General features: G+C 35.1%; 2 protein-coding genes across 5 annotated transcripts; one reads left to right on the top strand and one right to left on the bottom strand.

The window, feature by feature from the left end:
- Window positions 1-13,994: 13,994 nt before the first annotated feature.
- Window positions 13,995-56,732, bottom strand: LOC128986473 (uncharacterized). 2 transcript variants are annotated; one of them, XM_054406868.1, is made up of 5 exons: window positions 56,438-56,732; window positions 55,928-56,108; window positions 41,909-42,141; window positions 21,896-22,071; window positions 13,995-15,292 (listed from the first exon to the last, which is right to left on the bottom strand). In XM_054406868.1, the coding sequence occupies exons 3-5, from the start codon at window positions 42,131-42,133 to the stop codon at window positions 14,584-14,586; spliced, it is 1,110 nt and encodes a 369-aa protein (XP_054262843.1). In that variant the 5' UTR covers window positions 42,134-42,141; window positions 55,928-56,108; window positions 56,438-56,732; the 3' UTR covers window positions 13,995-14,583. The 2 variants fall into 2 exon arrangements, with proteins under 2 accessions (XP_054262843.1, XP_054262842.1); XM_054406867.1 differs by lacking the exon at window positions 55,928-56,108.
- An 18,680-nt stretch (window positions 56,733-75,412) lies between these two features.
- Window positions 75,413-119,925, top strand: LOC128988064 (uncharacterized). 3 transcript variants are annotated; one of them, XM_054409251.1, is made up of 10 exons: window positions 75,413-75,494; window positions 79,072-79,170; window positions 79,348-79,456; window positions 88,104-88,268; window positions 95,114-95,177; window positions 99,031-99,109; window positions 104,987-106,561; window positions 110,876-111,065; window positions 112,724-112,794; window positions 113,569-119,925. In XM_054409251.1, exons 4-10 carry the CDS (start codon window positions 88,116-88,118, stop codon window positions 113,651-113,653), a joined length of 2,217 nt encoding a protein of 738 aa, XP_054265226.1. In that variant the 5' UTR covers window positions 75,413-75,494; window positions 79,072-79,170; window positions 79,348-79,456; window positions 88,104-88,115; the 3' UTR covers window positions 113,654-119,925. The 3 variants fall into 3 exon arrangements, with proteins under 3 accessions (XP_054265226.1, XP_054265225.1, XP_054265227.1); XM_054409250.1 differs by having other exon boundaries at window positions 79,072-79,456; XM_054409252.1 differs by lacking the exon at window positions 112,724-112,794 and having other exon boundaries at window positions 79,072-79,456.
- Window positions 119,926-135,455: the final 15,530 nt, after the last annotated feature.

The raw sequence follows: 135,455 nt of genomic DNA, 5'->3' as shown, positions 1-135,455 counted from the left end.
GTGTGTTTTAAGGCCAGTTTTTATTTTTAAAGTTAATAATTTAGATAAAAAGTGTGTTATCTTTTCATCTTTAACTTTAGCTAAAATCTCTGAAAAAAGGCCATGATACGTGTTACAAAAGTTGTAGATATTGAAATTGTGCATCCAATGCACCTATAGTGATCTTTGTTTGATCAAGGATAACTTCACAACAAAGCGTAACTTTTATTATTTTTGTACGATGAAGAGGGGTATCTAATAAATGAAAATAATTCATATAATTCTCCCTAAGAATCATACAGAAGTATCATGCAGTTCTTTTCTACTGTTTTTGCTATAAAAATGCTCGCCAAACCAATGGCTTTCATTTACGCTAATTATAATTCAAATCTTAGGATGTTTAATAAGCTAGTTATGGACCTCCAAAAAAAGAATAATTTTGGATTATTAAAAACTAGCAACAGAGCCCGTTGTGGCTAAATACAACGGTCTCTAGTAAAACAATGGTTATGAAATCCATACACCACTTTACTCACTAATATTAATGGTACAGATTAAGCACATAACTTTAGAATCACACACTTAACATAAGGAGCACACTTTAAACACAAATGCAAATTGTTAGCAACAACATTCAATCAAAGAAAAATCAATTAAATAACAATATACCAATAAGCTGTTCAATTAATTATTAACACATGTTTCGTATGATTAGATAATGCATAATGGTAAACCAATTATTACCACCTATGAAATTTATTGTTTTTTCTTTTCCGAGTCGGGTTAGCTCTTCTACCCGATGATTTTCTTAATTTTCTTAATTAATCTAATTCAGTATTTTCTCACCACAATAAATTTGGAGTTCACTTAGCTTATTGCTAATAACTTTTAAATGGAGGGGAAATCGACCAAGGTGGATGTGATATTCTGAAAGAGAATACAATTTACTACAAATAACTACTATGCATTTCTTGAAAATACTACATAAAGCCAGACAAAAGCTGGCTACAAATAGGAACTTGAAAACAGAAACTTGAAAAAACAGTTTTTAATGTATTTTTGTAATTTTTACTTTTTTACCACAAATATTTGATAAAATCACACTTTCATAATTGTTTGCAAATCTACATAAATTAGGCTTTCCAATGACCCATTAATTAACAAAATCGGTCTAGTAGAAGTCTAGATTTAGTTGTACAAAGTTTAACATAATTATCTCTAACTCAGTATTTTCTCATTACTATAATTTCGGAGGTTGCTTAGCTTTTTTGCAAATAACTTTTAAATGGTGAGGAAATCGACCAAAGTGGAAGATGATATCCTGAAAGAGAATAAAATTTCCTACAAATTGATACCATGCACCTCTTGGATATACTAAAATACAACCCGCCGCAGCAAACCTGCCGACTAAGCGAATTTCCATTTGTCTGAATTGATTTTCAGTTAAATATATTTTAATAACATTAGGTTTAACGAGTACCTAGGTTTGCTGCTACAAGGAAACTAATAAAGTTTGTTTTTGAGTAAAATATTGATAGCTTAGTACAAAATAAATAAATTTGCCAAGTTTGATCAAAATATATCCATAAACAAGCAAACTACAACATTTGACAATATTCTCCATAAGAATAACATGGGAATTTTAAATTTACAATTTTTTTAATTTTCTCCGTTACTAATAATTGAACAAAAATACTTTTATATACCAAATTATTTGTTTTTTAAGCTCTTTAAAAAGGTCTAAAGATAAATCGGGAAGTTTTTTTTTTTTTGAGGGTAAAAAGTGAGAAAACCAAATTTTTACCCCATAAAACCCCCCGTAAAGCCCCGTTCCCATGGTCCGATCGTGCTGGTTCGCGAACTCATTCAAGTTTATCCCGCTTTACACCTTTAAACCAAATTTCATCAAAATCGGACCAAAATTACTCAAGTTATCGCGTTCACGGACGTATATATATATATATATATATATATATATATAATATATATATGAATATATATTATATATATATATATTCTAAGTCATTATATATATATGAATATATATATAAGTCTCTATATATATAAGTCTATATATATATATATATATATAAGTCTATATAGCCTATATATATAAATACATATATAAAAATTTGAACGAATGGTGTTTTTGGCCTCTGGAGACATCAAAATGAAAAAGTAAATCGGTCCCGGGTCTAGGTCTTACCATGCCACCTACGGTAATAGCTACTTCCCTATAGGGAAATTCGCTAAAACAGCTTAAGTTGCATCAATATGTATTTTATTTAACAAATAAGTTATTAATTACCACCACACTCAAGTTTAAGCTGAGGCTTGCTTTTATGTAGGACTTAGACCTATTTTATTACATGTTATATTCTAACAGACTACCTATCTGCATCAGGCTAACTTATCCGATAAATTTTGAGTTAATTTAATTATTTAATTTAGTGAAAGACCAACATAATTCAAATACATTTTAATTGAGAAGGTAAGTTACATCATTAGTTATGTAAATAGCCAAACTTAGGACCCCCCAAGATCCTATTTTAAATACAGAAAATAAATTAGTTTTTATCTGGCTCTGGCTGTCTGCTTGCTCCTCGTAGCGTTTAGCCGTTTACCGTTTGAAGTCTACGTCTATCAATGACGTCATGGACTGCCCGTACTGTCTATTGGTATTACGGGTACCCGTAACCGTAGCCACAGCGTTTTTAAAAACGGTTTGTGGCATTGTAATCAGGGTAAAAATCTAATTTGAAATAATGGGTCACAACCCTACCTTTACATTGGAAAAAAATATTTTGCATCCAATATGGCGGATCCAAGATGGCGGTCGGAAATGACCACCTTGTCAAAATGAAGTACTTACTACCCAACAATGTTTGGGAAGTGGTCTGGGATTGATATTTAAAAAAAATTTAGAAAAAAGTTGGGGGGGACAATTAAAACTCACCCTGTATAATCAGGTAGGCCTATAAGTATTTTCGAAGAGTATATATTTAATGCAATAGATGCAAATTTTGTTCCCAATATAGTTTTTAAAGACCCACTCCCACTTATTTTGCTTTAAAACTCACGTCTACGTATGTGCAATGTGCAAACTGATTTAGATTTTTTTATTTAAGCCATTTAACTCGATAACACCGCTTAAAACAAATTTGCAAATTAGTTTTGTCATACTGCAGCAAAAAGTCATTTTTAATAAATACATTTCGAGTCTAATGTGGCTATTTTACTCCCTCTGGAGTAAAAAGCCTTTTTAGCCCCAATGGAGTTAATCAGACGGGCAGATAAAGAGCGAAAAGAGTCACCTTATGCCCTAGAGTTGAAATTTTCATTTTTTTCATTTCAAGTAAAACATGTCCAGCCGCTTATCCACTGAACCACATCCAGCTGTTTTCTTAATTACCGATAGAGATATGGACGCATCAGGGCGTATTTTAACTCGATTTTAACCAAAATCACAGAATAATCTACCCAAAATTGAGCAAAGAATGAGTGTAAAATTTGTTTTGTTTTAAAATATGTTAATCAGTTTACCTATTGTGTTTTCTTTATAAACTCAATAGTAATAGATGTTGCCCTGAAGAGACGAGATGAGAAAAAATAACTTTAAGCAAAATGTTAATGCAAAAATGTGTAGGGGTGTTCAACTCAACGGGGAAAGGTTTGTGAATTCTACATACATTCTTTATCCGAAAAATTGTAACTTTTTAATTACAATAGAATTCACCACAAATCAAAATTTGTTCTCTCTTCATGTAGTTGTCTCACAAAAACCGTGTACTTATGCATAAGATAACGACGACGTGTCTATAATACACGAGAAATAATCAATGGAGTGATCAATGGAGATAACCACAACCATAATCGCAGGATATGACAAAGACTGTTACCGTGAAGTCCGTTCTCATTGTTTTTGGTTGCTATCTAGAGAATAGAAGTTTGCAAATTTGCCGTGAACTTGGGGAAATTACACACTGTAATCCAATAGCGATAAAAAATCTGATTCTGTTTCAAAAATCGCAAATGTTTGTGGTATAGTCCTTTGGTTGGAGTCAATAATTGTGAAGCCTACAAAACCACGCTAGGTGTTCGTTTTTACTGACATATACTGACTAATGTTATAAATTAAAGGGTGTAGTGTAGATGTCATTCTTTGGGGGGGGGGCATTAGCTTGGTTTGGGGGGGCATGCGCCATTGCCCTTGGGGGGGGCTGGGCACCCCTGCTTGAGATATAGATCTTTAATTAAAGACAGTCCTTAAAAAATTGAGAACCTAATGTTAATTTTAGTTAAAGGTCTACAACTCACCTTAGACCCAACATTTTTAAATGAAAATTGTCTCAAATGAAAGTTTTAAGTTGACCTAGTGTTTTCAAACCAGAACTAAAAACATAGTATACATAGCAGCTGAAAAATCTCTTTAAATACAGAAGAAAGTTAAGAAAAAAACAGTTTTATTTTACGTTTAAGCTTATAGCTCACTCAAACACACCAGATTTCAATAACTAACAGCTCAAAAGAACCGCATTAACTCACCGAGTATTCTCATACCAAAACATACAATATAACATAAAAATAACTCGAGACACAATCATTAACTAAAATTAATTGTAAAAAAATTTAATTTTTTGTTGTTTGGTAGTCCACAACTCATATTCAACTCAACCGATTTTAATAGTCAGTGGCTTAAATTAAAGCCAGTAACTCACTGATTATTTATAGTATATAACATTTAATATAACCAAATTATAACCGGAGATAATATCTTTAATTAAAGACAAATCTTGGAAAAACTAAAATGTTAGTTGGTTTAAGTTCTATAAATCCCCTCAAACTCGATAGATTTGAATATGACCATTGACCAATGCCTTAAATGAAAGCCAGTACTTCGCTGAGTATTTTATTATCGAAAAATATAACATCCCACAATCAGTACTTGAGGTAACAATCTTTTATTAAAAGAAAATTATAAAAATCTTTGTTGGTTAAAGTCTTGTAATTCACCTCCGACTCATTCGATTTCAGTGATCTACATGTCAAATGGAAGCCAGTTGTTTACTGAGTGTTTTTATTGCATTACATACAACATCAAATAATAATAACTCAATGGGTTGATCAAAATTGAAACTTTTCTTTTTGAAAAAATATTGTTTCTTTGGAGTGGAGATGAATAACTCGGCCTTAAAGTCGGTTAAATATAAATAGTCAATAGTTCAAATGAAATTCGGTAATTTTACATTTTAACATTTTAATACCAAAACAGCCAGAGAGAAGTAGGTACCGGATGGTCTCAGGAAAGATGTTACAACTTTATTGGACATATAAAATATCCTTATATTTTTCATTGAAACTGAATAAAAAATGTAATTTATAACGCTTTGTTTTGGCGCTACCCTTGATCCAACAAATTAGTATTCAATAGATGTATTTGATGCCCATTTAAAGATCTACAATTTTTATAGTATATATTATAGTCATATTTTGAGTAATTAAGGTGCAAATTTGAAATAAAAAGAAATATGTCATTAGGTTTTTATAAACTATAAACTTTTAAAAGTTATACCATAGATAAAACATACTCCCTTAGTAGATTTCTCATCCTTAAGGAACAGCTGAGTACAATTTTATTGTTAGTTCTGTACGGTTTATGTAGAGGTCGTGTTTTGTTTACAATTTGTTTCCCGTTATTACAGCCATTTAAAACCTCGTGTAACCAAATAATACGATCTAATCATATACAATAACTTGTCCCCTAGCTATATAACCAAACAGTAAAGCACAAATCAAGAAATTAACCCTAAAATAATAGAAACAAAGTTTCGTCAACACTAGCGCCTTTGTGTCACGTACATGAACTAGACACGAAAAACGTGCTTCAAAATTTACAATGGGATGAGAAGTCTACTTGTGTTGGTTAGTCTATGGTTATACTGACCTTTAAACAAATTATATATATTAAATATATGTTATTTCTGAGCCATTAACATTTGAATGTAGCTTGCGTTCCTCTAGCTTAAATAGTTTTTTTAATTACAGTGGTTTAAGTAAAAGCATAGATAAAACATACTAAAGCTTACACTGTAATTTACGTTTCCTGCCATTTTCCAACAAAAATAATAGAACAAAACCAGGTTCGGGTCAATTCTGCCAGACTAAGTTAAACAGTCAATGGGATGAAGTAATACCAGCTGAATTCGAGAAGTTGTGGGAAAACTGGATGAAAGATGTAAAGAAGTCAGAAAACTTGAAAATACAACGTTGCTACAACCTAACCTCAAATTGCTCCTTGCAGCTGCATATATTTTGTGATGCGAGTGAAAAAGGATTTTGATCAGAGGCCGATTTCAGAGTAGAAAAAGGTGATCAAGTTGAGACAACATTTGTCCTGGCAAGATTGCGTGTTGCACCCATAAAGTCGTCCACCATCTCTAGACTTGAACTGCAAGCAACTGTATTAGGCAGTCAAATTGAATCTTATTTGATCTATCAGTTTCACAAAATGGGAATAGATCAAACATACTTTTGGACGGACTCAAGAACTGCATGGTGTTGGATTCAAGCAACTCAAAAGCAAAAGTCAGTCTACGTTGCTAATCATGTTGATAAAATACTGAACAACTCAGACAGATATCAATGTAGGTGGTTGCCTGCGACAGAAAAGGTAGCTGATGAATTACACGGGAATCATCAACTCCATAAAGGAACAATTGCTGTTGGCTTCCGATGGGAACCATCCGATAGAAACAAACGACTCATCCGGTTGTTGCGCGCCAACCAATTCATCCGATGGTTACTTTAATTTTCATAAGGATGAACCATCCATTCTATCACATGTGAATCAGCCGAATCAACTCTCTCATCTATCTGTAAAACCACCCGTTCCACGTTTTCATTCAATTGTAAAACTATCCGTCCCGAATTGTCATTCGTTTGAACTATGAATTAGTTACCTATCTGATTACTGTTACTGAGACTGTTCTTTATTGAATACCGTGTATTTGCACAAATGAGTTAGTATTTTATCTATTTAATTATCTACACAAATGTTTACAGTAATGGTATTAAATAGGTTTATTTATTCAACCCTTCACAGTTAAATTTATCTGTTCAGCTCAACAAAGACTTGTGTATTCTTGCAGATATCAATTACTTTTAGTTTAAATTATTAATAATATTTAAGTTAGTTTACTAACAGCCTTGATACCTTTTCTTAGGTGTATGATTATATTACATGAGTAATAAATCAAATATACCGAGTGGTCATAAATTTAGACACATCAAAATATTAAACAACTAGATAACCAACCAACATTTAAAAATGGGAATTGTCTCCTTAAATAGCAAACAAACCTTGTAAAAAGGTAACATAATATTTTTTTCAATAACTGAATACGTATGAAAAATAAATGAATATCTTTATTGTACAAAATAAAACATAGAAGAGGGAAGTAATTTTCATACAGTAGCCTACATGTTAGTTCTTTAATCAGGCAAAACATCTAAAAACTCAAACGGATTATTTAACTGTTTATCCATGCATGATGTTTCATGGGTAAGTTCTCCGAACATGGCGCTGGATAGGACCGCCAAATGCTACATTACCAAAACTATCAATCTGATCATGCCACCCGCCTGATCTATCTATTCAGTAGCACGGACGATCCCCACCCCACTACGCTAGAAAACCATGGGATGAATAATCCATCTGAAGACTATCAGATGAAAGCAAAACCATCGGATGAAACATTGGATGGTTGAAATCAGCTGTTTGTCCCATGTCCCATCACTAGCTTCAAGGTCCAGCTTTCTTACTTAAAAACAAAAAATAGATGACCAAGTTAGAGTAGCGGATGTCCGAACAGCCAGCAGAGTCTGGAGGAGACCTGTAACCAAACTGGTGAAGCTGATGACCTGAGAAACCCCCCTGGGAGAAATGTTTTACATTTAATATTATGTTTTTATTTTCTACTGTTTTTAGTCCCTTTTTTTATTTTGACTAATAATTACTATTAATGATTAATAATTTGAAATGTCTATGGTTAAGTAAAATATAAGTTTTGTTTACGTTCATGAAAGAGCATAAGTTATTTTACTGTCCAAGAAATTTAACTATTCATTTTGAACATGTATTATTCGCACAAAAACATACAGAATTTTAGTTAGTCAAAAGGTAAATATAGCAACAAAAAATCAGCAAGGAATGTTCAAACTTCATCGCTGAGCTCCTAGAAAACTACCTCTTTATGGGCTATTTGGAGGGGGGCTACCTTTCTACACTGAAATGTTAACGGTCCGGCCATGCCTTTCCTCCAAAAATTGTCAATGTAGCCCTTGAGTAAAAAAGGTTGGAGACCCCTGCAATAGTCAATGGTTTTAAGCTAAAACCAATACTATGCTACACTCTAAGATCACTCTAGATCTCTCTATCACTCTAGATGAGTTGAACCCTAGTATTGTTGTATTGTCGGAGCACAAAATGGTGAGTCCATCGTTGGAGAGACTCAATGTTAATGGGTACAATGTTAGTGCTTGTTTTGGCCGTAAAAAAAGTAGGGGGGGTGGGGTCATTGTTTTAACAAAGCCGTACCTTAACTGCAAAGAGATATTAATACCCGAAATTCAAAATCTTATTTCAGAAACAATTTTTGAAATTTGTTTAGTAGAGATTCAAAAAGTTTTGTTTAAAAAAAGTTACTTATAATTGGCTGTTATAGAAATCCCATAAAACAAAACGAATCAGAATTTATTGAGAAAGATTAAATACCATGCTTGAAATTCTAAGTTCAAAATTTATACATATAATTTTTGTTGGTGATATAAACATTGATATGTTGGATAAAAGTTACAATAATAGAAATAGATTATTGCATATTGTAAACGCTAATGGATTTAAGTCATTAATTGATTTCCCCACCAGAATCACTGAATCAACTCAAACCGCAATAGATAATATTTTTACAAATTTAGAAAGCAATTATTACAGAGTCATAGGAATCAACACTCAACTCTCAGACCATGATGGTCAAATTCTTGAAATAATCAATAATAGTGAAACTACCAAATTAAATATTGGTTCAAAGGTCCATTTTGAGTATAAGAGGAAATTCAGCGATGCAAATATTAATCAATTTATTAGGGCACTGGAATTTGAATCATGGGCAAACCTTTACTCATCACCGGTTGAAAGAAAGTACGATACTTTTCATCACATTTTTATGTATCATTTTGATAATTGTTTTCCTGAGACTTTGATAAGACAACATACTAACAAAAAATGGATCTCTAATGAATTGAAGTTAGAAAAACAAAATATAAGTAATTTCAGCAAATTGGCTAGAGAAGTTAATTGTAAAAAAATGGTTAAAAAACTAGGGAAATGAACAAAAATTTCAGAGAACGATTATACACTGCAAAGAAAAATTACTATAAATCTGTTATTAATAATTCAAATAATGTAAATAAAACCACTTGGAAGATTATCAACTCAGAAGTAGGAAATAAAGCAAAGGATATACAAAACATAATTTTAAAATCAAATGACATTGTATGTACTGAGCCTTCTCTGGTTTGTAACCAATTTAATAATTATTTTGCAGATTTAATTGAGGATACTTCAATATGCAGTATGGAGCAAACTCAAGTTGAGACAGAGAATAGTTCAGAAAATGATTTTTTGTTAATTACTACTAACAATTTTAAATTTAGCTTTGTTGATGAGAAAGACATTGATTACATTTTAAACCACCTAAAAAATTCTTTTAGTACGGGATATGATGGTATTCCTGTGGTACTCCTAAAAAAAGCAAGATTCGTATTACTTAAACCAATCACTCACATCATTAACTCTTCATTAGTTTCTGGTATTTTTCCTGATAAACTTAAAGTAGCAAAATTAAAACCGCTTTTCAAAAAAGGGGACAAGTACTTAGTTTTGAGCCGTGACTATTTCCACCGGGCGAATGTCACGACTCATGATCAATGGTTCAAGTGTTTTTTTTTATAGTAGGCTAGTTCAGTGTTTCGTTGTCACTCCACGACCCCGAACAAGGCTGTGGGTTTTTGTTCTTATTACTCCCACCGCCAAGCACTTCAGAGGTTGCGTGACAATCAACTAGTTAACCTCGCAGACATTTTTCCATCGTTTTACATCGCCCTTTTGGCACATGTTTTATGCAAAGTCGATTATGTTTTTTACTTTGTGCTTAGTCTGCGAGGTTATGGAGTAGTTCAAGTGCGCCACGCGCGCCTTTTGGGTGAGTTTTTCACATTTTTCTAAAGTTAGGTTAGCTGCACATGGTTGCACTAGGTCTGGAACCTAGTCTTGGGGTCGTGGAAGACTTTTGATAGTTAGTTTCCCTGTTCTCTGTTGTTTTGTATAATTCAGGGCTTTGCCCGAAATGCTAGGCCTAGAATTGACTGAGAAATGTTTGTTGGAAAGCCGCTATTTGAGAGAAACTGCCAAGTCAGTTTTGGGTCCTTCTGACTGTTTTGTGGTAGGCCTAGGCTTACAATTTTTGCTCAGTAAATGTAATTGTTTTAGGCTACTACCTTTGGTAGCCCTTTGCTTTGTGTCCCGTTAAAATTTAGTGTTGTTTTGTCTTGTAAAATGTTCAGTTTGTGTTACCCAGTCAAGTAAGGTTAAAGTCTTTTATTTTGCTTTGTTCTTGCCAAACTAGTTAAATTAAGTTATTTTAACTGCTCTTAAAGCTCCCCAGAAAGTTTGAGTCATTTTAATCAAGTTTTAAGAAAGTTATGAGGAATTAAGAGTTTGGCAATTCTCCTTTCAGGTTTGAACTGGGTAACCAAAAGGCCAACTGGTTTCAGCCTTTGAGTTAAGGTTTGGAATGGTCTGGAAAAGTTGCTGGAACATTTCCCCCAGCTTTTAAGACCATTCCGAACAAATTCGGATCACAACTTTTGGAGAGATTAGCAAAAATACATGAGTCGTTGCGTTAGGCCTAAATTTTTGTATGGAACGTTTTTTGTCAATTTTAAAGTATTTTTCTGTGTCTAAGTGTCAATTGTTCTCTGTTAACTTGTTCTTCTGGCCACTTTGGACCAGGCAATTTAAATATTTTCTCTCTATTGGTGAAATTTATCACTGTCACATACCCGTCTAGCCTGCTGGCATTTTTACCGCAAGTATTAATGTTACCGATCTTGTACTGTTTCACCTGTTAATTGTTTGTTTAAATTATTGTTATTGTTTAAAATGTTTTATATTGTTAAAGAGCTGTGATAGAGAGACAAACCTTGTAAAAATTTAGAGTTTTTTTCCCTGAAAAAATATGTTAGGCCTGCTCAGTGAAATGTTTGGAACTAAATGAAAATAGTGAAATGTGTGTGACAGTGAATTTTGCGGATATGGACTTGAGCTCTCCTGGTACTACTGTGTTTCTGGATTTGTTACTCAGGGCCCGTGAGGAGGACTATGCACTGGACCGTTTCGACCTTGGCGGAGGAAATTTGTAACACATGGCTGCCTCGTAGACCTTGGCCCCCTCTCCGCCCTGCTTGGTTCCCCCTCCGGTGCTGAACATCTAGACCTGGCCCAAAACCCAACCGCACTACCGCAAGTTACCCACTGTCGTTATGTTTTTTGATTTTATTTATAAAAAAGAGCAACCCAAGAGACTATTTGAAATTATTATTGTTATAGGCCTATACATAGTTTATTAATTGTTATTCTTTTTAAATTTTAATTCTTTAGGCTACTTGTTGATCTTTTTTAAATTTTATAATTTTATTAAATATTCTATTGAATTCTAATTTGGGGCCCCTTAAGTTTCTATAGTTACCAGATGAAATGAATTTATTAAAAGAGTCATTTTATATATATCATTGTTGTAATTTGTTAATTTAAAAGTTTTTTTTTGAAAGGTAAAAGCTAGTAAGATTTATTTTTGAAATTTAGCCTATTTGAAAATGATTAATGAAATAATTGTAAGTTAGTAGGGTAAACGGGTATCAAAATTTTTTAAAGTTTAATTGAGAGTATTTAATTCATGTATTATTGTTAATTATTGTTGTGATATTCTTTTAAATGGTTAATTACAGCTCGTTTCTCTCAAATGGCGTGTTGTTCTTGAACCTCCATCCATGGTTCTCATTTTGTTAAGTAAAGTTTTGTGAGCCGCTCCTCGGGCCTGCGCATGGATCACGCTTCCATTTGGTTAGTCTGGGTGCAGGCGCGAGGGCATGGTTCAGTTTCAAACTACAGACCAATAGCACTGCTTCCCGCTATTTCTAAAATTTATGAAAAAGTAATCTATAATCAACTAGTAAATTTTTTTGAAGAATGTCAACATGGTTTCCGCAGTGGTAGATCTTTAATAACAGCTGCCACAAAGTTTGTTGAATCTATTATTGATAGTTTGGACAGTAAATTAAAAGTGGTAGGATTATTTATGGATTTAAGTAAAGCCTTTGATTCAATATCACATAACCTTTTAATTTCAAAGCTAAGCAAATTAGGGATAAAGAACAATGCATTAAAGTTACTCAAGTCTTACCTTTCCAACAGAAAACAGTTTGTAGAAATAATTCACCAAAACAACAAAAACTATAAAATTCATTACCGATCCTCTATTAGAGATGTGAAATTTGGAGTGCCTCAGGGGTCCATCTTAGGCCCTTTATTATTCATTTGTTACTTTAGAGACTTTCCCCAACTCAGTGACTTGAGTGAACTTTGCCTATATGCTGATGATACTAATTTGAAAATCGCTGCAAAATCAAATGATGAACTTGAACTTAAGGCAAATTCCGATATAGCTGTGTTAAATATTTTTTTTAATTCTAATAATTTGCTTCTTAATCCAGATAAGACAAATTTCATTAGTTTTCAAACTCGAGAATTAGGAGATCAAAATAAACCAGTCATCAAACTCGAGAACACAGAAATTCTAAGTATGGACAACATTAAATTCTTGGGATTGGAAATTGATAAAAATCTGAAATGGTACAGTCACGTTAAAAAGTTACTTGCTAAAATCACATCAGGATTATATGCTTTATCTAGATTGAAACCCTTATGTGAAAAACAAACTCTAAAAGTTATATATTTTTCATATATCCACTCAAGTATATCTTTTGGGATTTCACTTTATGGTGCAACTAGTGATTACAATTTGAATTCTATTCTAAAAAAGCAAATGAAAGCTATTAGAATCATCTGCAATTTAGATTTTGAAACTTCTGTTACTAAAGAACACTTTAAATCAGAAAATATAATGACAATTTACGGAATGTATGTTTTTGAAACAATTTTATCAGTAAAGGACAGACTTCATGATTTGGAACGAGTTGGGGATAGTCATAATTATTTCACCAGAAATCGGGAAAACCTTGCAATTGGCCACCATAGTCTAAAACTGTTTGAGAAAAAACCCATATATGCGGGATCAAAATTTTATAATAATCTCCCAATCGAAATTAAATCAGAGACTTCTAAAACAATATTTAAAAATAAATTAAAAAGATTTCTCATCAGCAAGGCTATTTTTTCTTTTGAAGAGTTGGATAGTCTTTGAGGTTAAAAACTAATTCAGGATAAGTATTTTTTGTTTACAATTTATAAAAAAAAAATGTAAGTTTGTGAAATTTTGTTTTTATATTCTTAGGTTAGAAATGTATTTAATAAATATTAGGCCTACTTGCAGCTGAACTGTGGACACTATTCAATGTATTTTGTACAAGAGATGAATAAAGAAGTTTTGAATTGAATTGAATTGAAGAAGTTAGTTTTTTGTTAAAAACCTTAAATCTAATTTTAATGTGTTTAACATTGGCCTTATGGGATGCCGAGTAGCCATGACAGTTTAACCAATCACCAATTAATAAGAAAAATTTTAACAAAATACTCTTATAACAAACCATTGACAGTAGGCTATACTAAAACATTTAAAAAATAATAGTTGTTACCCACGGGCTTCACCCCTTTTCACTTCATAAGTATTAATAAAACTATTGATTGGTTAGGTTGAGCTGAAATAAGCAAAACAGAATACAGTAATACAAAAAATAATCTCACCTGATTTTAATAAGGTAATAAATTGAAAGAATAACATACAAATGAATACAGCTGAGGTATTTTTAACATTATTAGGTTTATGGAAAGTTCCCTTTGGAAAGCAATTACGACTTTTTAGGGCAGTTTAAGAAATAATGGATAGTTTTGCGCAAGGTTTCTCGTCATGACGAACATTTTAAATATATGGTTTATGGGGGTGTGACTTGTAGTTTTCTCAAAAGTTCATGGGTACTTTTGGCTTTATATATAGATTTTACAAAAGAAAAGGACATTTCTATGAATACCTTGGGCATATAAAAAACTTAGCGGTTATTACTTTACTTAGGAATGTGATAAATACAACTGCTCATATACAAAGAGATTTTTACCGCAAAACATTACAATATAACCCTTTATAAAATTGCTCGGTGCTACACTGGTGCTTTCATGGAATTACGAGTAGTAAAAATGTAACCCGATTTTTAGTCAGGGCTAAAAAATGTTCAATGTTTAGTGTCTTCCAATGACCCACCAAAACTGCTCCTGCAGGAATTGTTGTGGTAGATAGAATAAGCATATCCCTTTTACAACCAACACCTGTCTTTAAATAGAAACAAAGTCCTATAAAGATATTGTTCAAATGTTGACTCCCCATCTTTAACAGAACACAATGTCTTGAACAGTAATAGTAAATGCTTTAACTTTGATGGCCCATAACGGTTTACTTCAAACATTAATTTATCAAATGAAAACTCAGATACATCCACCCCTAGATGGGATAGGTATTGTACCAAAGAAAGGTGATAACATTTTATGAGATCAGGGAATTCACTCAAGACACCACTTTCAACAGATGAGAATAAAAAGTAAACCAGATCTCGAGCTGGTGAATTCATTATTACAGTCTGAAAGTCAATGAACTTAACACTGACTCCATCACTCGACAAATTTTTGAACATTATGTTTCCTCTCCACAGATCATTGTGGAGTAATGTTGAAAAAGGTTCTACAGGAGTCGGAAGTTTTTTTTTGTCAATTTCACACAAAAGTGTATCCACAGCCTCTGTAAAGATCCTCAAATCATCATTAGAGCTCAGTTTGTTTCTTATGTCCAATCTCAACTGCAAGTTGATTTTGTCCTTATCAGGATTGGAATCATTTTGAAGGGCTGGAACGCACACTGAAGCAAGCTTTTCCTCAAAAATGTTTTGATTTGACAGTTTCAAGGCTATCCCAGTGGCATGGAATTTAGCAAGCTCTTGCAGCACAAGTTTGCATTGCTCTTTGTCAAGTCTGGAACAAAATTAAAAAAAAAAATAAAAGCTGGCAAATATTGAGGTGGAAATGGCTTCTGTACAGTTTGGTTAGAGGATAGTTTGTGTTGTCTCGGTAACCAAGCTGACATGCTCCATGGTTTTTCTAACTTTTTATAATAACATTAGAGTATTTTCTGCTAACCCAAAATCAATTTAAAGTTTTTTTATTCTTTCAGTGCTTCACTTTTATTGCCTAAGTGAGCAAGATATTAACAAGACCAGGGTTTGGACCGATCCCATACAAAAAAACTTACAATAAATGCCACAAGTGTAGATATAAAAGAAAATAACCCCGCCGCAGCAAACCTACGGACTAAGGCCCCTTTCACACGATCCGGCGAGCGCATACGGCGTTGGGCGAGTCTCTTTACACGATGTCCGGCTGATATAATGATATTTAACTTCTGAACCTAGGCAAACTACCTGACCAAGAGGGTGGAACAGGCGTATCAGAAGTTAAATATTATTATACCAGAAATAATATATTTAAAGTTATCATAAAACACATATTTTCAAGTTAGTCCCATGCAAATCGGCCAACATTATAGCTATTTAAAGTGTAGTAAGAGCGTTTTAACATGGCGGGTTAGGTAAAGTATTAAAACAAACTTTTTCCCTTATTTCTAAATACATTCATCTTTGTATGCACAAGTAAAATGGAGCTTTACGTCAATAAATAAATAAATAAGTAAAATATTTAGTTTTAAATTAATTTGTATAGCCCTTATTAATATTAAATTGTGTAGCTAAATTAAATTAGGCTAATATAATCGTATATTCAACATAATATTACGTAAGTAGTATAATGTTTTAGTATGAATGTACGACCCCTGGCAGCCCTCACCGTAGGAGCCCCTCTATTCTAGGTAGCTGGAGCTTGGGGGGGGGGGGGGTTAGAAATGAATGTGTTATCAACTAGATAAACTTGATCCCCTTGTTTTCAACTATCCGATCAGCTAATATAAGACTAGCCAATAAATTATTTTATTTTATTTCTTAATAATATTAGGGGTAATATGTGGGCAAACTTTTTTTACTTTTGGTTAGTAGGTCCAATCGGTTGCTGAGGAAAGTATTGTTTTTTTTAATAATATTGTATGATTTGTTATACTATAATTGCTTAAAACAACTACTTCAATTGTGGCTAAATTATGAACACAAAGCTAAATTGAAAATAAACAAAACCGCTCTCGGTCACGACAAAATTGTAAGCGTCTCCTGGGTTTCATAGCAAAATAAAGAACATCTATTGCGATCACAAGGTCATTGTGAATATCTCATGCAGAAAAAAAAAATTTGGACGCATATTTCACGTTCACAAAGAAATAGTGAGCATCTGCTTGCACGATCGCCGATGCATCATCATTGTCTCCAGCGATCCCGATGAAATCATGAACATCTCCTGTGGTCATGGATAAATCGTGAGCTTCATTGATAAATGCTAATTACACCATTGTACCTACATATATAACAAACCTCAGCATCGAACTACAGTGTGAGCTAATATCTGTGAAAATAAAACAGGGCCGGAAAAACGTACATGTTGTTGACATCTACAGAACCCAAGGAAACCTAGACTCATCCTTGGATATCATCTCTGAAACCCTGAAAAAAACACAAACATGGAAAAATCAAGTTATTCTCATAGGTGATATCAATATAGACTGCTTGGAGCCAAACCTTGAAATGAGAAAACTGAACGAAGTTCTTCTTAGCCACAATATGATACGGCTCCCCCTGCCTCCTACAAGAATAACACCTACTACAATAAGCTCAATTGACTGTGTCTGCACAAACCTAGGCAATGATGATATTCAGGTTGACGTTCTCAATGCCAGACTCTCAGACCACACAGCACAGCTCTGTAAAATAAATACCTCTGCCCCAGAAGCTCAGAATCAAACCTTCAATTCTAGGAAATTCAACCAGAGGAATAAACTCTAAAATCTATTCTTGCCCAAGAAACCTGGGAAAGTGTCTTCAATGAACATCAACCAGAGGACGCCTATCGTAACTTCAGCAAGATTATTGCAGGAGCTATTAACCAAACCTGCCCAATGGTAAAGTCAAGGGAAAAAAACAGAAAACGTCTTATAGCAAACCATGAAGCTGAGGTACTAAAGCAAGAATTTCTACAGGCTTTGAACAAATACCTACTGAGTGGAACAGAAGAGGACAAAATGACAATGTCAAACAAGAAAAAAGATTATGACCTGAAACTGAAGACACTAAGACAACAGGCCACAGCAGTCCAAATACAGCAAGCTGATGATAAAACCAAAGCACTCTGGAGGGTCATCAACAGAGAAAGAAAGCCGACTCGAGACACATCAGAACAATCAATCACACTTGAAATAAATGGCCTCAAAACCAACAATCCTCAAAATGTTGCCAATCATCTTAATGAGTTCTTCGTTAACATAGCCAATGACACCCTTGCACAAAATCCCCAAAACCAAAATCAGCCAGCTGAAATCACAGAGGTACACTGTCAGACACCTGAGATGTCTCTTCAGTTAACAAACGAGCAGGAACTGACTTTAGTGATCAACACCCTAAAAAAATAAAACATCTGCTGGAGTAGATGATATATCCGCCAGTCTACTAAAAAAAATGTAAAGAAGAACTTGCTGGACCGTTAACATACATCATCAACCGTTCTTTCCAAGAAGGAATCTTCCCAAGTCGACTTAAAATTGCAAAGGTATACCCAAAATTCAAGAAAGGAAACCATCTGGACTCAAAGAACTACCGCCCAATTTCATTAATTTCCACATTCTCCAAAATATTCGAAAAAATAATACTAAACAGACTTCTTCAACACCTATCATCCAATGAACTGCTCACACCACATCAACATGGATTTGTACAGGGAAAATCAACCACATCTGCCATAATAGCGCTAACTGAATATGTAATAGATAATCTAGAAGAAGGAAACATACCAACCGCAATTTTACTTGATTTAAGCAAAGCATTTGACTGCTTAGATCATACACAACTATGTAACAAGTTGAGAAAAATTGGAATTGGTGGGAAAACTGCAGAATGGTCCAAGAGCTATTTAACTGGAAGAAGTCAGATGGTTGAACTCAAATACACTGAAAAGGGATCTACACAAACAGTAAGATCAAAGTTATTACCTGTAGTAAGGGGTGTTCCACAGGGTTCTGTGCTGGGCCCCATCCTTTTCATCTCGTTTACAAATTATCTCCCTCACTATTTGGAAGACTACAGCAAGACTTTTATGTATGCAGATGATACCGTACTCCTCCTTGGGGGGAAAAACCCTGAAGCCCTTGAAATCAGCTTGTTTGTTTCCATAAACATGGCAATACAATGTTGCCAAAACAACAGCTTAATAGTTAATGAAGAGAAAACACAACAACTGGTCTTTGGCAGGAGAAATGGTGGGGTATGCAGGATCCCAGACATCGAAGGCCCAGAAGAAGCAAAGTATTTAGGTTTAATAATAGACCAGAAACTGACATGGACCCCCCATATTGACAGCCTGTGTAGTAAGCTGAATAGCAGTGTCTACGTGATAAGAAGGATAAAAACCATAAGTGACACCAACATAGCCAAGATTGCCTACCACTATAACAACACTGTTTGAATCACATCTTCAATATGGCCTTGAAGTATGGGGAAACTCATCGGCAACCAACCTCCAACGTGGGAAGGTATGAGAGTTTAGTGAGTGGGAAAAAATTTCGCGCCATTCCGGCCAAACCTCGCATGCGGGGTTGGTTCGGCAGATTGGCCACAACCTAAACCCCAACTCTCACTTGTTAGCTGCGGAGAGCTACCTTCTGCCACTGGGTGTTGGTCCACCTACAGAACCAAGTGAGGGGGGCCCTAGACTAAGGTGTAATGCGATCCGTGCCAAGAGCCTTGTGGCACTGGGGGCCTAATATTCAGTGTCTTAACAGAGCCTTCTGGGAACCAGGGGTAACCCAGTCGTACGCACCCCTTACCTCTCTAATCGGGTCACTGGGGAGGTGGACTTAGATACCCGGTATTCGTCAGAACAATGTAGACAATCTGACCCAAATGGAGGAGGAAGGTCTACTGAAATCTGACGATGACGACAAGCTCGCAGAAACCGGAAAGGAACGAAAAACGACTTTTCAGGGGCGAGTTGCAAAGATGGAGGATAGCGGATGCTTTAGCCAAAGGCGAAAAGGTGCTATCCAGAAGTGAGAGGAGGCTGGTGTGGGCTGCCAAGCACCCTAACTCTGGTCCCTGCAAAGCCAGTTCCTCCGGGAACTAGGATGCTGGGAAAAAGCAGGGCATGGGTTGTACCCGCAAAGCTGACTCTAATGAAACCTCCAGGAAGAAACGTGGAGGCTGTGCTGACACAGCCACAAAGGATTGGCTGGTCAAGCAAGTTCAGGAGCTGAGTCCTTTCAGGGAAATCTTGCTACTACTTGCCCCAGCCAGAGACCTTGTAAAAGCTGTGAAGGTATATTTATGTGCCCAGCCCTACAAGTTCTGCGTATGAGATCCCTTGTACGAAAAACGACTTTCCAGGGGTGAGTTGCAAAGCCGGAGGATAGCGGATGCTTTAGCCAAAGGCGAAAAGGTGCTATCCAGAAGTGAGAGGAGGCTGGTGTGGGCTGCCAAGCACCCTAACTCTGGTCCCTGCAAAGCCAGTTCCTCCGGGAACTAGGATGCTGGGAAAAAGCAGGGCATGGGTTGTACCCGCAAAGCTGACTCTAATGAAACCTCCAGGAAGAAACGTGGAGGCTGTGCTGACACAGCCACAAAGGATTGGCTGGTCAAGCAAGTTCAGGAGCTGAGTCCTTTCAGGGAAATCTTGCTACTACTTGCCCCAGCCAGAGACCTTGTAAAAGCTGTGAAGGTATATTTATGTGCCCAGCCCTACAAGTTCTGCGTATGAGATCCCTTGTACGAAAAACGACTTTCCAGGGGTGAGTTGCAAAGCCGGAGGATAGCGGATGCTTTAGCCAAAGGCGAAAAGGTGCTATCCAGAAGTGAGAGGAGGCTGGTGTGGGCTGCCAAGCACCCTAATTCTCTGCTGCCTGCAAAGCCAGTTCCTCCGGGAACTAGGATGATGGGAAAAAGCAGGGCAAGGGTGGTACCCCCAAAGCTGACTCTAATGAAGCCTCCAGGAAGAAAGGTGGGGAGGCAGCCACAAAGGATTGGCTGGTCAAGCAAGTTCAGGAGCTGAGTCCTTTCAGGGAAATCTCGCTACGGCTTGCCCCAGCCAGAGACCTTGTGAAAGCTGTGAAGGTATATTTATGTGCCCAGCCCTACAAGGTCTGCGTACGAGATCCCTTGGCTTATTGATGGGAGATCAAAGGGAAGAACAGGTTATCATAGTCAAAAGGCTCTCACGGTTCACCAAGGACCTGGGATTTGACGGAGAATGAGGACCTGTGAACGAGGGTGCACAATAAGCTGTTCTAGCTGCGATGCAATCCCATGGTGACTTGTAAGCCTGGCCCTCTGTAAAAAAAAAAAAAAAAAAAAAAAAAAAAAAACCTCCAACATGTGCTTATCTACCAGAAAAAAACAGTAAGAATATTAACAGACATGGACAAAAGAGAAAGTCACAGACCGGAATTCCGTGAGCTAAAAATCCTAACGATTACAAGCCTGTACATCCTAGCTGTGGCTACTCACGCAAGCAGGCTACAGCTCCAACGAGGTATGGATAGGCACAGCCATAACACCCGACAGGCTATGAATTACACACTTCCAGTCCATCATCTAACTCTTTTTGAAGAAAAGCCTTCCTACATGGGAGCGAAGTTCCTGAACCTGCTCCCAGAGACAATAAAAGGCCCCAGCATAAGCAGCACCAGACAACGCTTATTGGCTTGGCTTGTGGAGAGACCATTCTACACAGTTGAGGAGTTCGTGAACTGGAGAACTTCACCGATGTTCCAGTGAGGACTAAACAACCCTCATAGTAATAACCATCACTACCGACAGCGCCTCAAAGCCCAACAACTTTATGCTATTTTATAATTAAATCTCTGTAATGTTTGACGCCTATTCTGTACTCTATGTTCAAGAATAAAGTATTCTGATTCGTCATTGTCGCGGGCACACGTTATATATTGGTGTTACTTAAAATCGTTCAGTCTTTGGCAGATGCTTTTGCTGATTGCAAGAATAAAAGCTTTCTACAACAATCAAACTGCCTTCGATTATCAGTGAAATTCACTTTACAAGAGGGAAAAAAAATTTCTTTGGAAATATTTTTCAAGGCAGAGGTCCCCAGCGACCACCGTGTTTCCCTTTAGGATTGTTACATTTTTGTAACATTCAGCTGTTTGAAATCATAGTAACAGACGTACCAACCATTTAGTTTTGCACCATTCTTATTTAATAACCCGGTTGGGAAGCTGAGTGGTTATAGTGCTCGCCTAACAAACAAAAGGTTCCTAGATCGGTCCTGACAAAAGAGTTTTAAGAACAGTAGACTCTAATTTTTCAATTTAAAACCAACCACTCCAACAAAATGATCTTTTATAAGGTGCAAATGAGAAATAAAAAATGACTACTGATACTGATACAATGAATTATATATGTAAGAATACACACTCACAGACTGTCCTGAACAATGTAGCCGTCTGAGTGTAGGTCTTCAAGCACAATGAATTCTTCTGATGCAAAATAAAAGTGAGGAAATATGTTCAGCTTGGGTAATTTGTTTCTTTCTTGAATACTGTGGTACTGGGGCAAAGCAATGTTGTAAAATTCTATTTCTTTCTTGAATTTCAGCTAAAATAAAGGACAAATTATGATTTTGATGAAAGTATGAATAACACAATAAGAAACTTGCACAGCAGAGGTATATCATTGTTACATACTGTAAGAACTGTTGACAACATAAAAACTTACACTTTACATTTTTGTAACAATCAGCTGTTTGAAATCATAGTAACAGACGTACCAACCATTTAGTTTTGCACCATTCTTATTTAATAACCCGGTTGGGAAGCTGAGTGGTTATAGTGCTCGCCTAACAATCAAAAGGTTCCTAGATCGATCCTGAGAAATGTCTGTAGCTTTTTGATGGTTCGAAACTGGACCCAGCTGTCCCTGATCATTGGGAATTGAGTAAATGATTCTAGATAATGAAACAGCTGATCATAGCCAACAATACATCTACAAAGATCACCTCACTCCATACACTCAACCTTCACTCATACTTAGGTTAAAATATGCATTTAGGTGGCATCCCCTTCTCACTTGGTAATAATAATTGTATAACCAAACTGCAGTATGTTAAGCCACGTCTCCACCAACCGAACATGTTTGTCAAATAGTGTTCGACGGACATTTTGTATTTCAGCTAAACATTGTTCGTTGTTGGTTTGGTGGAGATGCTTTTTCGAACATTCTGACCGTCATGGTGGGTACCGGATGTTGGCTGTAAAAGTTCGCTCCTAGAACGAACATTTTAGTCGAAATCACGTTTCTTCTCGTATAGTAGCATTTTTCATTGTTTCTAGTGAAGTGCTCATGTTTTTTTAAGACACAGATTTTTGTATTCTTATTTTGATTGATTGTCAAAAAGTTTTGGTTAATTATAGTTAATTATAGCATTGCGATAATTAGTATCCTGTTTCGAAATAGTTGGCCCAATCAGTAATATAAGTAATTTGAAATCCTCACTACACACCCTTGTAAAGTTCGTGAATAAGCAGCTCCCTGTCAGTTCTGCAGAAAAATCACTGCACTCATTTCTTCCTCTAAACAGTTGTCTCTGCCACTGACGAGGAGGTCGACAAATGGACGCGAGCAAATAAGCAGCTGCTCTGCATTCTAAGTAACAACGACGCTGTGTAGATGTACTGTGTAAAATGTCCGTCGAACATGTTCGTCCGTTTTTTATGTTCGCGAACAGTGTTCAGCGGACATATTCGGTTGGTGGAGACGGGGCTTTAGGATTGTTATTTTTTCTTTGAACTATACTGTAACTATAAGTATCTATAATTAGAGCTTTAAATTGTATTACAGTCACGTAAGGTGAATTCAATTAAATTTAAATTCCCAAATATCTTTAAAAGTATTCATTGAACAATGCTGTTTACAGTTTACATAAAATAACAATCCTTATATATAATACGTGAAGGTGATTTCTACAAAACACTACTCCTCCGTTAATAATGGACGGATTTTTACAAACGAGGTGTCAAAATTAAGTACTTTTTGTGTAGACGCCCCCTTTCACCAATTCCTGTTATAAAAGTCTTCGGGCTTTGCCCCACAGGCCATCAAAATCCCAATGTATTTCTTATGAAGAAAAGATTTTGTTTACTTAAACAGACAAATAATATGTATTAATTACAGCTGTTCATAGTAAACACATGATGCACACAAGAGCGTTCGTTTCTAGAGTGAGTTCGTTTTCAGTTTCGATAACTGGAGTGGAGTGAGCGTTCGTTTTCAGAGTGAGTTCGTTTCCAGTTTTGATAACTGGAGTGAAGGATTGAATACATTGGGCCTATCTTTGAGTTGACTCTTTTAAGTCATCGGAAATTGTGACTGTTATTAGTTTTGAAATATCGCTTTTAGCGAATTTCCCATATAGGGAATAAGCTATTACCGTAGTACTCATGGTAAGACCTTGACGCGGGACCAATTTATTTAGTTTGTTTTGAGGTCTCTAGAGGCCAAAAACACCATCCGTTCAAATTCATATATCTTTATATATATTTTTATACATATATATATACTAGCTGTACCCGCGGGTTTTGCCCCGTTTAACTTTACAAGTGAGCTCGTTCGCATTGCTCAATCACGTCCTGGTTGAAGTTCGTTCGCTACGCTCACTCACCTTTTGGTTGCAAATTGGCTGTAGTCATAAATTCGAAAAAAAATAGTGCTGCACCCTGTTGGTAGACTAATCCTTGTAACTGTAATGCTATTGAACATCATAGAACAGAACAACTTGTTTAATTGAATCATCTGTTAAGATTCATTAAATTATGAGTACTTATTTTAAATATGAGTACTCATAAGGTTAACATGGGAAACTCCAGAGCCACTGGGGCGGAGCCCGAGAGTCCGATCAGAATAAAAACAGCTTAGTTTTCCTATTTAATGCCTAAAGAATCAGTGTACCAAATTTCAGCCTCATAGGTAAATGGGAAGTGGGAGAATTAGTGATGAGTGAGTGAGTGAGTGACGAGCTCACTTATGAAGATAAACGGGGCAAATCCCGTGGGTACAGCTAGTATATATATATACATACATAGTTCCTCTTTTATAGATATAGATTACAAAACATAACATAATATGGACATTATTCCTATAGTCCGTGAGGTTGGTGAAGGACTCTGAGGGATTAACGTCCCTTCCACCAACGCATGCGCACTCGCAAGCAGGGCCCTACTTACCCCACGGCACATGAACCGTGTGTGTGTGTGTATGTGTGTCTCTCTGTGTATGAGGGCTGTAATCCCTTAGAGTCCTTCGCCTACCTCACGGACTATAATAGATCCTTAATATTATCTACATTCATACTTGGCTTAAAATACCTACTTTGTATGGTCGCCATTTCATAAGAAAGTATTAAAGTATCTATATATTAATACGTACTATTATAAAGTACTATATATTAATTTTCTTTTACAGTCATAACTCGATAACAGCTTAATGGATTTTAACGTTTGATGTGACAAATTAAAAGTATTTTCACGTAGATGTGGAAATACGTCTCAGAATATTAAGAAAGGGCTTCACTTAAGAACAGTTAAGGGCCAAAGTTTCAGAACAGTGGCGCTATCAGTCATCCTTGGATTAAACTCAATTTACTTTGTTTACAACTAAACATATAGACATAGTTTGAAATAGTTCAATACAGGAACTACTACTTCCAGAGCAAAGCCGGAATTAATATTTACATTTTAACATCTGTTTACTAAGTCTGGTTCATTAATAAAGTATTTCTATTTATATTTAAGACTTTACAACAAATTGTTTGTAATGTTGATCCATTTATCATGTAGTTTTGGTTACAGTTCAGAATAGTAAAGTGAATGTTTAAAACTGCTTATTCACAGTGCAATTGCCCACCTTACCATTTTATCATGTAATCTTTGAAGTTTTGTTTTCTGTTTGGTTAACTTTTGTATTTTATTTGAATTTAAAATTAAATGCCACCTATAAAAAAGATATAGAACTGTGAGTGGCCGGAGGGAACACGAAAGTGACCGCTTGCATCACCCTCCCATTGGAACGATTGACGGATGGAACAATAGCGGCGTTACTATAGTCTACTGTATAGACCCATCCAAACTCGGACAAATGAACGTTGTAATGGTGGCTTACATTTTAAGCAAGAAAAGACTGACCGAGACAGTTCAATTGTTACTATTTATTGCCATTAAGAAAAGGTTTGTTACCTCATTTGCAGAATTCACCATACTTTCAAAAACTTATTGGAAACTCCCAATCTGTAACAGTTCAATTCTGGAAAGCAACAGCGTATAAAACAAATGTTAAACAAAAAATTTAATGAAAATCTCATGCGAGAAATAGGGCCACACCTTGAAAACGCCAACACATTTGTCCAATCTTTTAAGACCGTGACAGGAATTTTTTTGGGACAAAAGCTCCAAGGAGTCAAGTGATATTCTTATGTACATAATAAAAGACAAAGTACGTGATTTCCGCCGCTACAATGATGCTACCTATACAGATTCGCAGCTATTTTAAAAGATTAAAACGGAGAACCACCTCTGGCCAAAGTGAAGTGAAAGGTAAAACTCACACCACAGTTAAACATAGATACTTTATTAGCCAAGATCCCAAAAGTAAGTCCTCAAGCTCAAAACAACAATACAATAAAAACAAACATCAAATATGCAACATATGATAACAATTATAAAAATACCAAACAGCACATCTTCTCTTTTCTCTTTTTTTTAGTTTATTTATAAAAATCTGAATCACTGTATCTACGAGGTGGTTTTACACTTCTTTTAGGTCTGTCATTTTCATTGCTATTGTAATTATGTCCAGCATCAGTTTCAGTTCCTTGGGCTTCTTGGTATTGGTGTTCAAATCTATTTTCACCATTTTCAATAGGCCTATGCACAGCTATTATATGTCTCCTGTTCCTTCTGATCTTCCCTGCCTGTGTATTTATCAGGTAGGACCGAGGATGATTTGATTTATTCTCAACATGTCCATAACGTTTCAAATCTGGAATCTGTGCTTGTGATATAAATTAGTCATCAGTTGTTTGATATTGTGAACATTTTTATTTGTTTATCTTTGGATGATTTTTATTGATTCTTGTAGTCATGGAGAAATCAATATTTACCAGAGTTGGATTGTTCTGATGTGTAAAAAAATGTTAGTTTGTTAAAGCATTAAATATCTTAATTATTTTTTTAATTTGCATGTTGATTTAATTACAAGCTATTTCGGCATAATGTCAGGTACTGGTGTTAAGTTCTCAGACTTGATTAAGCAGTATGATGGAAGTGGTGATTTTAGTGAGTGGTTAAAGAAACTAGAATTGGTATGTAAGCTCCAAAAGGTGAAAGACTTGCAGACAGTTCTCCCCCTATTTTTGGCTGGAGGAGCATTTTCTGTATATGACGGGCTAGCAGAAAATGTAAAGAGTAACTATGAGGCTCTCACCAATGCATTGCTGCAGGCCTTTTCTGCGAACTGTTTTCAGGCTTATGCAGAATTTACAGCTAGGCGTCTACTTCCCGGTGAGTCACTAGATGTATATGCTTCTGATTTGAAGAGATTGGCAAAATTGGTGGACCCTTTTGTATCTGATGAGTGGATTAAGAGCGCAGTTGTACATGGCTTGCTAGAAGATACTCAAACCCAGTTGAAAGCTGCGTGTTCTCTTCAAAGCATGGAGTTGTCGGATGTAATGACAAGAGCTAGGAATCTGTTGGGCAGTGAGTCAAACTTTGGGGCGGTTGCACAGGCTAATGCCAAAGTTTTTAAAGTTGGTAAACAGTGGTCTAAAAAATGCTTTGTTTGTGAGAGGGAAGGCCACGTAGCACGTTCGTGTCCCCATCTAAATCGTGAGTCAAAAGTAACCTGTTACCGGTGTGGGGAGGTAGGACATTATGCCTCAAAATGTTCACAAATTCCAAAAAACGAGTGAATGGGGCTGCCTTATGTTGCGCGGGTGGCCCAATTTCTTCAGCGCAACTCCCTACATTAACAATAAGTGTGTCGGGTTTTAAATGCTGTGCCTTGCTGGACTCAGGTTGTTCAAGGAGCATTGTGTCACCTAGTTTAGTGAAATATGGAGTAGAACTGAAGCCAGTAAGTCAAAGGATTATGATAATGAATGGAGAATCAGTTGAGTGTAACATGACATGTATGTTACAAGTTTTGATAAGAGGTGTTCCGCTCAAACTGAGTTGCTTGGTTGCCAGTGTATTGCCAAGGTATCAGATGCTTCTAGGGATGGATGCAGTGACTGCAATGGGAGGTGTCACTATTGATGGAGATGGCACTATTACGTTCAGGGACGTTGATATCGGAGCGATGGCTGAGGCCAAGAAGGAGTTGTGCGTGAAGGAAACCTTGGAGAATGGCAACGATGAGATCGCTATTAATGATTGTGACTTTAATGCGAAATTTGTTGATGGAAAATGGACCGTTGAATGGAATTGGAAAGATGGCGGTAAAACACCTAAGATAAATAACCAAGTACCTTCATACTCAATTTCAAAAGAGGCAAGGGAGGCGTTTGACGCTGAAGTGCATGATTGGATAAGAGACGGTTGGCTCCAGCCTTATGACGGGGAGTTTGATGGCTTAATTCCTTTAATGGCGGTCGTGCAACATAACAAGGACAAAGTGCGACCTGTAATGGATTACAGGGAATTAAATCAGTATGTTTCAAGCCATACAGAAGAAAGTGAGGTTTGTGGGGAAAAGCTAAGGATGTGGAGAAAGCTAGGAGAACATGTGAGCACTATCGACCTTCGTAAGGCATATCTCCGAATCCATATTGCTCCTCATTTATGGAAATTCCAAGTGGTCCGATTTAAGGATAAGAATTATTGTCTAACACGACTCGGGTTTGGTCTAAATGTCGCACCGAAAATAATGAGCAAAATTGTTAATAAAGTGCTGTCAATGGACCCAATAGTCCGAAGTGCTACGGACTCTTATGTTGACGACATAGTGGTGAATGAGAACATTGTTGGCGGTGATGTAGTAAAGAAGTTGTTGGAAAAATATGGGCTGTCAGCGAAACCAGTGGAGCCACTTGATGGAAGTAGGGTTTTGGGGCTTAACGTCTCAAAAAGAGATGGCAAGTTGATGTGGACCAGAGACAACAAGATAAAAGCTTTGGATAAAATTGAGACCAAGAGGGATGTGTACTCCTTGTGTGGGCAGTTAATCGGACATTTCCCGGTGGCTGGTTGGCTTCGACCAGCATGCAGTTTTCTTAAGAGGCAATTGACAGATTTGAAATGGGACGATGTGGTGGGCAACCGAATCAAGATAATGTTAGGAGATATAATGGAAAGCGTAAAAGAAAAGGATCCTGTGTTTGGAAAATGGGCAGTGTCATCTAGTGACAAAGGAACTGTGTGGTGTGATGCTAGCAGCTTGGCGATCGGTATTTGCATTGAAATTGATGGTGAAATAGTTGAGGACGCGTCTTGGCTAAGGAAAGAAGATGATTCGGCGCATATTAACTTAGCTGAGTTAGAGGCTTTGTTGAAAGGAGTGAACTTAGCTTTGAAATGGAATTTGAAGGAGTTATACTTGGTCACAGATTCGGCCACCGTTTATGCTTGGGTAACATCCATATTAACAGGAGACCGACGTATTAAAACACATGGGATGGGTGAAGCTCTTGTAAGAAGACGGTTGGGTTTGTTAAAAGACCTCATATCAGAATGTGGCCTTAAGGTGAGGATGGATCTGGTTAAATCGCAATTTAACAAAGCAGATCGCCTGACGAGAGTTCCTAAAAAGTGGTTGGCAAGAGAGGAGGAAAAGACCAGTATTGCAATGATGGGTGAAGAAGAGGAGGAAAAGACCAGTATTGCAATGATGGGTGAAGAAGAGGATGAGGATAAACAAAAGTTGGTCAAAAGAATCCATGGTCTGCATCACTTTGGTGTTAATCGAACTCTTTTCACAGTTAGGCGTTGTTACCCAGCCGTTGAGTTTAGTAAACAGGACGTTGACTGCGTAGTCAAATCATGCAAAGAATGTTTATCTGTTGATCCATCCCCCATCAAATGGAAGCCGGGGCACTTGGATTGCGACAAGAATTGGCACAGGCTTGCGATTGATGTGACTCATTATGGGTCATATAAATTTCTTACAATTATAGATTGTGGTCCAAGTCGGTTTTGCATTTGGCGACGGATCCCAAGTGAGACTAAAGAACAGGTAGTAAAAATCTTACTTGAACTGTTTTCAGAACGAGGTCCACCCCAAGAACTATTAATGGACAATAGTGCAACATTCAGATGTGAACAAATTGAACAACTGTGTGAGGAATGGGGGGTTATCCGTCGTTTTAGGTGTGTGAACCGTCCGTCCGGCAATGGAATCGTTGAACGAAACCATAGAACGATAAAGAGAATGGCAACAAGAACCAGAAGAAGTGTTCAAGAAATGGTATATTGGTATAATCTAACACCAAAAGAAGATTTGAATGAAGAGTCGACACCAAGCTCTAGATTGTTCTGCTACAGGTGGAGGTGTAAGGGCGAACCTGTAAATTGTGACGAGCAACTAAGAACTGAGTTTTCACCTGATGAACCTGTGTTTGTCAAGCCTAAAAATTCCTTATGTACTACGAGATGGAAGCCTGGTGTGGTCTCACGGCAGCTCTCACAAACCAGCGTAGAGGTTGATGGTATGCCACACCATATTGCTGATGTTCGTCGTGCTGGTGTTGACACCACGGGGGCGTGTGCTTGTGATATAAATTAGTCATCAGCTGTTTGATATTGTGAACATTTTTATTTGTTTATCTTTGGATGATTTTTATTGATTCTTGTAGTCATGGAGAAATCAATATTTACCAGAGTTGGATTGTTCTGATGTGTAAAAAAATGTTAGTTTGTTAAAGCATTAAATATCTTAATTATTTTTTTAATTTGCATGTTGATTTAATTACAGAATCCAAACTTTGTCATTTTGATCAAGCTGTGAGAGATCTCTTACACCTTTCCTTACATCGTAGTTTCTCTTATTTCTTTCCTTGATTGAAAAATCCTTCTCTTTAAACTTTTGCAATCTTTCCCTTGTTACCTGTCTGAAGTTATTTATTGGCGGTAATGTTGATCGGAGCTTCCGTGAATAAAGTAACTCTGCAGGTGAAAGACCAGACTCTAAGGGTGTATTTCTATATTCTAACAATCCAAGATTTGGATCACTACATTTCGTTAGAATCCGCTTCGCTATGTCAACTGCTTTTTCTGCTTCTCCGTTTGATTGTGGATACCTTGGGCTTGATGTCACTATACGGAAACCATATTCTTCAGCAAAATTTTTTAAATCCTGAGAAGTAAATTGCTGACCTTCATCAGCTCTTACCACATATGGTACTCCATGTCGAGCAAATATATTTTTCAATCTAGCAACCACAGCTCCAGTAGTCAATGCATCCACATAAACCAGTTCAAGAAATCTAGAATAGTAGTCTTGCACAACTAAATACCATTTCGCATTACATTTCAAAAGGTCAATACCTAAAGACTCCCAGGGATTTTTTGGTAGTTCAGTCAACAGTAAAGGTTCTGATTTGTTACTTCTTTGCTCCAAGCAAACTGGACAATTTGTTACAAGTGTAGCAATATCTGTTGAGCAGCCAGGCCACCACACCGATTCATACACTCGCCTTCGACATTTGACAATTCCCATGTGACCTTCATGTATTTTACTCAGTATTTCCTTTCTGAACGATTTTGGAATAAACAGTCTTGTGCCTAAAAGGAGGAATCCTTTACTGATGTTTAGATCAGTCCTGTACTTCCAATACACCGAATTTTTATTCCAAAAATTGTTATTCACAATCCAGGATTTAATTCTTCCACATTCCTCATCAGTATCCTGAGCTTCTTTGATTTCCTTGAGCCTTTTGTCAGAACAAGGAATAGCATCTAAAATACTCTGAACAAACAAATCTTGTTCCAATATGTCTTCATGTTCTTCATTTGACTTAATGGGGTTTCTAGACAAAACATCTGGTACATAAAATTCCTTTCCTTTCACATATGTTACTTTATATCTAAAACAAGCCATTCTCATTCTTAACCGCTGAAGTCTTGCCGATAAACTAGCGATTTGTTTACTTCCAAGCACCTGAACTAAAGGTTTATGGTCAGTCATAAGTTCAAACTCGGTTCCTAAAACATACTGTGAAAATCTCTCACATGCCCAAGTCAGTGCCAGTGCCTCCTTTTCTATCTGAGCATAACGCATCTCTGTCGGTGATAAAGATCTCGATGCATAGGTGATTGGTTTCCACTTTCCATCCACAAATTGTTCAATCACCCCTCCTAGGCCAAATGACGAGGCATCAGCTGCAACTCTGGTTTTACGATTTTTGTTGTAAGACACCAGAACTGGATTTGAAGAAATTAGGGATTTAATTTTATCCCAAGCACTCTTTTGAACGTCAGACAAAACCCACTGATAACCTTTCTTAAGTAAAATTCGCAATGGAGCTGTAACTTCAGCCAAGTTAGGGATAAACTTCATCAAATAATTAACCATGCCAAGAAATTGCCGAAGTTCGTTAACATTATTTGGGGTTTGCATTTTCATAATGGCCTCCACTTTCTCAGGATCAGGCTTTGTCAATCCATTTTCAATCAAATGTCCTAGAAATTTAACTCTGTTCACATTAATGTTACATTTATCTTTATTAAGTGTAACATTGTGTTCTCTCAATCTTTGTAATACATTTGCTAGTGGATGGTCATGTTCTTCCTGTGTTCTACCGACCACAAGTATGTCATCTGCTTGGTTTACTACCCCATCCAGTCCATCCAAAACTTGGTATATCCTCTTCTGGTATACCTCTGGGCCAGAATTAATACCGAATGGTAACCTCTTGAAAAAGAATCGCCCAAAAGGAGTTATAAAAGTCGTAAGCTTGTAACTTTCATGATGTAAAGGAACTTGAAGAAATCCATTTGTAGCATCTAGTAATGAAAATATTTGTCCGCCTTCTAATTTACTTAGACTTTCTTCTACAGTTGGTAGTTGCCACCTTTCTCTCTGAATGCTTTTGTTGAGTTTGGTATAATCAACACATAGCCTCACTCTATCACCTGTCTTACGCGGTACAACAACAATTGGTGCACACCAGTCTGTTGGTTCTACCACTTTTCCATTTTTTTTCCATTTCGTTTTGTCATGAGAGCCGAAGCCCCCTGACTGCATACCCGGTACCTATCCTTTAGGACATACCCGGGCCCCATGATGTAGGCCGAAGCTTACGCATCAACCTTTAGCACATCATGGGCGGATGACTTAAGGTCATCAGGCTCGCCGGCTGCCGAAGCAGACCCTTCGGAAGGAGGGTTGCCCCTCAATCCTAACCAGGGATTCCGGCTGCTTGTTTAAGCGTCACTCCACCTGGGTTCCACTAGGTCGAGACCTAGAGGTCCATGGTAGAGCGCCCCGACGCATTTAGTGCAAGCAACACTCGGGACCTATCTAATCCCTGACAGGCAGAACCCGCCATCGATAGCCAGGAGGAAGGGGACCGTCAGCACGCTGACGGGGGGAACCCCAACCTCCCATTTACACCGCTGCCCGATCGAGGCCTTACCCATTGCTGGGAAACCAGAGATAACCAGAGCGATAGATCCCCAGATACCCCTGGCGGGCTCGGACCCAGCACCCGATCTACTTCGTTTGCCCGTCAGACCCAACATCACTGCCAGGCCATCAATTTTCTACCACTGGCTCAATTATTCCCTCAGAATGCAGTCGATCCAATTCTTCTTTGACTTTGTTCAATAATGGAGCGGACACTCTACGAGGGGCTGCCACAGCAAAGGGACGAGCATTTTGTGTTAGTGCAATTCTGTAGTTTTCCCCTTTCATTTCACCAATAGAACCAAAAACATCAGAAAACTGAGAAAATATTTGGTTAGAGAAAATCGAATCTATGTTGAACTGAATTAGATTTAATTTCAACATTGCATTTCTACTTAAAAGTGGAGTAGGTTGTTGCTCAATGACGTAAATATCTTCTACAATAGATTTATTTCTAAACACTAAAGTAGCAACGATCTTACCAACCACTTTCAACTTAGTTTTCCCCGGACCAAATAATATTTTACTTGTTTCGCTCGTTTCCAGTTTTAACTCCTTGCAAAGATCATATCCAATTATAGAAACATCTGCTCCAGTGTCTAACTTAAAATAAATATCATGCCCCTTAACATTAAGTTTTACTTTACAAGGATTTTGTCCTCCAACCTCTTCTATGGTCAATTCCCCTAAATAGGTTTTAGATTTTTCTAATGGTTCATTACTTTTATTAATTTCTCTCACTTCAAATCCTTTGGTACAACATCTCACATAGTGTCCCTTTATTCCACACCTGAAACATGTAGACTGATTGGCAGGACAATCATTGTTATTGTGATGCCCAACAAATCCACATTTGTTACATTTACCTTTCTTTGAAAAGCTTTGATCTTGACTTTTATTGCAAGAACTGTCCCTAAACCGATGTTTAGTGGATTGATTAATCCCCTTATTGACAAACTCAATTTCTGGTGATTCCCTCACTACGAGGGGGAACCTGTTGATTCTTTTATAAATAGTTTACACAAACTGGCAGAGCGATGTAAACTTGGGGAATTAAAAGATGAACTAATTAGAGATTTGATAGTAATTGGGGTAAATGATGATAAACTTTTTCAAAATTTACAGTTGGATGAAAAATTAATCTTAAGTACAGCAATTTTGAAAGCAAGACAAGCAGAGAGTTTAAAACAACAATACAATAAAAACAAACATCAAATATGCAACATATGATAACAATTATAAAAATACCAAACAGCACACAAAGAATTCTTATATTTTTTTATAAAATAACGTTAGACGAGTAGGTATCCGATCTAGATCCGTCATTATATCCACTTCCTTACCCTCTTCTGTTATCAACCGGATACTTTGGTTGGGATTCCTCATTAAAACAAGCCCAAAACAGAACAGAGCATAGAAATAATTTGACAATGCTCGAGTACGGGTCGGACCGGTGGTGTCAAGAGAGGAATTTTTAGCTTGCTAAGATCTAAAAAGCTCACTTTACAGTGGGTAGTTGACACATACTGTTGTACCCGCCTACATTACTTAAGAGATAACCAAAGCAGTCTAGAAGCGGATCGATATTTAAATATTGTAGATTACATAGCCTATATAATTTTTTGAAACATAATATTTTTCATATTTTTATAATACAGGGTGTTTTTAAAAGAATGCCGGGATTTTAAATAGTAATTGTTTGGATACTATTCAAGGTAACTAAACGTTCTAAACGTCGAATTAAAGCTAAAATAACTAAGTTTTGTTTCCCGTGTAGCAAGGAAGGAAACTTTGACCTTGGCATGCGTAAAACAGGTGCGGGGGATAGGCCGCTATTGTGACTCATACGCCTGACGCCAGTCGCCATAACAGAAGGCACAGATTGTAATTTGTCGTTCGCAGAGTTTATATCCATTGCTAAATTAAACTAAATTTAAATCTACTTGATGATAAAGAAACTTTAAGCTAGTTTAATGAGTTTCGTGGCACCGAAGTGTTTTCAAAAGACATTCACCTGGCCAGCTAAAAACAATCGATGACATAGTCGAAGAAATCCAACAATCTGCATTAGAAGCCCGAAAAAATCGATTGCCCGACAAAGTCTTCAGTTTAACAATTATATATATACAAACATCCTCTTTTATACTTATAGATTATTTATTATAAATCTATTTCAATGATTATGAAACAGATTTTTCCCGTTGCGAACCAAAAACTAATAGTGAGAAGAAGAACATATGTTAACTGTAAACCGTCAATGTGTAAACTATCTATGTTGTATTAAAAATGTGTATCGTTTTGGATATTGGTTTGCCTTTAATGATATAAGCTATTAGTTATTGAATTTTTATTTTAAGGATTTGGCATATGAGTAAGCCTATGATAAATAACACCATTTGAGTTTTCTGCCAGTTTTTGCCTAACTCTGTCCTGTAGAGTTTTTAAGTGGCCTACACCTTATTTATTGTCTACAAATTGGCTAAATAACTTAGGTATGGTACTTTATAAAAGCTGACAGCCTTTTTACGTTGACTTAAATTGTAAGCTTACCTTTTCCCGTCGATGGGCAGTTTGATTGTTAATAATTAACCCTTTAAACTGGAATAGGACTGTTATGTAAATTGTGAGTATTTCCATTAGTTAATAATCTTTTAGTTGACTCTTGTAAAATCATCGGAAATTATGACTGTTATTAGTTTTTAAACAAGTAATTTGTTTATGAATAACTCCTGTACTTCTTTGCAATTGCTCGATTTCGAGCAAAATGTACACTAGTTAGATTAGTTATACCAAATCAAAACTAAATTATAAGTTTCAATTATAAACTTCAAGCAACTGTATTTTAAAGAAGTAAGATTGCTGTGATACAAATATTTATTTTCATTTTAGGGTTCTGGGGGGGGGGGTTCTATCCCCCTCATCCCCCCCATAGTTACACCACTGGGCCTACTTAAAGCAACAACCTTCTGTAGGTCAGGACAACGAGTTATACAGGGTGGAACGAAGTTAGTGTTGAAAAATTTTATATGTAAGACTACTTAGTATTTGGTGACAAAAAGGCACTAATTTAGATTTCCATACCCTCACATGAGGAAATAGCAGACAAATTAATATTTTTTCAAAATATTTGTCTTTGCTGTCATCAAATGGTCATAAGTGCACTAAAAATTGTTTTTATTTAGACTTAATTGTCATTTTCAGAATCCTCATTAAATTTCCAATACTATAGTACAGACACATTGAGATGAAACATCTGTTTAAGCCTTTATTATGAAACGGAAGTTTGAATTTGTGATTTTTGAGAAAAATGCAAAAACTTGTACATAAGTTTTCTACGTTTAACTGAACTATAGAGAGTATCAAATATTACTAAAAACCTCTTCAGGTAATAACCTTGAAAATGGTGTATTATAACCTAATCATTCTTAAATTTAAAAGAGTTTCTCATGAAAAACACGGAATGGCTAAAATCGCATTACTTTAAAATAACATGTATCCTTGTGAGATTTATTATAACTAGATAACCTGTTGCTCTAAATCGAGCAAAACTGCAACTTGTAATTTGTAAACAGAAATAAAGAACGAAAACATAAACAGCTAGACCTCAATCAAAGCAACTCTAAAGTTAGTTAATGATATACAGGGTGTTTTTAAAAGAATTCCGGGATTTCAAACGGTAGTTGCTCAGGGACTATTAAAGATAATTAAACAATTTAAACGGCAAATTAAAGGGAAAAGAATACAGTTTTTTTTCTCATTCTTTCATTCAATTCGGAATTATTTAATAACATTCAGATTTTTATCAATCTTATATGAGCGTAACAATGGCAAAGTCTGTACGCTTACCCTAGTAGCACAAATATATATTAAATACATATGAATAAATATATTTAAAATCTATTTTATATATCTCAAGTGTGTATTAATGTCAATTTTATATAATATTAAAAATATATTAAATATATAAAAAATATGTTTTTGAATCTATTAAATATTAAAAAAATATGTTCCAATAATATATTTTAGTGAATAATATTTCAATAAAAATTGTATTTAATATCTCTTCCAAACATCCCATGGGGCCTAAACATAAAAACACAAAATAATAAAGATTTAGTATGAAAAACACAATTATCAGTTGAGTAAATTGATTAAATAGTTCATAAAAACTAATTTTGAAAAAATTACTGGATAAAATTTTTTCAACCCGGGTGGGTCTCGAACCTGGGTACTTCAACTTATGAGCCTCCTACCTTACCTCTGAGCTACTTGTGACTGTTGTGAGCATTAGTTTTCAAGTGGTGAAAGAGTGGCCCTCAGTTGCAATGGTTGCAACACTTGAAATATTTTTGATACTACTGTATAATATGATTCTGTTAATCTGTTTTGGCATCAAGTAGTTGAGTTGAATAGTGCTGTAGTGAATAGTGAGTAGTCTCCACGAATACAAATACAGTAAACTACAAAAATTAATAATTTAAATACTATGACAGATATTATGTAATTTATGGCATATGTAAATCAAATAATTATTTTTAGAACGTCATATACAACCGTAATTAGTTTCTTAAAAGGTCGCCAGTCACTAGCACCCTTTTCTAGCCAATCATTCGAGATTTCTATGATCACATTCATTGACACATATTGCAATTAAAAAAATAAAACCCATCAACACTTTTTTTTCGTTTGACCCAAATGTAGCTGTCGAACATGTATACTGCCTCTTAACTATATGCTATTTTTTTCTTTACGTGTATGATAGAGTGACACCATACAGAGTACGTATTATTATTAACTTAATTTTAACGCTTTCACAATAGCAATTATCATACAAAAAATGCATGTATAAATTGATAGACACTATAAAAAACAAAAAGATGCAAATTATCTATTTGCTAATTATAAAAGATTATAGGCTATATATTCTACAAATATAATATTATTTTATTAATAAAAATATCTGACGTGTTTCAAAATATATTTATAAATAATTTAAATATATAATATAGTTTCAAACATATTTTATATATATATTTAAAATATTCTTAACACCCAATTTTTTTTAAATATTTAATAGGAAAAATATACATATAAAATATGTATATTATAGATTTTATACTTGTTTTATCAATAGATATTATGAATCTATTTTATATATTCAAAACTTATATTTAATTTATATTTTGCATTGCTTTTTGGTAATATTTAAAATATATATTTGAATATATCAAACTATTATTAAAGATATATTATATATATATTTTATTCGAGGTTCTATCAAATACAACTTTAAATATATAAAATACTAGCTGACCCGGCGAACTTCGTATCGCCTAAGTTATAGGTTTCCCCTAAGACAGACCGATGGAAAGAAAGTACCGTTACGTTTAGTTTTCAAGATGATCTCGTTCGCATCACTCAATCACGTCCTGGTTGAAGTTCGTTCGCTACGCTCACTCACCTTTGGGTTGGAGCTCGTTCGCTACGCTCACTCACCTTTAGGTTGGAGCTCGTTCGCTGCGCTCACTTGCCTTCAGGTTAGCTCGTTCGCTACGCTAACTCGCCTCCAGGTTGAAGTTCGTTCGCTACGCTCACTCACCTTTGGGTTGTGAAGTCGTTCCGGAGGAGTTTGCAGACAAACACTGTGACACGAGAATTTTATATATTAGATTTATAAAATACATATTTGTGCTACTAGGGTAGGGCGATCGGCGGCTTTATCTGATGTCTTAACTGAATCGTTTTTGACACAAATACTCTGTCCTTTATAGATAACATCATAAAGTGACCAATTTGGGTTTGTTAAAACTGAAGACTTTGTCGGGCAATCGATTTTTTCGGGCTTCTAAAGCAGATTGTTGGATTTCTTCGACTATGTCATCGATTGTTTTTAGCTGGCAAGGTGAATGTCTTTTGAAAACACTTCGGTGCCACAAAACTCATTAAACTAGCTTAAAGTTTCTTTATCATCAAGTAGATTAAAATTTAGTTTAAATTAGCAATGGATGTAAACTCTGCGAACGACAGATTACAATCTGAGCTGATGGAGGTCCGCAATTTACTTCTCAGGATTTAAAAAATTTTGCTGAAGAATATGGTTTCCGTATAGTGACATCAAGCCCAAGGTATCCACAATCAAACGGAGAAGCAGAAAAAGCAGTTGACATAGCGAAGCGGATTCTAACGAAATGTAGTGATCCAAATCTTGGATTGTTAGAATATAGAAATACACCCTTAGAGTCTGGTCTTTCACCTGCAGAGTTACTTTATTCACGGAAGCTCCGATCAACATTACCGCCAATAAATAACTTCAGACAGGTAACAAGGGAAAGATTGCAAAAGTTTAAAGAGAAGGATTTTTCAATCAAGGAAAGAAATAAGAGAAACTACGATGTAAGGAAAGGTGTAAGAGATCTCTCACAGCTTGATCAAAATGACAAAGTTTGGATTCCAGATTTGAAACGTTATGGACATGTTGAGAATAAATCAAATCATCCTCGGTCCTACCTGATAAATACACAGGCAGGGAAGATCAGAAGGAACAGGAGACATATAATAGCTGTGCATAGGCCTATTGAAAATGGTGAAAATAGATTTGAACACCAATACCAAGAAGCCCAAGGAACTGAAACTGATGCTGGACATAATTACAATAGCAATGAAAATGACAGACCTAAAAGAAGTGTAAAACCACCTCGTAGATACAGTGATTCAGATTTTTATAAATAAACTAAAAAAAAGAGAAAAGAGAAGATGTGCTGTTTGGTATTTTTATAATTGTTATCATATGTTGCATATTTGATGTTTGTTTTTATTGTATTGTTGTTTTGAGCTTGAGGACTTACTTTTGGGATCTTGGCTAATAAAGTATCTATGTTTAACTGTGGTGTTAGTTTTACCTTTCACTTCACTTTGGCCAGAGGTGGTTCTCCGTTTTAATCTTTTAAAATAGCTGCGAATCTGTATAGGTAGCATCATTGTAGCGGCGGAAATCACGTACTTTGTCTTTTATTATGTACATAAGAATATCACTTGACTCCTTGGAGCTTTTGTCCCAAAAAAATTCCTGTCACAGTCTTAAAAGATTGGACAAATGTGTTGGCATTTTCAAGGTGTGGCCCTATTTCTCGCATGAGATTTTCATTAAATTTTTTGTTTAACATTTGTTTTATACGCTGTTGCTTTCCAGAATTGAACTGTTACAGATTGGGAGTTTCCAATAAGTTTTTGAAAGTATGGTGAATTCTGCAAATGAGGTAACAAACCTTTTCTTAATGGCAATAAATAGTAACAATTGAACTGTCTCGGTCAGTCTTTTCTTGCTTAAAATGTAAGCCACCATTACAACGTTCATTTGTCCGAGTTTGGATGGATAATATACTGTACTGTACTAACCCTACTTTGGAAATAATCAACCATCTGATTAAAGGTTAAGCACGGGTCAAACTAGGCTGCTCGGCAGCCGCTGGTGATTAGCGGCTGGAACCAGCACCACCAAGCAGCGGCTTTTCCACGGGTCACACTAGGCTGCTTGATAGCCGCTGGTGATCGTGATATTAATGATGTGGTCGATGTGTGAGAAGGAACAGAACAGCTGTGAGGTTTTGTAACAAATCACTGTAAGCTGCTTATTTGATGTTTTTACTTCTTTAAAGAAACGTCCCACAAGTACTGTACGTTTAGTTTAGGAATTAAAAAAAATCAATAACCTGCTTCCCTGACCACCTAAGCTCAGTAATTTCTATGCTACAAATACTACTTTAATCGCCTAGTTTAAAACTCAGTTCTTGTCGCCATTTCGTCCTTTTTTGGGTCCTCATCCAGCACTACTTAATATTGAGGATGTATGTGAAAGAGAAATAATTTTATTAAAAGATGCTTAACCGCAAGAAGAGACGTTAGTGGATCAGGCCATGGATACAAATAATTTATAAATAAAAATACTTTTTAAAAATACGTTTTTAAACGCACTAAAAAAAAGAATCAGAAACATACCAAAATGTTTTACGAATGTCACCAGTCACCACATACATTCCAGGCATTACTAGAATTAGTTAAGCCTCTAATTAAGAAATTGAAACAGTTGCTTTTGTCCTTTTGAGTTAAACCAAGTTGGAAATTATCTTTGGTCGCCACTGGCACACTTCTAGAAGTGGTCAGACTACGCTGCTCGCTGGCGTCAGCGAGTGCGAGTGGTCACGTGACCTCTATTCGCCGCTGCCTCGCTACCAAAAGTTGAACATGTCCAACTTCGCCAGCCGCTGACAAATACTCGCCGGCTGACGGTGCCAGCTGCAAATTTTGTGGTCACATCAAGCTGACAGTAGCAGCTTCTTTCAATTCGCCGCTGATGCCAGCCTAGTGTGACCCGTGCTTTAGGCCTACTAGCTCAACTTAGTATAGTGACACAGCAAAAAATGTATAAACAGATAAATAGTGAGAACAATTTATTTGATGACTTTTGTGTGTAGTAGTTAGTGTGGTGTACGGGTCCTGGTGGGAAAGCTGGAGCACAAGGCCCTTATGGCCTTGGTCCAGGAAAGACAATTTTAAGGGTTTTCAAATTGAGTCTTTTTCAAATTGGGGTGGGTTGTAAACTAAATTATTATCACTGTTCCAGTCTACTCTAGCTTCATTATTAATTATCTTTGTGTTCTTTGTATGTTTTGTGGGTTGTCATGTTGGGTTTTGTAAGCGAGAACTAAGAATTTTATTCCTGAGCCATGTCAACTTAAGTAACTGTGGGTAAACCTCCAGTTAGCCTGGAGGTAACTTACCGTTATATACGGTATGTATAATTTGTTTTTAAATATCCGTTTACCTTTGAATTGTATTCAATTTCATGTTCTCCTGGTGGCAATACTTTTACAATAAAATCAACATGAGACTCTGTTTGGTCCTCTTCTAAAATAATCTTCACGTTATGAATACAACTTGTAAAATATTGCCCTTTATTACTCAGTGGTTGGGCAACGATACTTTTCAACACTTGACAACTGAAATGATTTGACAACATGGTGTGTAACTCTTTGAGTTGAGGATTCATTTTTAAACCTGGAATAAAAATTCACATTAGCACTAAAAACTAAAAGACGGAAATTAAAGTTACATTTAGATTTAGGTTTACATAAAATCCTACGTACCCCTTTTACAGATTTAATCTAATTAATTTCACATAGTAAACACTTTTGTTACTTATTTTAGTGAATTTCCATTACAGGGAATAAGCCTTTTATTTAGCACTTAGTTGTGTGCCCGTTCTCCATACGGGAATCTTGTAGTAAGTTGAAACCTTATATTCAGAACAGGAGTTGGTTTGCATATTAGTGTGCATTTTTCCAGATATTCTGGCAAAACTATTACCATATAGGAATACATATAAACCTTCGCAAATACAATATCTGACAGTTTCAAACCAAAACGAATGATTCGCAATTAAATGTCACCCGATCGTGTTAGTCCATATTTTGTATCTAATGATTAAAAGGAATTGCTTTATAGATCTATGAGGCATAGCCCTAAGGTAGGCCTGTAATTGAAAGTTACTTTTCACACTGGTTGAAAGTAGTTAAAATACTACCTCAACCTCACTGCTGCACACTTTATTCGGGTTGAAATTTTCATTAACAAAGGTGTTCTTGTCTTTTCCACGAAACACTGAGACATAAGGACATTAATGCGTTGCCAACAGACATACACACACACAAAAACAGAATTGAATTAGAGGATTTGCTACGCTTTAACCAAAGCAAATTACAAACAAAATAATTATTTGAAAGTTTTGATAGTGTGTTTATGATAATCGTTTTTAGGCCTTATAATCAAACTGTAAAATTAGTGTAAATCCGTTGGCAAATATATAAATAAGTAAATAAATACACAGTCCACAAAAAATTTATACGTTAACAACGCCAAGCTTTAAAAATTCATAAGGGTTGCTAAAAAAAACCTTTCACTAATGTTTTATCATTTTCATAGCATAAACTAACATTTTGGAGTCCAGACAGAAAACGCAAAAACTATACAGTAAGACATCAATTAAATTTAATAAGAAATAAGATGCAGCACTAACGATACCTAACTATAGTTGTAAATAGTTATCTGTTTGTACATACAAATGATTCTTACTGCTACCACCGGTTCTAAGGAAAAGTAGTAGTACCTACCAAAAACCAACGTTTACATTTGAGAAAAGAACTATAGTACTTACGACCAATTCAAACTGTCCTTCTAATCAAACTGTATTATAGGTGTTAATCCGTTGGCAAATATGTAAATAAATAAATACACAGGCCACAAAACATGTAACGTGTAACGTTAACAATGTAAAGCTTTAACAACTCACTATGGTTTGCTCAAAAAAACTTTCACTTGATGTGGTGCAGTACCAAAGTTATTAATCTCCCTTGGTTTTAATTTTTTTTAAGTTTTCGAAAATCTAGTTTTATAAGAATATTATGTTGATGTTGAGAGTCTGTTTTATTAGTTCCGCCTATAAGTATTATTCGGTCATTTTTATCAAACTTGTTTATGAGTCTCTCTAATTGGGTTAATACATAACCAAAAGATGCTCCAGGATAATAAGTTGATGTGACGTTATGTTGTGGAAACAGTGGAGTTAGGAGCTGTACAAAGTCTCTAGCGTGGCTGTCACTTGTTACATACAGCGTGGGCTTTTTGGTTGATTGTTTGTTTGTAAGTTTACTTTTATTTTTATCTTTTAAGTTTGCTGGATCCACTGGAATAGTTTTCTTGTGCTCAATGGTAGGTTTCTGAGACGCTGTAACTTTAAATGTTTTTTTTTACATTTTTGATGGATCTTCTTTTGTCGATGTGGAGTTTGTTGCTTAAGAACAGTCTCCTTTGTATTATTTGATTTTTGTCCTGTTAGTTTATTCAAGCCTTTATCCCGGTGGTTTGTTTTAGCTATATCTGTTTCTGATTTGCCTTCGAGAATTCCATATCTATTGGATAAAGTGATAGAACTATCTCTTGTTTTTCGTTTTGGCTTGCAACATCTGTGTTTTCTGGAAGCAGAGTGAACAGCTTGCCAGGAGTTCAGATTTATTTTCCCTTTAATTCTTTCCTCTTTTTTGCCATATAGGTGCCCATTACATCTGCTATCTTCATTGTAGTTCTTGAACATTAGTTCCTTTATGAGCGCTGGATCTAGATCATTTGTATCAGAGCTTAGCCATAAGTATGACAGTACTGATCTTTTGTGTATTACATCCTTAGTGACTACTGTGGGCGAGAGTTAAGAAGTCCTCTGAGCCAGAGTGATATGCAGCAACGTTTGTATGTTGCCGCACGGTATTTGAAGGTGCTCTTTTGGTTTTAACACAGTGGATGTGAGCCCTGACTGCCGCGTGGAACATGATTAACCTGCCCGGCGCGCCTTGCCGTCGAGTAGAAAGCGCCTGCATTTTTAGAGTAGGCCATGGCTCAGAGGACTTCTTAACTCTCGTCTACAGTATGTTGGACATTGCGTCTTCTTTAAAGTTGTTATCCAGAAGAACAGAAGTAATAATCCAATCTACCATCAGGAGCATATAAATTCCACAGTCATAAGAGTTCTTTTGCTGGGGAGAGTCTAACACTTTAAACATAGGTTTGTTTAGGCTCAAACTTTGTGATAGTTTAGTAACGGCCATGCTATCACTCATTCGATTAGGTGTAGAACAGAATGGTACAAATCCCATTTCCGTAAAAATTACTTTTCAAAAGTTATTGTAACTTAAATGTTATTTTCCCATAAAAAATCCCATAAAATCACAAAAAATTGGATTTTGGAAAAAATCCCGGTTTTGATTAAAATTAATGTGTTATGGTCCTTATAATTCTAAACAAAATAATGCAACTCCCATTTCTGTAACAATTACGGCTCAAAAGTTATTGCAACTTTTGTGATTTTTTCCTACAAAATTATCATAGTTACTATAGGTTGGCCGCTTAGAAAGGGTCCTCCTCATAGCATTGGTGCGAGAGAGAGATACCGAGCTGTGGGAGTGAGACAGACTATGGCTTTTCGCCCACTCCGCTGCCGCCCCACCCCCAACCTTCCTTAAATATTAACAGCAATTAAATTATACAGCTGATCAAAATTTAAACAATTACGTTCTTTCTTCTACCAGAAAAATAGGTCCTGCAAAAAATATTGTATAGCCTAAATCGCATCAATATTTGAGCATCATGAAATGTTATTATATCATTGTGTAAGCAGTTCCAACACAGGATTCCAACTCCCACGACACCGAAGCAGGGCCAAGTCGGTGTCGTGCCGGTGTCGTGTCGTGCAGTGTGAAAACGGCCATTGGCGGAGAGGGGGAATATACCCTCCCTCGCCATTACCTCCCCTACATGCGCTAAACATTTTGTGCAGGTCGTTTTCTAAGCGGCCGACCTTTACCACCGCTTACCCATGGTTGTTGACAAGCTTATGGGAGAAAGTATGTGTCAGATTTCTGATACCGTTTATTACATGAATTTATTACTGACATTAGTAGGCCTATCTATTTTCACATATTGAGTGAGTAAATGAGCTTCAAATAAATTTTGAATATACTATATGTTCTCAAAAAATGCCTCTGTACGTTGTCAGCTGTTGACTCTCGAGTTCACCGGGTGTTGAGTTAGTGGGGTTTTACTGAACAGGTTTTTAGGATCAAAAGTATTATAAGCATAAGCAGGTCATGTTGACCATGCAGAGATAATAATAATAACAGTCAATCATAATATTTTGAATTAAGTTGTACAGCCATAATTAAACTAGTTTTAGATACAATATTAAGTTTTATTTTATTAAATTGCTAAAAATTAAAAAAAAATGTGTAACCTATAAAAAGGCTGCTTTGGCCTTTTTAGTAAACAAGTAATTAGTAAAACAATTAAATTGTTATAAGTTTATGAGACCACTAATTGTATACAATTTTAATCATTCTACTCTAAATTCAACGCTGATTTCGAAAATGACGTTCTTTTTCTGCGAAAAACGACCAAAACAACCAAAAATGTTTTTTTACCACAACACGTCATGTTGGTACTCAAATTAACCGGAATATTCAGCAGATGATAAATAATAAAGATTTTTTTTTGATCCAACGTAAGCGAGATTTCCAAAAATGTGCGATGCTATTTTGGATTTTTGCTCCAACTTTTGTTTGTCTGTGTTAAAATACCAGTTTTTTTTATATAGAGGGCAAGGCTTTAAGTAACCATGGGATTGCAGCACAGCTAGAACAGCTTATTGTGCACCCTCATTCACAGGTCCTCATTCTTTGTCAAATCCCAGGTCCTTTGTGAACCTTGAGATCCTTTTGACTATGGTGACCCGTTCTTCCCTTTGATCTCCAGTCGATAGGCCAAGGGATCTCATGCACAGACCTTGTAGGGCTGGGCACATATCACGTGGAATGCTGTCTCCTCCTCCTCTCCATATTTCCTACATAAGAGGCTTTCAACTTGAATTCCCATCATGTGTAAATGTCCACGGAATACCCAATGGCCGCTTATAAAGCCAACCACCTTCCGCAGGGTCTTCCTATTCAGCCCAAAAAATATACTTTGAGCCATCCGTATACCAGGTGATCCTCCTTTTTATGTATTCAGGTTCACCCTTATCCCAGGCATCCCTGTCAACAATGTTGACATTGTATGGTTTTTCTAGATCTGTGATCTTCACCATCCTGTCTGGTAGCATTTCCAAGGAGTTCATTTGCACCTTGTCTACAATTCTTGTGTGCTCACTGGAGGCATTATACTTCCAGTTGCCACTGCAAGCCATTCTGTAGGCTGCCATCCTTGCCTCTCCTTTCACAATGATGTCGAGAGGTGGCAGGTTTAGCACTACTTCCAGGGCTGCAGTTGGAGTGCCTCTCATGGCTCCTGTGACGCTAAGGCATGCCACTCGCTGGATCTTTTGTAGTCTCTTTACAGCGGTAGTTTGCATTACCTTGGTCCACCAGACCACCGAGCCATACACCATCATCGGTCTTGCAACCCTAGTGTATAGCCAGTTGGTCATTTGTGGACTTAGACCCCAGGTCTTCCCAATAGCCCGCCTCATCATCATAAGTGTGGTCTGAGAGCATTGCGTTATATGTGCAAAATGGCTGTTCCAGGTGAGCTTGTCGTCCAGCCTTATTCCTAGGTACTTGAACTCCCTCTTAACCTGGATCTGATTACCGAAGACAGTTGGTACTCTAGCGATATCAACATTTCTCTTCCTTGTAAATGGTACCATTACAGTCTTCATTGGATTGACCCTCAGACCTTCCTGGTTACACCACCTCTCCACTATGGAATGGTAAAATACCAGCTGACCAGCTGGTCATTATTTTATTATAATTGTTTATACTAAGTATAACCTAACCTAAACTAACCTAACCAACCAACCAAATCTTACCTAACCATGGTATTTACTCAGGGGAGGTATAGAAGAGGCTACGATGACAGCTGAGGGCTTCTTATTAGCTGAGGGAACGCCATCACCGTAACAAAACGGTCAGTAGCCATCGGCCTCGGTGGTCTAATGGTTAGCGTACTGGGCTGATACACTGTAGGTCCCGGGTTCGAATCCCGCTGGTAGCATTAACTTTTTGTCCAAGATTTTTTATTTTCAGCAAGTTTGGTTGGTTTGGTTTGGTTATTACAGTTTAATTCTATTATTAAGATATTATAAAATTTTAATTGAGCAATTTATAGTTTTATTTAATAAACAGAATTATTTTTCCGATTATTGAACTTTTGTTATATTATTTCTTTATCAGCAAGTTTGGTTAGTTCGGTTAGGTTATGATAGTTTAATTTTATAATTAAAAAATAATAAAATTGAATTTGAGGCATTTATAATTTTATTTTATGAACAGAACTATTTTTGCGATTAGTAAACCTTCATTGCCAAAGTGCTCTCTACTACAGCGCTGTTCACGGAGGAATTTTGAACTAAATGCCTCATTTGTACCTCCCCTAAGTCAGACCCCCTAACCATCCTTAACCAACCAAACCTAACCAACCTAACCTAATAAACCTAACTAGCCTAACCTACCTAACCTAACCTAACCAACCAAACCTAACCTAACTAACAAAACCTAACCAACCTAACCTTTCAAGCAACCTGGCAGTGCTACAACAACCAATAAATAGGTTGGTACTGAAAGATTTCCCAATTCCAAGCAAATATTTCATACTACGGTAACTTAATTCTCCCGACTAAGTTAATTACCCAATATTTCCCTTTAAATTACCTTTTTACACATTGAATTACCCTTTGACCCGCCTAATTTCCGATGATAAACCACGTTAGATGTCTCCCCCACCCAAAACCCCGAATTTCCACCCGTCCCCTAATTTAGTGAGTTCTATGGGGTTAATTGCCATAGATGATATCAGATTAGTAGTAGAGTGAAAATTTAAAAATGTACGTTTTCAGGAAAAGCACTTTTAAAATTTTGTGTTCTGTTTTTTGAAACTTTTTTTATTTTTTTATTTCATTGACATTTGAAGTTTCATAAAATGTCCATGGTAACGCAGTATCTTTGGTGATTTTTTATTAATAGAGCATCTTTGGTGGAAAAACACAATTTTTTGTCACGACCATCACGGACATAAAACTGAATAGGTATTAAAAATTGTTAATATTATTTTTATAACTATGTTTTGCTATAAATTAATTTACTTTTATGGCCATTATACAATAAACAGCTCACTAAGCTTTTAGTATATATGGTCTTTCTAGAAAATAATATAAAAACTAAAAAAAATTGAAAAAAGCCAATAAAATCTTTTAAGTTTGTATAACTCCAAAAAAACTTACCTGAGACCCGAAAAATTGTTATGTTTTTATAGAGGTGTGCTTCTTTTGTGTAATATAACATTGAAATATGATGATATTTTAATTTTTGAAATTGTTATGATAGAAATCATAAACGTGATGGTCAGGGACAAGCGGTACGGTCGTGAATTGTCTGGAATGATCTAAATATTTCTAAACAATCCTTCAATTATACTAATAGTTATAATAAAAATATGTGTTTCAATTGAACTAAACTGTTCAATTTACAATGATATTTAAGTTATTGTCACGACCAAACACAGTATAATCCATAAGGCTTTATTGGTCGTGAAAAAACCCGCGATGGTCGTGAAAGTGATTATTTGGCTCTGTTCTAGCGGTAGCCCTGCACCTCATGTTCGAGGATACAAAGTGGACTTCTAGGTTAATCTAGCAATTGAAATATCTCATAAACAAAAATTAACACCAAGTCTACTTCATCGAATGACTGCGTACGGTCATGGACACACCAAAATTACAAAAAACACAAACTTGCCTTTATTGATCTTGTAATTCCTCCTTTCAACTAGAAACGACCGGCACTACAAACTCCGAACTAGTCTCTAAAACGAACTGACACAATCGACGCCAGGCTTGCCACTGTCGTGCTCTAAAGAAAATTTTTCCCAAATGGTCGTGACGCCAAATCGAGGGACAGACTTATTTTGTCATGGTAGTCAGTTCAGTTTGCAATGACAATAAAATTATAATATGCTCCTTTTTTGTAAGTTTAAGTTTAATAACTATTGATGACATAAAAATATGGTTTTATATATTTCGGCATGAATAATTAGTCTAAAAACAGAGTGAAAGTTGGAAAATGTATCCTAGGGACACGTCATGGTCGTGAATTTCGAGACTTTATAAAAATACGAAAAAAATATCTAGAACCTATTTAAAACCAAATAAATGTGTGTAACATGTTGTCCCCGTCCCAAAAAATATTAAAACACATAATAATAAACTACAAACCCAGAATCTACGAAGTAAAAGGCCAGGGACATGAAAACGTACGTTTTTAAATTTTCACTCAGTACAGTATCACATTTTTGTTAAAATCTCGCTTATTTGACGTCGGATCCACATGACATTTTCGGAATCAGCGTTGAATTTCAAGTAGAATGAAAAAAGAAATTTCAAAATTCCTTCGTAAAAATCGTAAATCGTAAGATGCATATTAACCGGGAATAATTTTGTGATATTTCTAAGTGGAGATATTTTAGTGTAAATCCAATCCAGCAAACGGAAATTCACTTACTGTCTTTGGTGACACATATCTCAAAAACTACTTGTCCTATCAGTAGGCCTACGGTATGAAATTTGTACATGGCATTTTCCATTCTAAATACTAGGTCCTATCATGAGGGTTTCAGGCATTTTTGAAATAGTATTTTTTAGTGTTTTTTTGGGGTTTTAATTGTACAAAAACAGTCTTTAGGTGACCAACATCTTTAGGAAACCAACATCTCGATTCATTATAACCTGAACTTTACCTTCCTAGCCTAATCTAACATAACTTCAAATACTTAATTCAGCCCCGAATTCGCATGAAGCTCGACCCACCACCCTGCCCTGACATGCCTAAATAAGAACTAAGTTTAAGCATTGACTATACTAAGAATAGACTTCCCTTCCCATGTAATGTAAAATTTGAAGCCAAAAAGACGTGATGCAATCTGTTGAGATGGTCTACCAACTAATGACAATATTCTGTGTTAAGTGATAAATCAATCAGCTGTTTGCTATGATACTGCATTGGTTTTAATTAAATATATATCCTACCGTACTAATGTTATAAATGAGAAAGTTTGGATGTATGTAGGGCCTATATGTAGGCTATGTATGTTTGTGACAAGGTAAACACTACAAGGTAGATCAGAATGGCTTTGGTAGATGTGTAATACTATACTGTATATCTTACTAATATTATAAATGTGAAAGTTTGTGTGTTTGTTTGAAGTTCAATCACGCATTAACTACTCGACGGATTGGGCTGAAATTTGGCATTAAATGATAGCTCACATTCCCGATTAACATATAGGCATATTCTTATCTCAAAAATCCTTTCGGGCTCCGCCCCAGTGGCTCTGTAGTTCCCCATGTTAACCTTATGAGTATTCATATTTAAAGGGATTAGAATTTAGGCAGCTGTTTCAACTAAAAAAGTTTATTCTATGATATGCAAAAGCATTAAACAGTTATAAGATTTACTAACAGGGTGCAGCACTATATTTTTTTTGCATTTATGAAAACAGCTAATTTGAACTAAGCAGCAACAAAAAACTGTGATACGCAATGAGAACTGTCAAAGTAGGATTGTTTACAGTTATATGTTTTTGTTTTTAATTTCATGAATAATTTGTAATAATTTGTGAATTTTTGAAGTGTTAGAACATTATGACTACATGGTAATACTATAGGGTACCGTGAATTTAAAGAAGCAAATGTTATCAAACTGTGTCCTCTCCCCCATCGAAAATGGAAAGTATAATTGCAATAATCATTTTTTACTTATATGCCAACCCCATACGAAGGACGGGTACTTTGCTAGTACTACTGTAATACTACTGTAGTACTACTGTAATACTACTGTAGTACTACTGTAATACTACTGTAGTAATACTGTAATACTACTGTAGTACTGTATGTACTGTAGTACTAGTCATAGTCATAGTCATAGTCATAGTCTTTATTGCCATTAAATACAACAAGTACAATAGGCTCGTCATTTAAATAAACAAAACATGCAAAATCAAATCCATCAACAAATAATTCAAATAAATAAGCTCTAGTCAAAAAACAAAACAAGAAAACATGCACAAACCATGCAGGTGTACCTGAAAATGACTCAAACGGTTACCACCAGATTGCTTTTGTCAAAGTTGAAAAATTCAGATATGTGGTAAAAAGGATTTAGAGTGAGCCAATTTTTTACGAAAGTGGAGAATTTTTTTGTGTGTAAATTTCTTGTACATTGGGGCAATTTGTTGAAAAGTTTAATGCCTGAAACAGGAAAAGAACACAATGATTTTTGAAGCCTATTTCTAGGTACAAAGATATCAAACTTATTTCTAGTATCATAACTATGTACATCGCTATTTACATGAAGAGAGTCTTGTCTGGCTTTTATTGCCACCAGACACTGAAAAATGTAATCATTTACAATTGTCAAAATTTCATTTTCAACAAACAAAGGTCTGCAATGGTCAAGGTACCCAGCATTTGAAATTACTCTAACAGCTCTCTTTTGAATTAAAAGAATTCTCTGAGTACCAGTGGCATGGCCCCACAGCCTGGTTCCATAGGCTAAAATAGACTGAAAGAAAGCATGGTAGGCCTGCCTAACTATTGGCCTCGGAAGCTCAGACATTAGCTTTCTAAGCAGGAACAACACTCTGCTAAGTCTCTTACACAGGACATCTATGTGACCTTCCCAAGACAGCTTGGGATCCAGTACAAAACCTAACAGTTTTACAGACAAACTTTCAGGTACATTAGGCAAAAGGCTGAAAGTTATTTCCTGGGTTTTCAAATCATTAAGAGCTAATTTGTTTAAAATGAACCATTGCTGAGCCAAGGCCAAAGAGTCATGCACTGCTGACTGAGCCAGGAACCAGTTTTTATCAGACGAAAATAAAGTTGTGTCGTCTGCAAATAGAATAATGTGACTATTAACATGGTAATGCAAATCATTAATGGCAATGAAAAATAAACGGTATCAGCATTCTGACACATACTTTCTCCCATAAGTTTGTCAAAAACCTTTATCATATGTAAGTGGTGAGAGTAAATATACGCAAATGGGATTTGTACAATTTTGTTCACAATTTAAAGGACTATAACATGCTAAATTTTATCAAAATCGTTCGGGCCATTTTTAGGAAAATCCGATTTTTCTGTTATTTTATGGGGGTTTTATGGGGAAATGACATAATTTACAATAACTTTTGAACCGTAATTTTTACAGAAATGGGATTTGTACCATTTTGTTCAGAATATAAAGGACTATAACATACTAATTTTTATCAAAATCGTTCGGGCCATTTTTGGGAAAATCATATTTTTCCGTTATTTTATGGGGTTTTATGGGAAAATCCCCATTAAAAATAAAAACTTCTAAAAAATAAAAAAAAACTATCAAAACTGTAAAGACTATAACATACTATGTTAAATCAAAACCGGATTTTTGTTCAAAAATCCTATTTTTCGTTATTTTATGGGGTTTTTATGGGAAAATAACATATTTGACCATAACTTTTGAACCGTAATTTTTACAGATATGGGATTTGTACCATTTTATTCAGAATTTAAAGGGCTACAACATACTAAATTTTTATCAAAATCGTTCGGGCCATTTCCGAAAAAATCCGATTTTTCCGGTTTTTTATGGGTTTTTATGGGAAAATCCCCATTAAAAATTAAAATTTCAAAAAAATGAAAAAAACGCCTGGAGATACCATGGATTAGAACCTACATACCAAATTTCATCGAAATCGGACCACAGGTGTGGTCTCTAGCTCTGTACACATCCAGACACACAGACACACACACACACACACACACACACACAGACATCACTTCGAAAACCACTTTTTTGGGTCCAGGGGGACCCAAAACGAATATATCCACTCAAAACTCAAACTCGAAAATTTTGACGAAAACAATACTTTCTCCATATACTATGGTATAGGGGGAGAAAGTAAAAACGCCTGGAGATACCATGGATTAGAACCTACATACCAAATTTCATCGAAATCGGACCACAGGTGTGGTCTCTAGCTCTGTACACATCCAGACACACAGACACACACACACACACACACACAGACATCACTTCGAAAACCACTTTTTTGGGTCCAGGGGGACCCAAAACGAATATATCCACTCAAAACTCAAACTCGAAAATTTTGACGAAAACAATACTTTCTCCATATACTATGGTATAGGGGGAGAAAGTAATAAGAGGGGTCCCAAGATAGAGCCTTGGGGAACTCCATGGAGCACATCACCTTTCTCTGAAAAAGTCCCATTCCAACTAACAACTTGTTTCCTATTTGACAGGTAAGAGGAAACCACTTTGAGGGCAACATCTCCTAGACCATAGAATTTAAGTTTTACCAGAAGGGCATTGTGAGGAATGCAGTCAAAAGCACGTGACAAGTCGCAAAGAATTGCATGTGTTGACTTTTTGGACTCAAAAGACTTGATAATTTCACACACCAAGGACTCTACAGCTAATATTGTCGATTTGGCTTTCCTAAAGCCAAACTGTGAGGGAACTAGGAGATTGTTCTCCTCAAAGTAGGAATACATTTGAGAGAACATTACAGATTCCATAACTTTGGCAAAAACAGGTATGATAGACACAGGTCTGTAACCAGACAAACTTTCACGGGGACCTTTTTTATAAATTGGGACTGTTTTAGCTACTTTTAGGGCATCTGGGAAACAACCAGTTGCAAGACAGTTGTTTATCAGAATTGTGAGCTCAGGTGCAACTGTGTGTATAACTTGCTTAACAATATCTGTTGACAAATCATAAACATCCCTACTTTTAGAGGCTTTGAAGTTGTGAACAATCTTTACAATATCTTTTGGTTTTGTGGGAGAGAAAGAGAAACTTGTGTTTACCCTGGGAATATTAACAGTAAAATTGGAATCTACAAAAGGTATATCAGGTATTTTCCCAACAATATCGTTGACACTTTGGATAAAAAATACATTAAAATCAGTTGCTGAGAACTTCGACTCCAAGTTCACTGTTGGTCGAGGTCTGCTGTGATTAATCAAACTCCAAGCTGCCTTACATGGGTTGGATGAGCCTGTGATGAAAGCAGCGTTTGCAGAAATTTTTGCGCTTTTAATACCGTGGCGATACTCCCTGCGCAGACTTCTTACCAAGGGCAGTAACTCAGGCTGACTCGTGGACTGCTCATGGACCAGCATGATCCAGTTCTTCAGATGAGCTAAATCCTCATTATACCAATCAATCTTGCTAGGTGTAGCGTGCAATTTAGTTTTAGGCTGTGAGATTCTTTTTTTCTTTAGAGGAAAACAGAAATCAAAAATACATTTAAAACTATTTAGGAAAAACTCAAAACAGTCTTCGGGTGAAGAAAACATAGTGTGGGCCAAGTGTAAGCCACTAAGAGCCCTTGACTGCAACGATTCAGTAAAATTTAGTACTGCATCGTCATTAAAAGACCTGAAATCAGCAAACTTGTCTACAGAACAAAGACTATTTATATGTACACGGTGAAGGTTTATGTACATAAATACATGTTTGTGATCAGCCACCTGATCTCTGCTTACACCTGCTTTAAAATCAGTCTTACACAAGTTAGTAAATATATTGTCTAGAGGAGCAACACCACGAGTGGCCTCGGATATCACACCGTACAAATCAAAGCTTCGCAATAGGTTCTCAAAGTCTTTGGCATCACTGCGGAAATAGACAGGGTTCACATTATGATCGGTACCTATTATCACATACCTCCCTAGTGTCAACAAAAATACTAAACATTTTTCCAGTATATCAAAGAAATTACCCATTTTACCGCTTGGTGATCGGTACATAGTTACAACCACCAATGACAAGTCTGTAATAATTGAAGCAGAAAATTCAACCTCTTTTTCTACACTGTACATTGAGAGGTCCAGAGGCTTGACAGAGTAATTTAGTCTATTTAGTCTACTACTTGTAATACTATAGCATACCGTAAATATAAAGAACCAAATTCTCTCAAACCTCCCACATTGCAAACGCAAAGCTAAGAGTATAATTGCAATAAGCATTTTATACTTATACGCCAACCCCGTACGAAGAACGGGTACTCTGCTAGTACATATATATATTTAATACAATACACAACAGTAGTAAGATCTGGTGAAATGGTCCTGAACTGCATCTATTTTCTTGGCTTAAAATTTTTTTATCACATGGGAAGTCTTGTGTATAGTCATAGACAAAAAGAATTAAATATAGACCGTCAGCCGTGCTACGGTTACCATGGGTTCTGGCGCACACCGCTGGGAGACCTCCAGGTCACCAGTCCGAGACGCTATCAACTACGCCACAAACACCGATGTAATCATATCGTCTCGTTATGGTAACTTAATGGTGTTCCCTCAAGAGAAGAGTGACGTCACTCCCCCCACTCCTTCTCAAAAAAGAGGTTCTCATCAGTTCCTGGAAGAGGAAAACGAGGCACTATATGTCACCTACATTAACTTACATATTTTTGGTCAAGTTTTCAACCCCTGGACCACCAGTAAAAATAAAAGCTCATGCAGGGGACTAGAGAAAAATCTAATCTTTTAAACAAACAAAAAGTTAAGACTCCATCTCTTTTAAAACTTGAGTTATGTGTCAACAAGTTAACATTATGGATGTCGGACTACCCCTTACTAAACTAGCCTAAGTTAATATTACAACCAATCACTTTAAAATTTTATTTTTATTTGAAATTCCTGCTCAATTTGATGTGCAGTAATATAGAATAGAATATAAGTACTTACTGTCTAATCATAGGTCGATTACAATATTATTTACTGTTCAGTACAGTTTGTCTTCTTTCAAAGCCATGGCAGAAAAGATGGAAAAGAAAAAGGCTTTATCTTATCTTACCAAGAATGACTCCCTGATAGCTCAGTTAACTTTACTCTCTTTACATGATAAGTTTTACAATCCATATTTAATAAAATAGGGTACACTTTCATTAAAATAATACATTAGATTATCGTTCAAAATATTGAATTGACGTTTTGTACAAAAATGTGTACTGTGTTATTTAGCTGAAACCATCAAAATAATAAACAAAAGCAGACAACTGGACGTGATGAGAGGCGGAAGTTTGACAGCCAGGCAGGCGAAGGCAATACAAATCTTATCACGAATACTAGAACAGTAACGGTATTGGATTAAGCAAACGATGTCACCTCCGAATCTTAAACCATGCTTACTGCAGTAGTTTACGCAACGATCGCATAAAGATCACGGCTACGTAATGACAGTGTTAACGACACGAGTAAAAAATATTTAAATTTATGGCGTGTGCCTTAAAAACCTCTGTAGAGGACTATTTACGCGAGTTACGTACACTACTTTACCTAAGACAGTTTTACCTCTAGGCCGGGGACCTAATTACTTTTTTATTTTTATGTCCCCAGAGGCCAAAAAGACCGTTCGTTCAAATCTTTATTGTATAGGGTGATTACCGAGAAACGCATGTTTTTCAAATAACTAGTATTCAGGCAATTCAAAGCAAAAAATATTTTTATGAGTGGAAAAACAGTGTACACAATATGCAATTTCAGAATAAAATTACTTACAATTTAGTGTTTAAAAATTACATATCTAAGGTGGTCGCCTTCTGCTTTGATAGAGTGTTGAAGGTGTTCCTTAAAACTTGCTACGGATTTTGCTAACATCTCTAGGAATGGCGTTGATTTCCTGGCGAATAGCTTCTTTAAGTTCCTGTATTGTTTGTGGTTCGTTTATGTAAATTCTAGATAAAAAAACCATTGAAAGAAATTGGGAACTGCAAGATCCGGTGAGCGAGAAGGCCAAGTGACATCACCAAAACGTGTGATAACTCTTGTAGGGGATGTTCGAAGAAGGAATTCCATACCAAGCAGAAGGCGACCATCTCAGAGATGTAATTTTTTTAAACTAAATTGTAAGTAATTTTATTCTAAAATTGCACATTGTGTACAGTGTTTTTCCACTCGTAAATATAACTTTTTATCTGAATTGCCTGAATACTCGTTATTTGAAAAACATGCGTTTCTCGGTAATCACCCTATATATCAGGGTGTTCATTTGAAAGGAGACTTACCAACGACACAGCCACGGCCGCCTTTAACTCCAGGCCGCGGCATTCGAAGTGGCAACGTCGCAAGTTGTATTATAACAGCTGTTTTGTTTGACAGCAGCTAATTGTATTTTTTGTGTATTTACGAAAGTTTGGTTACTGGACTATGACAATTAATATTGACACCGCTTAAAAATGTACAGATATATGTTTTTAATTTATATTGTTTCGGTTTTCAATTCTGTATCTTTTATTTTCAATATTTTTATAAATTTATGTTCAGAAATTTAAATTTAAATCAATTAAGTGCGAATTAATGAGCTGATGTCACCTGCATGCCATGTTATCTTATTGGACGTCTGTAACTAAACAACACCACTTGCGACGTTGCCAATTCTACCAGGCTACGGCCTGTAGTACGGCCGTGACACAGCTGTCAAAATAGGTTATTGAGGGGGTTGGAGTGAAGATATAGGTAAACTAGGTGAAACCCGTCGAAATCGACGGTTACTTTCAAGGCTTACGCTAATTCATCTAACTGCGATAAATGGAGTGAAATTATACATATTTTGAGCATTTAGCATTGTTTAAAGATTAATAAGTGTAAAAAAACAATAATGAAATTAATTGCGTTTGTTTCCAAATATGGTTGATCATTCAATGAATAGAATATTTCCCGTACTGTACGTCATCGGAGTTGTTATGCTATCTGGTATCTCTTCCTTTGGAAGAACCTTTAAATAGTATTAAAATCGTATTGGTGGATCTTTTGTAGTTAAACACTTCTGTGATTTCATCAGTGTAATGCAGATTAATCTATGATTTTATTTGAAAAAAATCTGTTTGTTGGGAAGACACGTTCTAAATTCAAAGGGAGGTATATCCGTTACAGAGTGTAAGTTTGATTTTTCCTTCGTCACGTCGCGTGAGTTCATATCGTACTTATGTGCCAATAAATAACCCTCTAGCACAGTTTTGAGAAATTGGTTGTGGGGTTACTGTTAAAGCTGGAATTCCTTGACTTAGGGGATGTCAGTTAAAATGTCGTGTTATTTTCAATAATGTTACCAACCCAGTGGGCCACGGTCCGTAATATAGGCCACAGCAAATAGTTTGTCAAGATAGGTACCATTTAGGCAAGGTTTCTGTGTTTGGATGTTATTAAAAATGGTAAGAGCACAATAAAATTCTTCTGCAGATGAATTTTCTGTTGGAGAAATGTAAGCCAAATTATAAATGTCACAATGCGAGTTTCAGCATTTTGTAACAATATTATATGGGTAAGTTACATAGATTTTTTAGGCTGCTGCTCAGTGATATTTAAGAATATATATTTTAGAGATAAATTAAATGGTTTTTGTTGCTGAGTAGTGCTAGTAAAGATGCACAACCCTTTTCGTTAGTCTAATAACATTCAAAGGCTCTCTAAGAGTTCAAGTTCTTATTTGTCTACATATCTATAATTATTATGTTTTCACTAAGCTGAATGAATAAATCGTTTCGATCAATAACATTTATTCTCTATTGCCACCAGAACCTCATAGGGAAATCCGCTTGCAAGTTGTAGCCTACAGAAAATTGCTAACTAGGTGGCGTTCGTAGAGGAATCCACAAAATTTAGCGGAGTCATCAAGGGTCCATATTATATTATTGTTTTGGTCATACTGCAGTAAAAAACAGTCGTTTTTAATGCATGCGTTGCAGGTCTCAAGTAGCATTTTTACTCTTTAGGGAGTAACAATCGTTTTTAGCCTCTATGGATTAAAAATCAGCTGTTGTCAACCCAGTTGTAAATTTCGATTGTAAACGATTGCATGTACCGAAAATATGTATAGATTGCTGCTTCGTAATCATTTTAACCTACAGTCTGCAGTCTCTTCCCATATCATTTTAGCATTTCAGATACATTAATCCATTCCCACACTCAACACTGCCCACCTTTACTACTTCCTTCACCACCCCTACATCGTGGACCTGTTTCTCTCTCTTCCCATAGCATTTTAGGATTGCAGATACATTAATGTAATAGCCAAAGACAGTTCCCACACTCTGCACTGTTAGCCTTACTACTTCCTTCGCCATATCCTACGTCATATACATGTGTCCTTCCCTACTCATAGCATAAAGTATCACAGATACATTTATCTAACTGCGCAAACGGTTCCCCCACTCTGCACTGCCATCCTTTACTACTTCCTTCACCTCTTCCTACGTCGTGGGGCCTGTTTCCTTCCCTTATCATAGCATTTTAGGATTGAAGATACATTAATCTAACTGCCACAGACGGTTCTCACACTATGCTCACCTTGACTACTTCCTTCACCACTTCCTACGTCACGGACCTCAAGCTAATGTCGTCATTTGATTATATTTATGATCAATACAGTTTCTGTTCTAATATCTGTGGAATAATGCTATCAGCTATTTCTTTACCTACTGCATTAAAACTTCAACAGCTGATCATATGTCTTTGTTTATGTGTCAAATACTGCTTCCATAAGGATTACATTGAAACTTTGGGACCCAGTGGGGCGGATTCCTGAGAGATTTATTTAACGCCATATAGATGTTGGCACTCACCGATATGGCCTTTATTACCATGCGAAATTTGAAACCGATTGATTCGGGCGTCTAGGAGGAGTTTGCGTATTACGAAATGCATAAGAGCCGACGTATAAGAGCTTCGCTGGCTTCGCTCGCTCCGCTCAATAAGTGGGAAACATACAAACATTTTATTATAAGGGCTGATGTTCAGCAGAGCCAAACTTTATTTCCTAGAGATGGTGAGAACGCTGGATACGTGCAACTACAATCTATATATTAATTACGTAAGCCGATTATTTGCGTCAAAATTGTGGGCGACTAGGAAGTCGTAGAATGACGGGAGAGGGCTCAAATTAAAGGTCTCGATCCCAAAAACTTAACACGAAATTACTCTTAGTGTTATTTACACGTCTCTGCTAATGCTGCTATCCTTCCCCTGGCTGAAGAGGACTAAATCCTAAAACAGCCTCAGTCCAGTAGGATTTCAGCTCTCTGGATTGGAACATCACGAAGAACAAGAACGAGACGAACACGAAATCCTACTAATATTATAAATGAGAAAGTTTCGATGTATGGATGTATGTATGTTTGTGACAAGTAAACACGAAAAATACTGGTCGGATTGGGCTGAAATTTGGCATGATGATAACTCACATTCCCGATTAACATATAGGCATATTCTTATCTCAAAAATCCTTTTGGGCTCCGCCCCAGTGGCTCTGCAGTTCCCCATGTTAACGTTATGAGTATTCATATTTAAAGGGAATTAAAGAATTTAGCCAGCTGTTTCAACTAAAAGAGTTGGTTCTATAATATGCAAAAGCATTAAAAATTTATATAAGATTTACCAACAGGGTGCAGCACTATTATTTTATTCATTATTTATGAAAACAGCTAATTTGAACTAAGCAGCAACAAAAAACTGTGATACACAATGAGAACTGTCAAAGTAGGATTGTTTACAGTTATGTTTATGTTTTTAATTTCATGAATAATTATAATATTTTGCGAATTTTTAATGATCTATCTTTCTCTATTGTGTAGGTGAAGTAGTAGAACATTATGGCTATGGTAGATGTATAATACTATCGCATACCGTAAATTTGAGGAAGCAAATTTTCTCAAACCGTGTTTTCTCACATCGCAAATGCAAAGATCGGGTATAACTGCAATAAGTCTTTTATACTTATTTGCCAACCCCGTACGAAGGACGGGTACTCTGCTAGTTAGATATAACGTAAAATGTTCTCCATAAGAATAGCATTAGAAGGCATTTACTGCTGATTTTTGTTTACATCAATACAGCTGATCGTGATTTATGTTTTGACAGTAGTTTGTTTAAACTAAAACTGCTGAATTAATTTTGTTTAATTCTAATTTACATAAAATAAATATATAACTAGTGCACCTTTTGCTCGAATTCTATTAATTGCAAAGTATTACAGGTGTTATATTAAAAAAATAACAGTCATAATCTCCGATGACTTAAATGGTCAACTAAAGATAATGTATACACGATAACCCCATAAACACGGAGCCAGGCGAGACGTCTTTGCCTCGCCTTGCCGTGCCTTTCCGTGCCCGATGGAGATTTGAGATGCATACGGCACGGCACGGCAAGACGAATTTAACACCTTAGCACCTACAAGGTCGATCCCATGGTTCCAATTAGGGTTAGATACTGTGCACTGTGAGGTAGTTTATTCATTTTGTGACACTTTTACCTAGATCTTTCACTTTTTTTAAAGTTAACACATCTCGTTGAGGATGGATGAAGAAGGGGAAGAAGAGGCTGCTGCCATAGCTGCTGTATGGTATTTGATGACTGTAATGGATGATCTCCCTAACAGAGAATCAAGGGTGCATCCAATAAACCAGAAAAGGAACTTAAAACCATTTTATTGGAGAATTAAGACAAGACCCGGACAAGTTTCATAACTACTGTCGCATGAAACCTGCTACATTTGATTATATACTTGACTTAATCAGTCCACAAATCCAGAAACAAAACACCAGGTACAGTCAGTGTATAACTCCAGAGGAAAGACTTCTGATTACGTTAAGGTAAGCTTAGCTATTCGTTGTAAAGTTTGTGCTTGACTAAATTAAACTTGTTCATGTGCAAAATAATTAAGTGAAATAGTAATGCAAAATAAAAGAATAAAAATAAAAATAGCATTATCTTTTTTTTATTAAAATTCTGTTGATAAAACAAACCTAAGTTACCTAACATCACCTAACCTAAAGAACAATTAATTATTGAGAGTTACATGGGCTCCACCCGGCAAGGCGGAAGTAGAGGGGGGAAAGATTGTTCATCGTACAGTGATGCGCTCTTTCAAAAACTATGAACATTATTGTGGCGTGTTTCCTGAATAACAGCTTCGCTGCGCAGCGGTGATACCAACCGCATGCGTTGCACATATTCCACGCATGTTCACGGCTGCGAGCTCTAAATCACATATACACTTCTCAACTGAACTGAGTTATGATTTATAATATCATTATGACTGATGAATGTTGTAACGTTACTAAAATGAACCCATAGGAAACCCGTATTTCCTAATACATTGATATATGTTACTAATAAAGTTATTTGAGTATCCTGTATTATTCCCGATTAAAATTTAAAAAATGAAGTTAATACCAGTGGCCAAAATTGGGGACTGGTGGCGCTTGAGACGTCACAGTTTTACCACAATGAAATTATTGAACTTTCATAACTATTTGCAAATCCACACGAATTAGGCTTCCTAACGACCAATCAATAATTAACGATATTGTTCCAGTGGAAGTCCAGATTTAATTAGTTGTACAAAGTTCAATAAAAATACCTCTACAATTCGATATTTCAGGGACGTCGCAAATGGTGAGGAAATCAATCAAAATGGCTGTGATATTCTCAAGCGGAATACAATGTCCTACCTACCTACCAATAACTACTGGTCTATATTTAGCTTTTATTTATTGAAAATGCTTAATAAATACAGCCAAAAGCTGGATACAAATAGGAAATTGAAAAAAAATCTTGAAAAATGACCTACTAATTATATAATAAAATAGGTCAAGCAGAACTCTAGTTTTAGTTGTACGAAGATTTTGTGTAACTGAATTATATATAACCATTTTATACTTATAAAGCTTATTATGCTAAACCCGTACGAAGGACGGAATTTATAATTCTGATTTTGTGGCATACCTTATAATTGAGGAGAATGCTGCATTGTGGGAACGGCAATTGCCACTCGCTTCAGGCAGATCTACCAGTTATACGATATTTTACGGTTAGATACGATAATTTTACTGTACTGAAGTATGACATAGCAATGTAACATAAACATTGAAATAGAATGGAATTATTAAATGGATGGATAAGGAAGGTTACTCAAGTGAAAATGTTTATTTTTATCATCTCTAAGTTTACTTCGTACTGTTGAAATCATTGGAGTAAATATTTCTTTACATAAATTACCCTAATACACTTATGTTTTAGTCCACAAACGTCTACAGCCTGAGGGAGGGATGAGCCTGACCACTGATCACCAGTGTTGCCACCCTTAAACCTAAAGCAAAAACCTCCAATAATCCACCAAGTCATAAAATGCAAACAGGTAGCGCCTGCTTGGCAATACGATAAATCAAATTTGAGGTCTATTGTACGATAGTTTTGTTTGTATACTAATGATCAATCACTAATCAGCTGTTCCATTCACGATTACGTCATTTCCGCGTGTTATAAGCTATGTTACGTTTTGGAAATTAAAAGCTATCGAACAAACGTTATTTTATAAGCTGCAGCACATTTGAGCTATACCATTATGAGCTATGCAAAATTTTAAGAAACCCGTTACAAGCTAGCCTATGCCACATTTCACGATTATAAGATAAGTTATGGAACAAATTCGCAATTATTATAAACTATGCCATTAGAGGTATGAAGGCCTCTTTTATGCACGGCGTTTTCGGTCGGGCGAAATCGTCGGGCGGAATCGATGTACCTTTTATGCAGTTTCTCCGCCGAGCGGAATCCGCTGATGCCCGTGGTGGGGGTGGTCAGTGCTACCAACTTCGTTCATTTTGCCATCGTCAGTGACCCAAGATGGATCCTTGTGTATTGGTGTATACTTATTTTATTTGTACATGAAGAGAAATAGACGACGGCGAAGGAGATTGGCTGTACACCCGGTGAATGAAAGTCGTAGGGTGGATGGGGCTTTCACAAACCTATATGGGTTGCTGCGAAATGACGGGGAGAAGTTAGAAAACTATTTTCGCATGTCAATAACATCATTCGACGAACTCTACCGTGAAGGACACCGCACTTGAAAACCCTGCAATTCTTGGGGGATTATCTTTTTCCATCGAAGAGATGTTGACAATGACGTTGAGGTAAGAGTTTAGTAAAAATGTTATTCATTAAATAAGATTAGGTTGGCAGCACTACATTCCACCCGACGGAAAACGCAGTTGCATAAAAGGGTCCCATTTGAACCTATGTTAAAACAAGCTCCGGCGAAACGCCGAAACTCGGCGGAGTCTAAGTCCTTCGTCGGCCTCCGACGGAATTCTGAAACGCAACGGAGATTCCGTCGTGCATAAAAGGGTCCCATTTGATCCCATGTTAAAACACTCACCGACGGAAAGCCCGATAGATTCTGTTAGATTCCGCCCGACGGAAAACGCCGTGCATAAAAGAGGCCTTACCCAAATTCCAACTGCCTAGTCCGTCTAGAAGTGCCCAAACATTTGTATGTATACCTGATCACTTGGTACTGTATCAGCATATACTAACCAACGTGTATGTTTTATCTATGGTATCAGTCTACTGTATATTATATAGCTTAAAAATAATAAGTGTGTGTTATTATAACAATTTGAATTGAGGACGCCATCTATGTTCGTATTTTAACCCAAATATGAATGATGGATGAGTAATGCAAAACTGGAGTTAAATGTGCTGTGTGTGTATCAGCACGGCCACCTTCCTTTAACTACAGGCCGCGGCCTGGTAGAATTGTGGTGTTGTTTATTGACAAATGTCCCATAAGATAACATGGCAGACAGGTGACATCAGCTCATTAATTCGCACTTTATTTATTTAAATTTAAGAACATAAATTTATTAAAATATTGAAAATAAAACATACAGAATTGAAAACCGAAATAATATGAATTAAAAACCGTTATCTGTACATTTTAAGCGGAGTCAATATTGTCATAGTCCAGTAACAAATCTTTCGTAAATACAAAAATACCCCTTCCACAGCAAACCTGCAGAGTAAGCGAATTTCCATTTACCTGGCTGGATTTCTACTAAAATATTACCTGTAAATTGTCAGATTTATTTCATATTTTAATAACATTAATTTTAATGAGTACTTAGGTTTGCTGCTACAGGGAATGTATTGAGGTGTGTTTTTTTATTGAAATATTGATGGCTTAGTATGAAATAAATAAAATGGAAAAAAAATTGTTTTAAATCTATCTATATATAAAGCCAAAAGTACCCATGAACTTTTGAGAAAACTACAAGTCACACCCCCATAAACCATATTCTTAAAATGTTCGTCATTACGAGAAACCTTGCGCAAAATTATCCATTATTTCATAAATTGCCCTTTAAGGTCGTAATCTATCTATACTATTATAAAGAAGAGGTGGTGTCTGTGTGTTTGTATGATCTAATCTCAAAAACTACTGAACCTAGTGGGCTCAAATTGCACACAAATGAAGCTACAGTTCCGAGGATACATATAGAACTATTCCCGCTTCGATATTGTCCTAGGGCTCTGCCCCGTGGGCATTCAAAAATTTGACGTGAGAGATTTAAAAGTAAATATTAATTGATAGTATCCATGGTAACAAAGAACAAACCTACAAAGTTTAAAAATGTAAACAAGCAGAACTAACTGTCAAATGAATTTTGATTTGACAATTCCACACAGCTGGTTGAAACATATTAAATACTGCACGAATATTAGAACAGAGAGGGTAAGGATTATAAATTTAAAATAATGATGTCACTAGCCCGAATGTAAACATTATTTAACCTCACATAAATGGAGCTGTCAAACCATATGTTAATGTAATTTCATTAGTGTATGATTCTTTCAGTTACTTCATTTGTTTACTAGCTGTGTGCCCGTTCTACGCACGGGGATCTTATAGTAGTCAGTTGAATGTGACAAAAATCACAAAATGTGTTGGGTTTTTGGACATTTGTAACTTTATTTCTTAAGTAGGTAGGTCATGTATTCCATGGAAAAGTACCGGTATCAAGGATCGTCATCGAAAAGGTTGTTATGAATAGAATAAATAGGTAGGCATAAGTACCCAAGAGATGGGCTATGGGCCTATTCTGTATGGTACAGAGATTGCATCACATGGTGAGTAGAAACAGAAAGTGACACATTGGAAAAGCGAGTTTAGCATCATCCGTAAACCTCTATTACTTACAATCACCCACTGCAGTTGTCATTGTTTTACTTTACACTTTACACAATCGCCATTGAGGCGCCGTCAGTGAATGGAAACCTTGTTTGTACGCTATTGGCGACGATCATTATAAGTGTCCCAGTCCTATACAACACTGATTCAAGGTCTTCTTTCTGGTTATCAAAACTCAAGAACAATTTCATACACAAATAATCTCTGGTTCCTGACCTGGATGATGCCTAGTTATTTAATTTCATTTACGGTTACACTATAATATTGCACTTGCGATTAATTAAATCCGTTATGTAAGAAAAACGTTTTTTCATCACTCCGTAACGAAAGTAACTATTTTCGATAACAGCTGACATCAATGAAAGTAGCCGTTTCCCAAGCTCTAATTTAGGGCGAGGAAAATCGATCAGCTGATTTTCCCTCGCTCTAAATTTACTTTCGTCGCTCTCAATTAGTTCTCCATTTATTCACTACGCGCGCTAGTGTTTTGTTACAGTTTAATTTAATGATTTGAATCAGCTGTTTTTATTGTTTGACAATCTAAATGTAAACATAAACAGGCATAAGCTTGTTTTGCTGTGTTTTTAGCTTAGTGCGTATTTAAAAGCGGCCAAAATATGTCTATTATTTCGGACGATTTATCGAAGAAAGCTTTAGAGATAACCAAAAACCTCCTTCCAGAGAAATCGAGAGAGAGGTATAATGAGGAGTTCAGGAAGTTTATGGACTGGTGCCAAGGACACAATGTTTTACCAAAGAATGTAAGTGACGAAGTTTTATTAGTATATTTATCTGAGAAATCTAAAAGCATGAAACCAACAACGTTGTGGAGTAAATTTTCTATGATAAAGAGTGGTTTGAAATTAAAAGAAAATGTGGATGTATCAAAATTTAACAAATCTCTAGCATTTCTTAAACGTCAATCAGTGGGTTATCAACCTACAAAAGCTAAGGTTTTTACTGAAGACGAAATTCAAAGATTCATGGTTAACGCTCCTGACAATGAATGGCTATTGAGCAAAGTCATCCTAACGCTCGGTATTTATGGAGCTTGTCGAAACCACGATCTTATAAATTTAAAAGTAGAAGATATTACAGACAATGGCAGTTTTTTTGTCGTGTTTCTCAACGATGGCAAAACACACATTAAACGCAGTTTTACCATAACCAATGACAACTGTCCATATAGACCATGTGATTTGATTCGCAAATATTTGTTATTGCGCCCCAGACAAATGAAAAGTAACCGATTTTTAATTGGTTACAGGAAGGGTAAATGCGTGGGACAAAATGTAGGGGGTCACACAATCAGTTCAATCCCAAAAAAGGTAGCAGAATACCTTAAATTAGACGAACCGGAGCGCTATACTGGACACGCCCTCAGGCGTACCTCAGCCACCATGCTAGTTGAGGGAGGAGGGGATTTACTTGCCCTTAAATCACACGGAGGTTGGAAATCCTCTAATGTCGCAGAGAGTTACATAGAAAATTCCATTGGAAGAAAATTACAACTGTCAAGAAAACTGTTTAAAAATCCGCATGCAATGAGTTCAACAGCTGCTGAGAATACAAACAGAAATGTTGTAGAAAAAACACATTCAGGAAGCCAAATAGATTTTTTTGACATTGATCATGTGTTTAACAACTCAGAAGATGAAGAATGTCCTCAGAGAAAAGTAAGAAAAGTTGATGAAACAAACACGACCACTACAAACGTTTCAACGATTCAAGAACTTCAGAAAAAACTTTTAAACGAAGGAGTGAATGTCTCCAACAATGAAAACTGTACAATAAACATAACCATAAACTTCTAATTTTTTGATTGTTAAGTAGGTTCCCTTTAGATTTTTTTTATGTTTAAAAAAAGATTAATCGAGAAATATACAAAGGTTTCCTTTTAGAAGAAGTCTCCAACAATGAAAACTGTACAATAAACATAACCATAAACTTCTAATTTTTTGATTGTTAAGTAGGTTCCCTTTAGATTTTTTTATGTTTAAAAAAAGATTAATCGAGAAATATACAAAGGTTTCCTTTTAGAAGATTTTATTTTGATGTTTAAAATAAATAATTTTGAAATAAACTAGTTGTAATATTACTGAGGTCTGTTATTCTGTGTTTGTGTATTTTTGCGTCGTGATGAAAAGTATCGTTCATAACTCGTACCGAAAGTTATTTTCCGGCTCTTGCTCCATTATTCCCGTCCTCGGCTTCGCCTCGTACGTGAAAATAGCTCTCACATACTCGGCTTCGCCTCGCATGTGAAATTGGATTTTCCTGTGTTCGGCTTCGCCTCACACAAAAACTTGAGCGCGCTCCGGAAAATGCCACTTTCGGTCCTAGTAATGAAATATACTATTGGCAATCTCACTTTGTTTGGGATTTGCTTTCAAAACGTGATCGGAAATGATTGCGGTATTTGTAAACAACATTTGTAAACATATCAGTGACAGCTAGAAAAAATAATCTTGATCCGAACAGCTGTTCGTGATTTCATAGATGATTATTATGTGATAAAAATTGACCGAAAACTTGGCAAAAATCGCACAAAACTGCATTTTTTAACGTCTGTAATTTTATTTACAAAGTAGCGAGGCCATGTTTTAATGGCTAAAGACACTCTCGCCAATCCAGTGAATACATTAAAATGACTTGGATCTTGATAGGTACTCTCGTTTTCATGGAGAAGATTGCGTAAAATGCCATCTTGAGTGTTACAGAAAGACAGAAAGACAGACATACAGACAGACAGACAGACAGACAGAAATAGAGATAAGACTTGTTTCTGATTCTTTAATGTACAAAACGTAAAAATAACCTAAAAATTTATAATTCTGAGCAATGTACAGACAAAACTATAATTTTATTTATATAGATGTTTATGATCTATTATACTGAGTTTGTACTAATATTTGTGAAATGCTGTAATAATATTTTACAGGGAACAATTCGTTGTAAAATAAATCATTCATGGATATAAGAAATAATTAAGATCCTATAATCAATGCCAGGCCATTATCCTGAGTTTGAGGTTTATTTTTTTTATTTATTTCTGTGTAAACAGCAATATAATCCCCCTGCCGCAACAAGTCTATAGACTGAGTAAATTTCTATTTTCCTGATTATAATTTCACTAAAATATTGTTGTAGAAAATTACCCTATTTTCCATATTTATTTATATTTTCCTATTTTTTCTATTTTTCGGTTTGTAACTGTTGTGATAGTTTTTTTGTTTACAGTGCAAACCATTAAACACGTTCTTTTACTGTACCTTAAAATCTATCACTGGTTTTGTATCGTAGGTAGCCTAAATAAGTATGAACGGTATTAGTTAACCAAAACGTACTATTATCGAGTTAAGTTATACAGTTATATTTTGTTTCTGAATTAAATGGTAGGAGTGATACCATTTGGCATTTTCAAAGAACCAACATTGTCTCTTTTGCATGTGACAGATACATACTTAAGTAAATACTAAACCGATAAGGTTGAAATTTGGTGTGATGATAGCTGACATTCCCGATTAATATATAGACATATTCTTACCTCAAAACACTTTCAGGATCCGCCCCAGTGGCTCTGGCTCTGGATTTTCTCATGTTAGCCTTATGAGTATTCATATTAAGGGAATAAAAGAATTTTGTCAGCCATTTTAACTGTACAAGTCGGTTCTATGATATTAAATAGCATTAAAAGTAAGGCTTACCAACAGGGTGTAGCACTATTATGTTTTTTGCATTTATTACAACAGCTAATTTGAACCAACTAGCAACAAAAAGTTGTGGTACACAATGGAAACTTTACTTTTTCCATGGTTTAGGTGCAGTTGTAGAAAATTAGGGCTATGGTAGATGTGTGCTACACTATAGTATACCGTATAAATTTAAAGACCAAATTTCCTAAAACCGTGTCCTCTCCCGTAACTGCAATAAGCATTTTATACTTCTATGCCAACCCCGTACGAAGGACGGGTACTCTGCTAGTTCCTTTATAAAGGGAACTTTTCATATACCTAATGTTAAAAATACCTCAGCTGTTTGTTATTCTTTCAATTTATTACCTTATTAAAATCAGGTGTGATTATTTGTTTCTTTTACTTTATTTTGTGTATTTCAGGTTAACTTAACCAATCAATAGTTTTATTAATACTTACTTATGATGTCAAACGGGGTGAAGCCCGTGGGTGACAGCTAGTATCTATAAAAGAGGAACTATGTATGTGTGTATATATGTATACGTTATGGACTCCGAAACCGCTCGACAGATTGTAAGGAAACTTTTAGGCATTATTAAGCATCTTTCAAGGATGGTTCGAGTGAAGTTTGGTGCAGATCCGTCAAAAGGGCTCTGCCCCAGAGGGTTTTAAGTGGGCCAATGTCAGACTTTTTGATCTACAATGTTTACAAATAAATATAATTCAAAAGCAGATGTTTACTTTCACCAACTGTTTTGTAGGTTTGAATGATCACAACATTCTGTATTATAGTGTGTTCAAACCTAGGAGGATTAAACATTAATGTTTAATCCTCCTAGGTTCAAACAGCCGTGGCACCTGAGGGATTAGGAGGCCCCAATGCTCGTTGGGCCCCAAGGGTTTCCATGGGGTGTCCTAATCCGTCAGGTGCCACGGCTGTTTGAACGGAGTATAGCAATAGTCATGATTTGAAATAGTGCCACAGTGTTTCTACAGAGTGCAGCACAGAAAACTATTTTACTTTTGAATAAGTCCAAATGTATTAAACCCCAATCGCAGCACACCTGTGCACTTAACAACGTTTAAATTCTTCAAAGTTAAATATTAAAACATAAAAACCTTTATCTAAGTATTATAAAAAATAAAAGGGATGACTTTTTAAAATTTATGACAACAGCTAATTTGCAACCTAAAGGTGAGTGAGCGTAGCGAACGAAAATCAACCTGGAGGCGAGTTAGCGTAGCGAACGAGCTAACCTGAAAACAAGTGAGCGCAGCGAACGAACTTCAACCAGGACGTGATTGAGCCATGCGAATACTACTACATGCGAATGCGGGCAAAGCCCGCCGGTACAGCTAGTATATTTATAAACAAGCAAACTACAACAGATTATTTATTCTCCATAAGACATGGTAATTTTAAAATTAAATTTTTTGAATTATCTCCGTAACCACTAGGCATACAACAACGCTCCAATATACAAAATTATTTCTTTTTTTAAGCTCTACATTATTTATTATGGTTTCATTATGGTTTGAAAGCTAATTGTGAAATTTTGTGTTTTTAGGGTAAAAAATGGGAAACCCCAATTTTTACCCCATAAAACCCTGTTTCCATGGTCCGATCATGCTGGTTCGCGAATAAACGTAGGTTCAATTGTTCGTACCAAATTTTATCAAAATCGGATCACTTTTGCTCGAGTTATCGCGCTTACGGACACATATATATATAAATATTTTCTTCTTGCATGTTTAGGGCTACTTATATAATAAAAATCAAAAACATATTAAACAAAGTACCCTTTTAGTAATTATTTTATTTTTCATGACGACATGTTTCGGAGACTATTATCAAGTCATATTTACCATAACCTCATTCTATAAACTAACAAAATTAAGAATATAATTATATACAGCAGACATCCCTATGGTCCCCAACGTCACAGTTGCTACGTTTGCTGATGACACCGCACTGTTGTCGAGTCATGTGGACCCTCAAGTCGCTTACATAAATCTACAAGCTGCCTTGACTGAACTCCAGTATTGGCTTAAAAAGTGGAGGATAAAAGTCAACGAAAACAAGTCCAAACATATTGTTTTTACTCTGAGAACAGGGTACAATCCTCCTGTAACCATTAATAATGTAGCCTTAACGGAGGCAGACAGTGTAAAATATTTGGGTCTAACTCTTGACAAAAAATTAAATTGGAAATCTCATATCTGGTGCAAGAGACAGCAAATGGAATTAAAACTTCGTAAACTCAATTGGCTACTAGGTACGAATTCAAAATTATCATTGGCTAACAAAATTTTACTGTATAAAGTTATGATCAAACCAATTTGGACATACGGAATTCAACTTTGGGGGACCTCGAGCAAATCCAACATCGAAATTCTTGAACGATTTCAGGCTAAGGCACTGAGAAGAATTATTGGCGCACCCTGGTTCGTATCCAACACTACAATTAGGAATGACTTCAAAATTAAATCAGTGAAAGAAGAAATTACAGACCTTAGCAAAAATTATCAAGAAAAATTAGAATATCATCCGAACAGTCTTGCTGTTAATCTGCTGGACAATAGTCAGTGCATTAACAGGTTAAAAAGTGTTGTGCATGTGCTGGACCTAAGCTACAGATTTCTGTAAATGTTTAAATGACTGATCAAATTTTTGGCAAGACTTGTTGATGAACAGGTGCTTGCTTCCTGACATTGCTTGATATATGTTTTACTTATTGTTCTCATATTTGAAGTTTGAACAGATTGTAAAATAAATTCTGATAAAAAAAAGAATATAATCATATGTAAAAATAATAAATATAAAATATGTTGACTAAATCTTAATAAATGTTGGTATTAATTTTTTCATTATACTATATTAATGTTTTTCTTTCTTTCCTTAGTTTTTCAATTTTATCGTAGATAGGTTGGTTTTTATTTTGGAATCATTGTGTTAAGTACGGTATGTTGTCGGGGTCATTTTTGTTGTGTAGATAAATATTTAGCTCTTCTTTTAAGTTTTTCACGTTCTTTTTAGCGAATTTCCCTATAGGGAAGTAGCTATTACCGTAGGTGGCACGGTAAGACCTAGACCCGGGACCGATTTACTTTTTCATTTTGATGTCCCCAGAGGCCAAAAACACCATTCGTTCAAATTTTTATATATGTATATGTATATATATATATATACATATATACGTTCAGTCCGTGAACGCGATAACTTGAGTAATTCTTGTCCGATTTTGATGAAATTTGGTTTAGAGGTGTAAAGTGGGATAAACTTGAATGAGTTCGCGAACCAGCACGATCGGACCATGGGAACGAGGCTTTACGGAGGGTTTTATGGGGTAAAAATTGGTTTTCTCACTTTTGACCCTCAAACAACAAAATTTCCCGATTTCTCTTTAGACCTTTTTAAAGAGCTTAAAAAACAAATAATTTAGTATATAAAAGTATTTTTGTTCGATTATTAGTAACGGAGAAGATTAAAAAAATTTTAAATTTAAAATTCCCATGTTATTCTTATGGAGAATATTGTCAAATGTTGTAGTTTGCTTGTTTATGGATATATTTTGATCAAACTTGGCAAATTTATTTATTTTGTACTAAGCTATCAATATTTTACTCAAAAACACACTTTATTAGTTTCCTTGTAGCAGCAAACCTTGGTACTCGTTAAACCTAATGTTATTAAAATATATTTAACTGAAAATCAATTCAGACAAATGGAAATTCGCTTAGTCGGCAGGTTTGCTGCGGCGGGGGTATTCATATTCTAAAATAGTTAATTTTCTTTCATGTTTTTATAACTGTAACTGTGGTCTGAGTTCATTATATGGTCGGCGAAGTGTTCGACTTCATAGATGTTAGATTTTTTTTTATTTCAATGCTTGTAGATGTTCTTTGAATCTTGCTTTAAAACTCCGCGATGTTTGACCTATAAATAATTCCTACAGTCACTACAGTTTTTCTTATAGATTCCTGATTTGTTGTATTTTCTGTGTGTTTGATTTTTTTATTGATTAATTGGAATTTATTGTTCTTAGTTCTGTAACTTACTCTTATATCCGAGTTTTTAAATGTATTTCTTACTGCTTTAGTCATATATTTGTCATAAGGTGTACATATATATTTATTTTTCTCTTCATTTTCCATTGATTTTCTTTGCTTTTGTATTTTGTTTTTCAATTTCTTCTTTATCATATTGTCTATCATTTTTAATAAGTTATTTATATATATGAATTTGAACGGATAGTGTTTTTGGCCTCTCGGGACCTCAAAACGATAAATAAATCAGTCTCGGGTCTAGGTCTTACCATGAGACCTACGGTAATAGCTTATCCCCTATATGGGAAATTCGCTAATAGACTACCATTATCTGCTTCCAAACAAAACATTTGTACAACACCACTTGTGACGTTGCCACCACTTCGAAGGCCGAAAGGCCGTCGGGGAGCGAGCTGGCGTAGTGGTTAGAGCGCGGGACTTCAATCCCTGAGGTCCCGGGTTCGATCCTCGCCAAGTCACCGATGGATCTTATCTAAGTGATAATGCCGCAACCCCTAGGTCTAGCCTGATTTTTAAAATTACTTCAGGCTGCCTGAAGTAATGTGAAAAACAATCCCAGGAAAAAAGGCCTAGCGTCCTAGAAAAAAAAACTTCGAAGGCCGTGGTATCAGTGCAAAAGTGCACTCAGCCATGACCAACATGAAACATTCATACAATCATAGACCAAAACAGACCTTGAATCGTAGATTAAAGACTTATGTAATTCATATAGTACATTGATTATAGAGCAATATAAGACTAATAAAATATTTAGAATGGATGTTAGAAAAAAATGCAAACTTTAGGCATTGATAAAACCATTGACTATAATACTTTTAGGTAACTTTTTCATTTATTGTGTATTACATGAATACTGTATACAAATACATATTAGTAATCGGAGGAAAGCATTGGTCCTGGTGGGTGGCAAACCTGTGTGTAGAATCTAGAATCTATCCTCCATCTCAGGGGTGTGTGTTTGTTTCAGAAATCGTTGCCTGGATTTTTCATATTTCTATCGCTACTAAAGGTAATTACTTCGATTATACTTGTTAGATTTCATTTAACAAATTGGGGATTTAATTTTAAATAGGGTAGCTCTTAATTGGCGTGTAGTTCCATTGTATTTTCATAACTTGTGCCACTCTTAGTCTGATCACAAAAATGCCTTCCTAAAGCTGAATTGACTTATCGCTTGTCATTGGCTTACTTCATAATCATATAAACTTAGGCCTATCGTTGGTTTGGAATTTGTACATACAATAATTTTAATGAGTGGATAAATATGTAAGCTTATTAAAATATTTTTACATAACACTAGTTTTGTAACAGATACAATAACTTACAGTAAGAATTAAGATCTAACTTAAGTATAAGAAGAATCGACAAGTTATCTGTAAGTTGAAACTTGGGGCCTATACTAGCTTCCTCATAAGATAAGTTAGGCCTAAGTGTGTAAAAAAGGAGATTTTTGGCCATGATAGGCGGAATAGATGTTTATTTTATTTCTTTTATAGGTTAACCTTTCAATTGACTTAACTTATGGATTGAGTTGGCCTATGTAGGCCTAGGCTGAAGTTGTATTAAACTGAAAAACTTACCAACATTTAAAATATGTTTTAGTTAGACAAGGCCTATAATGTTCTTTTGCTCTCTAGTCATAAAATTGAGGTTCTGATAATCACACTGTTAAAGGGAAATCTGCGGTGATTTTGTATAAACCTAGGCCTAACGTAGGGTACAGTTTCTTAACTGGGCTTTGCTAATATCAATTGAATCTATCGGATGGAAAATGTTGATTAATAATCAATATTTTTAAATATAGCCTACACATAGGCCTATATATATATTTGTCTGTTAGCAAGATAAATCGAACAAAATTATCCGATTTTGATGAAATTTTGTACAAACGTGTAAATCTACATGTATTTTATTCGAATGAGTTCGCAAACTAGCATGACTATGGGAACGGGGGTTTTATTGGATAAAAATGGGAATTTCCCATTTTTTTACGATAAAAACAAAAGATTCCGCAATTTCTTTAGAAAACATTTTGCAGAGTTTGAAAGACAAATAATTTAGCATGCTAATTGTTATCATAATGGTCACAGGGAAATTCCAAAATATTTAAAGTCAAAATTGTCATGTAATTTATATGTAGAACAAGTACGTAACTTAAACTGTTGTAGTTTGCTTTTTTATGGATGTATTTTGATAAACTAAATAAATAAATAAATGTTAAATAAACCGCTGTCATATGTGCGTTACTGACAAGATTTCGTGCAAGAAAACTTAAGAGAAAACACTGGGTGCATCTAATTTATAGTCCGAGAACCTTGAAAGGCCAGATTTACCTCTATACTCGGATTTGAGGAAATATCCGGACAAATTTTTCATGTGCTCTGATTTTTGTTACCAATTGTTAATAGGTACCCCAGCTTCAAATACACACATAGTGTTTCAAAAACACTATCCATCAAATTCACACACACACACATAGGTATATATATATTTGTCCGTTAGCAAGATAAATCAAACCAAATTATCAGATTTTGATGAAATTTGGTACAAACGTGTAAATCTACATGTATTTTATTCTCTAATGAGTTCGCAAACCAGCATGACTATGGGAACGGGGGTTTATGGGGGGTTTTATCGGATAAAAATGTTACCAATTGTTAATACCCCAGCTTCAAATACACACATAGCCTAGTGTTTAAAAAACACTATCCATCAAATTCACACACACACACATATATATATATTATTTGTCCGTTAGCAAGATAAATCGAACCAAATTATCCGATTTTGATGAAATTTGGTACAAACGTGTAAATCTACATGTATTTTATTCTAATGAGTTCGCAAACCAGCATGACTATGGGAACGGGGGTTTATGGGGGGTTTTATCGGATAAAAATGGAAATTTCCCACTGGGAAATTTATTTATTTTATTTTTTTATTTTGATAAACTAAATAAATAAATAAATGTTAAATAAACCGCTGTCATATGTGCGTTACTGACAAGATTTCGTGCAAGAAAACTTAAGAGAAAATACTGGGTGCATCTAATTTATAGTCCGAGAACCTTGAAAGGCCAGATTTACCTCTATACTCGGATTTGAGGAAATATCCGGACCTTGATTGTCGTATGTGATTCATTGCAACGGAACTACACGTCAAAATAGACACACTTCTTCCACCAGACTGATTTTATCAAGCTTTAAGTAGGGCCTATACAAAGTGTAGAAGATGTATTATATTATTGATACTAGAGGTTGTCCAGTGGTCGAAAACTCAAAACTAAATTTGTTTTTTAAGCTCTTCAAAATGGTCTATAGAGAAATTGGGAAATTTTGTGTTTTGAGTACGGTAGGTAGTCAAAAACAATGAAAACTATTTTCACCCCATAAACCCCTCATAAAACCCCGTTCCCATAGTCCGATCGTGCTGGTTCGCAAACTCATTCAAGTTTATCCCGCCCTACACCTTCCAAGTTAAATTACATCAAAATCAGACAAAATTACTCGAGTTAAGTTATCTTATTCATGGACATATACAGTAGACTACCCCTTATCCGGACTCCTCGGGACCAAGGCCAGTCCGGATAACGGATTTTCCGGTTAAGCTGACGTCCCCAAAAACTCGTTCATTGGTCTCAAATCTTTCCCACGAGAACAGTCGTTTCAGTACCGCCCTCTTCCTGCCGATTTAGTCCGTTTAAACCGATGCGCTGATAAAAATTGTCCGGTTAAAGAGATGTAATTTCCGTGGAGTGTAGTCAGGTAAACCGATGTCCGGTTAAAAGGTGTCTGGATAAGAGGGAGTCTACTGTATATCTATTTATATATAGGCCTATATACATATAACATTTTGAACGGATGATGTTTTTGGCCACTATGGGGACATCAAAATGAAAAAGTCTGTCCCCGGCCTAGGTCTTACCATGAGACCTTTGGTAATAACTACTTCCCTAGAGGGAAATTTGTTAATATTCCAGTCAAATGTTATACAGTAGGCCTACCCAACTATTTACAGCGTGGGGTGAAATTAGAGTATTCAATAACCTTATTATAATTGCATTTATTTATAAATACACATATTTTTTTATTATTTATATTTAAAATTCATTAGCTGTTAGATTGGTTTATTAATTATAGTTTGTTTGTTTACTTTTCCCCTAATTTATATTTTGACTCTCAATATAGAAGTTTAAATTACAGTAAAAAAGTTATTAAATTATAATACTGCCATGCAGTTTCATGCAAAAACACAAATATTTTCATTAAAATAAGCAATAGGACAATTGAGATTTGCCTGTATAATTTGCATAGTATGTATGTGTGAAACCTTTATTATTCTCTCAAGAGTATTCTTGCCCTGTTGCGAAGCACGGGCAGAACAACTAGGCTAGTAATTATAATAACATACCCCATCACACTTTTAAAAGAAATTTTTCATTGTATATTTAAACCCAGTCCTACCCTAGGTCTAACAAGTTATTGTAAATCAGTAGGCTAACATTTACTGTAGGATAACTTACTTTCTATAATACACTTAGTATCCAAACTAAAATATTAATTAGTCAACTTAATTTTCTGTTTCAGTCTCACAACATGGCTGAGTATCGATAGAAGGCATCCAGTCAACAGCCTTCATGCAGCGAAACCAAACATGGAACTTATCATTTCATTAAAAATTTTAAAGTAAATTATTTAACTTACCCAACAAACTTTGCATAACATTAATTTCACTAGGCCTATTCATTTAATTTAATTTTTATCTAACACCAACAGATTATTGATACCAGTTTTTCCTACCTTTGTACCTACACTATATTTTTAAATTGATAGTTCCATGTGTGGTGTTGATTGCGGCCGTAGGACATGAAGGAAAAGCATAAGATCATCAGTTGGACTGTTAACACTCACAAATTTAGCCTGCTTCATCCATTCTCCTTCATGGTCACTGCCCCCCAACATCTGTGCTGAGGTAGCCTACTGTCTTACAACATGCTTATCTTTAGCCTAATAAAAGCAATCTATAGTAGGCTATAAGAAATAAGTACTCTTGCTCGGGTGTGGTTAATCGTATATCCTAGGCCTATATTATACTCTTATTATATGACCAATGTTTGCTTGTAGGCCTACACTTGAGTCTCGCTAATCCGAACATCCGCTTAATCCAAAAGCGTTTCCGAAATTATTTTTCAAAAAATTTGCACTATACAAAAGGCAATGGGAAGGGTTAAATATGTTGAAATGGAGTATAAAGAAACTAATCTATTAAGGAATACAATGCTTTGTTTATTAAATGAAGAATAAATTTACAGAATGTAATCAAAAACAAAGAATTATTTTGTAAGAAATATTGCACACATTGTACTGAAAAATGAACATGGGTTACTTGTTATTAGACATGAAATGCCGCATCGTCATTGTGGTTTTGTGTTGCCGTTTCGTGTTGTAGTTTTGTCAGTCTGTTTTTCGTCGTGTATTTCCACCATTTTCTCATGAACATCACATCTGCAAGCGTGGCAGTAGTATGTTAAGTAGCGAAGGGCAAGGTCAAGCGATGTGATGTGGCTGCCTCATTGTGTGTCATTTTCTCCTCTCCTCCCCTGCCCCCTAGCTCGTCATCATCGCCCTGAACATGATCTTGCGTCACTGCTGCTATGATGTCATTGTCTGTCAGAGTCTCTGCACTAATGCCGTCTGCCGCTATCCATTCATCCACGTCCTCTTTGACCGCATTCTCACATGGATTGTATCATTGGTAACAGGTTAACTGGGCCATTTTCGCTAACTTAGGGTTTTCTTCAAAATCTAACGATATCCATATCTTTTTCCGTGATATTCTTATCGCTCTAGCTGTCACATTTTCCCAAGATTCAGTGGCCCAATACACAACATCCTTTACGTTTGTCTGTTTCATTTTTTGAACCACGAGGATTGTATCATCTTCAATTAAGGACTTTAAAAAAAGAGTTTGCAGTACTTAAGCTTAAGTGCCTGCAAAACCCCCTGATCCATTGGTTGCAGTAAAGGTGTCACATTTGGGACCCTATTTTTGAAATGGTTCACTGTTGAGTTTAGTGTTGAGTCACTCACTTTCCAATCGTTTCATATTTTTCAAACAATTGACAATTGACTTAAGGCTTGTGCCTTATATAAATATACTAACACAAAATAAGTTAATTAAAAGAAGTGATTATAACATTGAAACACTTTTGTATTTAGAAAGAACTACAATAAAATCAAATATAAAGTTTACAAACAGTCAGCTGATCATATGATAATTTTAACATTCAAAGTATAGTTGAGACAGTAATTAGCAGATTCAAATTAATGGCAAAACCATGTAGCCACATACTCCCCTCCCAGTGTCAACGAGGAACGTAACGATGCGGGGGACGAACACTACGACCTGATCTTGTAAAAATCAGTGTTTTTTTAAGGTCAAAATCTTCATTTCTGTCTTTGGTCTTGTCTACTTGAATTTCTCTAGATTGCATGTCATCTTTTCTTACGTTAATGGTCGTATCGTTCATAGAATCTTGAAGGAGGAATGCCGGTTTGAGTCGGTCAATAGAAATCGACGTAGGTCCTCGTGGAGTAAGAATAGTAAACCACTTGTCAGATCGTGAAACCACTTGGTAAGGGCCATCATAGACAGCCTGCAACGGTCTTCGGGATGAATCATGACGAACAAAAACATGGTTGGATGTTCTTAATTCTGGATGAACAAAGACCTTCTTAGAAGAATGGTATTTGGCTTCTATTGGTTTGAGATCATTCATTTTTCTTTTCAGATTGTACACTAAATCAGGAACATTTGTTGAGGTATCTTCTGTGGTTTGAAAAAGATCGCATGGCAGTCTGATGGACTGACCTAGTGTCATTTCTGCAGCAGTAACATTGTGTTCTGGAATAATATAAGATCTTAGTCCCAGTAGAACCATTGGTAACGTCTGTGTCCAGTTAGATGTGAGTTGAGCTGTTAATGCAGATTTCAGATGTCGGTGCCATCTCTCGATCTTTCCATTAGCTTCAGGGTGATACGCTGTAGTTTTAATGTGATGGATACCGAGATGTTTTGTTAATTCCTGAAATAAATTGCAGTCGAATTGTCTTCCTCTATCTGTAGTAATGTTTTGAGGAACTCCAAATCTAGCAATCCAGGTAGAAAGAAGTGCTTCTGCAACTGTTCCAGCAGTAATATCCTTGATAGGCGTTGCCTCGACCCATCGTGTAAAGCGGTCTATGATAGTTAGCAAGTACGTAAATCCTTGAGAAGGTGGCAAGGGTCCAACTATGTCCACATTAATGTGAGAAAAACGTCCATTAACGTTGTTGTAAGCTCCAATCTCAGAAGTAGTATGTTTCCAAACCTTTGATTTCTGGCAAGCTACACATGCTTTGGCCCAAAGTCTGACATCTTTATTCATGGAAGGCCAAACAAAACGTTGTTTAATAAGGTCCAGAGATCCTTTGATTCCAGGATGTGCCAGGTTGTGAATGGAGTCAAATAACTGCTTTCTGAACTGCTGAGGAATAAATGGTCGTAGCCTTCCAGTACTTGTGTCACAACACAGCTCTGAGCCATTAGGAAGTAAAATATTTTTGAATATCAAAGAAGTTGTGTTTGAGTACTTAAGGTTTTTAAGTTCAGCATCTTGAGATTGAGTTTCAGAAATTTGTTCAAATGATATAGATGAAGTTAGGTCAATAGCACTTATTCTTGACATGAAATCAGCAGGAATGTTTTGTTTTCCTGGAAGATACCTTATGTCGGTAGTGAACTGTCCAATGAAGTCTAGATGACGCAATTGCCTTGGACTAGATGTATCAGAGGGTTTATTGAAAGCAAAAGATAGAGGTTTGTGATCTGTATATATAACAAAACTTCGCCCTTCAAGGAGATAACGGAAGTGCTTCACAGATAGGTATGCAGCCAGGAGTTCCCTGTCATAGGTACTGTATTTTTTTTTAGTTGTTGTAAGGGATTTAGAGAAAAACCCAAGAGGTTCAAAGTTTCCATTACAAATCTGGTGGAGAGACGAACCTATAGCGAAGTTTGATGCATCGACCATGAGTGCTAAAGGAGCATCAGGAGATGGGTGTGCTAGAAGTGTAGCATTGACTAGCTGGCCCTTTGCATCCTCAAAAGCTTTCTTAGATTCTGAAGTCCAAATTATTTTTCGTTTATCAGATTTATGTGTACCCTTACACAAATCAAATAGTTGTTGCTGAATAGCAGCTGCGTTAGGAAGTGAACTTCTGTAAAAGTTTATAAGTCCAAGGAATCTACGAAGCTCAAGAATGGTTTCAGGAAGTTTGCAACTAACAATAGCTTCAACTTTATCAGGAAGAGGAGAAATTCCTTGTTTCGAAACTGTGTAACCAAGAAAAGAGATCTCAGTCACGCCAAATACGCTCTTTGACGTATTAATATTAATGTGATGCTTATTAAGTCTATCAAAAACAGATTGCAAGTGATTAATATGTTCATCTTTTGAGGAGGATGCTACTAGAATATCATCTAAGTAACAAAAGGTAAACTCTAGATCATGCAAAAGAGAATTAATATATCTCTGGAAAGTTTGTGCAGCATTCCTTAATCCAAATGGCATTTTTAGAAATTCAAATAATCCAAAAGGCGTTATGACAGCAGTTTTTGGAATGTCATCAGGAGCTACTGGAATGTGATGAAAAGCCCGAACAAGATCAATTTTGGAAAATATAGTTTTTCCATTTAACTGGCTGTTAAAATCATGTAAATAAGGTATAGGATATCTATCAGGAACTGTTTTTGCATTTAGGGGACGGTAATCCCCACAAGGTCTCCATGTACCATCAGTTTTAGGAACTAAATGAAGTGGACTGGACCAACAGCTTTTTGAAGGTCTGCAAATGCCTAACTCAACCATCTTGTGAAACTCATTTTTAGCTACCGCAAGTTTTTCTGGAGATAAACGTCTAGCTCTAAAGTTCACAGGCTGACCTGTTGTCTGAATTGAGTGAAAAACTGTGTCCTGTGAAACTTGAAAATTAGGATTTTCTTTCAGTAAATTAGGATATTGGTTGATAAGTTTTGAGTATTTACCTTTTGGGTCAAGAACCAATACAGATTGTTGATTTGAAAGTTTTTGAATTCCAATAACAGATAATTGAGTCCTGTTATCAATTAGTCTTTTATTTTTGATATCAACAAGTAAACCATAATGTGATAAAAAGTCTGCGCCAATTATGGGTTGGGTTACGTCTGCAACTATGAAAGACCAGGCAAACTTTCTTTTCAAGCCTAGATCAAGTTTTATGTCTTGTTTACCGTACGTTTTGATAACAGAACCATTGGCAGCATATAATTGTCTATTACTTACAGCACATTTGTCTTTGTTTGTGAGAGGCAAAACAGATATGTCTGCTCCAGAATCCACCAGAAACTTACGACCACAGGGTAAGTTAGTTACAAATAAGCGGCGAGATTGAAAGCCCCTGTCATCCTGAGCCGCATTTAGAGACGGGGCAGGAAGTTTTCCTGTTGTGCATTCTTTTTTGGTGTGAACAAACAAGGTTGAACACATTTTTTAGCATTTTCACCAAATTTGTTATGATACCAGCAAATTTCACCTTGATCATTTCTCTCCTTAGGATAGTAATTGTTCTTATGTTTGACTGGGAAGTTGCGTTTACTTAACTTAAGAAGTCCATCAATAGACTGAGTTAGTTCGCTGACTTGTTTTTCTAAGTTGGCAATCCGATCACTAGATTGCGCAACATCTCCTTGAGCACAAACGTAGTTGTCGACAGCTGATAGTTCAGCTATTTGGTCACCTAATTTAGCTAAGTCATCAAGAGAATTGGTTTGAGAAGCAGCTAGGGCAGTACGAATGTGACTAGGTAGACGTTGTAGAAAAATAACTTTCAAAAAACTGTCAGTTACCTGTGTGCCTGCTAAGGTTCTCATTTCACGAAGAAGAGTTGTCGGCTTCTTATCTCCGAGAAAAACTTCTGTTGTCAGTTGTTTTAGTTTGGCATTTTCTGAAATTTCGTATTCTGAGCAGAGCCTTTCTTTTAAGTCAGAGTAGGGAGTTTGAGACAAAGGTTTGGTAATAAAATCTGAAAGGTGACTTGCAACTTCATTGTCCAGTGAGCTCATTACATAATTGTATTTAGTTCTTTCCTTTGAAATTCCATTGAAGAGAAAACTGACATTCAATTTGATGAAACCAAAGTGAAACATTTTTTGTCCAAAATGGTGGAATTTTCAATTGAATTGGTGAGATTTGTGAAGCCTCTGGTGTACTAGGAGTTGGAGTAGATTCTTGATTATTCATTATGGTCCAATTGAATTAATGATAATAAAAAGTACAGTTCGGGGTCACCAAATAAGGCTTGTGCCTTATATAAATATACTAACACAAAATAAGTTAATTAAAAGAAGTGATTATAACATTGAAACACTTTTGTATTTAGAAAGAACTACAATAAAATCAAATATAAAGTTTACAAACTGATCAGTTACCATAAATGTCTCGTATTCGTGTTTGTGTCGTGTTTAAATGTTTATTTGTTATTTTCGTGTAAATGTGACGCTCTTCGTATGAAGAAATATTATTTGACAATCCGGAGGCTAACAACTACAATGAAAATAGCATAGTTAGTTTATTTCAGCACCATAATTCACCTAATAAAGGGATCAAATTTATTTAAGTTACGGCATGCTTTCAGTGCAATGGCAAATATCCATTAAAGCTTTAACTTAAACACAAACACAGTTAAACATGAAACAAAACGAAGAAGGGAACTAAAATTAGGTGATTTGTTCTTAAATAGAGACGATGAAAGCAAATAATTTACTACGGGTATACCTATAATAAGCTCTAAAACAATCCTCCATGGTTAATTTTATTTTGAATACTTAAACAAGGTACTTTTGCAATCACTAAGATTAAGACATATTCTCAATCTCTCACGGACGGAGCTGACAGTTTACTTCAGATTCTCGAAATACATGGCAGATTGTTGAAATTAGTTAAAAAAGGATCCAGAAGCTCGCAAGCCACTCTGCACTGTGATTGGTTCAAAATGATGTCATCTGTATTTCGTACGGTGTTGCTGCTTTCATTTCCTAGCGACTAGTGACTACCAACTCACTTCTCAACTGTTGGATTTCTGTTTCTAAAATACCAAATCCTGTTGTTGGTCGAGTTCAGTGTTGACGATTGACTCAACTCTCAACCATTTCAAATATGGAGCCCTTGGTGGTAAAAAGTCAGCCTTTATTTCGCCACACGTAAGTTCGTCAACGTCTGGGTGGGACAGTGCATTATTTAACAAAAGAATAGCACGTGGGGGGATGTCATTTTCTTGGCTAAACCGTTTAATAACAGATGGTACAAATTGGTCATTAAACCATTCTTTAAACAGTTTCCCGTACATCCAGCCTCTCTTCTGATTCCTATATTAACCACTGGAAGTGACTTCATGTTGATATGTTTGAATTCTCGTGGCTTAGCAGCTTTGCCTATCATCATGAGAGGAAGCTTATGGTTAGCAGCAGTTTTGGAACAAGCCACGAGGGTTACTCGATCCTTACACATCTTAAACCTAGGAGTACGACTTTCTGATTTAGAGGCCAAGCTCTTAGTTGGCAGTGCTCTATAATTAAGACCGGTTTCATTGGCGTTGGGGGGAATAACTTCCTTCACTTATTAAATTATCGAATAAAGCAAGGTATTCCTGCGCCGCAGCCTGATCTGAAGAAAGTTGTTCACCGGTGACAGTTAGCTGCTGAATACAGTGGCGTTTTTCCACCGGTCATACCAACCACCGTTGCTGGCCGTGAAGGAACTGTCGCCATTTAACAACTGTATTGCTTTTTCTTGAACAATAGGTCCACTTAAAGGGGTCCCCTAGTGATGTGGGCTGGGAATATTCCCAGTGGGATGGAACTTATAAAATGGAAATATTGCCGGGAATATTTCTTTGGCCCGGAACTCTGATGATTCCCAAATATTGGAAATTTATGAAAATTTTAAAATTTTGAAAATTTTAACACATATTGACAGTTACAGAACCTTAAAACTATGTTTACTTAAGTAAATTCATAAGTTACAGTTTAATCCAAGAGTTCCATTATTCCATGCAATAATTTCCTGTATAAACAAATGGGGATTTATGAAACCAAATGGATTTTAGTTCTTTAACTATAAAAACTTGAGGTACGGTATTTATATATGAAGCATTGTTTTTAGAACTCATGTTTAAACATCCTTTGGTATAACATATTCGTATCAAACTATATTTTACAATTCTCTGTTTCTTTTTCCAGCTTTACAATTTGGCATTTTGAAGCAGTTAGGCCCACACATTGCCATACAAGAACTAGTACATTAAAGTTTTAACAAACAAAAGGGGAATTAAAACTACATCATCTAATAGTAACTTAGTTACAGAATTTTAAAACATTGAAAACCCAAGAATTTTAAAATTTCTAACAAGGAAGTGAAGTCTAGATCAGTAAACATTGAGCTATATTTTATCTACAACCAAAAATAGAATGTAGGAATGCTCTAACAAAAGTATGAAAATAAAAATTGATCATAACCACAGTTTAGCTCTTACGAGTTATTTAATTGGAATGAGCTGAAATGCGAAAATTTAGTTCGTTCTTACTAGGCAAAAGAGGGAATTTTCCCCTCCCCTTAAACCCCTGAAAACTGCCATCACTGCATCGAGAGGTAATATTTGCCATTGGACTGATCCATCTGCAGCATTAATACTGGCAGTTTTCTTGACCCTATCGAGCTATTTGAGGCCATAGGTTTTGTCTTAAATGTATGGAAAAGTCTAGCTGATTACGGAGAAAAGGAAGGCTTATTCTCAAGAAAGTTTCTTTGGGAGGGATGGTTGATGAGAATAAAATTATCAATACGGAATACGGAAGATATAATAATACGAAAAGCAAAGATATCATAGGCTATATGTATTCAAATCCCATCAAACCTTTTTGTTTTTTATATGTAGTCTTAATTTTATGTTAAATTATTATTATTTTTTTCAAAAAATATTTTTTATTTCCTGGGTATTTCAAAGGTTATTTTTCTGATTTGTGTATTAATCAATTACAATATTTTGTTAACATAAGAGTGTTCTTATCAGACAGCTTATACAATTATAAATTCCCAGTTATTAATTTCAATTACAATTTTGTACTATAATATAATTAAGTTTTTGTGGTTGATTTAACCATATAATTACAGCTTTTACCTATTAGGTAACAATTTTTAAACCTATCTTGTTAATTAATCATAAATTCCCGGGAATTTCCTGGGAATTTTTCACTAGTGCATCGACATGTGTCGTGACATGTGCCTGCGACTTGTATTAATGGAAACGTAGCTTTAGACCGTATAAACTGAGGTAGCCTAATCCATAGACATTAAATGTTGACTAACTAAAGTTACATTAATAAAGAACCATTTGAGCTACTGTAAATGAAACTGTTTCACCTTTTAGATCAATTAGGCTTATTTAAAGTTTTATTTTTGCTGATAAATTTATCTTCATCAAAGTTAATTAATTATAGGCTTATTATCACCATAGTTTATTGATCATGCTTTCTTGAATTGCAGGCACAGAGTAGTATGAAGTATCCACGACAGATTTCAATGCCTTCCGGAATTCAGCTTTGGCTGGAAGAGCAGTTAGAAGCCCGTGGTGTTGATGCAAGAGTTTACTCCAACTACATTCTAAGTGTTCTTTCCAACGATTCCTCTGAACTCTCTGTCAAGCCAAAGGTAAGTTTGAGTTCATCTAAAGCCTTGAGCTATTATAAAGGTCTGATGCAACCAAAACTGTACATTGTTTCACTTAGGCTACATCTTCCTTAAATATTATAAAAACCAAGATGAAATTTGATATAACACAAATATAAAACTTATAAAAAAAATTTCCCTACACAAAAACTGTACTCCTCTGGAGTTTCTTAACCGATTTTGACCATTCAAATCTCATTAGAAAGAGCGTGTCACGCAGATGTACAAACTGATCTTAAATTTTTTTTTAAAGTCCCTTGGGCTCTGCCCCCAGTGATTTTTACTTTCTCCCCCTATACCATTAGTATATGGAGAAAGTATTGTTTTTGTCAAAATGTTCGAGTTTGAATGGATTATCTCTTTTGGGTTCCCCTGAACACAAAAAAAGTGGTTTTCGAAGTAATGCCTGTGTGTGTCTGTATTCACCGAATAGTGGCATCCTTCACAGGCACACGGGCGTACTGTGGCACCTTGAAAAATTGTGGCACCTTTTTCAGGGTGCCACAGCTAATTTGATCATTTTTGAGGGTTTCCAGCATTATTACGTTGTTTAAACATCACATGCCACAATTGAGTATTTTTCATCTCGTCGATGTGTGTTTAAGTAGCGCAGGCACACGCCGAATTGTGGAACACGAAACCATGCCAGCAGCTAGCGCGCCTCGCGTCGTCCACCGGAACTACAACTTCCTTAATGCTGCGTTGCCAATTCTCGCGCCAGCCTACACTCTAGTTTTTAATAGTGGCACCATGCCGCAATTCAGTGTACATCAACAGTGTGTGGACATGATGCCACTTAATGAGTTGTAGCGCTTGAGCAGTGTGTAGAACAGTGCAACAAGCAACTAATACACTAATAATACTGTACTGCCACGTACTATTAAACCATTTAAGTACCATAAATAATATACTCTTGCTCCGAGTGGTGAACGATGTTACACATTACAAATATAATTTGTGTAGTAAATAATTATTTAAATTGTTTTTATGCCACCATTTAAAATTTATATTTTTATTTAAAAACATTGTATTTGTATTGTAGTTACTTTGTATCAATTGCATTTTTAAATTGAAACAATAACAATGTTTTAGGTTAGAACACTATATAAATTGCCCTATGCTGCAATTTTTTATCTTGCAAACTATTTCGTGCTGATACTTCTATTTTATTAACATTCTAGTCATGTTGAGAAAATATTTTACAATTTTTTTGAATCACACAGTGAAGGTGGATTTCGATGCATCATTGCTGAAAGTTATGTTTTGCTTCTCACTCTCAGAGTATTCCAAAGACATATAATGTTTCAATCCATGTTCAAATGTTACATGAGGTAAACATACAGGGTGAGTTTTAATTGTCCCCCCCCCCCAACTTTTTTCTACATTTTTTCAAATATCAATCCCAGACCACTTCCAAACATTGTTGGGTAGTAAGTACTTCATTTTGACAAGGTGGTCATTTCCGGCCGCCATCTTGGATCCGCTTGATTGGATGCAAAATATTTTTGTCAAATGTAAAGGTGGGGTTGTGACCCATCATTTCGAACTAAATTTTTACCCTGATTACAATGCCACAAACCGTTTTTAAAAATCTTGATTCATTCTAAAGTTATGAGGGCTTTTTAAAACTTTATTTTTAGCCCATTTTAACATTATGCAATTACAAACTAAGACCATAATCACAAAATAGTGCTAGATAAAGATAAGTATACACTACCAGTAATTGTCGACCTATTTTCACTTGGTTATGACTGATGTATTTTTTTCGGCCGCCATCTTGGATCCGCCATTTTGAAATGTGATAAATTATTTTAAATATGAAGGGGGTATTGTGACCCATCATTTCGAACTAATTTTTTAATCTGAACTTAATTCCGTGATCCGTTTTTCATTTTCATTTTTCGATTTTGAAATATTGACATTTTTAACAAAAAAAATGCAATATTTCATAAATAAAACTTGATAACAAAAAATAGATTGCGGAATTGAGTCAAAATGATGGGTCACAACACCCCCTTTATATTTAAAATAATTTATCACATTTCAAAATTGTGGATCCAAGATGGCGGCCGAAAAAAATACATCAGTCATAACCTAAAACCTAGTCCTAAAACACTGGTGCACGGTCTTTTTAGTGGTTGTCAATTTGATACAACCCAGACTCTCCTGTTCCCGACCTGGATGATGCCTAGTTATTAAATTGCATTTTTAGTTACACAATATTGTACTTGCAATCAATTTAAATCTATATTTATAAAAGAGGAAGTTTGTATATATATATATATGTGTGTGTGTGTGTGTGTTTGAACGTTATGGACTCCGAAACCGCTCGACTAGTGATGTAAAATACCTGGGTATTTAAAACTCGGGGTAAATACCCATAATCCAGAAATACCCGGGTATTTCTGGGTATTTATGAAATCGATTGAAATTAATTCATATTTACCACTAAATATCTTATTGTTATCATTACATGATAAATTAGGATAGTCTATAACACCTTTTACAGTAACTTGAAGCTTTGCTAGTACCTTTTATTGAATGATTTAGCACTTTTTTGTTATAAAATCAAGACAACACCTCATCAGAGAAATAGTGAACCTAAACCTACTTCTATTGTTATTAAATTATGATAGTTAAAATTTGTATTGTGTAAATGGCTTGGATGGAAGGCTAGACAGACCCAAAGCCTGATTGACATAGGCAGAATGGCAGAATACTGAAAGTACAGTAGACTCCCTCTCATCCGGACTCCTCGGGACCGAGGCTAGTCCGGATAACGGGTTTTCCGGTTAAACCGATGTCCCCAAAAATTTTTTGTATCACAAGTTTATGAAATTAGTTTTTTTTTATACCATTGATACCAACAGATATTATTAAATCCTGCCATCCTACAGATTGAATTTTAATTATTTTCTTAAGTTGTTTACACATAGGCTACTACTATGTTAAATTTTCCTGTTTTTCTAAATAATAACTATTACTTTACAAATTATTTTTCTTCACTTTCAATAAAATAAATTCATCCATCTATCATTGAAATCATTAAAAAAAAAAAAAAAAATTATAAGTAGCCAGGACCAGTGCAACCATGCGACCAGGGTATTTATGCTTTATGCTAAGACCTGGGTATTTATGGCGATTATACCGAGAAGTAAAATGCTAGTAGTGTCCATATGAAATTTTGTTTAACACATTTTATTATCATTTTACTATCCTTACAGGGTAATAATTGCAAAAAAACATCTCAATCTTCTCTAACTTTAATACAAATTATAAATACCCAGTTTTTGGGTATTTACCCGGGCCTGGGGTAAATACCCAGGTAAATACCCAATTTATATTTACCTACCCACTGGGTATTTACCCGGCCCACATCACTACGCTCGACAGATTGTAATAAAACTTTCAGGCATTATTAAGCATTATTCAAGGATGGTTAGTGTGAAGTCTGGTGCAGATCCGTCAAAAGGGCTCTGCCCCAGTGGCTCTGGAGTTTCCCATGTTAACCTTATGAGTACTCATATTTAAATAGAATTAAAGAATCTTAACAGCTGTTTCAACTAAACAATTTGCTTCTGTGATTATCAATAGCATTAAAAGGTTACAAAATGTACCAACAGGGTGCAGCACTATTGCTTGTCTAAATGTTTAGCATCATTACCCATATTTATATTTATAAAAGAGGCAGTTTGTTTAATAAATAATTGTTGATAGTGTGTGAATAAGGAGTTTTAATTTTTAAGTGCGTAATTCATTAACTTATTGACTTTCTTTTTTCTAAAATGTTTATAAAAACCTATTGTATTTGTATGGTTTATTTCCCAAAAAATAATGTCTGGAAAACAAAAGTAGACAGTTAATATTTTAACTTAATACTTTTAGTGATCAGAGGAGATGAAGCGTGTTTATTTACTTCACTCTCATTTATCATCACCTTACACATATACACACACTAATAACTGTGTACGAAGCAATTGTTAAAAATGTGCGGAACTGGGACCACTTCTCAATCTTATTCTATACGACAGTGTCAGGAATAATTACCTCATTTCCAGGGAATACTTCTATTAAATGTATAAGCTGTTTACCTTTGGTAGGTTGTAGCTTGACAACTATTCAAATTTGTTTTTGAGGTTTATCGGAATAGTGTGAATTATATGTCAAGTTTGGTGATGAACATAATCCCGTGAAAAGACTCAAATTGACACAATCCCTGGATCGATTTTGTTAAATCATGTGTCTTTGGAAGGCATAAACTCTTTGAGTTGCTTTTTCGTTTGATGTGTATTTTATAGCGGTAAGTTTAATAGTATTAAAGTTATAAAGCGATAAAATCGGGCCATTCATTTTAAAACACCTGGTATATTTGATCTTTTACATAAGTCTTTAATTAGGGTTCCTGTGCTAAGAGAGTTTATTGAAAAATGATATTTTACTGGGCACATCAAGGCATTTCATTCAAGTTTGCGGTTGATAGGTGTGCGGCTTACGATTTTCTCAAAAGTTCATAATCCTTATTTAGCCTAATAATATAGTATTTAATATTTCAAAAACATTACAAGTGGGTGTTACCGAAAATATATTTTTTTTCTGGTGGCAACGAGTTTCTAAAGTTAAAATTTATATTTATAAATCATCAAAAGTTACGAATTCCCTAATTCCAATATTTTGTAGATCTTGTAATTTCATTTTGTACTTGTAATTTATTTTTGTATAATCATGTCTGTGTCTGTGTCAAAACTAACACCCTTTGTACCATGGTAGCCATAATAAGGCTGTTATAATAACGATCACAAAAATAGCAAATGAAAATCCACAAATCTTAATAGAAATAGTACGATTAAGATCATAAACGTTAACAAATCATGCCACTGGTTCAAAGTAAACATGATTTTTTTGATACTTAAATTGTTTTAGCTTAGTTTCAAGTATTTTATACTTTTCCTAGGAATCAAGTTGAAGATATTAACGACATAGAATACAATGTAAGACTAAATTACTTACGTAATTCCCGTCACAGCTCAATAAAATATGTCTATTCAGGACATGTTTCGGTGTTAAAACACCATCGTCAGCTTCAGGTACATAGTGTAGAGTTGATCAGTTGTTAACATCGTCAACAGCTCGTGTTAACAGCTTGGAAATTCTACACACTTGCAGAAAAGGGAAAAAGATGTACACTCTAGAGGAGTATGAAATATACAAAAGTTTTAACAACGTTAACACCCGTGAGACTACATTTAACGAAAAACTGCAGTTCAGTTCCTACACCATTTTTAATTCACTCATCAATAACTCCGTCCATCTTACAACAGCTGATCCTTGCCCAATATCTCTCTTTCTCTCTCACACAACTGATAAGCATAAGCTGGTCTAGTCTGTCCCTTGCTACCTGTGCGGTCGGTCATCTTTGTTAGAACAGGCCTGTTTTTTAAATGTTTAATTGTTTTATGTATTTATTCGTGTCCGTACTGTGTTTATCTTCTGACGATGTTAACAACTGATCAACTCTACACTATGTACCTGAAGCTGACGATGGTGTTTTAACACTGAAACATGTCCTGAATAGACATATTTTATTGAACTGTGACGGGAATTACGTAAGTAATTTAGTCTTACATTATGTCCAACAGCTCAGGGGCTACACACATGGATTTAAATTGTATAGAATACAATATTATATTATTATCTATGACTTAATCTTAATTTTGATTTATTCCTCCCGACATTTTATTCGTTTATTGACATTAAATCCAATTGTAAAATTGTTGGTTTGGTACAATTATAATACCGGTTTGGTAAAATATGTAAACAAATCGTTAAACTAATGAGCATTAAGTGAGAAAGACAAAGTGATAGGCGTGGGCAACGAGCTAGGGTATAGGCACGTGAAGACAGAGAACTGGCAACAGCGCACGCGAGAAGCAAGGGGGACAAACACACTGCTCAAGCGCTACAACGCATTAGTGGCATCCTGTCCACACACTGTTGATATATACCGAATTGCGGCAAGGTGCCACTATTAAAAACTAGAGTGTTTGATGTTAAAATGGAATGTTCTTTATAAATATCAATATACACAAGATTTTGCCACCTTCCTTAATCCACTGGTGGTCGCAGTTTGAAAGATGCCACCATTTCGTGTTTGCGAGTATTCGGCAAAGATATGTGTGTGTGTGTGTGCGTGTCTGTATGTGCGGATCTGTACAGAGCTACCGATTTTGATGACATTTGGTATGCAGGTACTAATTCATAATATCTCCAGGTATTTTTCATTTTTATGAAATTTCTATTTTTGATGGTGATTTTTCCATAAAAACCCATAAAATAGCGGAAAAATCGAATGCTATCAAAAATGGCCAGAAACAATTTTAATATAATTGTAGTATGCTATAGCCCTTTAAACCCTTCTGAACGAAATTTTACAGATCCCATTCCCGTAAAAATTACGGTTCAAAAGTTATTGTAACTTGTGTGTTATTTTCCCATAATAAAAAATCTGATTTTAGAAAAAAAGCCGGTTTTGGTACAAATTAGTATGTTATGGTCCTTTAAATTCTGAACAAAATGTTACAAATCCCATTCCAGTTAACATTTTGGTTCAAAAGTTATTGTAACTTGTGTTATTTTCCCATAAAAAAACTCATAAATTCATACTTACTCCCACCGCTTACCCATGTTAAAGGTTGTTGACAAGATAATGGGAGAAAGTATATGTCAGATTGCTAATATTGTTTATTATATAATGTGCCATTTTTTTCTCCATCTCAAAATACTTAGCCTACAAGAATAGTATTTCATGTAGAACTTATTCTCTGTTTTAGGACCGTCAAGTGAGAATTTTAATTGACGAATTGAGGATTAAATTAAAAGGATTGCAAGAAAAAGGTTAGTAAGTTAGGCTTATTACTGAATTTTCTAATATATTATGTCATACTAGATAGAGTGCATTGGGGTAAGTGCATCAACGGGGCAAGTGTAATAGTCGGCCATATGGTTTTTATAAGATGTCATAAAAATTTAAACTTATTGTAAAAGTATAGGTTTGTTTCGTTAGGTATTAAGTTGATATAGTGTATTCTTTATTATTCTATAGTATTTCAGTTATAAGTTTTCAGACCCTATATTTTACCTTCAAAACCAAGCTTGTCACTTTTTTTGTTAAATCATTACTACTTTTTCAAAAATTTTATTTTAATATGGGATTTAAAGTGTAGGGATTAAGCCATTATAATAAAAAAAAAAAACTTCTTGATCAGCATTGTACGTGTTATTAAATTTACGGGAAGTAAATAAAAGAAACGTCTTATAACAGGCGAATGTTCGCCTATTGGGTCTGATGATGATTGGAGTGTCCAATCGAAATCGATCACCACTTACCATCTTTTTTGTGTATTTACCGTCTTGTGATTAACAGTATAAGCGTAAATATATGTTTAAGTGTTATAAGACGTTTCTTTTATTTACTTTCCGTAATAAAAAAATATAATAATAACCATAAATCTGTAATGTTTTAGTTGGATGCATATTTCAAAAAAATATTTTAATATGGGATTTAAAGTGTAGGGATTAAGCCATTCTTTAATAAAAAAATATAATAAAAACCATAAATCTGTAATGTTTTAGCTGGATGCATATATTACACTTGCCCCACACAATATAGGCTCTTGGGGCTTAAACCCCTTGGGCTAAATTTTTTTCATTATTATAAAAAAGAAAAAGAACTAGGTAAGTATTTCCATTATATCACTTTAATTTTAACAACTTATTACCTATCATCTTATACCTATTGCCTGAATGTAAAGTTCTACAACGACAAAATTTTACAATTTTGAGTCTCTGAGAGAGTTTGGCCCAATTCCTATTATTATAAACATTTTGAACTTAAATTGATTTTGGGGCATTCGGGAAGTTGAGTTGCATTTCATAAAATATCTCAATAAGTATAAGTGCGAGAGAGTTAATTTGAAAAGAACGTGAAAGAGGGCAAGACAGAGATCACCACACTTGCCCCAATAGCAACTAAATAAGGTAAGGAATTTAATAATGGACAAGTGTGACAGCTGGTAGACCTTTTTTACTTTATTGCAAATGTTCTTAATTATAAAGACTAGAGGTCGTCCAGTGGTTTAAAAATCAACCAAAATAAAACACATACAAATGAGTCTTTGTTCATCAAAAAATTGACTTAACCGCTGAAGGCTAGGACATGTGTGGTCAGTAGCAATTTTATCAATGTGATCAGGTAAGTAACTTGATTGAGTCCGTCTCACAAGTAGGTGTAGGGCTGATGCTCGTTCCTTATAAGTAAGATATGGTTCAGTAATCTTATCTTTCTTCTTTTGGCAACTATGCATGAACCTTGATATCCATCCTATACAAGATTGTAGTTTGGTGAACTGTGAATGTTTTCCAACTAAGGCAGTGAACTCATTCTTTGTCTCTTTGGCGGCAACAAGGGCGAAACTCAAGCAGTGACTCGTTGGGTGTTAGAGCAGGTTTAGGTTGACTCGGCCAAGACATTGGTTCCTCCATGAGCCAATTAGGTCCAATCCACCATAGTGAATTTCTTAAGATTTCATGAGATAGTAGCCCTCTTGAGGCGTAATCAGCAGGATTGGTATCTGTCGGTACAAGCAGCTGTTTAGTAAGTGATTCAATCGTTTTGTCTATTACGATTTTGTTAGTGTACATTATACTATCGATATAAGCTATGATCAATTAACATAAGCTATGTATCGATTATACATACTTTCGATACATGCGATTGTTTACATTCAAAATTTATAACTCAGTTAACAACAGCCGATTTTTACTCCCTAGGGGCTAAAAAAGATTTTTACTCCCTAGAGAGTAAAAAAATGCTACTTTTGACCCGCAACGCATGCATTAAAACAGCAGTTTTTGCTGCAGTATGATAAAAAAAAGCATTTTTAGTCCCTGAGATGTAAAAATCAGCTGTTGTAAAAATTTTGATTAATTTTGATTGTAAATTTTGATTGGGGTAATCGCATGGATTGAAATAATTCATAGATTGGTTTTAGCTTAGTGTTGCATTCTTGTCAATAGTTCGACATAAATTTATGGTATAATGGACAGTAACACAATTGTAATAGTCTAAATGATTGAATCACTTACTAAAACAGCAGGTCATTTATTCATGCTTATATATTATTCATTTTCTTTCTTTTAATAACAATAATCATAAAAATAATTTTATAATCATTATTTTTATGACAATAATTCAAAATAATTTATTAAATGAGGCTAGCAGCATATTATACACGAATGTAGAAACATAACCTGATTTGAGTTCCCGCCAAATGCTAAGCGAAAGGAGCGCAAGCGCGCTGCTATCTCGCGGCGATCTAACAGACTACTACACCGAGTTCCCGCTGCAATGGGTTGCAAAAAACATACATTTTCTTAAACCATATCACATGTACAGTTTACGTTCGGACCTTCTTGAAACAAAAATTTTATTCGATAATTAATTGTTGCAGAGGGTTTGCTTTTTTTGAATTTTAAATGTTCCTTTCAAAAAACCTCAATTAAATTGGAAACTTAAACAAGCGTATTTTTGCCATAAGTATTTAAATATTTCTTAAATTCAAAAAATAAAAAGTAAACCCCCTGTAGAATTGCACTCTCTTTCCAATGACACATCAAACGTATGTTAAAAAATAACGGCGCTATAAGTTATGGTTCAAAAGATTGAATTGTTCTTATGGAACATCAATCGAATATGGCCGACTGTGACTGCCCACTCTTAAAACCCAATAAACATTAAATACTTTTTTTATTAACAACCAACAGTAAAATAAATTAAACTACCTACTAATAATTAACATAAACATGAATATTAGATTAATTAGAACATTTAGTGGTCAATATTTCTTTAGTAAATAATATTTATATGAAACTGAATCGTACCTCATTCCAGTTATAGTATTTAAGATGCCCTTTGGAGTTCAGAATACAATATTTACTTGTTTCATTACTGTTATTGGTGGTGTGTGTGCTCTATTGTTACAAACTTGTGTGGAAACAGTGTTAAAACAATAATAATGATACAAAAAAGTCAGCAGTTTTAAAAATAAACTGCCAAAATCTTCAATTTAAAAACTTTTGAATATTGAAACTTGGTGATCAATCTCTAAACCAAAGGTTTTCCAAAGTTTTGTTGGTTTTGAGATTTGAGATTCAGTTTTGACACGCCACTAGTGAGAACAATATACTTGCAATTCAACAACAGTTAATGGAATTAAAAGGCAAACAAAAAAAGTCTTACAAAATACAAATTATTGGCCTAGGACTCAAAGGGTTAAACCTAGGGCTATCATTGTAATAGAAGGTTATTCAAGTGTTTTTCGATGATAAAATAGTTTTGTATTTTTAGTTTATGCAAAATACAGTTGTAATCATATCTCTAAGTGTCTTTAGTGTTGATTTTTCTAGTAGATAGGTACCATAATGTATTTTATAAAACAATTACTTGAATCGGAGATTTGAATTGAATTATATAAACCAATGAAAAGCAAAAATAACTTTGTTTACAATAGGTTTTTTCATCCTTGGTAATATTAAATTTTGGACTGTCTTTGGAATCCTGGAATAACTGTCTTTTCATTTTCTTTCCATACTGTATACCCTAAATAGAGTAGTAGTTGTACTTCTGTATTTGTCACTTGTTTTTTTTCTTTGGGTCTTTATTTTTACACTTATATGGTTTCTTTTACAGGGCAGTTTCCTAAATCTGATAAAGTACCTAAATCAATTTGGGGTGAAAATTCTCAATCTCTTCAAGAAGAAGGTTTCAGGTAATTTTTTTCACTTGTTTTTTAGTCCCACAAATGTCTACTGTCTCTATTCTTGTTTTTTGACCAATTACGCTAATACAATTTTTATTTAACAAAAACAAAGCTTGGTAAACATTACATATGAATCTAATTAATATGAATTTTACTGACGGGAATGGGACGGTGGTCCTGTAATCCAGCTACTAGGTCACGAATTGTGGATATTTATAGAGGTGCACTGTGAATGTGTCCACCGACGGGGAAAACCGGGAATTATGCGTGAATTTCGTATTTTACCGGGAATTTCAAATTGCCGCGGTCGCGCATGAAATTGACGTTTCCACGACCGCAGGAGACGATGATGATGTCCAAACTGCCGTGGGATTTGTTAGTGATTTTGCCGCAATCGCGCATGACGATAATGAGGTATACGTGACCGCAGGAAACGACGATGACGCTTCCATGTCCGCGGGAGACAACAATGACGTTTCCATGGCCGTGGGAGACGACAATGACGTTTCCGTGACTGCGGGAGACGACGATGACGTTTCCGTGACCGCGGGAGACGACGATAACATTTCAGTGACCACGGGAGACGACAATGACATTTCCGTGACCGCGGGAGATGACGATGACATTTCCGTGAGCGCGGGAGACGACGATGACGTTTCCGTGACCGCGGGAGATGACTATGAGATGACCGTGCCACCTTGGCACCTGAGATATCACTTTTGATAGCCTAGCTCAGTGGAGAAGGGCGTGAGTGGTGGGGGAAATCCGTAGCTTATCCAAGTCTGGATTACTGATAGCAGGTCACCCTTGAATTGTTACCAAGTTGGTCGGGATTTGCTCGAGAGAGGGCGCCACCTTGTTGTTAGGATGGATCAGTTGCAGGACTCCCAACAAGGAATTTTTTCCTGCCCTAAGGTATCATCAAGTAAGCCCGCTACCATGCACTCAAAAGTTTAATCTGACTTTTCAAAAACTAGGCCTTAAGCACTTTGATGAGCAGTATACCTTTAAATTATTTAACCACCCAAACTCATAAACAAAACAAACAATCAACTAAATTTTGATCCATTTCAGGCTTTTTATAAATTATTTTGTAGTTGACAACTCAGTAATCAATCAGATTCAAAATTATCTAGACAATAACCTGCGGTACTACTAGGTTAAACACAAATAAAGACCATATGTTGAATTGTATACACTTGTATTGCCTATTTCTCTTCCAAAGCTAAGATCTTAAATACTACAAGTGAAGGAGAGCAATTAGGATAGTGATAAATAGCTCACTTAGTGAGATTCATGCAAATAACTTACTTAATTAAATACTGGCCAGTTCTTTTAAATACCAAATCAAGTCCGTAGGAGCACTCCAATAGGAACTTAATTGAAATATAATAACTTATTCTAAAAATATAACAAACACATACCCTCATGCATAAATATAAATACACCTAATAGCTAGCTTCAATTCAGGAGTTAAACAAGACAATAAATATTTCTATCTCAGAGCTCAGAACTGGATATAATTAGTCATTCACTGCAAATCCTTATCTTGCCAGAGTCCAAGGTCACAGGTTCCACTTTATAGTGACCGATGCCGCCCGGCCGTCCGGGGTGATTCAAAGGGTGTGAAAATGAAAGTCTACTCACCGAATAGAAGCACCGATAACGGCACACAAAGGCCGTATTGTCCATACGGTCCACAACCGGATATCAGAGCACAAGTGTGACCCGCGCGTAATGTCCTCTGGGTGCAAACAACGGTGCTGACACCCGCAATGGTCCAACAGTCCTGCAGACGATAACACTCGTGGGTCAGCAAGGTCACCAGTCAATGCCAAGACGCAGGTCCAGGGAAAAAGCCCTTAAAACAAAATCACTCCAGAATAGTTTTTACTCCAACAATATGAATTAAATAGGCTACCAATAGTATATACAGTTCCACACAATACCCTATTCGTATTTCTAATCCAGTCGCAGCATAAGCATTAATGACACTTTAGTAATCAGTTTTTATCTGAATACATTATTAATAGTTTACAAAACACTCTTGCTCAGTTTCTAATGAGAACCTAGTGCACAATGATAAATACCGTACTTTAAAGCAGGGTGTCTAGTAGTCGGGAAAGTCGGGAATTAGTATTGAATTTCAAAATGGTCTTGAAAAGTCGGGATTTAGTCTTAAATTTGATTTCAAAGTCGGGAATTTTCATGATTTTGCCGCGATCGTCGTCTTGCGTTTACGTAACCGCAAAAGCCAATGATGATGATGTCTACACGGCCTCGAGAAATGTTCACGATTTTGCCGCAATAGTGGACGACGACGATGACGTTTCCGAAACCGCGGGAGATGACGATGACGTTTCCGAAACCGCGGGAGGTGACGATGACCTCTTGAAAAGTCTGGAATTTGTCTTGAATTTTATAATGGAAATAAACTAGACACCCTGTTAAAGTGAATAACCAATGTTAGGGTGTAACATGTAGTCAATAACTCAATAGGCTAGGTATCAGTAAGAATGACAGTTGTTACTCTAGCTTTGACTGAAATTACTTATTACAAATCTAATAATATTTTTTTTTATTTTTTATTTTTTTTTATGTTCACAAATAATATTTACACCTCAACCTCATATTTACATTATATACAAAATAGCTATCCACAATCAGTTCAATGACTACGTTACATCTTGCTTTATTATAATGTTAGCAGAACAAAAAGGTTTAGTACATTTTGTCCCTTTGTTTGCCTTTTGTTTTGTGTAGTCAGTTTTGCAAGATTAATTATTCTAGCACGGTTAAAATAGCAATATAAATATCATGGCAACAACATGCATAAAGTTCATTATAATATTTACATTAAAATAACTAACTAATATTTCATTTTTTGTTTGTTAACCTTAGCACTTTTACAGTTAGATATTTTTACACAACTAAGGTTCTAAACTAATTATTTCTGCTATACTTAGTGTAAAACCATTAATTAGTAACTCATTGTTATTAATTCAATGTTTGCTCACATGTTCTACATGTCGTGAACAATCTCATTCTATGCCCAAGGCTTAGTTTAGTTTTTAAATACTTCAATATTTAATTATTAGGCCAAATTAGCTGTACTACTCATGAAACTTAAGTATAAAATTTTTATGACAGTAGCGGCTCACCTTAGCCAAATTCCAATTTAGGCTCACAAAAATCCAGCGATGCTGAAGGGCTTGATGTCGGTTACGGCTCTCTACCTAAAGTCTCGTGCACGCTCTCGTCTCTCTTTCTCTCTACTACTTAATGTAACAGACTCTCTACTTCCAATGTCGACTGGACAACGCTTGACGGTCAAAGGTTATGTAGCTTCCTTATCGCTCACGGTAGCCATGGCTGAGCCTCAAATCAACGGTTACAGCTGGGGTTCAACTCTGACTCCTCTGTTATTGTTGCAACAATGAAAGCGCGCTTTTTAATTTTGTTGTTTAATCATGTCATGTAGAGTGATCAGTTCTACATAACTATTGCATCGGTAAAACCGAAAGCCAATGTCACAACCGTGTGATACGATGATGATGTCCAAACGGCCGCGGGATATGTATAGTGATTATCGCGCATGCGGACGATGACATTTCCGTGACCGCGGGAGATGACGATGACATTTCCATAACCGGAAGACAGTGGTGATGTTTCTGTTACTGAGTGGGATATTCAGGATTTTTCAGTTATCGCAGAAAACGAAGATGGAGTCTCTATGACAGTGTTAGATGATCACGATATAAACCTCTCGAGTTTGGCTTGACCAAAAATTTCAAAATGGCACACTTCTAGAAAGTTTTTTTTTATATTTTGTAATATCCTCATTTACCTTTAACGTGGTATTTTTTTATAAGGGTTTACAATTTTAATTGGCTACGTGAAAATTTTGTAATTTCTGCATTAATTATTTCTGTAGGTCACTTGAGAAACAACCTATAACTCCAAAATTAAATACTATATGAAAGTACATAAAGACAGGGGTTGGTGTAGTAATCCTTCAGAAAATTTGGTAAAATTGAAATTATCAGTATTAGGAATCTATTTTTCAGGTGTCTGTACAGAGATTCGATAAAGTTTAGTTAGCGTTGGAAATTTTAGTATAAAAAGTACGACCTGAACTTCCTGGAATTTTTTTTTTACTCATGAAATTTTTCTGTTTGGCCTGGTGGACACGCTGTGTATGATGGTAATGGATATGACCTTTATCTCAACTTCTTTCTTGGGTAAAGGGTTTAAATAATGAGTGGTAATTGTTGATAGAAAACCATGAGAATGCTATTATCCATCTTCATAGTAATTTATCAAAATTAAAACTTATGATTTAAATACAATCCAAAGAAGAAAACAGAAAAAATACTGCTATCCGTGTTCAGTACCGCACTGATTTTGTACTGAGAACCGAAGTACCCCTAATAAAAACGCTTTTAAAGCTACAAGCTTGTGTTCAACAATTGTAAGTAGGTAGGCCTACTTTTAAAATTGTGTAAAATTTTGATAACAATCAACAACATTTAAACTTTGTTGTTTTGATGAATATATAATGAAACATGACATAGAGGCCTAGACAGAAGTTTTAATTATTCAAACTCCAACCATCCCAATTGCTTACAGAAAGAATTTCAAAGAACTCTTTCACAGAAAGAATTTCAAAAATCTAATAATTCAGTAATAATAATTGTTATGAAGAAGGCATAAGCTGTGATCGTGAAAAATTCTGAAATTCCCCCCTGGTTATGTAGAGATCACTATCGTCTTACACAGTCACAGAAATATCATTGTCTTCCATGATTGCGGGGAATGAATTTGTCGATTGCCAAATCATTGCACACATGTTCTGTGATCGCAATAGTGAAAGCTTGGCTTCACTCAGCCTATTTTCTATATAATTCCCCCAATTTTGGTAAAAATCCAAATATCGAAAGCATTACGGCCCCATTTGATTTAGATAATTGTAGTTCCACTGTATATATAATTGATCATTCTACCTAAAATTAACATTGATCTTCAGTAAGTTTTCTGTCCCAAGTTTTCTACTGGTATTTAGTGCTTTTCTTTGTTAGTAAATTGTTAAAATAAACCACCATTGACGGTAGAATGATAAAGAATAAAGATACAATACTAATCATATCCTATACCATATTTTTTTTTAACTTGACCAAAAGTTTGCTTCGATCATATTTCGATACTTTTTTCTTAAATCAATTAGTACTTGGTGCTCTAAATTCAGTACACTTAAACTGAATCTTATCTTCCAACTCCCAAGGTAAAAAACGCCATACACTCCATATTCCATGTACTTAACAAATGCCAATTTAGTTTTTAAGGAGATGGCTTAGCTATATTTCCATTATTGGCTGGACTAACCTCTGTCCCTGTGGAGTTTCTTTTTTATTGGAATAAAGTGGCTTTTTTGGCCATTAAATTACCTTTGACTTTTAATTTAAAACTATTGTTCTTAACATGTTAACATAGTTAATCACTGTACTTGATACTTGATACTTATTTACTTACTTCTTTCTTGATACTTAGCATTTCCACCTTTCACTAGCAGCATCCGTCCGCCTAATGGTCAACCACGGCATCTATTGATTGGTCCTTAAAGATTTTATTTCTGAGTGCAATGAGCCCTCAGTCCAGATAATTTCTAAAACCATACTAAATTAGAGGCCTAAGTTAAGTTTTCATTTTTTAAATAGAATTTTCACAAGGGTGGGGACCTAAGATGCTCTTACAGAACATTTCTATTAGATTGGTCTTGCAAAGGGGTGTTAAAAATTTCATTTGAACATATGTTATATAATAAAGAACAGAAACCTTTATCTAATATTTATGTTTTTGTCGTTTTAAATACAATTTTGTCTTTTTCAGCTACTACTCTGCACTCCCCTCTTCAAATTCAAAAGCTAAGTCAGGTCAAATCAACTCTTCTGTGGGATCATCACCTAGCATCTGGAGTGGGAAAAGAACTTTTGGGAGTTCAGTTGGGAAAAACCGCACAGTTTCTGAAGGCAACAACCGTGATAGCAAGATCAGCTGTTATTGGCTCGAAGAAGATAAGGAAAACAACGGCAACAACAGAGATGTTAAAGAGAAGTTAAGATCACGGTCCACTGTTAAACAGCAAACCCCTGAGAAAACTAATAGAAACATGGCTAAATCATTGGACCGTAAAGAAGATGTCAGTCGGAGATCAGACACCAACAAAAGCCGAAGACTTTATCAACAACCTAATGAATCAGCAAATGAATTCAATAACATCTTTTGGAAAAATGAAAAACCATTTGATGATTTAACCGGATGTGATAAGGACTTGCCTATGGACTTTCAACAACTGCTGGAGTCACCAGAATCTACCAAAGTAAGCTTTGACTACTCCCGTTTGGCCAGTATAAAACAGCCCCCATCATTCATTCAATGTGGTACTAATATTACAAGTTCTATTTGGTCTGAAAATGCTGAGGATAAAATGGAATGTTCCATGACCAGTGAAGCAAATAATAATGTCAGCATTGGTCTAGAAAAGTCTGCTTGGGGAGCCATGGGAGAAGCTTCTGTAAAAATTCCTACAACTGAGCTAGAACCGTGTAGTATGTTCAACATCAGCCATTGGAGTACTGGCAATTCTAATGTCTTCACAAATGACTCTTGGAAAACTGTCGGCAATAGTAAGGGGACCCTTGGAGAGATTGGAAAATGGTCTGATGTTGAAGGAACGAGCCTGTTGATAAATGACGCTGATAATTTCTTTTCTTCAATTGGTTCTAATTTGCATAGTAGTTTGACCACTTTGAATCACAATAAGGAAGATAGTAGTTTCACTGAAGTTATCCCTAAAATGCAGTCTGGATTTTTTGGTACAAAAGATATTGTTAATATCGAACCGGCTGTGAATTACAATGACATAACCTCGTCCATCAAAAAAGATGAGGAAGATCTACTGACCTCAATGAAAACACATTTTCGTCCTATCAAACACGAGGTTGTTGAAGTCGCTTCTTCAACTGTTGATCCTTCATTCCCTGATGGCACCACTTTTCCTATATCCAACCGTTTGGATGAGCCCAACTTTCATAAGAGTCCAGGTGGAGGTTTGTATTTGGATTCTGATGTTAACAAAAAGTATATGGCATATAATGATGCTGAAGACGACACTCCTAGTGAGTTTGTTCCCAAATTCCTTGTAAAAAGTTTGAAGAATGAAAAGTTTTGTCAGACAGACGAGTTTGTACCCTCAGCTCAAAACTGTACAGAGCTCGAAAGTGAAGAGATGTACTTCCCAGAGGATGAAAAGCTTGTTCGTAGTATGGTTGAAGGGGATGAAATAGAAGAGGAAGATGAAAATGTGTTTTTGAGTGGAGAAACGTGCATCAAGGTGGATGGCTGGATGGCTACTTGGCCTACAAGTGGAATTTGGAGCAATGAGCCAAATGTTCAGCAGATTTGGTAAGCCAGAGTGTTATCAAGTAACTTTAAAAATTATAGTAAACAGTTCATAATAGTAATTCTTCTATAACTTAAGTTTAGATTGAAGTTAAACTTTTATCTAAGGGAGAAAAAAAAAATCATTATTTATGATTGATTTTGTTTAAATTCCCTTATTTTGACGTATATATATAAATAAAATTCAGCGCTGTGTTGCTGAGGCCAAGTACCGACTGGGGTACAAATGGCCAGGGCAGTAAGTAAGTAAGTAAGTAAGTATATATATCATTTGAGCTCCTAAGCTATTTTTTAAGAAATTTTCTCGAGAATAATCTTTGTATTATTGGAAAAAAATTGCTATCATGTTAAATACATTTGCTTTGAGTTGTATAGCCTTACAGTAAACAATTTTACTTAATGAACCAGTTATAGAATTTTATTTCTGATATCTAACTGCACCGATGGTCAAAGGAATTTACAAGGGTCTTAACTAGGAATGGGTCGATTCTCGATTCCACCGATTAATGGCTTAGGAATTGGAATCGAGAATCGACCACTCAAAGTCGATTCCAATACCGATTCCCGACACGTCTGTGAAGATCGTGCTATCTGAAAATTACTGATTTTGCCGCAATCGTGCAAGACGACGATAACGTGTCCGCGACCACAGGAGACGATAATAATGTCTATATGGGGGATGATAAGAATTTTGCCGCGATCGCAGATGACGACGATAATATCATCGCGACTGCGGGAGGTGTTTATGATTTTGCCACGATAGCGGAAGACAATGGTGATGAGTTTTGCCGTGATTGAGTAAGACAATTATGATTTTTCCGTTACCACGGGGCAAATTCAGAATTTTTCCGCCATCACGGTATTCGATAATGATGTCAACACGACCGCAGGAGAAGGTAACTATGTATTGACGGTCATGGGAGATGATCATCATTTTGCGCAAGACAATGATAATGTCTACACGATCGCGGGAGATGTTAATGAATATGCAGCAATCGCAGAAGACGATGATGTTTCCGTTACTGAGCGGGGTATTCATGTTTTGCCATGACCGTGGGAGACAATAACAAATCTACAAGACTGCAGGAGACAATAGTTATGTCTACTCAACCGCAATGATGATGATGATCAGAATTTTGCTGCGATCGCAATATGATGTTAATGTCCACGTAACTGTGGGAGATGTTTGTGATTATGCCGAGGTACCAATGTACATTTACTAGTAGATTATGAACAATTTATGTTTTCATTTCATTTCATGTTCATCTAGAAATGAATAAGAGGAGGTATACCCCAAGTAGTAACTCGTTTCAATGAGGTAAAGAACAAATACATTGACAATGTATCCTTGGATGTTATGACTAACATCGATATATAACTACTGACTACGCCAGCAGTGGTTGCGTTCAAGGAAAAGAAGGGTGAGAGTGGGCAAAAGCGCAACGCAGAATGTTGCTTCTGCATTGTCGCGGCATATGTTAAGCTGTTATATACCTAAAAAACAGGTTTTAAGAGACTTCTTTTTTCAAATCATTTATCTTCTTGACATGCTCAATCATAATCAATGTAATGAGTAAACATAACAGTACTATTAAGTATTAACACTTATTCTTAAGGGTTTCTTCCGTAATTAACAAGATGATATTGTTTATCAACTAGATTCTGCTTGTTTAAATCTGTGTAAACATGGGTTGCAATCACTTATATAATTTTGTATGGCAATAGGATGAAATAAAAAAAATAATACAAAACAAGTGTTTATTTCACATAACTGTCTTTATAACGTTTACTATAAACGCTCACACAGATCACATGTTACAAAACAAAATGGTCTTTGTCAATTTTTGCCTTTAACCTAAGTTTGACTTTTTTGTTCTTTCTACCGTTTCCCTTTTTGCAAGGTGATCTTGAAAAAAAAATTTATGTAGGCCTAATTGCATACATACTTGTACCGTACACACATACCGACATACTTGTAGTTATTCCATATGCAACAATTAATTTGTTGTCTCCTTTTAGGAATATCAAATCAAATGATCCTTTATTCATTTTGGACATAAATACATGAATAGTGTCCATACAATAATAGTGACAAAACCTATCTTAAAAATACTGTACAAGAGTCAGTGGGAAAAATCATTTACCTTAAAATAGCATTTATTGCATTAAAACTTAAATAACTGCTTTTTAAACAATTCAAGGGAAGCTGCAGATTTAATCGAATCAGCAGGTTATTATAAAACTTAACACCAGAATAGTGGGGAGAAGATTTTAAAGTTGACGATTTGTGTTTAGGGTATAAAATGCAGTTTTTGTGTCGGGTATTATAATTATGATTGTCCGAATTAACAGAAAATTTAGAAATATTTTGTTTCATAAATATTAACAAACTATAGATGTACAGACTAGGAAAGGTAAGAATATTGTTGCTTTTAATTGTATTTTCACAAGAACCCCTAGCTTCAGATAGAGTATATTGTTCTAATGATTCTTTTTTTCAATTTAAAAACTGTTTTCCTTTTGTCAGAATTCCCTCAAAATATATATAAACCTATCCATGGTATACCATCATACGAGTGGAAACATCAGGTGTTCTATAATGAATGAGAGTTACAAAATATGCTTTATTTAGCTTTTTGATGACGTCTTTTATGTCAGTTTTCCAGGTTAATTTATGATCCACTGTTATTTCTAAAAATTTGGTGCAGTTAGCAAGGTTGCAAAATAGAGTAGTGTTTTTGTGTGAAGAATTGTTATTAACCTATTTATTTAGCTAATTAAAAGAGACTTGGATTGATTTAGTAAAAGTTATCTCTATTCGTTTGGCAGATTCGTAACAATAACATAAATAAATAAAAATTCATATGCTATAAGTGAAAATTTCTAAGTATTCAATTCCAAATTAATATTTAATACTAAGAAAACTCCATCTCTACGTTCAATTGTATGCAACGCAACTCTTAACCATTGTATTTTATTGACATTTTGAAACTTAAAAACAAACTAGGCACTAGTTATCACATGTATTTAAAAAAACTTAGTCTTTCTCGTAGCAGAACGACAAGACAAACAGCCAGGGTGCCAAATCACATATTCGTGCGTCTGACGATTGCCATGTGACATTAGAAGGCGGGAAATTAAATGTGGGAAATAAGGGAGGGATAATGTGTTTTGAGGATAATTAAGTAAACTTTTAAAGGCATTTCAATAAAAGTAATCATTTACAACAAAGGGAACTTAAAAATAATCTAATTACATTATGCATCATAATTATTAATTCAATCATAAAAAAAAAACTGCCAGTGTTTGTATGTAGTCGCATGGTTGCTGCTCAGTTCTTGCCCATTTAGCACCTGCGCGTCTATGGATACCCTCCCGCAGCACACTCATGTGTGCGACCGGATTTCAAACCACAGCGCTTATGGACAGCGTGCAATCCAGTAGTTATATATCGATGATGACTAATCATGACTCAGAATCCAATTTTTTAATGTACTTTGATGCAAGTAATTTATATAGCTAGGCAATGTCACAGTATATGCCTTATAATTGTGATTTGATGCATCAAATCAAATCAAATAAGAATTTTGATGCAGACCCCTAGTTTAGACTTAAATTGGCTCCTAGAATTTTTATTGCTACATTTATTTTTCTTTACTTGAACAAACATAACCACAAAATACTTTGTGGAAGGACACAAAGAAAGGAGTTGCTCTGTTGATGTAGTATAATCAATCCATTCTGACAATATAATAAAACTAAAAAGAAATCATAAGTATTGAGAATTAATAAACATTGGTATTGATACATCATTAGTAAAAAGTATTAGCTTTAGCACTATTTGACATAATGGAATCATAATTGAGAATCGAGAATCCATTTCAAAGAATCGGAATCGAAAATTTCTGGAATCGACCCATCGGACTCAACTTTTCTCAGGCAAGCTGCCTGAACTTTAATCCTTTTCCTGCTTTTTTGGGGTATTTTTATGGTGTATCTGGGTAATTCACCCCTGCTTTTCCCTTCCATTTGACAATACTGAGAGAGAGGGCTGGCTAGCAGTATTGTTTAGTGCTGCTATCTGTTGGGTTCTTGTAAAACTATGTCCACAACGGATGGGACGCAGTATATGCCTCTCATTTGGATCCAACTAAATTTAAACGTTTTGGTTTTGACGCACAAGTCCACGCAGCGCATTCGATGTTTGCGCCACTGGCATCGGTCGGCCATCGCACAGCCGCATTGAACGTGTTAAAAGGTGGGTATGCAGCTCAATGAATAGTGGTTTTGATGACAAGCATTATTATTGTATCTTAGGTGTGGAGCTAATGTCTGGAGCAACAACGAGGTGTCTACCAGTGTAGAGGGGGGAGGTGGTGGAGGGGGCGGGGGTGAGGAGCAATACACTCAGCTGTGTAATGAGTGGACTCAGGAGGCGGAGGAACTTCTGTCAGACATCAGTCAACAACTATACATGGCCAACTACGTAGACACTCAGCCACCAAAGGTAGGCCCACATATAATTCATCATATAGACAACTACAAAAAATGAGATTAAAAATGAATTTTTACCATAGGAAACAATCAATGCTGTGATCAAATGTGTAATTTCCACCATAATACAGGGGTGGGGCAAAACGTAATAATTATTTGTTTGGTTATATTATGTTTGGTATGATAAATACTCCAGCTGTGAAGGTGGTAAGCGGACACTTGGTCGTGTTGTCATCGGTCACTCGTACTATTACAGTAACCATCAAAGTTTATACCAGACAACATTGAGATTGTATGCGTATTTTTAAAACAAAAATTTTCTGCTTGGGGTCAAAGAGCTTTTTCCCGGTAACTTTCTACTACGCTCAAAAACATTGTTCCTGGTACGAACACAATACAATTGTTTGTCAAAAAGTTAGAATAAAGTGTACCCTTAAAACTGAGAAACTTGGACACCAGTAAACAGAATTGGCTTTATTCAACATAATTATGTTGTAGTGTGCAATGCACATTGTTTACAATGTCGTCAAGACTATAATCTGTAATCGCGGCAAATCGTAAAACTCTCTCACAACAACAGTCATCTTCTTCTGCAATTGCTGAAAATTTGTAACCCTCCCTCAGCAATTTTCAATCTGCAATTGGTGATAGCCACAACCTCAGGAAAATTTGTATTTCTCTACACAACTCATTTGAACATTTAAAAATTTAAAATAGGCCTTATGGGTTGCCAAATAACTATGTTGGTCGAACAAAATAACAAGGAAAAGGTAAACTAAAGAATTGTCACATACACTAGCAAATTACAAAATACAGTAGGCCTACAATGAAAAAAAAATCAGTTGTAACGATTCAGCAAGATAACACTGAAGATTATTCGATATAGGGTAAAATAGTGTTGATTAAAAACTGATTATTTTACTTAGCCGTATCCCACCCAAAACTTAATCCCCGAAGTACTGAGGCATTCCAAATAAACTAATTATATCTGGGGTTTTTAGTTGGCATAAAACTATTACCATATGCTAAATCCCAACGAAAAAACAACGGAATCTAAATTTTTTTAGAAATAGTAGCGAAAAGGTGAAAAACAAACCATCTTGAAAACTTCAGTAATATGATTTTGTTTATATCATATTTTTATCTTCTTGTCATTGGTGAGCGTAAAAGTTGAACCACGGGTTTTAATGACTAGAGGGGAGAAAGATTCTGTGCAAGTAGCATTTAAACATAAGCAAGATCTTAAAAGTGTATATTATTTTTGTTTAGTTGCATACTTTTATATTTTACAGAGTTGTTATTATTTTAGCGACCAAATATCTTTGTTTTGTAATAAAAATTTGTTTGGTAAATTATAAAATCAATGTCTGTTTAAAATATTGTTTTAAGGATTAAATTCAATCAAATACAACCGATCAAGGCTCGGTCCCCCAGTACTCTCACAATAATTAGAACAAAGCTAACTGGGAACACACTTTTAATTCTTCTCTTTTTTAGTAAAGTTTTGTTAATAGGGATTCTTTATTTATAGTTTATCATAAAAGCTCGGTTTGAGCTCGATTTTCCAACTTGGTGCTCGATCTCACGGTCTTGTTGGCTAGGCTTGAAAATCAAGCACTCGCTTCTCTCTACTTTTAATCTAAAAATGATTTGTATTTCTTGTTTATTTAGCCTGTTGAAGGAGACAGTAAGCCAAGCGAACCCTCAGTAGTTGTAAGAGGTGTATCTCGAGAACGGAAACGGTTAGTGGTTTCATGTATTGCTAAGAAGCATCTCTGTTCTAACCAAGCCATTGAATGATGAGTGAGCTTTCATCCTAACAAAGCATGAAATGTATTAACTATCAATCAACACTGTGTTCTACACTCTTTTCCAGAATGACTTTTTGGCCTCTATTAAAAAACAATGTCTTCAAAAAGCTTCTAATCGTAGCTTCTAGCTTCTAAAAAAATGTCCATTTCTATGTAACATTGAAACCCTAAAATATGTATACTTTGCACACATTCATTCTCACCTGGTTTGGCAATATATAGGGGAACGTCAACTTAAAATTACATTGTGAAACTCATAAATACAACACTATAAACAAAAATAATATAGTTCTACCAAAACACAACCTAGAAATGTATAAAAATAAGCCCTCATATGCCGGTGTAAAGTTTTTTAAAATGATACCAAAAGAATTAAAAGATATAAATGATAGTAAAAAGTTTAGACGTAATCTCAAAGAATTGTTTATAGAAAGACCCATCTACTATATAGATAAACTGTTTATGAATGTATACAACTATAAGCTTGACACTATTTATTGTACGTCTTGTACATGCTTTACATAAAGATAATTCTTGAAAGGTCGGTAGAGAGTTCAGGGACACCATTTATTGTTATGTGTCGCTTTTTTTTATAACTTTTTTCTATATGGAAATACATGCTAGGCTTTTAAAGTAACTGTAAAAGCCAAATCAAGCATGTTGTCTTGTCCTCATGTGTTAATGTTGTTAATGGTATTGTTGCAGACGACACTGGTCGAGTCAGCTTGGAACCAACTGTCCTCCACTCCATTCACAAGGGCCGTCCCGCTCCCGGCCACTTACTCTCTAATGCAGTCTTAAATATTCAACACACCTTCGCTTCTCAGTCAGTTTTCTGCTAATTTATCATTTTTGCTCCTTCATAAATATTTCGTTGTTTACTTGGGTCAAGTACAAATCACTTCATGACACAGTTTAAAAGTAGACCGATTTGGCCAACTCAGTTATTTTTGTTACTGCATTTACGATATTGTTGAAGCAAGTTAATTGTCAAATGGCGTATTGTATTGTTTTTTGGAATTGAGTTCAGATGTTAAATATTGATGAACATGTAGCTAGTTATAGTAGAGTTATAGTAATATTTAGCTGATTTAACAGATTTATTTAATCTTCTAGTGTTTTTTTTCCTTCTCGAATAACCCAAGTAATTGTTGTACCTCTCAAACTGGGAATCTGTTAAATCAGTTAATGTTAAGTTAATTTTTAGGTTAATTATGTCAAACAGCAGTTAAATATGTTTCAAAACTGTAATTCGTGTTTGATAAAAAAAGTGGCCTGTATACATGTTTAATTCATCTGTTATTTCTAAAAGTGTACTTTTTGTCTCCTACTTGAAGGCAATGGCATTTTTCATTAAATTATTTTGAAGCTAAATGGAAAAATCGAGTTGATAGAAAACAATATTGTTATTGGCAATAATGTTCTAAATAAATGGAAGGAATTTGTATACTAATACACAAAATTATTTTCAAAAGAAACAATTTTTTTGTGTTTATTTTTATTGTAGTAGAATATTATAAAATTTGATAAAAAAGTTTATTAATCTTATTTTTGTAGCTGCTCTGAACTATTTCTCGCTAACTTTTTCTTGTAACTTAATCTTACATAGGGACAAAAATATTGTAGATTAAGCAAATTAATTATGATATAGAGGGAAAGATGTCGAAGGAGAAAACATTGTGAGTACTTAGTGTGATTCACAAAACATTCGGACGGTATAATATAAGGTTGTAAATAAATAAAAGTGAGAAAAGGATGATCGGTGATAGCAAGCCCTACAGGTTGTTAATTACCTGGACCAAAAATTAAATCGGTGTGGAGTAGAATAATAATAAATATAATTTATTTTACTAATCAATCAATGTTGGTGATGTTTATTTGTTTGAGCTAGTATTTGCTCCTCAGAAGATATAATATCATATTATTTTGTCTGGTAAAAATATAATAAGTAAAAAATCTCCTTGAGGAGATAAAAAAAGTGGTTTAGTTAGTTTATGTTGAATGTGTCACAGTAGCTTAGCACCCTGTTTGTGGATCAGTTGAGCACCTCCCAAGCAATAACTGTAAATCAAATGTACCGTTCTTTGGAGATATTCATGTTACATTTGCTCAAAAAATTATATCACTAAAACTAACTAAAACTACAATTTTCTGTTCTACTGCCAACTGTTATGTTCAATATTCTCTTATTGTTGTGTGGGCGAGGGTGTGTCTAAAATAGTTGTTAGTATTTGTAAAAAAAGTAGAATAGAAATATCACACATGTAAACCTGTGTCGATTCAAACCTACAACATTACAACAAATTGGCTGATAAATTGGAAGTTTTTAAAGATTTAACACGTTAAATTTAATTCTGTTTACAAAGTAGCATTATCAGTGTGTGTATGTTACGGAGTGTTCTACGTGTACTTGTACAAAAAATATAAAATGCCCGTACGAACTTACTGTTACTTTAACAAAGTTATGATTGTTTTATTACTTACTAATTTGGCAAACCAGTTTTCTCATAGTTAGTCCAGGTTATCAACAATTTAAAATAAGGTATAAAAGTTGATTGCATACCACAATGGGCCAATTGTCATAAGTTTAAGGCTATTTCACACTGCCATAGCATTGCTTGATCAACGTTGATGCTTGATCAACGAGGGTGATACAGGGTTTTTATTTTGTAATTTAATGGTACATTTCATGCTGGTTAAGAGCGGAAGAGAGTTGTGGTGTATCTTGGCAAACACATGCCTCTCATCACTTGGTTAACAATGTCTAGATTAATAACATAACACCCCTGCCATACCAAACCTGCAGACTGAGCAAATTTGCTTTGCCTGTTTGAATTTTCATCAAAATATTTTCTTAAACATGTCAGATTTATTCCTTACTAGCAGAATGTCCTTGGCACAGTGTTGGCATAGTATAACATATATACCATAGCCGTAATGTTCTACCACTACACCTAAACAATAAAAAAGTGAATTATCAAATGTTTGCACAATATCCTACACAAATAAACAATCCTACTTTTAACAGTTCTCATTGTGCATCCCAGCTTTTTGTTGCGGCTTGGTTCAAATTGGCTATGTTGTCATAAATGAAAAAAAAATTAAAAGTGCTGCACCCTGTTGGTGAACCTTATGACTTTAAATAATATTGAATATCATACAACAACTTGTGTAATTGAAACAGCTGACAAAATTCACTTTTAAATAGGAATACCCATAAGGTAAGCATGGCTCCAGAGCCATTGGGGCGGGGCCCCAAAGGATTTTTGAGATAAGAATATGTCTATATGTTAATTGGGAATGTGAGCTATCATCATAACAAAAGTTAGCCCAATCCGACCTGTAGTTAAAGCTGGATTGAACATCAAACAAACAAACAAAGACACAAACTTTCACATTTATAATACAGTATTAGTAAGATTAAAATGCATTAGGATTAACCCCAAGACTGCCCCAGGATGGTTTGGATGAATGACCATGTCATTTATTAAATTTTGCAAGGGTTTTTTTTTCAATTTACTGTGTCTAAATTACTTATGATAACATAGTCGTATATTTACTCATTTTGTAGAAAAAAAGGAGATTTTGAAAATAAATAAAAAATCCCTAGGGGTAATTTTTTTGCTACAGTTGAAAAACTAATACAGTTAAAATAACTAATCCATCTTCCACATAAATTTCAAATGTTGAGTCCTGGCATTTTCCCACAAAATTTTCTCCTATAAATAATTACTACCCTGTTAATTATTATTTTATTATTAGGGGTGTTTTTAGTGGTATGTTAAAAGCTTAGTTTGAAATAAATAAATTGGCCAAATCTTGTCAAAATATATCCTAAACTGGTTCACTTATAAATTCTCCATAAGAATAATGTAGGAATTCTATGTCCAGTTTTTTTTTTTTTTTTTATTTTCTCCGTAAACATTAAACGGAGTGTAACTTTTTCAATATACTAAATCACACTCCCAGAAATGGTATAAAAAGAAATCAGAAAATTTTATGTTTTGAGGGTTAATGTGGGAAACTCTCCCCGGGAGCCTTGTTCCCATAGTTTTATCATGCTGGTTTGCAAATTTGTTGGATAAAAGATAGGTTAAAATGTTTGTACTAAATTTCATCAAAACATTAGATTTTAACTTGACTTATGGTGAAGAGAAAGTGTTTTTGTTCTCTAGGGAAATCAAAACTAAATAGTAAATCCATTTGGAGTTTAGTTCTTACCACGAGACTAAAGATAAAAGCTTTTCCCCCACATGCAAAATTTGCTGAAAATTTAAATATATATCTTTCTCAACTTACGTCTTATCATAGTATTAGCCAAGCTTATCTCTATTGTTGTATGTCAGTAGCACATGATGTGTGTTTACTAAATTAGTGTCAACATTTGGTATCATAACATCATGTATATTCATAGGTAAATGGTTAATCAGCTAGCAACAAATTTTAACTCATTACAGCAAGCCAATCATAACTTGTATTCGCCAAAATACATGTTTGTAGATTTGTTTTTGGTGTGATCAAGGGTTTGTGTTTTTTCTTTCAAAGACGTCACTGCAGCAATGTTACGCAAGTGTGAAACAGCCTTCATTGAGTTGAAATGTGTGTATAATCCAAGCAGTAAAGTGGTGGCAAAACTTAGTGTATAAGATTGTTTAACTTGATTATAGGTTTGTTGCAGTTATCAAATTTGTTGAATTTTTAGTTCAAATTGTTAGTTTGTTACCTTTTTATTTATTTAAACCAGATTGTTTTAATTTGTTAATCCGATTATAAAACCTAAACATTAAATTACTATTTAATTTTGTTTCTGTAATATTTTAGTTAGTCGTTTTGAACAGATATCACAAACTTAATTGATTTTTTTGTCTTTTAAAATTTTTGAATTTTTTTATATCATTGGTGTACTTATATTCTACTTGGTTAAGCAAATTGAATTATTGTTAAATATCTTTAAAGGATTAAACTTAATTTTGGGTCATACATTTTTTGTATTGTAATTTGATTTAGTTAGTGACATCAACATGATATTGTTGTCATTGACTACATGTCTCAGAGCACTGCACACTGCAGTGCTGAATTGTATGGGACAACAACATGGCTGACGTAACATCTGTCGCCTCTCAACTGCTAACCTGCACTATTTCTATTGTGAATTGATTTATTTGATAGCTTATGTTCTTAGCCTTGGGAACTAGTGCAGGTTAGACATAATTAGTGTAGTAGTTTATAATTTAAAGTTTGTGGTCTTGGGGCAGTACATTGTGCTAGTGAGAAGACTTGGGTGTGCTGTGAGGTATGGTTTCTGTTTCTAGTCAATATGTAGGTTTATTGGCAGTCCAGTGAGTGTGCAACACACTCAAGTCATCACTCAAGTGTACTGACATAAAGCATCCAAATTGTTTTCCATTTCTACAACTAACTGTTTTAGTTGTAGATGGTTAGTTAAAACTGTTAATGTAATTTATCTCAAAAGATTAATAATTTACATCTCTCAAACATTAATATTGAAGTTTTTAGATTTTTTAAATTTCTGCTTTCAATTAACAGTTTAAAAAGTTGCCTTGGTTTTACTATTTTATAGTGCCTTGGTAATAATTATAAATAACTAGTACATTTGTAATTATTATATTTATACTTTCTCGCACCATATTGCTGATTATCGATTTAAAACTTGAGCTGGAGATGATTTTGGTATAGGAGTGTTTTTTTACTTTCTCCCCCTATACCAAAGTACAGTAGGCCTATATGGAGAAAGAATTGCTTTCGTCAAAATTTTCAGGGTTTTTTTTAGTGGATATATCCGTTTTGGGTCCCCTGAACCCAAAAAAGTGGCTTTTAATGTGATGCCTATGTGTGGGTGTGTGTGGATGTGTACAGAGCTACAGGCCATACCTGTAGTCCGATTTTGATGACATTTGATATTTAGGTACTAATCCATGGTATCTCCAGGTGTTTTTTTTTTCATTTTTTTTATGGTAATAATAAAAACCCATAAAAATTTAAAAATCGAAAGATGGTGCTAACGATTTTGTTTAAAATTAAATATTTTATAGCCCTTAAAATTCTCTGAACAAAATTGTATAACTCCCATTGCTCCAAATATTACTGTTCAAAAGTTATTGTAACTTATACTATTTTCCCGTTAAAAATCCCCTTAAAATAACAGAAAATCTGATTCTTGAAAGAAAGCCGGGTTTTATCACAATAAGTAGTATTTGATGGTCCTTATTACCATCACACACCATTATCTAAACACAATAGTGCAACCCCCAATGCTGTACAAATTTAAAAGTAAATTGAAAAGGTTCAAGATTAACTCATTGTGATTTTCCCTATAAAATAAAAAAGTGACTCCAACCGCATACCCACGATAAAGGTTGTTGACAAGCTAATGGAAGAAAGTATGTGTCAGATTGCTGATACTGTTTATTTCTCAACAAATTGCTTGCATTTTAAATGATAAATATTTTCATCAGCAATACATAGGAAATTTTTTTATTATCTGTTACCTGCTATGTTGATATTGGAGTATCATGTAGACAACAACTTGTGACTCTTGATATCTCCAGCTTAGGATCCAAATAGTAAGCTCCACAACCACAAGGCTACCCATCTGTTACTGAGTTTTATTTTGTGTGATATTCAAGAATAATTGGTATGTTATTGATTATATGGCATATTACTTAGCAGATGTTTCACAAATTATGGTGTTTTGAAATAATGCACCATTATGTGCTAATTGTAACCTAACCATCACAGTGTCTGTCATTGGTATAAGGATTGTTATAGTAAACATTTACAATTAGGCATTAAAAAGTGCTGTAACATAACCTAATAATAAAACTATTGTCTGCTGTAATTTTCTGTTAGTTCATATGAAGGTGTGTTAATTTATAAGCGAGAAAGTATAATTGTAATTATTTAATTTAACTTGAACCAAAAGTTTCAGTTTGTTTTGTAGGTAGTATTAATTGGTATACAGTTTAAAAAATGTATTTCTATTCTTTTTTTTGAAAGTATAAAACCTTTTTGGTTTAATAAATTTACCAATGTTCAGTTATAGTTGTGTATATTTTATTTATCTTTAACCCTAGAAATATGACTAACCTTAAAAAAAATAACAATAATAATTGATGCATCCAAAAGATCCAGTATCAATACTAACACTACAAGATGTTCATTCCCTTTGGATAAAAACCTATCTACAGCTGGTACCTATTAGTCGGGTTGGGTAGAAGGAAAATATTTCAGTTCTGGCGGGGAGGCTGCAATTTTAGGCGGTTATAGTATACAAGTTTCTGAACCTAAAACCGCCCAGACCCCAATTTTTAAGGACCTCGGTCGTCCGTGTTGACGTCATCAAGATGGCGGCCGTAAGAGTATGCTGGGTCACCATGAATTGGCTATAATGACCGAATGCCTGAACCGATTTTTATGAAATTTGGCACACAAGTGCTTGAATACATTATCTCGGCCTAGGTTGTCAATGGTCGAGTTTGATCAAGTTGTTTCAAAATGGCGGCCGTTAAAAGCTAAAATAAAAAAAAATCTTTCAGTGTTTTGTGTTCTCAACTCCCTCCAGAGATCTGCAGCAACCTATCCACTTTGCTTGCAATCAAAGGTTGCACTACCGTCTCTGCATATCATGAAATAGGCAAAATACCCCCACCACAGCAAACCAGCAGATTAAGTCAGTTTCCATTTCCCTGATTTGATTTTCAATTAAATCAATTTCAATAGCATTAGATTTCATGAGTACCTAGGTTTGCTGCTACAGGGAGATTAATAAAGTGAGTTTTTATTAATATATTAATAGCTTAGTTTAAAATAAATAAATTTGCCACGTTTCATTAAAATATAATCATTAACAAGCAAACTACAACAGTTTATCTACTCTCCGTAATAATAACATAGGAGTTTTAAATTTACAATGTTTTGAATTTTCTCCGTAACCGTAACCAATAACCTTATAAAAACACTTCAATTCACTAAATTATTTGTTTGATTAATATCTTCAAATAGTTTAGAGAAAAATTTGGGAATTTCATGTGTTGAGGGACGAGGGTCAAACATAAGAAAACCCAATTTTTACCCCTTAAATCACCCAAAAAAAACCGTTGCCATGGTCCGACCACGCTGGTTCGTGAACTTGTTTGAAGAAACGTAGGTTTACACACACATATACAGTGTGTTCAAAAAAGGTAGGGACAAAATGTACTAATTGATTCATTAGATCAAAATAAGAAGAAAATAAGGAATAACATTTTTTTTACAAAATCGCTTTGTTAACAGATATCCACCATTTTATCTTTTATAACTTATATTGGATATATTGGCAATTAATAATAAAATGTGCAATTAAATTTACAAGTTCAGCAAGGCCAATATAAAACAAATAAAAAAAATTATTATATATTGGCCTTGTTGAATTTGTAAATGTAATTATAAATTTCATTAATTTTGACTGAACTTAAATGAAAGTTGGCATGTATGTAAAGGTAAAAGATACCAATTAATTTTGTTATGTGAACCAGCATGATCGGACTATGGGAACGGGGGTTTATGGTGGTGGGGTTTTATGGGGTAAAAATTGGATTTTCCCATTTTGGACCGAAAAAAAAACATAAGATTTAGCAATTTCTTTCAAACCATATTGTGGAGCTTAAAAAAACAAATAATTTAGTATATTGAAGTGTCATTATGTGCCTAACAGTTAACGAGAAAATTTAAAATTAAAATTCCCATGTTATTCTTACGGAGAATAAGTAAACTGTTGTATTTTGCTTGTTTATGACCATATTTTGATAAAATTTGGAAAATGTATTAATTTCATACTAAACTATTACGTTTCATAAAAAATTAAGTTTTCACCCTCCCTCTTGCAGCAAATCTATGTACTCGTTAAACAAATGCTATTTAAATGGGGAATAAATGTGATATTTTAAGTAGATGTTTTAGAGTAAATCCAATCATGCAAATGGAAATTCGATTAGTCTGCAGGATTGCTACAGCAGGGGTATCATAAGGTAATTGGTTATGGAGAAAATTCAAAACATTGTAAATTTAAAATTCCCATGTTATTATTACGAAGAGTACATAAACTGTTGTAGTTTGCTTGTTTATGATATTATATTATAATGAAACGTGGCAAATTTATTTATTTTAAACTAAGCTATTAATCTATATATATAAAATCCAATGTATGTTTGTATATTTGTATGTTTGTCCTTTATGGACTCCAAAACCGTTCGACAGATTGTAATGAAACTTTCAGCCATATAAGCATTATTCAAGGATGGTTTGTGTGAAGTTTGGTGCAGATCCGTCAATAGGGCTCCGCCCCAGTGGCTCTGGAGTTTCCCATGTTAACCTTATGAGTACTCATATTTAAATGGAATTAAAGAATCTTAACAGCTGGTGCAACTAAACAATTTGATTCTGTGATGTTCAATAGCATTAAAAAGTTAATAGGTTTACCAACAGGGTGCAGCACTATATTTATTTTTAATTTATGAGAACAGTTAATTTGCAACCAAAAGGTGAGTGAGCGTAGCGAACGAACTTCAACCTGGAGGCGAGTTAGCGTAGCAAACGAGCTAACCTGAAGGCAAGTGAGCGCAGCGAACGAGCTCCAACCTAAAGGTGAGTGAGCGTAGCGAACGAACTTCAACCAGGACGTGATTGAGCCATGCGAACGAGCTCATCTTGAAAATGAACGAGCGTGTGACATAAAACCACAATAGGACAGGACGACGTCTGTCGGGCCAGCTAGTATCTATTATTCTAATTCCGTAAGGAATTTCTTGTGCACAGCAAAACTCTTTTATTTATTAACCGATTTTGATGATTGTTGTGTCAAATTAAAGGGAATTATCTGCAGAAGTCACGGAATAATTGATGTCACGCTCAGTTCAATGTGCTTCGCCCCATCTGACTTTAAAGTTACCATGTATTTTTAAATATAAGTGAACATTCAGTTAAGTTTATCAAACATATGGTTCATTAAAAAAAAAAAAAAAAAAAAAAAAACACATCTGTCTTTATAAAAATAACCTCTTTCCCTTATGTCATTTAAATATTTACTTTTTCTGTTTATTTATCAGTTGACTTTCCAATACAAGGATTACTGATGAAATGGGATAGTTTATTTGTGCAGTTTCATTCAGAGTGTTAGGGAGATTTATATCAGGAAATTAAAGAAATATTATTGGATGAAGCTCACATGTCTAATAAGTAAGCTTTATCGTCTGTAGAAAGATTACTGCGAGATATTGCCAGAAGAGAAGACCAAGAAAAGCCTTTTGGTGGAAAGGTGATTGTTTTGGCTTTATGACGAAATAAATAATAAAATAGTTGAGCAACTAAATGATGACAGCCGAATTTACTACTCAGTGGACACTTTGATTCAAGAAGAGGGAGACCAGTTACATTTGCCTGATGAATTTCTTCACACTTTAGCACCAAGTGGCTTACCTCCTCGCAAGTTATGCCAAAAAAAGGCGTGATTGTAATTTTACTAAGAAATTTAAATCCACAAAAAGAACTGGTTAATAGAACCAGATTAATGGTGAAAGAGATGAATGATGAAGTCCTAAGTCTTAAAATTATTACTTGAAGTTCAGCTGGAAAACGAGTGTTACTGCCCCAATTAAGCTTAGAACCATCAGAAGGAAACTTTCCTCTAAAATTCAAACGTCGTCAGTTCCCATGAATGTCGAATCACTTTTGCCATGACTATTGCAAAATTAAAGGACAGACACTTGAAAAGTTGGTCTTTATCTGCTAGAGCTGCATCCCCTGCTTTCAGATGCCGCGCTTTTTATGATCTAAAAATAATGGTTAAATAACAACGAAACCAAGGTCATTTGGCTAAAGACGTTAGAGTGTTTACAAAAAAACATAGTATGTGAAGAGTTTCTTATTTAACATTTTAAAAGTAAGATGAACATTTTAACTGGTCTGTCAGTCAGTATTATAAGCCTACTCTGTTAAAACCTTTGTTAAAACAGTATTGAGCTTAAGATTTTTATTTACGGTTAATTAAAAGTTAAGCGCTTAAAAGTTCTTCCTTTTTTCGTATTAAAAAGTTAAAAGGTAATTCAAATTTTTTAATGATTTTTAAATACTGTATAGTTAATATTATTAACTGGAAACAACTAGTATTAATAAAAACTCACTTTATTAATCTCCCTGTAGCAGCAAACCTCATGAAACCTAATGTTATTGAAATTGATTTAATTGAAAATCAAATCAGGGAAATGGAAACTGACTTAATCTGCAGGTTTGCTGTGGTGTGGGTATTTTGCCTATTCCATGAAATGCAGAGACGGTAATGCCATCTTTGATTGCAAGGAAAGTGAATAGGTTGCTGCAGATCTCTGGAGGGAGTTGAGGACAAAACCACTGAAAGATTTTTTTTTATTTTAGCTTTTAACGGCCGCCATTTTGGAACGACTTGATCAAACTCGACCATTGACAACCTGGGCCGAGATAATGTATTAAAGCACTTGTGTGCCACATTTCATAAAAATCGGTTCAGGCATTCGGTCATTATAACCATTTCAGATGTTTATGGGGTTATCGTGTATACATTATCTTTAGTTGACCATTTAAGTCATCGGAGATTATGACTGTTATTTTTTTTATATAACACCTGTAATACTTTGCAATTAATAGAATTCGAGCAAAAGGTGCACTAGTTATATTTATTTTATGTAAATTAGAATTAAACAAAATTCATTCAGCAGTTTTAGTTTAAACAAACTACTGTCAAAACATAAATCACGATAAGCTATATTGATGTAAACAAAAATCAACAGTAAATGCCTTCTAATGCTATTCTTATGGAGAACATTTTACGTTATATCTAACTAGCAGAGTACCCGTCCTTCGTACGGGGTTGGCAAATAAGTATAAATAATCCACTTGCTAGGGAGGTTCCCTATGTCCATTTTATGTATAGAAAAACACCTTAAGGGATCATGTAGGTACTATGTGGGTTATCATTTTTCACGTGGGTGCCAGCTTGGCAGAGTGGGCATAACCTCAGAATCCGCCATTTTAAAAATTGCGGCGGCATTTATTACATGCAACTCATCGGGAGCTTATATCTTGAAAACGGTAATATATAGCGAGTTAATTTTATTACAATAAATGTTGCTTACACAATAAGGAACAACTTTTGTATTTACAAAAATGCCCTAAATATAACTATTTAGGAGTAGCCTAGTTGAGCAATTTATGTTAATTTGACCTATACATTTTTACTCTGTTAGACTAAAAAATCTAATATCTTAAAAAAAAAACTGTTTTTTAAATTTGGCGCATAGCACTAATTGCTCTTTATTTAAGGTCTAAATACCCCCGTCGCAGCAAACCTGCAGAATCAGCAAACATTTACCTGGCTGCATTTCTACTAAAATATTGTATTAAAATTGACAGATTTATTTCCTATTTAAATGACATTATTTGTAATGAGTACTTAAGTTTGCTGCTTCAGGGAAGGTATTGAGGTGTTTTTATATATTTTTATTAAAATGTTGATAGCTTAGTATGATTGAAAGAAAATTTTGAAATTTGACTATAATATATCCATAAACAAGCAAACTAAAATTGTTTATTTATTCTCCATAAGAATAACATGGGAATTTTTATTAAATTTTTTTATTATCTCCGTAACTTTTGGGCATACAACGCTTCAATATACACAGTTATTTATTCTTTGAGCTCTACAAAATGTTTCGTTCATTATAAAATTTCGTGTTTTTAGGGTCGAAAATCGGAAAAATCCATTTTTACCCCATAAAACTCCCAATAAACCCCCGTTTCCATAGTCCGATCGTGCTGGTTTAATAGTCCGAATTCGTCGTAGTTCTGTCTTCGGATACAGATGTCGTAGGTTTAGCGCTTTACACTTTATGAATGGATTCTCTTCGGAAGGTTTGCAGGAATTGTGGATGCGATTTGGTACAGCCAGAACTTCATGATATGTACTAGTTCACATTATAGCAAACAGGCTTGGAAGTAACCTTTGCTTAGTTCTCCCAGCACTCCATATTTTAACGGGCTGTGACTTTGCCAGCAAATTTTGAACAAAGCGTGCTACCCTAAAATGCAATCCAAGTACTTTGCTAATGGACTTTGGAAAAGATGCGGAGGAAGAGATAGAATAAAGTTTGAAAAACACAGTGAAGGATCTAGTTCACATTTAAAAAAAGGATACTCAGTGTGAAACTATGAATGATCTAAGACACTGGATATACGCTGTCACTGTACAACGAATACTCTTAAAGAACTGCAACTGCAAGTACAAAAGGAACAACATAGAGTAATGAGCTATTACAATATAACACAACTTATAACACACGAAACTAGTTCAATATCAATACAATCAGTCCAATGCAGCCTACCACCAAGGACAATGTCAAGAGGTACTGGTTGTGTTAACGAGACGTCAATGCTTGGCCGATGCACCAACTTTGCCGCCGGTCCCGTTCCCGCTCCATAGCCGTTTTAATAATAAATGTTATGAATTATAATAATAATTTCTATTACATTCGTAGATTATTACTATTTGTAATAATAAAATTCATTATATAGAAAGGTTTATATTTATTTTTATATTTGTATGCGTCATTAATAACAAAAAAAATAATTTAAAAATATTTTATATTATTTTAATAACTTATATATTTGCCAGAAGCTTCTCGAATGCTTTTTGCAGGTTTTTTACCTTAAATTCACAGAAAAATTAGTGCTATGTGCCAAATTACAAAATAACAGCTTTTTTATAATTATTATTAGATATTTTTTGGCAACAGAGATAAAATGTATAGGTTAAATATGACAATTTTAATATTTTAGTAGAAATGCAGCCAGGTAAATGTTTGCTTAGTCTGTAGGTTTGCTTCGGTGGGGGTATTTTGACCTTAAATATAAAGAGCAATAAGTGTTATGTGCAAAATTTAAAAGGAACAGTTTTTAAAAATATTAGAATTTGTTGTCAAACAGAGTAAAAATGTATAGGTCAAATTAACATAAATTGCTCAACTACTCCTACATAGTTATATTTAGGGAATTTTTTTAAATACAAAAGTTGTTTCTCATAGTGTAAGCAACATTTATTGTTGTAAAAGTAACTCGCTATATATTACCGTTTTCGAGATATAAGCTCCCAATGAGTTTCATGTAATAAATGCCGCCGCCATTTTAAAAATGGCGGATTCTGAGGTTATGCCCACTCTGCCAAGCTGGCACCCTCGAAAAAAATGATAACCGACATACATGATCCCTTAGGGTGTTTTTCTATACATAAAATGCACACGGGAACCCCCCTAGCAAGTGGATTAAAAAGACTTATTGCAGTTATACCCGATCTTTGCGTTTGCGATGTGAGAAAACACGGTTTGAGAAAATTTGCTTCCTCAAATTTACGGTATGCGATAGTATTACACATCTACCATAGCCATAATGTTCTACTACTTCACCTACACAATAGAGAAGGATAGATTATTAAAAATTCGCAAAATATTATAAATTATTCATGAAATTAAAAACATAAACATAACTGTAAACAATCCTACTTTGACAGTTCTCATTGTGTATCACAGTTCTTTGTTGCTGCTTAGTTCAAATTAGCTGTTTTCATAAATAATGAAATAAACGGTATCAGCATTCTGACACATACTTTCTCCCATAAGATTGTCAACAACCTTTCTCATGTGTAAGCGGTAAGTGTAAATATACGGAAATGGGATTTGTAAAATTTTCTTCAGAATTTAAAGGACTATAACATACTAAATTTTTATCAAAATTGTTCTAGCCAATTTTGGGAAAATCCGATTTTCCGTTATTTTATGGGGATTTTTTATGGGAAAATAACATAATCCACCATAACTTTTGAACCGTAATTTTTACAGAAATGGGATTTGTACCATTTTGTTCAGAATATAAAGGACTATAACATACTAAATTTTTATCAAAATCGTTCGGGCCATTTTTGAGAAAATCCTATTTTTCCAGTGTTTTATGGGGTTTTATGGGAAAATCCCCATTAAAAATAACATTTTCTAAAAAATGACGAAAACTATCAAAATTGAAAGGATCATAACATACTCTGTTAAATCAAAACCGGATTTTTGTCTAAAATCCTATTTTTTGTTATTTTATGGGTTTTTTATGGGAAAATAACATAATTTACCATAACTTTTGAACCGTAATTTTTACAGAAGTGGGATTTGTACCATTTTGTTCAGACTTTAAAGGGCTACAACATACTAAATTTTTATCAAAATCGTTCGGGCCATTTTTGAAAAAATCCGATTTTTCCAGTTTTTTATGGGTTTTTATGGGAAAATCCCCATAAAAAATCAAAATTTCAAAAAAATGAAAAAAACGCCTGGAGATACCACGGATTAGAACCTACATACCAAATTTCATTGAAATCGGACCACAGGTGTAGTCCCTAGCTCTGTACACATCCAGACACACAGACACACACACAGACACACACACACACACACACACACACAGACATCACTTCGAAAGCCACTTTTTTGGGTCCAGGGGGACCCAAAACGAATATATCCACTCAAAACTCAAACTCGAAAATTTTGACGAAAACAATACTTTCTCCATATACTATGGTATAGGGGGAGAAAGTAAATAAACGGTATCAGCATTCTGACACATACTTTCTCCCATAAGTTTGTCAATAACCTTTATCATGTGTAAGCGGTGAGAGTAAATATACGGAAATGGGATTTGTACAATTTTCTTCAGAATTTAAAGGACTATAACATACTAAATTGTTATCAAAATCGTTCGGGCCAATTTTGGGGAAATCTGATTTTCCGTTATTTTATGGGGTTTTTATGGGAAAATAACATAATTTACAATAACTATTGAATCGTAATTTTTACAGAAATGGGATTTGTACCATTTTGTTCAGAATATAAAGGACTATAACATACAAAATTTTTATCAAAATCGTTTAGGCCAATTTTGAGAAAATCCTATTTTTCCGTTATTTTATGGGGTTTTATGGGAAAATCCCCATTAAAAATAAAAATTTCTAAAAAGTGAAAAAAAAACTATCAAAATTGTAAGGACCATAACATACTATGTTAAATCAAAACCGGATCTTTGTCTAAAACCCTATTTTTCGTTATTTTATGGGGTTTTTATGGGAAAATAACATAATTTACCATAACTTTTGAACCGTAATTTTTACAGAAATGGGATTTGTACCATTTTGTTCAGAATTTAAAGGGCTACAACATACTAAATTTTTATCAAAATCGTTCGGGCCATTTTTGAGAAAATCCGATTTTTCCGGTTTTTTATGGGTTTTTATGGGAAAATCCCCATTAAAAATCAAAATTTCAAAAAAATGAAAAAAACGCCTGGAGATACCATGGATTAGAACCTACATACCAAATTTCATCGAAATCGGACCGCAGGTGTAGTCTCTAGCTCTGTACACATCCAGACACACAGACACACACACACACACACACACACACACACACACAGACATCACTTCGAAAACCACTTTTTTGGGTCCAGGGGGACCCAAAACGAATATATCCACTCAAAACTCAAACTCGAAAATTTTGACGAAAACAATACTTTCTCCATATACTATGGTATAGGGGGAGAAAGTAAAAATAATAGTGCTGCACCCTGTTGGTAAATCTTATAAATTTTTAATGCTTTTGCATATTATAGAACCAACTCTTTTAGTTGAAACAGCTGGCTAAATTCTTTAATTCCCTTTAAATATGAATACTCATAAGGTTAACATGGGGAACTGCAGAGCCACTGGGGCGGAGCCCAAAAGGATTTTTGAGATAAGGATATGCCTATAATATGTTAATCGGGAATGTGAGTTATCATCATGCCAAATTTCAGCCCAATCCGACCAGTATTTTTCGTGTTTACTTGTCACAAACATACATACATCCATACATCAAAACTTTCTCATTTATAATATTAGTAGGATTTCGTGTTCGTCTCGTTCTTGTTCTTCGTGATGTTCCAATCCAGAGAGCTGAAATCCTACTGGACTGAGGCTGTTTTAGGACTTAGTCCTCTTCAGCCAGGGGAAGGATAGCAGCAGTAGCAGAGACGTGTAAATAACACTAAGAGTAATTTCGTGTTAAGTTTTTGGGATCGAGACCTTTAATTTGAGCCCTCTCCCGTCATTCTGAATTGAATTTGAATTGAAAAATTTGTTATTGTTCTTTTCAAATACAACAGGTACAATACAATACATATTTATACACTAAGGTTGTACATCAGTATTATATTAGTATTACATGTTATTGTATTTATTCGAATATAAACTAAAAACACAATACTCTTCACAACATAAATCTAACTAATTATTTTATTAAATAACGAACAATAAAGCCCTGAGGTTACAGAACCTGTGCGGGAAACAAACATTTTTGGTAGTTGGAGCAACTCGTGGTTGGAAAGTCCAGCCCGTCACCATTACCACAGTATTTGTATTACAAAATTAAAACAATATATAAAACTAGGCTTCAAACAATAGCTTTAACACAGCAACCTATCACAACAAAACCTTATCTACCTATCTATTTGAAAACTGACCCTATACTGTAAATCTTCGTGATTACAGTACTATTTTGGAGTGTCCTGAACTTACAGCTTATTTGAACATATCGAGCATCCCTGACTTAATAAGTGCAAGATTATTAAAAATAACTATGATGTATTGTTAGACGAATGAGGTAAAAAATGTGTTTATACTATCTATTTCGAGCAAGTAGTTTCGTGTTAATTTGCTGAATACATTGACGTTTTCACTTGCTTTGATGGGCTCGGGAAGAAGGTTATAAAATGTGGGAGCCAAATATAAGAAGAATTTTTTAAATATTGTTAGTCTAGGTTTGGGTAAATAGACGATGTTTTTACTTCTTAGTCTAGTATGTCTTGGATTTGTTCTTATCAGAACCACATCTATTGAAATATATTTTCAGAACTTTGTAAACATATAGATTCCTGATAGGTAATATTTCAATAATTTTGAAAAGTGGGAATGAAGGTTCAGTTTTGGTTTTATTTAGCATTATCCTGATGAAAGATTTTTGTAAAGTAATTATTGGTTTTAGGCTGGTAAAATATGTTCCACCCCATATTTCTATTCCATAATGTATTTTAGGGTTGATAAATGCGAAATAAATTGTTCTCATCAGTTGAGTATAGCAAACGGACCTAAGGATATAAAATATTCGTATGTACTTGACTAATTTTGTTTTTAAGTAATTTATGTGCTCTTTCCAGCTAAGTTTGCTGTCAAGCCATATCCCTAGATATTTTATATTATCCACTTGCTCTAGGTTTGGACATGTGCAATGATTTTGGGCAAGGGAGCAAGTTACTTCATGATATTTTAGGCCGGTACAAAAGGACAATTGTTTAGTCATATTAAAAATAATATACTTTGTTTTTGGGCTCATAACCATAAGGTTATTTGAAAACCAATATCTAAGCATATTAATGTCATGTTGCATTTGATCCTTGAGGTCTTGAATGGAATTCGCCTCATAGGATAATGCAGTATCATCAGCAAAAGCCACCAACTTGCCTTTAAAATTGCCATTACACAAATCATTGACATATATAAGGAAAAGTGGACCAGACAACACTGACCCTTGGGGTATACCAAGCTCAATTTTACCCTCTTCACTCACTGTATTGTTTACTTTTGTGACTTGCCTTCTACCCTCTAAATATGATCGAAACCACGCCAGTGGAACTCCACGAATTCCTGCATTGTACATCCTACACAATAATATGCCGTGGTCTACTGTGTCAAACGCTTTCATTACGTCTACAAAAATACCGGCACTAACTTTACCATCATTAATGGTTGTGTATACTTCAGACATAAAGTTTATTATAGCAGAGCTTGTATTTAATTTACTTTGAAAGCCAAATTGATTTTTGCTAAAAATCTATGCTTATTTAGAAAGTTAACCAATCGCACCTTAACAATCTTTTCTAGAATTTTTGAAAAAATAGATAAAAGAGCTATTGGTCTATAATTGTTTGGTCATGTTTGTCATTTTTCTTGAATAATGGCATTATTACAGCTTTTTTTCAATTTTGATGGGAATTCACCACTTGATAAACTTAAATTAAAAATATACACTAGTATGTTTACAATGGAGTTAGATATTTCTTTTATTGCAATGGGTGTTACGTTGTCATATCCTGGGGATTTGTTATTTTTCAGATTCTTTATTATCGTTAGTATTTCTTCCTCGTATGTTGGGTAAAAGAAAATTGAGTCATTGCATGCGAAACTTTGGAATTTATCTTCGAGCACATTAAATTCATTATGAAAACAATCTTTATCACTATCAATTTCTTCTCTTAAATTCTTGGCCACTGAACAGAAGAAATCATTAAGCATGTTTGATACATCGGCTGGAGAGCTAATCATTTTATCATTATTATCTTTCAAGACTATGTTAGATTTATTAATTTCTCTATTTCCTGTTGATTCTTTTATAAATTTCCATTGTGTTTTACTATTGTTTTTGTTGGTTTCAAATAGGTTTGAGTAGTAGCGTTGTTTTGCGTATCTAATATGATTTATCAAGGCATTCTTTTGACTTTTGTACATATGTTCTTTGATAGTGTCATTAGGATTTTTTACATGTTCCCTATAACTTTTGTTTTTTTGGTCAATACTATTTTTTATTGTAACGTTCATCCACGGGGATTTAAACTTACACTTAACTTTGACAATTTTATATGATTTATTAATGCAGGAGTGTAGTTTATCAATGAAATGATCAAAAGCAATTGAGGCTGAACATGTAGTAAACACTTTACTCCAGTCCATTTCGTTTACAAACACTTTAAGAGAGTTTAAGTCAAGTTTCCTCAATTAATTGATTCTCATTGCTTTCGTTCCTTTGTGCAAACACTTTATCAGGACTCCATTCATCATGACTTAAGGTTGTCCAGTGATCAGTAATGCAAGTTTTAATAACTTCAGCTGTACACTTAAACTTACAGTTTAAAGGTACGTTTTGCTTGGAGCGTCAGGTGCGACGGTCGCGCAGCGACTGTCGCCGAGCGGCAGTCGCGGGATGGTAGACTGTTTTGCTTGGAGCGACAACTTCTTTGGCGTCACGAGACGTGGTACCGTCAGTGCACCTAACCTCAAAAGTGCGCACTAAGTACATATAAAGTCACTAAATAAAATCGATAAATTCACTTAGTAAAACAGGTAAAACTTAACAAATAAAGTATTCCTTATAGGCCTAGTTATTTGTTATAAGAAACATTCCAAAACTTCCATGTCACAAGCCAAAATGTAATAAAATTACTCAATTTCTCCGTAAATTGCAGTACACAAGCATAACTTGAATTGGAAATCAGTGTTATAAACAACCTCCCCACAGAGTGAAAATTATATTTTATTGATTGTATTGTAAATGAAAAAAATACCAATTACATTATATACTCCATTAATATTTGAATAACCACATTACTTTAATAATTGGCATTTTATATATTTAAATATGACACGCCTGACTTTTAAGCCAATTTGATCAATAACCATTTGAATCACCTAAACAAAAATTTAATGAGAAGTTTTTTAAGTCGACAATCTAAATAATCGTCTAATATATTAAAATAACTTGTAATGGGATAATAAGACCAAAGAATAAAGGACAACGTCAGGATTAAACTAACCTGACGTTGTCCTTTATTCTTTGGTCTTTGTAGGAGATATGTTTCAAATCATAAAGCGCAGGGTATTTTGCCACTTCTTCTAATAAACTGTCGTCTTCTTCACCACTAAAATTTAACTTAATCACAGACGTTGGCCGACGCCATATAGCGAAAAAAAAGGTTACCGAACTTGTCAGAATGGTGTACACTATAAAAACAATCATAAATGTAACTGTCGCTAAGCGACTGTCGCTCCTGACTGGTCTTGGAGCAGTACCCAGCGACTGCAGCTCGCGGCTCTAGCGACAGTAGCTCCAAGCAAAACAGGACTATGCAAAACCCCTAAGATCAGTGTCCCGCGACAGCCGCTCGGCGACAGTCGCTGCGCGACCGTCGCACCTGTCGCTCCAGGCAAAACGTACCTTAACTTAATTCTACAAAAAACATGATCTAAGTCTGTGAAAATTTGGTGACTCTAGTGGGCTGATTTATCAGTGATTTTAGTCTATGACTTGCCATTTTTATAAGATATTTATCAATTGCACTAGATTTTTCAAGAACATTAATATTTATATCACCATTAATCATTAGATTCGGTGTTTTTATTCGTGACAGAACTATTTCCAGTTCGTCTACAAAATTATTTATTGAGAATTCGTGAAGTCTGTATATTGCTAAAAGATCAAGATTAGTATTATTTGCTAAAGTTATTTTTAGGTGGATATAATCAGCAGTTATCATGTTTGGAATGTTTATCTGATAAGAACTCATTTTGTCAGACACAAAAACGATTACCTACTCCACCAGCTCTATAGTTAGAATTACATTTTACAAAATTACAATAATTAGGCAATGAATAAGAATTTACTTCACTTTGTTCAATCCAAATCTCGGTTAATATTATTATATCAGGGGTCCTACCCAAAGCCAAAGAATACAACTCAGTTACAAATGAATCTACTGCATAGTTAGTTTTGTCTAAGGCTACGGATATTTTGTTGTATTATTACTAAATTATTAATTTTATCTTTCAACAAATTATGATTAATTTACAATTATTAATTATCAAGGCAAACATTAGTATTTTACAGTGAGTACTTATAGAACTTAAAACTGAAAAACAAAAAGCAAACTCTTCTATGAAATAGATATGAACTAGTCTAACCATTTTGTGCAAAGTCCATTTTCTCAGGCTGTGCAGAGTCTGTAGTCTGTGCAGGGTCCGTAGTCTGAGTAGAGTCTGTGGTATGTGCAGGGTCCGTAGTTTGTATAGAGGCTGTGGTCTGTGCAGGGTCCGTAGTTTGTATAGAGGCTGTGGTCTGTGCAGGGTCCGAAGACTGTGCAGCGGTCTGTGAAGGCTCCGTCTCCGTCACCTGTGCAGGGTCCGTAGTCTGAGTAGAGTCTGTGGTCTGTGCAGGGTCCGTAGTTTGTATAGAGGCTGTGGTCTGTGCAGGGTCCGAAGACTGTGCAGCGGTCTGTGAAGGCTCCGTCTCCGTCACCTGTGCAGGGTCTGTAGTCTGAGTAGAGTCTGTGGTATGTGCAGGGTCCGAAGACTGTGCAGCGGTCTGTGAAGGCTCCGTCTCCGTCACCTGTGCAGGGTCCGTAGTCTGAGTAGAGTCTGTGGTATGTGCAGGGTCCGTAGTTTGTATAGAGGCTGTGGTCTGTGCAGGGTCCGTAGTTTGTATAGAGTCTGTGGTATGTGCAGGGTCCGTAGTTTGTATAGAGGCTGTGGTCTGTGCAGGGTCCGAAGACTGTGCAGCGGTCTGTGAAGGCTCCGTCTCCGTCACCTGTGCAGGGTCTGTAGTCTGAGTAGAGTCTGTGGTATGTGCAGGGTCCGAAGACTGTGCAGCGGTCTGTGAAGGCTCCGTCTCCGT

The sequence above is a fragment of the Macrosteles quadrilineatus genome, unplaced genomic scaffold (genome assembly GCF_028750875.1).
Source record: "Macrosteles quadrilineatus isolate MER2022 unplaced genomic scaffold, UCM_ALF_1.0 Scaffold_2__2_contigs__length_208266976, whole genome shotgun sequence".
NCBI lineage: Eukaryota > Metazoa > Arthropoda > Insecta > Hemiptera > Cicadellidae > Macrosteles > Macrosteles quadrilineatus.
This window is presented reverse-complemented; position numbering and strand designations above follow the sequence as displayed.

Coding starts and splice junctions, on each gene's coding strand:
- LOC128988064 (XM_054409251.1), top strand. CDS start 88,116: ATGAAGTATCCACGACAGATTTCAATGCCTTCCGGAATTCAGCTTTGG. Junction 95,178..99,030: donor AAAAGGATTGCAAGAAAAAG/GTTAGTAAGTTA, acceptor TTTCTTTTACAG/GGCAGTTTCCTAAATCTGAT. Junction 112,795..113,568: donor GTATCTCGAGAACGGAAACG/GTTAGTGGTTTC, acceptor GTATTGTTGCAG/ACGACACTGGTCGAGTCAGC.
- LOC128986473 (XM_054406868.1), bottom strand. CDS start 42,133: ATGAATCCTCAACTCAAAGAGTTACACACCATGTTGTCAAATCATTTC. Junction 22,072..41,908: donor AAATTGAATACAATTCAAAG/GTAAACGGATAT, acceptor CCTTTATTTTAG/CTGAAATTCAAGAAAGAAAT. Junction 15,293..21,895: donor TACATTGTTCAGGACAGTCT/GTGAGTGTGTAT, acceptor ATTTTGTTCCAG/ACTTGACAAAGAGCAATGCA.